This window comes from Carassius gibelio, chromosome B6 (assembly GCF_023724105.1).
Source record: "Carassius gibelio isolate Cgi1373 ecotype wild population from Czech Republic chromosome B6, carGib1.2-hapl.c, whole genome shotgun sequence".
Classification (NCBI taxonomy): Eukaryota; Metazoa; Chordata; class Actinopteri; order Cypriniformes; family Cyprinidae; genus Carassius; species Carassius gibelio.
This window is the reverse complement of record NC_068401.1, coordinates 13384765-13528943: the sequence shown is the minus strand read 5'-3', so window position 1 is coordinate 13528943 and position 144179 is coordinate 13384765. Positions and strand designations below refer to the sequence as shown.

General features: G+C 36.8%; 4 protein-coding genes, 1 long non-coding RNA gene and 1 other non-coding gene across 26 annotated transcripts in view; 4 read left to right on the top strand and 2 right to left on the bottom strand.

Annotated features, from left to right (window-relative positions):
• Positions 1-23889, bottom strand: part of lrrc7 (leucine rich repeat containing 7) — a 64746-nt gene extending 40857 nt beyond the window's left edge. For 10 of the 11 annotated variants that reach the window (XM_052558649.1, XM_052558653.1, XM_052558652.1 and 7 more), the window contains exons 1-4: positions 23315-23888; positions 2819-3021; positions 1266-1383; positions 1029-1107 (exon numbers count right to left, since the gene is read on the bottom strand). In XM_052558649.1, coding sequence (XP_052414609.1) covers positions 1029-1107; positions 1266-1383; positions 2819-3021; positions 23315-23339 — 425 coding nt within the window. In that variant the 5' untranslated portion in view covers positions 23340-23888. Of the gene's footprint in view, positions 1-1028; positions 1108-1265; positions 1384-2818; positions 3022-23314 lie in introns of all 11 variants that reach the window. The other variant, XM_052558660.1, reaches the window with a different exon arrangement.
• Positions 23890-24396: 507 nt separating this feature from the next.
• On the top strand, positions 24397-26150 carry LOC127959462 (uncharacterized). Its single transcript, XR_008154268.1, has 2 exons — positions 24397-24712; positions 25164-26150. It is a non-coding gene; the product is annotated as an uncharacterized LOC127959462 (long non-coding RNA).
• A 54784-nt stretch (positions 26151-80934) lies between these two features.
• shroom2a (shroom family member 2a) lies at positions 80935-130189 on the top strand. 10 transcript variants are annotated; one of them, XM_052558667.1, is made up of 11 exons: positions 80959-81006; positions 81903-82047; positions 97669-97817; positions 114672-114791; positions 116136-118689; positions 119082-119164; positions 123995-124546; positions 125020-125592; positions 127428-127608; positions 127707-127979; positions 128994-130189. In XM_052558667.1, exons 1-11 carry the CDS (start codon positions 80981-80983, stop codon positions 129264-129266), a joined length of 4929 nt encoding a protein of 1642 aa, XP_052414627.1. In that variant the 5' UTR covers positions 80959-80980; the 3' UTR covers positions 129267-130189. The 10 variants fall into 10 exon arrangements, with proteins under 10 accessions (XP_052414628.1, XP_052414627.1, XP_052414626.1 ...); XM_052558669.1 differs by lacking the exons at positions 80959-81006; positions 81903-82047; positions 97669-97817 and adding exons at positions 110690-111373; positions 113470-113571; positions 114275-114292; XM_052558668.1 differs by lacking the exon at positions 81903-82047 and having other exon boundaries at positions 80935-81006.
• Positions 82438-82509, top strand: trnag-ucc (transfer RNA glycine (anticodon UCC)). Its single transcript has one exon. It is a non-coding gene; the product is annotated as a tRNA-Gly (tRNA).
• A 949-nt stretch (positions 130190-131138) lies between the features above and the next one.
• On the top strand, positions 131139-137729 carry cldn34a (claudin 34a). 2 transcript variants are annotated; one of them, XM_052558176.1, is made up of 2 exons: positions 131139-131280; positions 133570-137728. In XM_052558176.1, the coding sequence occupies exon 2, from the start codon at positions 133658-133660 to the stop codon at positions 134390-134392; it is 735 nt and encodes a 244-aa protein (XP_052414136.1). In that variant the 5' UTR covers positions 131139-131280; positions 133570-133657; the 3' UTR covers positions 134393-137728. The 2 variants fall into 2 exon arrangements, with proteins under 2 accessions (XP_052414136.1, XP_052414137.1); XM_052558177.1 differs by lacking the exon at positions 131139-131280 and adding an exon at positions 133005-133143 and having other exon boundaries at positions 133570-137729.
• A 1887-nt stretch (positions 137730-139616) lies between these two features.
• Positions 139617-141432, bottom strand: cldn33b (claudin 33b). The gene has a single exon (XM_052558175.1). The coding sequence runs from the start codon at positions 141183-141185 to the stop codon at positions 140520-140522; it is 666 nt and encodes a 221-aa protein (XP_052414135.1). The 5' UTR covers positions 141186-141432; the 3' UTR covers positions 139617-140519.
• Between the last annotated feature and the right edge of the window lie 2747 nt (positions 141433-144179).

Here is a 144179-nt window from a genome sequence, read left to right as displayed (position 1 = left end):
ATAAACCTCTGACTGAAGGCCAAACGAATACACTGATATAAAAAAGAAATGCATGTCTTATCTCTCCTTGAGCTGAGTTTGGTTAAGTTTTTAAGGCATGATGTCTACTTACTATATGAATTATTAATGTACAAATGTGCTTTAGAATTCAAAACTATGTTTAATTGTGAATTTTAAAAAAAGAGAGAGAGAAAAAAAATATGTTATATGAACTATGAAAACATCTAGCTTTTGCATTTATGTTCACTTTATATTTTTTATGAAGGCAAATCATTGCCTTCATTTGAGAGTGAAAAGAATAAATACAGCAAATGTATGTATGATATAATACACTATTTCATATTTTGTTACTTTAGATAAGAAATCCTCTTCAGGAAATAAAGAAAAAAGATTTACACATTAAAGCAATTATTTGAAGTGGTGTTTGATTGAAATCAGTATTGGTTTATTTCCTTAGCTGATATAGTAGGTGTACGAAACAAATGCTTCATCGCTTTACATTTTAAGGCAGTGTAATAAATGAAGAAATTTGAACAGAAATTCAAAACAAAGAATGGCAAAATTAGTAAAAAAAATTTACATGCTTTTTTATTATTTTTCTTTCATTCTTTTATGATTACATGCAGCTTTTATTATATCACATTTAAGGGGTATTAAAAATAAATAAATAAATGTATGCATTTGGCAGACGCTTTTATCCAAAGTGACTTACAGTGCATTCAGGCTATACATTTTTACCTATCGTGTGTTCCCGGGGAATTCGAACCCCCAACATTGCGCTTGAACGTGCACAGCTCTACCAATTGAGCTACAGGTAATGTTTTTAAAAATCCACAACACCATTTAAATAAACTTAGTGAGATTAAAGTGATATAAAAAAATTGCCAGTTGCCATAAAATTTTAACTAAAATCTGTTGACATAAAATATATACAGATTCATCAACTACCTATGCACATAATACAACAATAAACAAACATTATGGTTCTCAGTCTTTCTGAATTAAGAAATGTGAGCAGCTCTACTTACTTGGCTATAGGATTTACACTGGCCTCCACAACTGATAGACATTTACAGCATTTGATGTTGTCTGGAAACTCTTGAATACCTGAGATAAAGCCAGTTGTACCATGTTGATACAAGGAAGATGTGTACTGTAGTAAAGTACAATCATATACAATCATACCGATATAATCAGCACAAAATAATTGCTTGGAAAAATAGATTTAAAAAGCAAATACAGAATAAATGAAGTTAAGGATGTACCATTTTTACTTATATCTAACTCCTTTAGATTCACAAGGCTGGCGATGGTGGTTGGCAGGCTGGAGAGGTCATTGTCAGGCATGCTCAGCTTCTTGAGTGCTTGACAGTTGAAGAGTTGCTAAGAAAGACAGAAAAATAAAAGAGATTTATGGAAATAATTTTTTGGTGAACTTCCCAGGCTCCAAGAATCAAAGTGATGAACCCGATCACATGCTGCGGTTTACATATACAATATTTAATTCTAGGTGAAACTACATTTTACACTTGTAATTTTGGAAGTCAATATGCTCTTCTTTCATTTCTGTGTTACCCTTTTATAGGCAACTTAGGAAAACCAGAGTGACAACATTCCCACAGATGGACAAGCAGTTATTTAAAGTGTCTTGTGCCATGCTATATTTGTACAAGCACAGTTTACAATCGATCTCATGAACTTATAAACTTATGTTAAAATTCTTAAAATATTTACAAATTAGAAAAGGAAATGTCCCACAACCTCACATTACTTCTCACTTCCATTTCATTTGATATTATTTTCTTTAATAAATACACAAAACTCAAACATCTCAACTCCATCACACAATCTGTTTAATATTTCTGAGCTGACAATCAGTTTAAAACCATCCTGTACTCTCAATTAACTCATTCACTGAAGAGAATAGATGCGTAACTATGTTAAAAAGAATAATCCAAAATAATTCATTGATACATAAATTATTTCAGTTCTGTAGCCTCTTTTGTCCCAGTTGCTCAGGAACTAGAACCTTGGCTTGTTATATATATAAATTAATGTTGACGTTATATTCGATATATTTTCTTTTTTTAAGAAATTAATACTTTATTCAGCAGGGATGCATTAAATCATTCAAAATTGACAGTAAAGATGTGCATAATGTTACAAAAGTTTTCTATTTTATATAAATACTACTCTATCTAACATTTATCAAAAAATCCTAAAACATGTATTATGTTTTCTACAAAAATATTACGCAGCAAAACCATTGCAACATTGATAATAATATCACATATTTCCGAGCACCAAATCAGCACATTAGAATGATTTCTGAAGGATGACTAGAGTAATGGCTGCTGAAAATCTGGCTTCCTAAGATAAATAACTAGCCCAAGGCAAGTACTGTATGAACAGTGTTAAACATGAAACAAGAATGGCACCTCAGGAGTTAAAGCTAGCAAATACTTATGACATAAACACTTATCTAAGGAGTATATAAGAAGAACAAATGCTATAGACCAAATTCAGATACAGCTTTGTACACAACATGGGAGCTGTCCATGGTCCTGTTATATTCTGACTACTAGATACAGTACATTCGACAAAGCCTGATTTACCTTAACCAATGTGAAATACCAAATGGAAATAATGATAATATTAATAAACTTCAATTACGGGACACTTTTAGTGCTTTATAAGGTCATATTTAGTGCACTAGTTGTCTGTACTGATGCACTGCTTTATAAGATGATGTTCAGGAGTTGAACTTCCACTGTTAGGCAGATATTATGCATGTTTAAGCTGACACTTGACAACTTACCTTAGGCAGCTCCTCAATCTGGTTGGCGTCAAGGTAGAGCTCTTCTAGCGTGCGCTCGAAGCTGAAGATCTCCTTAGGGACCTGCTGCAGGCTACAGTGGGAATAATCCAGCACTGAGATGACCTCCTCCTCCCCCCGGAAGCATCGACAGGGCACCAGGCGGCCGATGAACTTCCTCTTAGTAGTCATCTCCAGACACTGCACTGTGGGAAGAGAAAAGAAAAGAATATTCTCGTTTATGACAGAAAGCCACATTCTCATAAGCATATAGCTGATTCATTAAATCACACACATATTCCTGCAAATAACTTTCTACATAATTGAAGCTGATATTGTTTAAATGCTAAGCATTGTACAACAAATTGCTGCATACCACTGTGTCTCTATAATTGGTATCAAAAGGAAATCGTCTGGAGCTTTGTGTTTTATTCGAGCTGAGGTTGAGCTTTTTATTATCCATGTACCTTACGATAGGCTATCATTATCTTCACTTATTACATGGCTCTCTGGAATACTTGCGTCTCAATGGTCAATCGTGGCATTGAACAGTCAAATATTTGTTTTCATTGACTGCTAAATTCTATATTTGACAAGTGGTCATATAAACAGACCAGTTTTGCTTTCATGTCAAGTCAAGTCATTTTTATTTATATACTGTAGCGCTTAATAAAATACAGATTGTGTCAAAGCAGCTTTACAGTGTTAAATTGGAAAACAGTGTCAATAATGCAAGAGGACAATAGTAAACCGTACATTTTTCAGTTAAAGTCAATTGATCATTAATTAAATGATGTTATCCTCCAGCTCAGTTCAGTTCTCTTCAAATAGTTTATGTTTTATCAATTCGACAATATTGGCAAAAATGAAGTTCCCCAACTCGAAAAGCCAAAGGCGACAGTGGTGAGGAACCAAAACTCAATCGGAGACAGAAATGAGAAAAAGAAAATAGAAAAAAAAAACTTAAAGGCCAGTTCTTCTCTGGCTAGATCAAACCAGAATTGTGTGATTTAATTCCAGGCTGCAACACAAGTCAGATTGAGCAGAGGACTCGTCTAGTTCTCATAGTCAGAGGATCTGACTCTTTTCATGACTCTTTTATCACACCCTTTCTTTTCATATCAACATACATGTATATAGATAATTGGTGCTATTTTTCAACTTCATCTAAAGTTGTAAAAGTTGCCACTGAAATAATAATTTTCCATTTTAAAGTGATTATAAACCTTTTGATAAGTGATGAGAAGTTCAAGCATGAATAGAAAACCATTGCTTGAAGAACAACAGCAAAAGTAGTAGACAGAAAAATCTGGACGAGAGAGCACATAAAACATAAAATATACTTGTTATTAGCATTGTAGTTAAATATGTTAGATAACTAGTTCATTGAAAAGTCATTTGAAATAGCGGTAACACTTTATAACTGCATGCTATTAATCATTAGTTAAGCATTAGGAAACAGTTAATTAATCATTTATAAAGCATTAATAAACATTTATAAGCAGTTTATAAATAAAGATATAAATGCTTTATACCTGATTTAAAAGCATATCTATAATGTGTTTAATAATTGTTTTTTTCATACTTTATTAATGATCAATTTATCATTTCTAAATTAAGTATAGCATTATTTACACACCAGTTATTAAGGAGTTGTCAGTTGTTCATAAGATTACTTAGAAATTGTAAGTAAATGATTAATAAATTATTTAAATGTGCATTCGTACATCTTTTTATTCAGACATATAGTAATAGTTACTTATAGTGTTAATAAATGGTTCATTAACATGTATTTCTACTGTAATTCAGGGTTAATTCAGGTAGTTATAAAACATATGTAGTTGTTAGTTAACTATTTTTGTGAGCTCATCTAAAGTGAGGACTATTTATGCCTTGTAAAGCTTTTACAAATGAGATTTAAAGGCAGTTAATATTTATATGTTCTGTATCACTGTGTTGTGTTTGTTTCCGTTTTTTGTTTAGAAGATAACTGAGCCTTTAAATATCCTTTATAAATGCTTTACAAGGCATAACTAGTCCTCACTTTAGATGAGCTCACATAAATAGTTAACTGACCACTACTAAATGCTTTATAACTACCTGAATTTACTACATTTCTTGTGATCTTATGAATCACTGGCAACTCCTAAATAACTGGTTTGTAAATAATGCTATACTTCATTGAGAAATGATAAATTGATCATGAATAAAGTATGAAAATACAATTAATAAACACATTATAGATATGCTTTTAAATCAAGAATAAAGCATTTATATCTGTATTTATAAACTGCTTATTACTGTCTATTAATGCTTTATAAATTTTGAATTATCTGTTTACTAATGCTTAATTAATGATTAATAGTGTGCAGTTATTATAAAGTGTTACCGAAATGGCAGATATAAATTAGTGCTGTCAAACGATTACGCGCGAATAATCGCATCCAAAATAAAACGTTTTGTTTACATAATATGTGTATTGTGTATAATTATTATGCATTAATAAAGACACACACATACAGCATATATTTTCAAAATGTTTACATGTATTTACATGTATATATTTATATTCATATAATTTATATCATATATAAATATATTTAATATTATAAAAGTCACATATTTTTCTTTTATATATATATATATATATATATATATATATATATATATATATATATATATATATGTATGCATGTGCGTGTATATATACATAATAAATATACTACACACTACACACACACATGTGTCATGATATACTTTTACAGGATTTTTTCATCTAATTTAGAGCAAAAAAGAAAAAAGGTTAGACTCAAACCTGTACCCCTATCTATGAGCACAAACAGCTCCTACTATGCAATGCACAGCTACAACGTTTAAGACAGAATCTTGTGACTACAGTCACAGATTTATGAATCACCAATTTATCACAAAAAAATAAAAGTCTCATCCTGCTGGAAAGGGTGTAATTAAATAAGAGCCAGAGATGGTAACGCAAACCAGATGCCTCATAAAATGAACCACATCCCCTTAATTTGAACCATGAGCTGAGCATCATAAGGTGAGTGATAACATAACATCTGCCCTATAAGACAAAGACGATATGACATAAAGGCTCAATGCTGTACTTCAGAGGTGTTAGTGCGCAGTAACCTGTGTCATAAATCAAAGCAGTTTATCTGAATTAGTTTATCATGAAAGCTCATTTAACGCCCATCGAGAGAAACCCGTCGAGGAGCCAATCGCAAATATCAGTCAGCGAAAAAGGAAGCAGTATAACAAAAAATTACTTATATCAATCAACTGTGACGAGATATGTCTCTGCTGCCTTTGTCCTGACAAGAAGCCAAAGAGAGAGAGAAGAGACACGACAGGCATCGTAATGTTCTTCAGGGATGGAAACGTGCTGCTAAAACAATGTCTGAGAGTGCATTAGGGAATAATGTCTGAAATGAAAGACAAGCTGTGCTAATGCAGAGTGCTTTTGTCTCTTGCACATGCAAATGTTCCACTGATAATTAAAACATCCTCCACTCAACAAAGAAAAGCAGCAGCTCTGGATGAACGACTTCACAGAGGATTCTGGAGATTAAAATTAGTTAGTGTAAGAGAGTGAAATTTTAGACTGCTATTGCTTGAACACAGAAATCAAATATTATCATGTAAACGGTTTACAAGACAAAAAGTAATAGGTTAGATTTATGTAATAGTACTAATAAACTGTACAGAATGTGTTTTAGTCCTCCATAATCTGATTTATGTATAATCATCTATAAATATAGCTTGTTTCAGTAATTTTTTTATATTTTAATTAAATTAATAAGGCTTGTTCCACAGCTAGCAATATTTAACCATGTTCATACTTTTTAACTCGATTCAGTTGTTTCAGAATAAACCGATTTATTTATCTAATTCTTAGCACTTTGAATAAATGCCTTTTGAAAATATGATTTTATGATTGAAATTAAATCAAACAGATGCAAAATGCAAATTAGTTAATATGCCATGATTTCTGAGTACAGAAATCTTACCTGTTTCATTTATGTATGGCTTAAAAATATGCATCACATTACGTTTATTAGCTTTCTAAAATTATAATCCAAACAGATGGAATTGTTATATGAAATTCAAATACATAAATCTTAAATTTAGGCCTTAATTTTTTTGCGGGGTAACACTTTAAAAGGAGATTCTGTTTGTTAACATTAGTTAACATGAACTAACAATGAAAAACCTGAAGAATTTGCTCATCTTAATGTTAATTTCAACATTTCCTAATACATTATTACAATCAAAAGCTATCTGTTAATAGTATTTAATGGACCTGAGCGAACATGAACTAACAGTGAACTGAACATGATAATAGATTGTAAAAAAAAAAAAAAATACTGTAACATATATACTGCTTGTTAATGTTAACATTATCATGCAAGCTTAATGTAAACTGTCACTTTATTGTATGACATTCCTCATATGGGAAATACGAACTGTCTTCTATATGAATGCATAAACATGTCACTTCCTCTCACCCATGATGTCCTCTTGAGAGGTGCTGCATCGTAACTAAACCAAAAGGCAAGAGTGATGCAAGAAGAAGGAAGAGTTACAGGACAGATAATACTATAAGTGAATGAGTCGGATGAAAATAGACTAAATGTCTGGAGGGGGCATTATTATTTCATAAGACCACTCCAAAAACATGCAATATCACTTTAGACCACTGTATCCGCTTTATCTGGCCTCCTTACAGGCTTAAGATCTAACGTCCTTCCATCTGAATGACCGCCTCATGCCGAGAGCTGTCAGCCACCATCTGACAGGAAAACAATGTTTCCGAAGGGATCGTGAGATAGCTAAACAATGGCTTCGAGATAACAGGTTTTCTTTTAGGAGATGATCAGTACTGATACGATAAAGTCATGATCACCCACAAGAAAATAAAAATGTCTCAGATAAGACAGTAGCTTTGTACGGCTCCTATGGGTCCTTCTGTGTCCTCATTTTGGATTCTGAGAACAGATAAGGCCAAGGTGCTATTACAGCCTTGCTGCAACTGAATAAAAATTAGTTTACATAACAAATGCCTGAATTGAATTGGAAACTAAATTTCTTATTATATAATACACTCAAACATGCATATGAAATGCTCTATGCAGGAAACTTTGTGACGAGGGCAAAGTAATCATGACGTAATAAAGAACTAATGAATAGAGAACTGAGAACTAATGAATCTCAGGAAATAATACATGATCGTTCAAAAGGGTTCAGTTAGATTTTTAAAATAAAATAATACTTTTTTTCAGCAAGGATGCATCTGATAAAATGTTATAGCAAAGATAATATTATATCAGAGTTCTATTTCAAATAAATGCTGCTATTCTGAACTGTCTATTCAACAAATCCCATTTCCACAAAAATATTAAGCAACACAACTGGTTTTAACATTGATAATAATAAGAAATGTTATATTAGAATGATTTCTGAAGGATCATGTGACACTGAAGTCTGGAGTAATGATGCTGAAAATGTAGCTTTCATGTCACAGGAATAAATTCCATTTTAAAGTAAATTAAAAAAGGAAACAGTTATGTTGAATGGTAGTTTACGGTATATACCTGAATTAAAAGCAAAGATATTTTCTTATGTTTTACCAAAAAAAATTATAATTTGCTAACTTTAATAACTTGCTGGTCAAAGCAAACCCCTTCATTATAAATGGACTTCCAGAATGTAAAACACTAATGCACATGTTTTCAGCAACATGATAAATTATTCATTACATTTATATTCATTATTCAAGTATGCAAAAAGTACAACTCACTGTTAACCAAACCAAATTATTTGTGTACTGATTGTGTAATATTGTACTTTACCAGAGCACTACATAATATCAATACAGACATATTTTAAAATTTATTTTATTTTCTATTTTTAAATGTAATGTCTTTAAAGGCAAAACCTGAAAATGTATATCATCTGTTTATTTGAATGTCTACAGTTGGTTTAGATTTTTACATCTGAAGCACCTTCCTCTCATTATTGGGATTATTATTCCTCAGGAGGAAATGTTTGGTTGATTGCTACATTAGACAAATTAATGACTGTAATCATCCACTGTTTCATGAGTTTGCCAGTTTGCTGTGGGTACACACATGCCACAAGTCGGTAATGAGAGCAACCTAGACTCTGGTTCATGGGAGACAGGATCTGTTATTTGAGACTATCATTCTAGTCTTTTATTGACCATACAGTACGTCCCCTTTTTCCCAGAATTGTCCAGGCAGGGATTTCTTAAACTGCCTACAATGCCCGAGTTTTTCTCAGTTGCCAGTTGATAACAATATCAAGGATACAAACTTTCATTCAAATATTATAATACAAACTGCTATTGTTAAACAAGAAACAGTCTCTGACATAACAGCACATTACTATGCAAGCCAAAATAACGATCCACCATGGGAACTGCGCAGTGATCTAGTAAACAGGCCAAAGCTGTTGAATTGTGAAATACAATACAGCTGGATCACTGTACTGACCAATCAGCATTCAGAAGCCATTTAATGACTTTAAATCCAAAACAGAGCAACATTTGTATCCAATAGGAAAGCCAGCAGCAGAGTGCATACACAAGCAAAGTCTTGAGCGATTACACGGAGTAGCCAGATCTGCCCAGGGTGCTATGGAAACTGCATGACGCAAGAGCTGCTTCTGCAAAGGCGAGAGGACACATTTACAAGTTCCCAGCTCCGCTCCAGCAAAACGGCTTAATTTCTGTCTTTCAGTCACCTCCCATAAAGACATCTCCGACAATTCACTGCCATTCCCGTAGAGGATAGCTCTAATGACTTTGGTGAAGCCAGGCTGCATTATACGAGATCTACAGAGAGCGGAGGTGCCACAAGATGAAATGCTATCAGTGGAGCTCCTCAGCCGGTGAATGAGGTTACATTTATCCTGCCAAACAGACTTTAACATCTCTGCTGTTTAATAAGGGTTATTCATGTGACTGAAACAAGGAGTAAAGGCACACTTAAAGGGGAATAAAAGCAGAACATTGTATATGGCCATTAAAAATGCATGTATATCTAACAACTGCATTCTCAGGGCCACATGCGGCCAGCCTTACACATAATGGTCATAATAGCTGAAAACTGTTTCCAAGGAAACCATCTCTAGATGCTAAAATTTATTTTTTACAATAATTTCACCCATCTTCTTACAGTCAGTAATATAGTATAAACCACACATAAAGGCCAAAGTTATCACTTTCAATATATGAAATATGAGTGTTTATATATATATATATATATATATATATATATATATATATATATATATATATATATATATATATTGCAGCAGCTGTCTGGGTGGCTGGTCTCAGACGATCTTGGAGGTGAAGATGCTGGATGTGGAGGTCCTGGGCTGGTGTGGTTACACGTGGTTTGCAGTTGTGAGGCCAGTTAGATGTACTGGCAAATTCTCTGAAACACCTTAGGAGACGGCTTATGGTAGAGAAATTAACATTCAATTCACAGGCAACAGCTCTGGTGGAAATTCCTGCAGTCAGCATGCCAAGTGCACGCTCCCTCAAAACTTGTGAAATCTGTGGCATTGTGCTGTGATAAAACTGCACATTTTAGAGTGGCCTTTTATTGTGGCCAGCTTAAAGCACACCTCTGCAATAAACATGCTGTCTAATCAGCATCTTGTTATGCCACATCTGTGAGGTGGCTGGATTATCTCAGCAAAGGAGAAGTGCTCACTAACACAGATTTAGACAGATTTGAGAACAATATTTGAGAGGCCTTTTGTGTACATAGAAAAAGTCTTAGATCTTTGAAAAATAAGGGCAAAAACAAAAGTGTTGTGTTCATAATTTTGTTCAGTGTATGTAAAGAGAGAGAGAGAGATGGGGGTAAAGCAACCAAGACTTGTTGTTATCGTCTCTAAATATAAGTCTATATTTATTACAAGACAGGCATTTTTACTTGAGCTTCAGCTCTCCATATTTGCTGTGTTTTACATTTGTGTTGATCAATGTTTATAAGTGAATAAAAGCCTAATTTAAACCTGTTCAGCATTTAAAGCAATTGTGTCTCTTCAAAAGTCTTGGAATGGACTTTAAAGGGGGGGGTGAAATGCTATTTCATGCATACTGAGTTTTTTACACTGTTAAAGAGTTGGATTCCCATGCTAAACATGGACAAAGTTTCAAAAATTAAGTTGTACGTTTGAAGGAGTATTTCTGTTCCAAAAATACTCCTTCCGGTTTGTCACAAGTTTCGGAAAGTTTTTTTCGAGTATGGCTCTGTGTGACGTTAGATGGAGCGGAATTTCCTTATATGGGTCCTGAGGACACTTCTGCCGGAAGAGCGCGCGCTCCCGTATAGCAGAGCACTGAGAGCACAACAGACTTCGCTGATCAGAGCGAGAGCATCGCGAAATGTCACAAAAGGAGTGTGTTTTTGGTTGCCAGGGCAAGACAACCCTGCACAGATTACCTAAAGAGAAACAGCATTAAGGGACCAGTGGATGGAGTTTATTTTTACAGAGCATCAACGGAGTTGTGTAAGTGTTTGTGTTTGTTCCCCTGCATTTCGAAGATGCTTGTTTTACAAACAATGCCCAGTTTGACGATGGATTTGCATCGTTTATTTCTTAAGGATAAAGCAGTCCCAACGAAAAAGGGTCACGATCGTGTGTTGGAACCGCAGGCGGTGAGTAAAACTGCTTCAAATATCTCTGTGTTGTTAACTTAGCTATCGGCGTGTAAGCACATCAAGTAAACAACATGCGATGTTGTCATCAAACTGCACTTCCCACATGTACAGCTTAAAAAAAAAAAAAAAGACGACAAAGTGGAACTTAGTCATTTTCCAAAACCGCTAAGCAAATATATACAGTTTCAGTACATACCACATAGAGACGTTGTTACTGATGCTGCTCTTGTTAAATTTCAGCCTCTGGATCTGATTCTGGATCATAAATATACGCTGAATCTGACTGTTAGCCATGGTTTGTTTTGGATGTTTTTTTCCTCACGGTAATGTCACAGCTTCCAAACGCTATCAAAGCAAAAGCCTACTGGTGCACTTGATTCTTTAGCTCCGCCCACACGTCACGCCTACAGACGCTCGTGTTTTTCCGGGAAAAATCGGTACAGACTATCTTTCTCTTATGAATATAATAAAACTAAAGACTTTTTGGAGTTATGAAGGATGCAGTACTACTCTATAGGTACTCAAGATTACCAGGATATTGAGTGAAAACGAGCATTTCACCCCCCCCTTTAAAAAGAAGGGCCAGAAATCTCTCAGGTTTCCTGAAAATGAGTTTCAATAACACATTTACGAATAAAAAAAAAAAAAAACATGGTAAACTTTAGTGTATGGAGCAATTCTCACTATTAACTAGTTGCAATCCTATTATCAATGCATTGGCTGTTTATTAATACTTATAAAGCACATATTGTGCATGACCATATTCTACATATCTAATCCCATATCCAATACCTAAACTTAAGAACCACTTACCATCTATTAATAAGCAACAAATGAGTAGTTAATTGCGGCAAAAGTCATTATTTATGATTTGACAATTGGAGCTTAAAATAAATTGTGACACTATTTACACTTTTTGTACAATGATGTTTTGAAAATATTTTTTTTAATCAAACTATTTATTCAAACTATTTAATGCACTGATTTCACAGTCTGAATATCTAAAAATGTGTATTTTATTGCAAGAACTAATTGCTATTTAAAGAAAGTACAATACTGGATTTATTTTTACAGTGTGTATTTCTTAAAGCAATCATTATTTCCAATTAAAACCGCGCTTCAGCTCTCTTCCAGTGCTGTGTGTTCTGGTATTGTGTGCAAGTCTGACATTGATCTCCTGGGAGTCCTGCCTCAGGTCAGTTAAGCTCAAGGGGGAAACAGAGGATTTTATGAGCACATCTGCACATCAGGACAGATAACTACTCCCCAAGATGTCTGCACTAATGTAGATCTTCAATATATCAGGGTATTTATTAGCGACGGAATAAGGTTTTATTGTTTTAATAAAAGCATGACAACAATGTTATATTCCAAAGCCACTCTTGCCAATATTGCTGCAATTTCATCTGCACATTATAACAGCATACTTCTATTTTCACTGATCGTCATACCATTGTGATGAAACCACAGAGCAATACCATGTGTGAAATGTTTGGCATAGATGTGTTACAAAACACAAGCACAAAAAGGAATATTTTTATTGACAGATTATGCATCCAAAAAGGTAATATTCAACAAAAAATGAATAGTTAAAGAATCCCGTTCAGATCGGATTCACAAATTAAGATATTTTTAATCAAACCTGAGAGGTTTCTGTCCTTTCATTGAAAGTCTGGGTTGCCAAAACTTAGGAGATCTGAAGATCACAAAGATGTTATAGGAATTATATCAACAGGATTAATTTAGCCTTTTATTCAATCACAATCAAGCAATCTGAGGACCCGTCAGGCTGCGACTGAAAGAGCTGAGAAATATAATGTAGGTACACATATTTTAATTCATTACACATGATGATAACGAATGCGAAATGGCAGCGAGAAAGACTGGGCACAGAATGTTAACATTGGCATTATCATTTGCCAGCAATGCTCAGTGTCATTCTCTCATGACATGGACCAAAATGATGAGATAAAGGCTCAGTTTTCAATGGAACAGCAGGTAACAGAACCGGATTTGGAGGATTTTCTAAAAGCGTATTTGTCCTGGAGAGACTTGCTGGGAAAACAGTGCCGTTTTTGAACAGCTGAAGGTCAATCAAAGGCTTAAACAAAGTACAGCAAAGAAAGTCATGGAAAACGGATTGATTTTAAAAACAGTATCCTGTAGAGACACCTGTCACAAGCATTCACGGCTGAATCGGCTGATGAAAAGTGAATCTTCTGTGTCTGATGGAAGGCATTATTTGTCAAGCAAACGAATGCCACTAATGCTTATAACCTCTCCATGCGCTGTCGGAGACATTCTTTTGGGTTCACTGAACAATTGTTGAACCGCTTCAAAAAGGGAGACGACTGTTTGGACATAACTGCTGTGATGACCAGGCAACCTGCTTTCTGTCCATTTGGTTCTGCCCCATTTCTCCTTCTCAATGACCATGACTGCTCAAGAGCAGCCTCACTGCTGCCTCAGCATGAGGCTCGGTTATTTGGCAGACACTGCAGCTTTCTCCAATAATCAGAGGCAGAAGACATGCAGGAAAACAAATATGCCCCTGGGATTTTTAAAGCTATCCTTCCCGAATAGAATGAATAGAGAGCCACGGCTTTAAATTCAGGATCAATTAATGATCCGCTGGCAAGGCATCATTTCCTTTTTTCACTACAAACATAATCAATAATGGTAAAGCAAACTCTTTTTAATTAAATGTGCTTTTACAGGGCTACATTTTAAACAGTGTAAATGTATGCACATACTGTATCTCTGGGGGTTTTACCGTGAATGATTTGGTTAACAGCACTCTTGTATTTACCAGTACTGTATGTGCATGATCTTTTTGAGCTCTCTGAATGTTCACTTTTTGAAATCTCAGTCAATGATCTGTGGCACAGTTCCCATTTCAGAGCAATTTATACTGTCATTATTTACTCAACCTCATGCGGTCGCAAACACATATGACTTTTGTGGAACACAAAAATGGAAATACTGTACTTTTTCCATACACATGAGGGGGTGGGGGTATTGTTTTTTGAAAGAAAACTCTTGTGCTCACCAAGGCTATATTTGTTTAATCAAAATATAGTTAAAAACAGTAATATTATTCAATTTAAAATGAACAGTCTGTGAGAAATGTAAAAAACAATAATAACAATAAATTAAAATAATGTATGTAATTATTAAAATTAAACATTTATTGTTAGTAGTATACATGTTGAAAACAGTTGTGCTACTTAATATTTTTGTGGAAACTGTGATGCATCAGGATTATTATTATTATATATTATTTTTTCAGAATACATGAATTTCAGGAGATTTCAAAAGAACAGCATTTATTTAAAATATATATATATATATATATATATATATATATATATATATATATATATATATATATATTGTAACAATTATTATTTATTATTTAAATAATGATATTGATATTTATTATTTATTATTATTATTTATCATCAATAAATAATATTGTCATACTTTTTAAAATACTAAAAAAACGAAAAATTATAAATTATATTTATAAAAAAAATTATAAAAAAAAAATTATATTATATTATAAAATATAAAAAATTATATTTAAAACTAAAATAATTTGAACTATTTGTATTGTTTTACTAATATTAATACTAAATAATTATAAATAGAGATATAAATATCACTGATTAAAAGAAAATAATAATAATCTGAGCCCATACTTTTGATTCCTAGTGTATATAATAAAAGAAAATGGGCATCAGGGCTGTCAAGCTCCAAAACTGAGAAAAAAATGTCCATTAAAGTTAAAATAAAAAGTAGTCCATACAATTAACGCATTCTAAGTTTTCCGAAGCTACTCATTAGCTTTGTAATGATCAAAAATTACATTTTCATTCACATTTTCTTCACTTCCAGTGCAGATCTCATATCTTATTCACACTTTCTCATTCAAAATTGCTGCACTGTGATTGGTCAACAGACAACCAACGACTACATTGCATTCATGTCATAATGCCAAACCTGACATGCAGACAGTAGAAGACTTTTTTTTTTGGGGGGGGGGGGGGGGGGATTAAAGTGATTTCATTTTCGGGTTGAACTAGCACTTTAAATGTCTGAGCATGTCGAGAGGAAACAGAAACAACATTACAAGATAGTGAATTGATACAAGAATATAGCTACTTAAATAATTAAAAATGAAATTAGTTTTGGACCCAAATCAGCACGGCTTTATCTCATAAAGTTAAAACACTCTTGCGTAACTATCGTAAAGAGGCATTAGACTCAGTGACAGTGACAGAAGAGCCAATCTTGCTGCCAAACACTCAAAACCCAAAGTTTAGGCTATGCAATGTAGATATGGGTATTTTAGGTCACCTTGATGAAAGGGAGTCCTAACTGCCTATGTGGATCTCGGGGCCCTAAAAAAGTTGCACAAATGGAGACAGATCCAGGACACAAGGCAGAAGAGAAGGAGCTTTTTTTAGACAAGACAGAAAGGAAATAGAACAGGTAGCTCACCCTTGGAATCCTGCAACTTTTCACTTTTCCTCAAGAGTCTGAGAATGGCATCTTTTGTGCTTCATAGAAAAACAATAAGTTTGGGATGGCATGAGAGCCATGAGAGTAAATAATGCCAGGTTTTTCTATATACAGTAGGAATGGGAAACTATTCCTTTAAGACGAAGTTATTTTTATAATAACTGCTGCCTTTAATACAACGAGAGGGAAATGTAGTGTGACGTGCCATTGTGTGGATGCAAAAACAGAAGCAGAAATAGCATAATCTCTTTCAGGCAGCAGCATCCATGTTAAACTACAATGGCCTTGATACGGGAAAGAATCAGAGTGCCACAGGCTCAGGCCTGATAAGCAAACAACATCCACGCTGGTGGCTTATAAGCCATCAACCCAGTACTGTAAGTCTGTTTACAAGTACAGTAATCTCACTAGCATTATAAAACACTGTGACTGGGCCTACCAGTGATATTGGAAGTCGTTCGCAAGCTGATAGAGGGTGACAACTATTAATTTCCCACTTTGTGCAGTATTCATGAAATTCAAAAGAAAAACAAGTTCCTAAACACCCCAGTAAAAACTAATTAAATGGTAAGCTGATTGCAATGACTTTCTTGTGCCGAGTTAATGGACCATGTGTACTGGCAGTGAATTGAGAGATTCCATGAGCCCTCTGTGCAAGCACAGGCTGGAGATAATGGAAAGCAGTAAAGTTTTAAAATGCTTCAGCTGGAAAACATCCAATAGGCAGCACCTCCCACCATTTGTAAAATTACAATCTGAAAAATAGCATAGAGATAACCTCAAATGTGCTCCATGCTATTTTAAAGATTAATTTGTGGTAGAAATTGCATCTTAAGGTCAACATGAAATCAAAATTGACCCCATTTATTTTCTTAAAATAAAATAAAATAATAAAATAAAAAGTTCTAGTTGCTACATTAGATCGAATAAGAGCTGTCAGCAAAGATGTCTTGCATTTGGAGCTAGAAATTTGTTCCTCACAATTCATTAATTCCTCTCTAGCTGCCAATATTATGTCACTGATCTTAAATCACTCTCATTTATTATTAAACTTGAGCCTGTGCAAGGTAATCTGTTACTTCATAAGATAAAGCAATCAAGCATTTGCCATTTCAGCTTATGATGTTAATGTTATGTAACATAACGTGTTCACGAAAAAAAAAAAAAAGTGTTATTTTTAGCTTTCTTTTTTTTAACAGTTGAACCGCTGATGTCACATGGACTATTTTAACACTATCATACTATGTTTCTGGGCCTCTGGTAGTTGTTTTGCTGTCTATGCAGGGTCAGAAAGCTCTCAGATTTCATCAAAAATATCTCAATTTGTGTTCTGAGGATAAACAAAGGTCTTACATGTTTGGAACAACATGAGGGGTAAGTAATTAATGACAGGATATAAATTGTTGGGTGAACTATCCCTTTAAAGTCATCTCTGCAGTTCTGCATTTTTCTGCATTCTTTTTATGCTTGTCACACATACAGCCTGAAAACTATGGATTGTACTTATATAGTCAAATGACCAAGATTGTAAAATGAATCTAGAATATAAAATGTATGCCATACTGTTGTTCATCATACTTCTGAAATACTTTCTCCATAACACAAAAAATGTACACCAATTACAAATGAACATCAAACATTATTGTAAGCAAAGTACTGGCCAGCAATCAAAGACAGTCTAATTAGGATCGCACGTAGTGAGCCATAGGACTACGACCCAAGTAACGAATTAAAGAACGATGCACTGCATGTGAAATCTCCATTTTGTAGGGTCTTATACAAGAAAGAGTAATCCCTTCTGACTCTCCGCATTAAACTGATTTAGACAGTACAGACTAAGTCAGTTTAATGCGGAAAATGGAAATGTCTTGTTTTTTATTGTGCTGAGGCTGATACAAGAGGGTAATGCCAAAGGAGAACCTCTCATCTTAAGAAAGCAGAAAAGGAAATTTAAGTTTCCATGTAAAATACAGCCGAATATTCTATACACAGCCAGAAACACCTTGATATAGTTTTATATGTGCGTAATTTAATATATGATATAATATAATAATATTTTCCACTAATCCCTTTTCAACAATTGGTCAGTGAAAGATTCTTAACCTGTAGAGAATGCTGAATATAATTTTTCAGGAGGTCAAAGTAAATATTATACTCTATGAGCTTTATCAAAATTTATCAAACAATTTAAAAAATATATACAATAAAATGTAACAGGGTTGCATATGGCTCAGTTTTAGGCCACTGTTGTACTAAATGGCTGGTTTGTATACATAAAATATTTCTAATAATTGAAAGAAAAATATTTAATTAATTAATGAAATAAAATCTGAACAGATTATTTCAGCATTGTTGTACGAGTACTGTACATACATACAGTATGTGTGCAGACTGAGAAGCATAACCACATCCTGCCACACAAAGACTGCATGGGTACTTCATCTGGAAAATTTCAATTGTTGAATTAAAAGGTGTTTAATTTAAATGCTTTATATCATTAAAGTCCACCGGCGGCAGCAGCCCATGCATGGATTCATCACTTCATATATTATTTCTTAGGCACATTTAACACTGACCTATTTATTTCTGATTGTTTCAGTATTAGAAAAGACAAAAATGTACAAGGCTACTTCAAGTGGAGCTTCATTTAACAAGCTACACACTCACCTACAAAAAAAAAAAATCGAATGTTTTGCGATGCTACTGATGTAAAGGTTCACTTCAGTCAAGCAGTGCATTATAGAATTATATAACTTTAATGCTTGCGGTAAAAATGAAGATGAAAATACTAAGCAGGAATGGCCATTTTCACAGCAAGCTTATTAAAAGGGAGCTATGAGCAGAACAGCATGCATAAAAATGTGTATGAAATCTGTTCTCAAAGTTTTTCAGCATAACGGCAAACTTCAAACAGAAGGCAAGCATGCAATATGGATCTGAAATAATGACATTCTTACATCAAGATGCTCTCCGAGTGAAACACCACACATTCTTTTAGAGAAACGTGTGACATGGAGGCAATGCAAGTGTATTTGAGAGCAACATTGTTTGCGATTATTAGTAAAAAGAACTTATTTTATTTAAAGCTGATCTTCAGGACTCATAATGGAATGAACAAAAATGAATAAAAAGAGAGTGCTCACAGCTAAATCCACATCTCCTAACAGAAATTGAATAAAAGCCCTCAGGTGCAGCCCAAATTCAGCACCATCCATTCATACTTAAAAACTACATCTTTGAATGCTTCTTTTATAAAATCTCAATTGTATAGTGCTCTGTCAAGTCGCCAAGAGATTATGCACTTATCAAAGCAGAGGGAATCAATCATCTTTATTACAATAGAGTGGCAACATCCTGACGGTCCAAATAGGTTTTTTAGGCTAAAGTAATAAATTGACATCTTTATGTGCTTAAATAATGCTTTTGTGTGTCTATCAGCAGACTGTTTACTCTGTACCTAACATGACATTATAATTCTGATGAGGCCTTATGGGCTTTCTTTTCTGCATGAGAGACTGCTGGGTTTCTCTAATCTGAGAGAATGTTATGCTGTAAGAATGTTAAATATATTTTTTTTTTTGTTTTTTTAAAGTAGAACAGCAAAATCAGCACATGCCGCATGGCAAAGACCAGCTTAAAGTGCACATACAGTAACTAAACTGCTTTATTATATTGTGACTGACTCTTAAATCATTAACACTGGCGACATACAGCATTCTTTCAAATATTTGTTAAATGTACCTGATTTCACCTTACTGCTGCTAATGGAAACAGCTAATGAGTGTCAAAATGTAAAGGATTATTTATATGCTCTGCAATACAATACAGCTTGAACAGGTACCTGATGGTTTTACATAAACTGTGTTTAAACGCACAACTATACTAATCAGTTTACAGAAGAGTGCAGGGGTGAAACATTATCTCTGTTTGTACTGTTTGCACCTGTGCTCTTCTAATGCAAATGCTCTTCAATTCCTCTTAATCACATCTGGTTGGTCCCAATGTGACAAATATGAACTGTAAAAATGTTTTGTCTGGTAACGGAAATAGAAACAATTGTAAATTAACCATTTATGGTAAATGTGCACTATACACTTTAACCTCTCTTAATCAGTTTGAGGAATATAATAAAAGGACATTTCAATTTGAGTTTTCTAAGGACATCTAGCTCCTGAGTACATGGAAACTACATTTAAAAAATAGACCTGCATGGACTGAACTATCTTATAAAGCCCCTTCTATGCTTGATGTAATGGTAGCCAGAGGCTGTGAAAATAGTCTTCATTGTAAGAAACCTTCAGAAAACCGAACAGGACACAACTGCTTACAGACCAATGTACTGCAATGTGTCTTAACAGCAAATGGAAGCAGTGGGCTGCGGACCACTGGGCAAAACTCTGGGCCACATAAAGGAAAGCATTAGTCTTACTTGTGTTGCACTAGCATGCAAAGAGAAAAAGTTCTGAGGCTAGCAACATTACATAACATTTTGTGTCTTGCATTCTGTCAAAATCAGACATCACACATCAGTATCATGACATGTTCCAGAAATACAGAGAGAATCATGCAGCTTGAGACAAGCTACCCCACACATAAACAGAAGAAAACTGTTTAAAAAATAATAATAATCAGCCAGGTTATACACTCACTGCAAACCATGGTTATCATATTTAACATAAAACTATTAGTATAAATAATAATAATAATAATAATAATAAATTTGTACTTTAAATAAAATGACATGTTAACTGAAATCATTAAAGAAAATTTTTACTTTCAGTTAATAATTCTACAAATAATTTTAACTAGTTCCCAAGACAACATTTCTCATTCTCTTCTAGTTTAGCTTGATGTACAATTAAATTAATAAAACCTATAAAGACTTATTTAACAACAAATAAATCAATAAATAAAAAACATAACATAAAAATTGTCTTAAAGATGCTTAAATAACGCTGCCGCAAACTCTTAATGAGCTTTTTACTCAAAACATTTGAAGAAATTCATATTTGTTTAGTTTAGAATTTCATTAAAAAATAATTATAGGCACAATTTAAAGGCACATATAACTGCACCTTTATAAAATATTTGCATGAGAGAAACTGACTGAATTTAACATGGCCCAAGTGAACCACCAACAATACTCAAAAGAGCTTAAACCTATTTTAATTATTAATAACACCTTCTGCATGTCCCCATAAGCTTCCATGCTTTGATCAAGCATACATAATTAAATAATTCAAGCACATGGACTTGTGAGTATCCCCCCCCCAGCCTCAATTTTGTAGGTTATTAAACACTTAAAATTCTAATTTCATGGATTCTGAATCCATATTTGAGTTCATCCAAAATGTGACTTCGACACGTCCAAATAAAGTTACTACTTGATTGTTTTTTTAATGACAACACAGCTTGGCAGAATCTTTACAACAACGTATACAGTATGTGTGAATCATGTTCCTTAAGCAAATTCCTGTCACAGCAGCAACTGATGAGATCTATTCACAAGACAGACCATACTCAGCAGGAACAAGGCCGAATTCAGACACATAAACCCAGCTGCAGCGCAAGCTGGTGCTATTCTGCTGATTGGACTATTTGTCTTTAGAAGATAGCTACACTGAAGGCATCTTGCCTGAAAAACCCAGAAATCATCTTTTTTTTATAAACATATACGTGGACAGTGGTTGGCTTTTGGAAGCAGGACAGTCCGTATCAGTGCCCTTAGTGACAGCCTCAGCTTCCTCTGCTCTCTCCAAGCTCCTGGAATAGATCCAGCAGGCCTTCCAAATCCTTCCCCTGCAAACGGAGGGCTATTTATCTCCTGACAGCCACAAGGCCCATCATACAAACATCTCTCCACCGGCCATGCCACTCAGCTTTTGTTCAGCCGTCACATTGGCTATAGTCCTATTTCTGTGGCAGAATGAGGCACTGTCAGTCCTAATTCACTTACACCTGTCCAGCAATTTATCTGCAGCACACACCTTCTCAGAATATGGCAGCTTAGCATGTAAGGGGTAATAGCGTTGTCTTTCTGAGCAGACTGAGAAACTAACACAGCGGCAGCGATGTTAAGAAATATCTGCTTAAGAATAAGTTCCAGGAACTGCAGGATGATGGTGGACATACTGTAACATTATTGCCAAGGTTCACAAATAAAATTACTTTTAACAATGAGTGTTTTGTGATTTATTCCGGCTAAAAAATGTCAATAAGGTGCAAATAATGCAGTGAACGATTACTTTAAAACTTCTTGGAGCTCTTGAAAAGACATTTTGTTCTTTTTGACAAAACTCCCAGTATTCTCAGTAACATTAGGCCCTGCAAGGTATTCACAGTAAGTCTCACCCAGAGGTGTTTAATGAGGTCACACGATGATTTAACGCAGTGTCTATGTGAAGCAGAGTAATGCAGTTGATTGTGCAATTCTGGGATGTGGCATCACTTTTTCACAACAGTTTTCTGGAATAAAGAAATGTAAAGGCTGAAAAATCCCTTGACTAAATGTCAAGCTCTAAATCACTTGACTAAATACCAGGTTACAGTGATAAGATGCTACTTGGTGTCATATTTACAAGACTTAACCTGTTCAAATAAAGCTGCAGTGAATCTGCAAAACATTTTAAAGGGTTTATACAGTAAGAGTGCATTAAATTAAAAGGGCAGAGTAAGAGGCAGTTTTCAAAATGCTAAATACCAACAGCCATCACCACAGCACTTTCTTAAACACCTGTTTGTCGCTCTGCACCGCAACATTGTTCTGAAGTCTTTGCATTCAATGACAAAATACTAAATTTGACAAAATCGGCAAAATAGTGTGCAAACAGATTTGTTAAAAAAGAAAGTTTGTTATGCAATTTATGAGATATAACATGAACATGAAATGATGATTTTATAACTGGTTCCTGAGAAAGGCATCTTGTTATCTCTAAAGTACAGTATTCTAGCCCCTACTGGACTAAGGATCCTCTAATTAATTTTAATATATTTTTAATTCGACATATTTTATTAATAAATTTTAAAAAGGGTATTTAGGGACATACCCCATAATAATCAGCACAGAAAAACGAATTGTGTTGCTTAATTGTGTTGCATTAATAATCAATAAAAAGCAGCAGATTTATACGGGGGCCTTTAGACCTTAGTGCTTGATTTCATGCATCTGAATACTACCAGATATTAGATCGTCTACCGGATACACCACCATTTCAATAGCCTATTAGAATTAAAAAGACTTGGTAAGGTTACTTACACTGAAGCGTTGAGTAATTGTCCATTAGACTATTTCTGCAGATTGTTTGGTAGGCTACTAATCCCAGAGACACGAGTCACATCACACGACGGTTCGGTTTGTCCTCCGCTCCAGCGTTTCCCTTACATCAATGCAGCACTGAACGGGCATAATGCGCTGTGCACTCACAAACTGCTCTACTGATGTCTTACTGAGATCGTGCAGAAAAGGAATTATGTTCCAAAGCTTTTAGGAATCTGTGCATTGAGCCATGCCCTCCTGTTAATGTGGAGGAATGGAAAGTCAAGTTCATTGCCAACGATTAAATCGTATCTGGTTCTCTCGTTACGCATTTTCAAAGAAGCCCATAGACGTCTCTGTCATGACAAGTGACATGTCGTGACGGGATAGAGTCTGTAACTACGGCCCACGCGGTTCTTCTTGTATTCTGTCCATCTCGTCCCTTATTTTTGTTTAATGGATTACAATCCAGCGCGGTAAAAAATAAAAATAAAAAACCGGATCCAGTTCCTTGCACGAGCGCAGCGCGAGACTCTGTCCCCGGTACCGGAGAGCAGGATCATCAGTGGGGGGGGTCGGAGGAGAGGAGAGAGGAGTGGTCAGAGAGAGAGAGAGAGAGAGAGAGAGAGAGAGAGAGAGAGGCAAACCGGTATGACGTGACTCCGGTACTCGCAAACGACACTATCCACCCATCTGTTCATTGTTTTTTTTTCTTTCTTTTTTTTTCTTTTTTTAAGATGGAGGAATGTGTCTCTTACTACCATTGCAAAACTTTGTAATGGTAACTAAATAATCCAAAATATCTAACAGACTGAATAAGCAGTTTGACAATGCGCATACACTGTCATTTTTAAAATCAAAGTGCAAGTGATGCTACAATCTTAAAAAGGTTCCAAAAGGGGTTTTGACAGCGATGCCATAGAACAGTGATCCTCAGATCTGGCTAGCGAGATCCACTTTCCTGCAGAGTTTAGCTCTAACCCTAACCAAACACACCTACCAGTGATTTTCTAATGATTCTGAAGACACTAATTAGCCAATGCAGGTGTGTTTAGTGATAAGAGCTAAACTTTGCAGGAAAGTGGATCATGCGAGCCAGAGGATCACTGCCAGAAGAACCAGTTTTGGTTTCCCAAAGAACATTTCAGTAAACATTTCTTAAAATAATTTTTTTTTAAGAAGAACATTTAAAAAATCAAAATAATTTTTATGGAATTAAAAGGTTCCATGGATGTGAAAGCTTCAGTAAAAGTTCTGTCATGAAGACTCTAATGCCATGCCATTCATTCATACTAACAGTTCTGGCCAATCACTGCTTGGCAGCTGGAGTATATAAGCACTGAATTCTGTTTCATTTTTCGCAGTTGTTGATGATGATCCCCTCCATTCTCCCCCCAGGTAGGCCCTGTTCACTGATGCCAGTGAAAAGAAACCTTTATTTTTAAGAGTATATAGTTGTTATGGACTTCAGCAAGACTTTGGATATAAAACCTGACCACTTTGGCGATCACCATAATATTTTTTTTTATCTTACAAGCAGAGGAAGCTTCATGTTTAAGTGACTCAGCTTCTAGCTTCATATATGCTATGGACTGCATGATGTGAATGTGCAAAATGAAAAAGTGCCTCAAAAGTCTTGTGTTTGGCTAAGCAAGAATATTACCTGCATGGCCACTCTTTGTTTTACTCAGGATTGGTGTGATATCTCATTAGTTATTTCAGAGAGAACTTTCAAAGATCATTTTCATCCAAAAAAAAAAAAAAAAACCTGCTTACACGTTCTCATAGCAATATGCAATTTCTAATTTTTGGACTGTAATTTACTCAACTTGTCAATTCTCCTTTACAGTATGTTCACAGACTGCCAAATTTCAAGATGTAGGCCATTTTAAAGCCATCCTGAAATGGAAGTTGTGATTGTCTTCCGTATCGTGACATACCAAAGTGAAACGGCTTTCTGAACACAATTTTTGTTTTATTTTTTCCATTGATTTGTCCGTTTAATTTTGTTGACTTTGTGAATTCGTTGGATCAGTGTATCATTGTTGTTTTTTTATTGCTGTGAAGGGAGAGCTCTCGGTGGAAGAATATTTTAGAAGAAAGACTGCAGTATTCCATGACAAAATAAGAATTTTCATTTCATGGTGACTTTAATGTTTGTGATCTCACCCAGCATTAACTTAGTTTGAACATGTACAGATGTGAGTGAATTTGTTTATAAAGCCAATGACCTTGTGTCTTAATCAGATCAATGTATTTATGACCATACACTAAGAATTAAAATCATAAAAAAATGTTATGATTTGTGGACCTGCGATGAGCTGACCCCCTTAATTAAACTGACAGACACCCAGTCCCTAAATCAGATACCTAAATCCCTTTTTTTTTTTTTTTTTTTTTGTTACACTGAATTCACCTTTAGGATACAAATCTGTTGATGTATTTCTAACTTGCACTGTATCTGACCCACAGACAGTATTGTTTTTTCATCTGTACTGTATTTTCTTATACTTGTATTTATTCTTATGCTACTGTTCAGCTTATTGTATGTTTGACATAAAGTTATCCTGCTATTACTGTATTTGTAGCTGAACATTTTTATGACCTTCTTCCTTGTTGTTTCTGTGGTACAGGGGGATCTATATTTTGCAATTGTCTTAATTAATAATTAGGGACCAATAACAGAGCACCAATAACATTAGATCACCAATAACATCTGTTAATCCAAAACATTCACATTCCCAATCATTGTGATGATTAGAGTTTGAATCTAACCAACTTCAGTTATTAACTGGTAAAACCAAGAAAAAATCAAAAATTTTCTTGAGGACCATTACCTTTCCAGTCCACCGAAACCACATATCTTCCAACTTGTAAAACAACCAACCCATTGTTTTTTTTTTATGTGATGTTTAGGGCTGTGCAAAGCTGAGATCAATGATTCGACAATACTACACTAGAGAGCAATAAAGTAGTAGAGCAGTCTAATAATGGCACAGGCACAGCACTATCTATAAACACATGAAGAGATAAAATAAGAGAAATGAGCAGAAAATGTGAGAAGAGAAATTAGAAGGGAAAATTCGGGTACCTAGAGGACACCTAACACCCAATCAATTACAGTACAACATCAATTTCAACACTTCATTCTTCCCATTTTCATGGTTACGTTTACTTTATAGAAAATTTACTTTCAGAGGTCTGTTTTTTATTCATACTCTGCCACGATCTGGTGCCAAAATGTTGACCGGTATGGATTCACGTATTGTATGTTGAAAATGTAATGGATATCCTAATAAATGCTATGTCTGTTAGCACTGCATCATTCTGATACATTATTTAATACCTGGAAATGACTTGAAAAACAGACATAAACCATATAAACCGAGTATGAATGAAACAAACACTGCATGAGAGTATTTAGTGCTCCGTAATGTTTACATCTCCTCATTTCAGATATGAATAAAACACCAGGTCATGCATATACATTTAAGTTAAATTGACATGTATAAAGGGGTTGAAATTTCTGATGTATCGATTGTGTGAGTATGCGTTTCATACAAGACCTGGCAACTAGACAACCTTGAGATAATATATTGCTGTAAATATCACTATTATCACTAACCCAAACCCTAAGTGCCTTTGAGACGTCACAAATTTCCAAAATAAAAATATGAGGTTTTCTTTTAAAACTTCATATTTGTTGTATTAAGGAGACTGTAGGCTGTTAGAAATGCTAATAAACATTTTCATTACATAGTAATTATAAAATGTAGATTTTCATAAAGATATTTTGTCCCTTTCTCAACAATACATTTTACTAAGTGGGAAAAGTCTTTTGAAAATTTTAAATTACTGCAACATATTTGTATCCCTATAAAAAAGTTGCACTTTCTTTTCTAAATAAAACAAAACAAAGATATCTGCTTAAACTATCAATGAATACTAACTTGCCCTTATGTCTATATAAAGAAATCACACAAAAGGTTTTGCTAACTTCTTTAAATAATTTGTTTATTTTCATAAAAGATGAAAATGACAGGGTGGGCCTTGGCATGACAGGGTGGACAAATGCATTAATGGGTGGAGAGGACATCAGATAAACAACAGGAACAACAAGAAACCCTTAAGTAAACAAAGAATGATTTCAGAAATATGTGTTACACTGCAGTTGTAAACTGTAAACTGATTTAAAAGGGCATTTTTATATTTATAAGGCTATTTTTTCTCACCTTATTAGATGTATGCATGATATTTGGTCAAATTCTTACATTTAAATAAAAAAAAAAAAATTAGAATAGTAAGATACTATGCTGTTTCAAATAAAATGAAATCAATATATACGTGAAAAGTATAGTTTCAAAATGCAATAAAGTTATTTGAGTAAAAATTTGTCTTCTTTACAAAGAAAGTGGAAAGATGAAAACCTCTATTTTCGGTTTCAAACTTTCACATAACATCTTTAGGATAAAATACTATTAAGAATTCAAATCAGGTTTTGTTTTTTTTAGGTTCAGGTTTTAATTTTCAAAGATTTACTATAAAATGTATTTTTTTCCCCAAAAAATGCAATAAATCCATGATACTTTTTTTTTCTCCTCAAAATGCAATAAATCCATGATAGTTTTGTTTGTTTGTTTGTTTGTAATGAAATAAATCCACTGAATCAATAAGAAAGTTATTTTTTACATTGAAAGTAAGTTGATCCAAAAATGACAGCCTCTGAACTTGGTCAAAATTAATCTTATATACAGGCACTGGACTAAAAATACATTCATCAATCGCTTCGAAAATGAATTCAATGGGTCATCTTGTTAGTGCTATAAATGAATTACAGCAAAAAAAAAAATTACATTTCATCATGAACAAGAACATGAACAACAATATCACATTAACATAAATTTCCCTTTCATTCAACTTCCAAAAGTGCATTCATCTTTGCCATGTTACATTCATTTAGTTGATTAGTGCTATGTGCTGTAGTAGCAAAAATTATAAATGGCATTAATAAAAACACTAACACTGACAAGCTGAGCAATATCGCATTCATAATCAAATGCGATTCACCTAATGAACGCAATAGAGCGTAGCTTGTCAGTGATCTACAGCTCTGTGTATTAAATGCATCTGAATAATTTCCATCTGTAAGCACGTGATGGAGATTAACCGAAACTATTAAAAACAGAACCAGCTTTACTGACGAGATGCGCATGACAATCAAACGCGATTTATAATGCAGCCCTTGTTAGTTGATAAAGTACAAAGTAGATGAGTAAAACTAGGATGCCGGGTGTATTCAAAGTGACGTCATTACTGTGTAGAGTGCATAGTGCATTGTGATTGGTAGAGCGGATTTAATGCATTCTGCAAAAAAGAGAGACTGGCGTTTGTTGCGGTTTGGAAAAAAAGGGAGAAAACATGATCTAATAACTCTGCAAATATTGAATTTTGTGTAAAATTAAAAAATGACTTTTCAATACCGACTAGATACAATACTGATTTGGGCAGAAACTCAATATTAAAACAAAAAAAAAAAAAAACTCTTCATATATAATTTTCATTTCCACAGACTGTATACACTGCACTTAGAATTGCATAAATAATGCTATGAGATTAATGTTTTTTTTTTAATGTAATATTAAATGCACATGATCCCCCTGTCATGGATGGCTTGGTGACAGGGTGGATATTTTTTGTTAAAGATAGCATTTGATCAACATGCTCCACCTTCAGTCAGCAAAGTGGTTCATTGTTGAAGCTGAATGTGTAATGCTTAAAATATATATTTTGAATTGCTGAAACTTTTATGTAAATTAATATTTTAATATGACGGTGTGGATTTGTTAAGCTTGGCAACATGCAACTAGAAACACAATATGAAGAAAAAAAAAAAAAAAAGTGTAGATACTTAGTGCACTTGCACGAGATGTTTTAACCACCTTGTGCTGTGGTGCTGGGTTGGCGACCACCTTGTGCTGTGGCGCTGGGCTGGCGGCCATATTGTGCAGTGGTGCTGGGCTGGCGGTCCTACTGTCTGTAGACCACGGTCTAGAGTCGGCCATTCCACTGAGAGAGACAGGTGTGGCTGAGTCATCCCACCGAGATCGATGCCGTAGGTAACTGGTGAACCCCCAAAAGTCCAGTATCTCCAGCCCCTCCATCTCCCACCCAGGCAAAGGGTCATCCAGGCAGTCGTTGAATAGGTCCTTCAGGGCCTCATCATTATACCCCATCCCCACTGCTATTGTCCAGAACGTTTGTGCCAAGCACCTCACCTCACTCACCTTTTGATGGAGAGTGGTTAGTTTGGAAAGTCTCCCCATCCGCTCCTCTATGGTGGCTGGGGAACGTATATGAAATCCCACACCACTGGATCTTGGCATGATTGAGTCCTTCTGTCACGTACGTGAACACAGGAGATGAGAGATCCAAGTGCAGTGTGAGATTTATTGGGAAATCCAAAATCAGTGTCAGGTATATCCAAGCCGGGGTCGTAACCAAACATCAGTCCAAACAGAACCAAACAAACAGGATCAGGAACAGGAACAGGAACTCGAAACTAGGAACACTAGGTTAATATAGGGAGGGTAATGACTATCAAGTGAAGACACCTGAGTACAATTAACAGGAGTGCAATTACTGTGATGAAGGGACAAGGCTATGTGGGAATTGTAGTGCCTACGATGAGGTGCCTATGGGGAAGTGAGACCACTAGTGGAGACTCAGGGAAATAGAGACCAGACAGCATGACATTATCATATTATTTAAAAGTTTTATTATATTGTATTATGTTCATGATGACTAAGTGATTCTGATGAGGACACCAAAGGCACTTTATAGTTGTTTGGGCCATGCAAATTACGGGAGTCTTGCAGGAGAAATAACAAAACAGGAGGGGTTCGGGAGATGGGTGTGAAATACAGGAGACTCCCACAAAAAACAGAAGTGTTGACGGGTATGCGTGAATCTATTCCGCAAAAGCAGGTTAAACTCCTAAATGGATTACATGGTTAGCTGCTTTGTATATATATGATGTTATGGGTACTTAAAAAGTAGCAAAATGCAATTCATATACCTGCTATGAAAGCGAAGACAATTTATTTTATGTTCCTCCATGTTCTAAATGTCAAGACATTATTAAAACTGTATAAAGCTAGGTTCAGGGAATTGCTCAAGTATACAATGAAAATAGTTTTTCTTAGCTTACTTGAAGCATAACTTCAGCTGGCCTGTCTATTATGTTTGCAGAACCAACCTTTTGTCCTTTCAATGTAGGCTACATTATAAGTACATGGCACAATAAAAAGAAAAAAAAAAAATAGAATTTCTGTCATCATTAACCCTTGTGTGGTTTCAAACCTCTATGAACTTCATTCTTCTGTTCAACATAAAATATATTTTAACACCTCTCCGACTACACTGGAGCATTTTGACTTCAACTGTATGGACAAAACAATTCTCCAAATATTTTCTATTTTTCAATATAAAAAAAAATAAAATAAAATGTAGCTTCTAAATAAAAAGACAATTTTAAAGTGTTGTAGCTTCTAAACTAAGCATCAACATGTAAATCAAGCCCCTACGCCTTTCTAATGCTCATACGTGAATAACTTTATATGTCTGTGTAAGCCAGGCTTAAGTTGTACAATGCTGACAACAACTGCAGCAACACTGGGCTCATTAGCATTTCTTTTTTTTTTTGGTTTCATAAAAATTCCCACAAGGATACTCAAGTAGTGACTACTTCATTAAAGAACTTCAAAGCCTGTCTCTATCTACTGGTGCCCTTTAGTGCTTAGATCAGGATCTTGGCATAGCACCTCAGCAAGAAGCTTTATGCGTTTTAAAGCATCACAACACGCTGCTAGCAGAGTCTTCTCAGTTTCACAAGGCTGTCAAATCAGTTAACTGAAGTGAACACTCTGAAGTGACAGTGAAATGTACCTGCTACTGAAACATATTACACACCAAGAGTTTTGTCTCTTTTTATCCTTTCAACTTATTTTCCCTAACCTAAATTTCTTTGAATCCAGTAGACCAGAACATATCAATAAAATGACACCAAATATGCTAGTTTAGTCTAACACAATAAAATCCATGAAATATAAATGCATCAATTTATCCACCAGGAGTGGGAATAATAATTTTCTTATATCATTTCAAATTCATATTATTTCATTTACTGTGTTACTTTCAATTCATCAAACCAGAATCAAGGCTCCTGAAAATTATATACAAAACCACTAACTTCCAAGGTTGAGAAATGTTATAATGGTTGTAAAATTGAACAAGAAAGTGATTTTTGCCAGTATTAAATTGATCAAACCATTTAAAATAAACAAAATCGCTTATATTAGGAATTCCCTATGAAACACTAAATGTATCTTTTAGTGATATTGATGATGTACAATATTTCCATGAAGACTCATTAAAACCAGCAAAGCAGCACTGTACACTTTTATCAAAACTATTTGTTATCCTGCTCAGCATACCTATCCAATAATTTCAAGTGATCTTCAATTATGAGCAAGCTGATTATTGTCGGCCGTGAAAAAGAAAGAGAACTTCTTTTAGAGTAGTGATTAAAAGAATTCAGACCCATGATGACATATTGATTCTGAGGGATTTGATCATAATTAATCCCAACATGGCTATTAGCACTACGCTCTTCACTTTCCATTCAAACGCTCAGCCTCCTGCTCTTCGCATAATAAAGTATTTCACTAGTTCACGCTTACATATAATTAGCTGAGGTATGGTATGCGTATTTGGCGTGCTGTCCGGGGAAGGGCTCCGAGCTCGGGAATTGCCCGAAGCTAGAGTACCCCCCCTTCCCCGTATATTGTAAAGTGAACTTGAAGTGAGGAGATGGGGTGGAGGAGGGATGCTGATAAACCATCAATGGATAGAGGTAAGTCAGCGATATTTATACTGTGGGATTGATTACTTGATTGTGGTCCACCTGTGATGATAAGGCTAAGTATCTGACGCGCTCCTCCCGAATCTTCATAGATAATTACATTTCACTAGTTCACGCTTACATATAATTAGCTGAGGTATGGTATGCGTATTTGGCGTGCTGTCCGGGGAAGGGCTCCGAGCTCGGGAATTGCCCGAAGCTAGAGTACCCCCCAAAAAGGCAAATGTACAGGAGGACAGCCGCCAGTTTAAAGAATGCCCCCCAAAAAGCAGAGTACTGGCGGGGGCTGATTTGGTTTCTGAGAAGTTATCTCGTTGGCAGGCTGGAAGGGCCTACGTACTCCGGAGGGAGCGACTTGGGCGTTGAGAGAGTAGGCCCTACCAGCTGCAGCTAGTGAACTACGTGGTTGTTGGCGCCCGGTCGGTAGGGCTCGGGCCGATGCTCAACTGGAGTTTTTTGGCGTTGGATCGGTGAGCCCTGCCGGCCGATGAGGAGGAGCGGCGTGGTTGTGGTGCCCGACCGGGAGGACCCGAGTTGCCTCGACCGGAATAGGTCACGGTGTCGGCGTACGGGCCCTACTGGCTGATAGCCCCTGCTATTCAGTGGGTGAAGGGCCTAACGCTGACCGAGAGGGCCCATGAAGCCTCCGACAGGAGATTGAGACTCAGGATGACGGACGTCTGGGTCCTCTCGGTTAGGCAGATAAAAAGCTTTTGGGCCAGCCGACAAGGAGGACTCTGGCAACATCCGAAGGGAGATCCCGACTCACGGCATCGGCTGGATGAGATTCACTTGCGGCTGGCAAGCATAGGCCCGTCCGGGAGACTCTCGCCAGACGTCTGAAGGGAGCGCACGCGACAGACGGGTAAGCCTCGGCGGACGGGGAGGGTTGGAAAGGAAAACCCGACTGGGAGGACTCTCGCAGCATCCGATGGGGCCTCAAACTCAGAACATCGAACGGGTAAGCCTCGCCAGACGGGGTTAAAAGATGTGAGAGTAGCTGAGGGTAGCTTTTTTTTTTTTTTTTTTTTGCAGGATTTGGCGAGAGGACGAGACTCGTGGCGTCGGACGGTTAAGCCTCGCCTACCGTCAAATGGAAAGGTAAGTTGTGTGGCCGAGAGACTGTTGCCGACGTTCGAAGGGAGCACACACATCGAACGGGTAAGCCTCGCCGACCGTAGGGTGGAAACGTAAAGCAAGTCTGACCAGGAGGCTCTCGCCAGCGTCCGAAGGGAGCACGCGCATCGAATGGGTAAGCCTCTCCGGATGGCGGACAGAAAAGGTAACGATAGGTGGCCAGGAGGCTCTTGCCAGCGTCCGGCGGGGACAAACTGGGTGAGCCTCGCAGGCCGTAGGTTGGAAAAGGTAAGTTTGCGTGGTCGTTAGGCTGTCGTCGGCGTTTAAGGGAGTTTGCTACTCCTGGCAAGAGACGGTTTAGCCTTGGTGACCATAGGAAGGAAGGAGAGTTTATTGTGTGTTAGGTACTTGCAGCATTTAAGCAGCTTGCTTGTAGGTTAGTAACCTGAAACACACAGTAGGGTCGTGGTTGGCTGGCCAGGAGGCTGTCACCGGCGTCCGATGGGAGCACTCACATCGGACGGGTAAGCCTCGCTGGCCAAGGGTGGAAAAGGTCAGGTTGTCTAGCCAGGAGGCTCGGACCGACGTCCGATAGGAGCTTAGCTCCAGGAATCGAACGGGTAAACCTCTCTGGCTGAAGGACGGAAAAGGTTGTCCGGCCGGGAGGCTCTTACCTTCGTCCGACAGGAGCTTAGCTCCCGGATAGAACGGTTAAGCCTCGCTGGCCAAAGGACGGAAAAGGTAAGGTTGTCTAGCCGGGAAGCTCTCGCCTACGTTCAATGGGAGCCTTGACTCCATGCGTTGGGCGGGTAAACTTCTCCGTACGAAAGACAGAAATGGAAAAGCAGGTAGCCGGGGGCTTTCACCTACGTCCGAAGGGAGTGTGAGCTCCAGGCAACGAACGGGTAAGCCTTGTTGGCCGCAGAATGGAAAAGGTGAGGTTGTCTGGCCGGGAGGCTCTCGTCGGCATCCGATGGGAGCTCAAGCTCTTGGCATCGAAGAGAGAAGCCTTGCCGGCCATAGGATTGAAAAAAGGTAAGGTTATCTGGTCGGGAGGCTATGGCCAGCATCCGGTGTCTTTTTATTTATTTATTTATTTATTTTCTATATTTATTTGTATTTTCATTTATTATATTTATTAAAATTTGCGACACCAGATGGGTAGTCTCTCCAGCCATCGGAGGGAAAATTGAGATTGTTTTATCTGCGAAGAGCCCGTTAGTGTTCGGCGAAAGCGTAACTTGCGGTATTGAATGGGTACATCTTGCCATCGAAGGGAAAATTTATTTGGGCTGCAATGTACTCATTGGTGTTCGATAGGTAAATGTCGCTTTTTTTTTTTTTTTTTTTTTTTTTTTGGCTTTTTTAATCGGGTAAGCTTCGCTGGTGGTTGGATGGAAAGTCCAAGATTGATTAAGTGGGAAAGCATCTGGCAGGATTTGAATATTTGCGTTGTCAAACGAGTAAGCTTTGCTGATAGTTGAATGGAGAAGGCAAAGGTTGGTTCAACCGGGAGCCCTCTTGCAGCGCCTGGCAGGGAGTTTGATACTAAGGATGATTTATAATAGTTGAATGGAGAAGGCAAAGGTTGGTTCTACCGGGAGCCCTCTTGCAGCGCCTGGCAGGGAGTTCGATACTAAGGATGATTTATTTGTCTACGAGGGTAGACGCTGTGAGGCTTACTTGGATAATTGTTTAGCACATCCAATGAGCTGCTTCCGATAATGAGAGAAAAAATCTTGGTGCAGTCATAGTATCCGAAATTAAGTGTGCAAAAATAAATTAGGATTTCCTGTGCCAGTGTACCCCAAATGGGTGCCATGTATCGGCGATGTGGTCATTGTCAGCATGTGAGATCGATGGTACATATCGACGATGTAATCGTGCATGGGTGGAGTAAGAGAAAGATTCTTTATACTGTCTGAGCTTACTATTTACCATTTTGACCATGCAGGTGCACGAAAAGAGCCTATGGAATCGCCCATAATCAAAAAAAAAATATATACTTTCGGAAGTACTGATACACTGGTATTAAGTATAAATACTATATTTAAATACTGCTAGTTCATGTAGTCGGCACTACGATCATCTCGCTTGTCCAATGATTTTTTTATTTTTTTTATTTTTTTTAAACCTACGGGCTCACATCGTCCTTTGAGGGCACGGGCGAGCGGGAAATGCAGTGCTGAGATGGGATAACGGAGCGGTTTGATTAATTAAGGTAGGCCGAATTAAGGTAGGCCGCCTAATGATTATTATAAAAAACGTTGGTTGGAGAATGGGCCTAATATCGTCTTGGCTATTGTCGATACATGATGCTATCACCGCAACCTCAGATGCATGGCATGCCTTTAGGCGGAGGTGATGTGTGGTATTTTATTTTTATTTTTATTTTTTTTTTATATATATATATATATATTTAAGTGTAGGAAAGGCTCCTGCGGGAGCAGACGCTGCAACAGCAGTGGGGAGAACGGGAAAGGCTCCTGCGGGAGCAGACACTGCTACGGCAGTGTGGAGGTACAGGAAAGGCTCCTGCGGGAGCAGACACTGCGCGGCAGTGAGGAGGTGTAGGAAGGCTCCTGCGGGAGCAGACACTGCACAGCAGGGAGAAGGTGTAGGAAGGCTCCTGCGGGAGCAGACACTGCACAGCAGTGAGGAGGTATAGGAAGGGCTCCTGCGGGAGCAGACACTGCTGCGGCAGTGGGGAGAACGGGAAAGGCTCCTGCGGGAGCAGACACTGCTGCGGCAGTGGGGAGATACGGGAAAGGCTCCTGCGGGAGCAGACACTGCTGCGGCAGTGGGGAGATACGGAAAAGGCTCCTGCGGGAGCAGACACTGCAGCGGCAGTGGGGAGATACGGGAAAGGCTCCTACGGGAGCAGACACTGCAGCGGCGGTGGGGAGATACAGGAAAGGCTCCTGCGGGAGCAGACACTCCAGCGGCGGTGGGGAGGTACAAGAAAGGCTCCTGCAGGAGCAGACACTCCAGCGGCGGTGGGGAGGTACAGGAAAGGCCCCTGCGGGAGCAGACACTGCTGCGGCAGTGAGGAGGTACATGAAAGGCTACTTGCTTCGGCTGCTGTAGATGTTGGCTGTGGGAAGAGTAAAAAGTGTTAGTAATATTTGATGGGGCAAGCTAAAAATGGATGGGTAGCCTACTGTGTTACCAGCTTAGCAATTTGTTGCCTGATTTGACGATTCCTCAGGCCTTGTCCACCTTATTATGTTCCTGTTGGAAAAGCATCTTTCCTCTCATTTGGCCTCCGGGCTCTTTAGACGGACTCCCGAGTGGATACGTTTGGAACGCTGTTTTCACGTTGTATTATGGACTGTGGAAACAGAGGCTTTTGGAAACGATTGAGCATGTTTAGTCTTGTAAGGCGTTGTACCGAAAGACATGATTATAGCAGTAACGTTAACCCCTTACAAGATACCCCCCATTTTTGGCATGGAGGCAGAAATTATATACCCAAAATAAAGATGTTTCTGTTCATGATTCTTTCTGACTAGATCCATGATCAACATTTGTCCACGAGCTAACACTTTGACGTTTACCGTTCAGGAATAGGAATAGTTTTCCTGACATGATGGAAAATTAATCACTGGAATTATGTTTTATCGAAATATTGGTCAGATATAAAAGCCAAAGTCTTTGGACTTCAATTGATGCGCGGCTTATCCAGATCAAGTAAGAGAGTGATGTTTAACGTGCTGTGAAAACGAAACATAGACTGGGGCCGTTGGCGATGCTTGCAGCAAATGGGTTAACGGCAGTTATGTGCTATTTGCTTCCAAGTGGTTTCTAAAGAGACTTACTTTCCGGTTTTCCGTATTACGGTCCTTAAAAGGCGATGGTAATTTTACTCATGCTTGCTATCCTGCATCAAAACACGAGGGCAGATGCGTTTTAGATTAATTTTGAGTGATCACGCCAGTGAATGGTAAAATAGGTCCCTAAATGATTTGGTCCTACCAGAAGACTTGCATGCAAATGAAAATTTTTAAATTAAATTAAGCATTTAGCAGGCGCTTTTATCCAGAGACTTTTTTTTTTTTTTTTTTTTTTTAACTTATGTCTGTATCATTTCGGCGAGGTTTAAACGTGCGCGGTAAGGCGAATGTAACAATAATAATAATAATAATAATGCATTTTATTTGTAGGAACAAACGCCAAAAGCAATACAATAATTCATTAAAGACAGACAGTCTTGAATAAATGTGACTTAATCAACAAAAATCGCCCAACATAGGTGCATGCAGAAGAAGTACATACCATAGCGTAGGGGCTTTATATGAAAAGGCTCTTTCCCCCATGGTCTTTAGCTCACATTATGGCTGGTGAAGTGAAGAGTTAGTAGAGCGAAGAGAGCGTGATGGAATATCAGGACTGATGAGTTCACAAAAATACTCAGGTGCAGTCCCATGAAGTGCCTAGTATGTTAAGATAAGAATTTTAAAATCAATTCTCATGTTTACGGGAAGCCCGTGTAATTGTGAAAGAACCGGTGTAATGTGTTCGCGAGGAGAAGTACAAGCGTGCGGCAGAATTTGTATACTGAAGCTTGCTCAACGATTTAGCTGGAAGGCCTGAGAACGAGGCATTACAATAATCTAACCTAATGCCTTTGGCTTCGTGGTTAAAAAGTGGCATCATCATCCGACGGAACGGTGTATCTGTAGTCCAAATCTATGCGGAATCCACACCCCGGATCAGCGGGTGGCGGTAATGCACCTTTACGTTGGTTTGCCAAAACCTCCATAAAACACTACTAGAAGAAGACGGAACAAAACTTTAGCCGCAAAACTGCTTTTAGATGCAACACTTTGAATGCAAACTGCCGTAAAAATCCAATGAAGAAAAAGAAGAACCTGTTTTTTAGCGTCTTCGCCTGGAAATGTATTAGTCTGCGCGCCGCTAGAGGAAGCGGCCTCAAACTGCCACTCGGCCGGAACGCCGTGGTGAAAGGCTGAACCGTGGTTGGATTCTTTCTGCTGCAATCCAGCGCTCGACGAGAGCTCGGTCTCGGGCGGCGCGATCGTGTATCGAGCAGGCAAGCTCGGAGTTGCACGGTCTATTGGCCACGATGTGTGGCTTGGCGAGGATAGCAGCTGTCGCGATGACGCTTAATGCTGCTCAACGGCCGTGTTTGGCTGGGTAGAAATGATCTCGGGTCCGGCAAAAGCAGCAGGTCTTATAAATCCCCTGTGTAGCACTCTTCGTTGGTACGAAAATTGGGTCTGTGATAAGGTGACTGACGAGGCGAACCAGCATGCTGATAAACCGTCAATGGATAGAGGTAAGTCAGCGATATTTATACTGTGGGATTGATTACTTGATTGTGGTCCACCTGTGATGATTAGGCTAAGTATCTGACGCGCTCCTCCCGAATCTTCATAGATAATTACATTTAGTGTTTATTAAGATGATTACCTAGTGCAATTGGGACATACAGGGAGAAGTTGAACCTATTTTTGTTCTTTCTGTTGAGGGAACAAGTAAATAATCCACACTATATATATATACAGGGCTCTCAAGTTTTGAACTGAGTTCAGAGTGAGATTTTGCCCGCGGTCGCGATGGCGGCAGGGGTTTGATGGGGACGGGTGTCTGATCTCATAAATGACACATATTCTTACAAATAAAATAATATTTATTTAATTCAGCATTTATTTGTGTGTGTGTGTGTGTGTGTGTGTGTGTGAGAGAGAGAGAGAGAGAAAATGGTCAGTGTTGTTTATTGTAGGTGTTGGTAGCTGGTTTTGAGGCCAGGGGTTGGTGGCTCCCATTTGAAGCACTGTGGTTCCAGGCCAGCCATTTTTCACAGTTCCATCAAGTGCTAAGCTGTTCCTGGTTTTGGTCTTGTTTAATCCCACCATGGAGAAAACCCTCTCAGCATAGGTATTTGAATGAGCGAGCACTAACACTAATGCAGCTATTTTAGAAAGCCTCCCTGCTTATGTCCCTCACACCTTGATGGACACAGGATTTCTCTTGTCTGCAGACTAAGCACCAGTAAAAAGAGCTGGTGGTTCCCATTGTGATGAATGGCCATCGTGTTGACCACTCCTTCTTAAAGGAACACCTACAGGTGGCTGCTCTACATAACCCTCTCTTTTTCCCTGTTTCCAGTGGCTTCTCCACTGTTTCCTCTATGGTCCTCCACAGTCTCTTCCATGCACCCATCCTCTACTGGCACTCCCTCCCCTACTGTATTCTCCACAGCCTCCTCCTCTGACCTAGCCACCTTTTTAGGGAGCTGGGCCCGCATTCATAATGATTTTAAGAAAGTCCTCTCAGAAAACTCTTAATTTAGCTTAAAAACTTTTACATAGGAGTCTTAGCTTTAAAGCAATTCGGGACCGATCTGAGAGCAACTCTGACTAAGGAAAAGACAAAAACGTTCATCTTAGTGAGGAGGCGGGGTTGACCCCGTTGCTATGTATGACACAATCTTTTGAAGACTGTGATTGGTTGGTAGTCCAAGAAGGAAAAAAAGAGTGATTTTAAGTATAGGGTCTATTCTAATTCTCACTTTGAATTTACATGCGTAATTTTTCCTATTTGACCATTCTCTCTCTCTCTCTCTCTCACACACACACACACACACACACACACACACACACACACACACACATTATATGTGTGTATATGAATTCTATTTTTTTATTTACCATGCTTTTAATTTCCTATAAGATATTTGATTGGTTAGAATGATAAAAATTGCTCGACTCTTTCTAATTACAGTGATTGCCGTCCTATGTAAGTGGCGGTTTGAATGTTGGTTCTAATGTATCAAACATGGAATCAAAGCCAAGAAGGGCGAGAAAGCCAAACTGGACAGAGGAACAGTGTTTACTGTTACCCCAGTTAGTGGATGAACACCAGGACATTCTTAAAGGAAAATTCAGACACAGCAAGGGCAAGAAGCAGACATGGGAGCGTATAGCACAAACTATTAACGGTTCATTCCCTGCTTGTGCGCACCTATAAGCCTGCTATATTCATAAATGCAGTTTTTTGAGCCTGTAAGGTGGGAATGTCCAGTGGAAACGAAATGAACTGCGAACACAATAAGATGTTCTGAAAGTGCTGTAATTGTTTGTGTGATCACTCTGCTTACAGAAGGTTGTGACAGACTCAAATCATCACTATTGCATTGTTGCATGTTCCCAGTTGCCAAATATCGTAATGTAGTGATTACTTTAATTTATATATTAAATTATATTATATTAAATTATATATAATCTATACCGTCTTATTAACTCATTGTCATCCATTGTCTGCAACACATTTCTTCTGCCTCTTCATCTTTCTGCCATTTTCTCCTCTGCTAAAGAAACTCTTAAGCCTCTTAAAAGTCCTCGTCTGTGCTCATAACAAATTTTACCTTAAGACCTCTTTTAAGGGATAAGATGCTTTCTGAATTACTTTTTTCTTAACTAGGATTTTTTTCTTTAATTTTAAAAGTAAACGCCCATATTTCTAAGAATTTTCTTAGAATTTTGTCACTAGGAACTACTTTTTGCATTAAGATTCTTTATGAATATGGGCCCAGATCTTTTAGAACAAAGCATGAAAGATTGATCCTTTGCCTCTTCCCTGACATCTTTGAAATAGACGAATGCAATAATCAATATTATACATTGGATAAAATATAATGAAATAGCCTAGGCAAAACGTTTTCAAAATGGGGACCAGGATGAGGTGCAGTAAAAATAAAAGGAAAGAAAAAACGAAAAATAATTCAAACTATTATGGATACTGCCATACAAGTATTTTGAATAGGCCTATTATAGAAGTCTCTTATATAAAACTATCAGAGTAGCCCCGCATCCTCTTCAACGTGTTAATTTGGCAATAAAAAAATAATAGTGGGCTAATAATAGGCACAAAAGCTACGGCCGACCACGTATAATGGCCAAAATTGCGTGCGTGTCGGGGTCATAATAACCATCAGACCAAAACATATCTTAGACTGTTTTTAAAAAATGTTAAATTAATATATTGATAAAAAAAAACATATAGTGAAAATCTGTGTCATTGTCTTGACAAGTCTGTAACCGTAACGTTACCTACTTCAGCGAGCGTCTGGATCTGTGTTGCACACGAGCCTGTAAAAATCTTACCCGGATACAGCAATGCTATTTTCTGATTGGTTGATCGGTAGCTATATTTTTTTATTCGTTTAGCTGGTGCGTGTCAGGGCCTTCGGGGAACTCACTTGATTCCTCTACGTTACCTGTTTCACTGTTTACAAAAATAGCGCCGCAACTTGGTGGGCGTTATCCTCGTAATGTCTCTGTGCGTGAGAAATACAAGGTGTGGCGTGTGAGCGTGTGAACGGGTTGAAATGCGTGAGTCTCACGCCCAATGCGTGAGACTTGAGAGCCCTGTATATATATATATATATATATATATATATATATATATATATATATATATATATATATATATATATATATATTTCTGTGTTCTCAGGACAATGCTTGAGAATAATTATTTATTATACTTCTGTGTTTCAGTATTGTTTCAAATTATATTGGAAAGACTATAATAGGATGTCCAGTGGTAGATTTAATGTGGTAAAATACCGTGTTATTTGGCTTTGTAACCAAACTTCTAGTCACTCTTTTTTCATTATTCAGTATTTCTCATGGATTTCCTCTCTCCCTGCAAACACACACACACACACACACACACACACACTATATCTTTTACAGTACTTTCTGGACCTGCAACTGTGTCTGGACACTACTTCACTCTTCAACTCACTAAGGTGAACAAACTTTTGTTCAAAAATAAAGGCCCCCCGAGGCTCTTTACTGCTACTTCATAATAGCAGTCTTCATTGTCCACCATTTCCTTCTGAAAATATCAGATAAAACATATTGCTTGTGGAGAGACATTACAGCCATAACAACTCAATTTCACCTTTCCTTGCTGTCACATAACATCATAATACATAACAATAAATACATACAAAAAATAAAGGTGGGAAAAATGCACTTAGCACCAAGTGTGAAACTAAAATGATTCTTTATTTATTTTCCAAAATGTTTACTCTCTTCATGCTTTCTATGCTTATTCCTCAGCCTGATGACACCAAATTCCATTGGTCCTTGTGTGTCCAATACTTTTGGCCATTTTTTGGCCAGAGGAAATAAAAAAAATAAATTGTTTAAAGGAAACAGAAATCAAGGTCAATGTAGAGTTTCTTATTCACATAAAGCTTGAACACACTTTATTTTATGGTCCATTTCTCGCTATTAACAAACCATTAACTATGACTTTGCCTAAATAAATTCTTAATTTTCTCCTATTAAAAGTTAATAAGATAGTTGTTAAGTTTAGGTATTGGATATGGGTTTAGGGATGTGGAATATGGTCATATAGGACACTATTTGATTTATAAGTACTAATAAACAGCCAATGTATTAATAATAGGCAGTAAATAGGGAGAATTGCACCCAATACTAAATAGTTACCAAAAGCTTAAACTTTCTGGCCAAACCATGTTAACTTTCTACTAGACTTTTACCTTTATTCAGGACAATAAAATACATGTGGGGCCCTTGGGTTATTAGAAATTAGTAATGAATTGTCCACTGGTATGTACTGTATCTACACCAGACACCAGTAGAGTCCTGTATTTCTGCCCATGAGGCAATGTTGTTCTGCTCGAGGTGCAATGCTTTATTTCGGCTTTAGGAAGAGAACTGTACTTTTGCTCTTGTCATTTTGCCTGATCTGCTGTCTTTGCCAAACGTGCATTCCTAATTATCTGCCTTAGAAATACGGTTTTATTTTTGCAAAGAAAATGTTTTTGACTGCCGTTTTGTTTTGCTAAGGAAGAAGTGCTAGCATACTATCTAGATAGCCGGGCATTGATGCTAATAACTGCATAAGGAAAATCTTTTTCTGACTGAAAGCAATATTTTTTTCCACAAAATCAGGACAGAATTCCACATTTGTGTGGCAGAAATGTATACATCTAATGATGAAAGGTGCGTCTACGTACCCTAAAATACAAAATTCCAATTCCAAAAAAGTTGGGACACTGTACAAATTGTGAATAAAAACAGAATGCAATAATTTGGAAGTTTCAAATTTTAATACTTTATTCAGAATACAAAATGGATGACATATCAAATGTTTAAACTGAGAAAATTTATAATTTTAAGGGAAAAATAAGTTGATTTAAATTTTCATGGCATCAACACATCTCAAAAAAGTTGGGACAAGGCCATGTTTACCACCGTGTGGCATCCCCTCTTCTTTTTAGTCTGCAAACGTCTAGGGACTGAGGAGACAAGTTGGTCAAGTTTAGGAATAGGAATGTTGTCCCATTCTTGTCTAATACAGGCTTCTAGTTGCTCAACTGTCTTAGGTCTTCTTTGTCGCATCTTCCTCTTCATGATGCACCAAATGTTTTCTATGGGTGAAAGATCTGGACTGCAGGCTGGCCATTTCAGTACTCGGATCCTTCTACGCAGCCATGATGTTTTAATTGATGCAGTATGTCGTCTGGAATTGTCAAGTTGGAAAATGCAAGGTCTTCCCTGAAAGAGACGACGTCTGGATGGTAGCATATGTTGTTCTAGAACTTGGATATGCCTTTCAGCAATGATGGTGCCTTTGTAGATGCGTAAGCTGCCCATGCCACACGGACTCATGCAACCCCATACCAACAGAGATGCAGGCTTCTGAACTGGGCATTGATAACAACTTGGGTTGTCCTTGTCCTCTTTAGACCAGATGACATGGCGTCCCAGTTTTCCAAAAAGAACTTCAAATTTTGATTCGTCTGAACACAGAACAGTTTTCCACTTTGTCACAGTCCATTTTAAATGAGCCTTGCCCCAGGGTAAACACCTGCGCTTCTGGATCATGTTTAGATATGGCTTCTTTTTGACCTGTAGAGTTTTAGCCGGCAACGGCGAATGGTACGGTGGATTGTGTTCACCGGCATTGTTTTCTGGAAGTATTCCTGAGGTCATGTTGTGATTTCCATTACAGTAGCATTCCTGTATGTGATGCAGTGCTGTATAAGGGCCTGAAGATCACAGACATCCAGTATTGTTTTCCGGCCTTGACCCTTACGCACAGAGATTGTTCCAGATTCTCTGAATCTTTGGATGATATTATGCACTGTAGATGATGATAACTTAAATTTTTTTGCAATTTTTCTCTGAGAAACTCCTTTCTGAAACAGCTCCCCATTTTTCGCCGTAGCATTGGGTGAATTGGTGATCCTCTGCCCATCTTGACTTCTGAGAGACACTGCCACTCTGAGAGGCTCTTTTTATACCCAATCATGTTGCCCATTGACCTAAAAGTTGCAAATTGCTCCTACAGCTGTTCCTTATATAATGTACATTTAACTTTTATGGCCTCTTATTGCTACCTGTCCCAACTTTTTTTGGAATGTGTAGCTCTCATGAAATCCAAAATGAGCCAATATTTGGCATGACATTTCAAAATGTATAACTTTCAACATTTGATATGGTATCTGTATTCTATTGTGAATTAAATATAAATTTATGAGATTTGTAAATTATTCCATTCCTTTATTGCTCACCATTTGTACAGTGTCCCAACTTTTTTGGAATGCGGTTTGTAGATCCTTTTGCCAACACCTGAGAATACATTGACATGCCAATTTCTCCTATATGCAGGTGTAAATGTGCAGACTCAGATTTTCCCAAATAGACGTTCGGCTTGATGACAGCATGGCATCATACACCAACGGCCAAACAGGAGACGCTATATATCTTATTTAATAAAAAAAGATCATATTTGTACTGTCTATATAAAGCTTCTGAAGCACAATTCTGCGTCTCATCTGAAGCAGGAATCTCATCCCTGCAACACTATTTGTACTTAGCTTCCCTGTGGGCTCTCTGTTGCCATAGCAACCTCCTTCTCTCCATTCTTTCTGGGTGAGAGCTGAGGAGATGGTTAAAGTGCCTGAAGAGGAAGTGTAGGACAACAGGATTAGGAACTAGGTCCAGATCCTTCAAAGAGAGCAAAACAATGACAAAAAGGATGGCAACTTTTGTCAGCTAAGCACATTTTCCACAAAGACAAAGGCACCTACTGACCAAAAACGGGTGAATTACAGTAGACATTCAGTGTTGCATATTTGTATATGCCATTTATTTGAAAAAACACACAATAGTAAGACTGTAAAATATTATTGCATTTTAAAATAACTGTGATTTATTCTTGTAATGGTAACTGAATTTCAGCAGCTATTACTTTACAAATATGCTGTTTTAGTGCCCAAGAAAAGGATGCATTAAACTGATCAAACGTGACAGATGGACAGAAATATGTGTATCATGGCTTCCGCAAAAATATTTCCACTGCTGAACTGGACGCTTCAACTGTTTTCAACAAAGATAATAATGATAATAAGAATGGTAAAACACCAAATCAGCATTTCTGAAGGATCATGTGACACTGAAGACTGGAGCTTTGGCATCACAGGAATAAATTCTATTTTAAAATATATACTTAAATGGAAAACAATGATCTTAAACTGTAATAATATTTCACAATCACAATATTACTTTTTACAGTATGTTTGACCAAATAAATGTGGCCTTGGTAAGCACAAAATTCAAATACATAAAAAATGTGAATTATTCAGAATTTCTGACCCCCAGTGTATGTATATCAGGACAAAATAAAAAAATTCTAGTTTTGTAAAAAAAAAAAAAAAAACACAAATTGTTGTGCTCTTGGATTACTTGCCTCATCAGATAGAGCGGGTATTTGTCTCATTAACTGTAAAATATAACTCTTTACCAGCAGAGTATCATCATCTGTCATATCGTTATCATCAATCTGGCCTATTTTCTCTTATTTATTTTCTTTTTTTAATGACATCCCTATATAACACAACACACGGATGCACTTTGAAGCTAACATTGTGATTTGTCCCTTCAGGTGGGGCTAGTTTCTAGGATAATGTTAACAAACTAGTTGAACAGATGCATATTTGTGTCAGATCAGCTTGTGTAACAGATGGCATGAATATAACATGGAATCCTGAGGCCCAAAGCAAGAGTTACACAGCGATGTAATTCACCTTTACTGAATTTAATTGGACAACTACATGGGGCAAAATGGATTTGAATGCAAACAAATGGTTTGTTCACACCACATATCTTTGCTAATCTCAGCTGTCTGAGGCAGACTGGTTAATCACTTGTCTGCCTGGAAGGGCAATTCTTTTTGGCAAATCTATGCTTAAAGTATTCCAAGAATTGTCTCTGGGGTGCTCCAAGTCACTGTCCTCGCTTCTCCTTTGTTATTGTTTAATTATTAGGCAGAATTCATTCCAGTCAGGCAACAGGATTAGCCTTCCAAACCCACTGCCTGTCAAACTAAACATCTGATCTGATTTGTTTGGATGAGAGTTAAGGATGCACCAGAAGCCTTTTGAAGGACACGGATAATGATATCAAAATGAAGGAAAATTTTACAGAATAGAAAAAAAATTCTGTAGACTGTATTTTTTAACAAGCACAAGGATAAAGTAATAATGAGTGATGGTATATAAAATCATGTTTTTAGCATTATTTGAATTCTTTTTAAAGCTGTTTTAAAGCTTTTGAGATAGATAGTCTACAATAATACGCTTCTATGGTTTGAACAGGCTGCACACAAGTGGAGTTTGATTCATGAATGAATTAGTGTTTTATAACAAATTGTGAACAAATAAATGATTCTCACTTGTGCAGAATTGTGGCACATAGCATCATTTAAACAGCATAAGCAGCACTTATTTTGCATGCATTAGCTTTAATTTACATAAAGACTGTATTTCTTTAAATAAATTATTCAGTATTTATAAAAATAATAAATTTTACAAGGCATATTTGCTAAAAATATATTTTAAAGCTAAATGAAACACCAATTTTAATAGATTAAATATATAAGATAAAAGTTTTTTAACTCCTAAAAGTTAAAAGTCAACCAAAGTTCTACCACTGCATTTAAGACAAACACTTCTTGTGACAAAATGGCAATTTATTAAAATTGTGTTGCATTAAAAATTAATATAGCTCAAAAATCTGTTTGCATGACATCTGCCATTAATCAGACATTTGCAACTTTTCAGAAGGCAAAAACATTACAAGCCTGGAAAAAATCAGCACTGGAAAGTTCCTGACACATTTACCAATATTCGTTTAACCCTAAGACACAATATAAAGTGTAATTGTAAACACTTGTGAAAAATCGATACGAAAAATTCCTTCATATAAACCTTGCACATTAAGCCCTGTTTTTACAGACTTTTGTACATGCATTAATACGTCACAAGCCACGTGTTGACACATTTGGTGTCATGAAATAGTAATAAGCTTAGTGTTATGATGAGCAAACATATTTTTCTCTGCAACAGAGACCCAGAGCTTTACAAAGACTATTGCCGCGTTGCACCACGATGCAATAAATCATTTAAGATATTTCTTTGGATCAGCTCTCAATAGAACATGGACTGTCATGAGAGCTTTATCTTTCCACTACAGAGGGATGGTCCTTTGTTGATAAAATCTGTCAAATTCATAAGTTTGAATAAGAAAAATGAACGAGCTTTGAATGTATTTATATTCAGCTGATCCTTCTTTCTGTAAAATGTAAAAACCTCCAGAGATGCCAGTTGACTAAATGAAAAGCAATTATTTTTAACTATGCATTATCTCATCTAAACATAAACTGAAAGCAACACTGTTCAGGTCCTGACATCCTCAACTTGATGTTATATCCACTCAGATAAGTATCTGGTTGTGACAGACTGGATATGTGCTGCCATGCTGGTATAATGAAGGTCTGATGACAAGCGAGCCACAGGCCTCACCAGCAGACCTGAGATTGTGCCAGCCTCAGCAAGAGAGAGGGAAGTGTGAAACCTCAGCCAGGAGTGCTGCTGATGATGAGAAAACTCTCAATTAACTCTCACATAATCATGCAGAAGAAGAGACAATCAAACACTGAGAAACTTTTGCTGTGACCAAAATTATGATTTTAGTGACTTTTAAAAGGTGAGCACTTTTTGTATGGAAGCTTGTTGCCGCCACAGGATACATTTTTTTTTTTTTTTTTATAAAATAAATTATAAAAGTTTATTTTTGTATAATTCTCAAAATTTTGAATTTATATTTTAACTGCTAATTCTAAGAAAAAAAATCATAGTTGTGAGATGTTCTGTGAGATGTTAATAAAATTAGCTTTAAATGATAATAATAATAATAATTTCTTCGAGGTAAACAAAAACAGTCGAGTTAGAATAGAAAAGTTAGATTTGTGAGGAGAAAAGGTCATCAATTAATTTTTGATTATTAAACTGGCTTTAAAAATGTTAGCATTTTGTGAAGTATTTTCATATTTTAAGAAGGAAAGTCTGGGTCTAAATGGTAAAACAATGGAATATAAATCACATAAAATATATTTAAAAGAGAAAAAAATCATGAAAGCATAACGTTTCTAAAACAGTTTCCATCACTCTGTTTTTATGCACATTTTGAAGCATTGCATCAGAAAGAGTGATGGAAATGGCAAATTTCAAGAGAGAGAGAAAGACAGAAGTAAAAACAAAATTAACCCCTTGTACATTGAAGTGGTGAAGTACATTGCATGTTTTAATCTTGTGCACTTTATAATTATTTATGTATGAACTGAATCTGGTTTACATATCTGAACCTGGCAGACAGGTTTAGGTATTCATGGTGCCATGGAAACATTGTGGGATGTAATGGAGACAATCCAAGTGGAATGTCATGGAAACATTATGAAGGAGAACAGGATTGAACCATACAAATCTCATCTAACCATAGATATGAGAATTATGCCATGTTGAAAACACATTTTCTTTTATCTAAGCCATTTTAAAAGCTTGAGTTGTCCACAGAAGATTTGATTGCATGGCCCTAAGATTGTTTTTATTACCCTACTGCGATTGCATTGCACGGCCCTCCAGTTTTTTTTAATTACCATAATAAGAAAATACATGCTTGCAACAAATAGAGATTGCACTGAGTTACAGTGCAAATGTGTTAATGTAAGCTTTACATTTCCTGACTGAATTTCCTTTATTTATGAATCTCTTTTGACCTGAATTTAAATGCAAATATCAGAATATTAGAGAAGAAGATCAGAAGAAGTATGGACACAGAGACTGGTAAGTCTTAAGAGTGGGTGTCTGAGAGGACGAAGGGGGGCCGACTGCAGGAACTAGTGTTACACCACCTACCACGCTGCCTCTTCAGGGACTCCAGGCTTTCTCTCCTATCCACGCTGATGCTGAGGTGTAGCTATGCTCCATCTGCCGCTGTTGCCATGGCAACAAGTCCCACTGATCTACATAAAACCACGGAGGGAGATCTGTTCGTCTGATCTATTAGCATGACTCAACGGCATCTTCATCTTTGCCAGCCCTCAAGCCAGTCATTTTGGAAATATGACTGAACGTAATTAGGCTAACCTCGGAGTGAAAGCGGAACAACGTTTCCTTTCAATATACAATCAGGTTTTCGCTCTCCTCAACTGAAATTTGTTGTTAAAAGGCGGATATTTTAGTCAAAGTGTTCGGCAGACACGGTCAAACATCAAGTATGTTGTAAAGCAGTTTTCAAATGAAACAGTTTCTAACTGCAGTCACGCACTAGTTAGCACACTTTAAAAATGACTGTAATTTTAACAGTAAAAGACTGTAAAAATGCTGGGAAATTTGGTTTATTCAAGTTATTATAATGGCTTTCAGTTTATGTTGAAATGACAAAACGACTGTTCGATTTACTGTTTAAAAATTTTTATTGACTTTTCTTATTGTGTTTATTGTTGTCAAAATTAATTAAAAAACATTATTGATTGATTTTATTATTATTATTATTATTTCTTATATTATTTTTTGCAAATTACAGTTCTGAACAGTGAAATTTACAGGTTGTTTAGTATACCTTTTGGTTGTATTTGTATTGTTGTATAGAATTATTCTGCCTTTTTTAATGCATTTTTAGAATGTATAAATAAACTGGGGGCAAACAGAAAAAGCTCATACCAGGAGATTGGTGTTATTTACAAATGATTGAAAATATACTAAGTGTAAAATTCAACTCTACTCACCCAACTTTATTTGCTTGCTACAGGTTAGATTATTTCATGATACTGAATGATGATTTTGATAATTGATATATGCTATAAAATTTGGCATTTACTTATGGGGAAATGTAGGCTACTTTAACTCTTCTTGAAGTTTTTCAAAATGTGACAATCTGAAGAATGTTGTTGAAACATCTGTAACAAATCTCACATGCGCTGTAGTCTAAATGCTTGCAGGGTGCTGTCATTCTCATAAGTAGTGTATAAAATAAGTATATAGAATCATTATAATTGCATGATTTGATACAAAGCACACTGCAATACTCAAGGCAATAGAATTAGGCCCACACATAAGGAGTCTAAAAATAAAAGCTAAAGCACATTTAGCCACAGCTCTGTCTGTGTTATTCATGCAGAGAAACAGGTTGTGCTATTAACAATATAATTTCTGAAATATTCTCATTCCAAAACTGAGATCTTAATATATTGTCTATAGCTGTAGCAGTCAATATGTTAAGTGTAACATCAGTATAAGCAGTTAGAAAAGAGTTATGGAGGATGATCCTGACCACCCCGGGTGGCAGTACAAGTGTAAATTTACTGTAAAAATATAACATAAATGGGTCACACTTTAGCAAACCATTAACTATGACTTTTGTCTTAAACTCCTAATTTGTTGCTTATTCATAGTTAGTAAGGTAGTCATTAAGTTTACGTATTGGGTAGGATTAGGGATGTAGAATATGGTCATGCACAATATTTGCTTTATAAGCACTAATAAACTAACAATATGTTAATAATATGCATGCTAATGAGCAACTAGTTAATAGTGAGAATTGGTTCCTATACTAAAGAGTTACCTAAAATACAACAATGACAAAACGACACTCACTGATCTCCCCTACCTCAAACGATTTAACTAGACAACTGATATTTCTTTCTGAAATTTGAAGCTAATTGTTGCTGGTCTAAAATGGTCTAACATGGTCTTATGACCACCTTGGACCAGCTTAACAAAAATGTTATCAAAATCAAATACTGAAATATATTAATGATCTATTTATCATCATGACATCATTTGCATTATTATTCACCAACAGATCTTCTACAGTGAATGGGTGCCATAATATGAGAGTCCAAACAGCTGATAAAAAAAAACAATATGATCCACAAGTAATCAACACAACTCCAGTTCATTAGTTAATGTCTCAAATCCACTAAGGCATTTTAACTTTAAACCATTGCTTCTGGTCAAAATGCCATAACCCATAATAACACTGCCTCAAATGAAAAAGTCCATGCCTTGTTATTCTCTCAAATCTAAATCCACCAACACATTTGCATATTGGTTCAGAATTTTTTTGGAATGTGTTAGTTTATAAACTGTGCTTGCCGGAAGCACCAATTTTGAAGTTAAATATGTCTTGATGGATTATTTTATTACAAAACAGACAATTTTTCACTTCACAAGATGCTAATTGATAGGAAGAAGAAACAAACTCGTCTACATCTTGGATGACCTGAGTGTGAGCACATTTTCAGAAAGTTATCACAATTTATGGGTGCAACTATTCTTTTAAAGAGGCACAACACTAGACTGAACAACATGAATTAGGTTAAATAGGGAAAGGTTTCTGAATTGCTCTTGAATATTGTATGTTTTAGTCTTTCAGCAGCCAATAGTTCGCAATATAAAACACACTGCAGTATGGGGCAAACCATTTATACTTCTTACAAGGAAACCGTATGTAATATACATTAAATAATACATGTTTTTTAAAATGATGAGACTGAGAGAGTGTATGTTGGCATCTTCAGCTTAATTTGTGCCAAAATACTATGTGGACTAGATCACATTAATTTCAGCATTACAATTAAAAAAAGATTTAACTACTGTAGGCTGATGTAGGCAGCAAAGAGTGACACAGTTCCTAACTTTGCAGTGAGCAATTCCATTGGATTATAATGAAGATTCGGCGTGGGTGGGAGTTTGACCGATAGCTTTACATTTTTCTTCAGATTTCGATCTCCAGAGAGCTGTTCTCTCTAATTCACTGCTTTCACCCAGTTACCCCAACATTAATCTACACTCTGAATCTTCTATAATGTAGTTTCCCATTAGTGCAATGGCCAACAGAACAAGAGCCAGGAAATCCCCATCTGGTAAACCTTCTACCCTTCTGTTTTTTTCCAGATAAACAGTCAACATCTGAAATACAAATATATAAAACTTGCTCAGATGGATGATATTCTGTGTTATCCACATTTATAATTAGAAATTAAACTAGTAGCCCTGGACAATAAGAGATCCAACAGGGCTCTGTCAGTGAATTAAAGGTTTGATAAGCACCCGTTGTTCAGCCAATTACAGCATTCTGAGAAAGAAATATATAAAATTTCACATTAGCAACATGTAACCTCAACTCTTAAAAACATAACAAACAAAAATGCAAATGTTTATAAGCAGAGAAATCAGTGAAAAAAATGCATTTTAGACTATTGTAATCTTAGGCATAATTGGTGTATGATCGTGCATGTAAATGCACTCAGTGTGAAATGAATAGTCTGTCAGAGCGTACATGACTCAACAAAACATTAAGAGTAAAGTCTCTAAAGGATTTAGGAGAATGTGTGTCAAAAAAACATAGCAAGGTGAATTCCAACCTGACATCTCTCTTCTCTTCACCGACAGAAGAGAAGGTGCTAATGAGAACACCTGGCTGAATAGCTGAGAGCAAGAAGTGTTCCTGAAGCCATTCATTAGGCTCTCACAGCGACATTACTCGTGTAGATCACGGGAGACCCAATTTGGTCCATATGAGTAGACTGACACTCACCCACAAAAATACATCTAGGAATTCTGACCAAGCAGTCAGGGTTTGATGGATAGTTTGATGGCCCAAATAAATGGGAATGCCAAAAGATTAGAGATGCGCAAGTTCATGTTACAATAATAGTTATGTTGTTTTAACTGACTATGGATATTTTATGGATTATTTTTGTATATGATAATTTCCCCTATTTTTACATTTAGATGACTGTGACGAGTGGGGCGGGGTGGAGGGCCGTGGGAACGAGGAGCGAGGCCGGTGGAGGGATTGGAGATGAGCGACACCTGCTCGACCCACCGGTCTCGAGTCCCACAGAGGAGATGGAAGGATATAAAACTGGAGCAACGACAGTGAAGGACGAGAGAGGACCAGGCCTGGGCTTTTAGTTGTGTTTGCTTTTAATTTGTGCGCATCAGTCGTCCGTGAGGGGCTGATGTGCTGTTTTGTGTTTATTTTGTAATTAAAGTTTCATTTTGATTGTCCGCTGGTTCCCACCTCCTTCTTCCCGATGATTAGGGAGATTTTATTATTACAGTGAGTTGCCAGCCGCCCGCGATGTGGAGGGAGCGGAGGAGTCGGCGCCGTTCGCCAGGGGGCCGGAGCCTGCTGCCTCCGTGAAGGAATCCGGAGGAGCAGGGAACGGGGGACTCCTGCCGGCTGCCCAAAACCGGAGGAGCCGTCACCGTCCACCAGGCGGCGGAGGAGTGTTGTGCCGTCCGCCGTCCAGTGCCACAATGGAGGAGATCACCCAGCTGGTGGAGGGCCAAGCTGCAGTGCATCTGGGAACTGGAATTTTTTTTTTTGAAAGTGAAAGTGACGTGTCATTCAGCCAAGTATGGTGACCCATACTCAGAATTCATGCTCTGGATTTAACCCATCCGAAGTGCACACACACAGAGCAGTGAACACACACACAATGTGAACACACACACAATGTGAACACACACCCGGAGCAGTGGGCAGCCATTTATGCTGCAGCACCCAGGGAGCAGTTGGGGGTTCGGTGCCTTGCTCAAGGGCACCTAAGTCGTGGTATTGAAGGTGGAGAGAGAACTGTACATGCACTCCCCCCACCCACAATTCCTGCTGGCCCGAGACTCGAACTCACAACCCTTCAATTGGGAGTCTGACTCTCTAACCATTAGGCCACGACTTCCCACTATTATTGTTTTGTTTTTTTTCTCTCGTCTATGTCGCTCCTCCTTCCATCTCCTTTTCTCTCGCCTCGTCTGTCCTACCCCCAGGTTCCCGAAGGTCCCCGTGAGCGGTCCCCAGTTGCTGTTATTGTTATTTACTATTATTGTTTTCTACAAATAAGTTTGATTGGCTGTAATTTTCTGTGTTAAAAATTACAAATTCAGAACGACTTCTAATATTACTAAATGTTTTAAAATATATATTTGTATTATTTTATAATATTAATAAAGGTTGAAACAGTTAAATGTGTGGCTTATCTCTACTACAATATCACACCGCTTGTTTTTTCAATATGGGCAGCTTTAACCAAAAAAGAAAATAATAATAAAAACATTTCACATAATCATTTATATCCTGGTCCATCTGTTGTATCAGTGAATTTCAGCTACAAAACTCAATAGTCTACAGCCCCCAAATCGAAAGTGTTGGACAATTGTGTCCAGCTGTTCCTAATCTCGATCCCAGGGCAAGGCCAGAAGTTAAATGATGGCATTATTTGTCTCCCATCCAGGCTGCAATAAAGCTCAGTGAACCCATTACAAAAGTCCACTCAACCTTTCAATAGACCTCTATGACCAAAGGAAATTATGGAGCCATTTGGATTTTCATGACAGAAGCCATAACTTGTACAGGAAGGGCGATAGTGACAGGCACAGAACAAAGGCCAGCTCTACCACATTAATGTAATATTTCCTCCAAAGCTCATTCATATTCTTCTTTAAGCATACAAGCCCAAACACTGATTTGAAACAGAACAAAGAAAATTCATTTTTGAGAGAAAAAGCACAGACAGACAGCACCAGCGGGGTCTATATCAATATATTGCTTTTTTATTCTGCCATTTTCCCCACTTACCGAAGTAGAAGTGGGCTGACCTTTTGTAGATTTTATTGGCCACTCTCTGCAGAGACTCCCAGAGCAGGCAGGACTAGTGTAGATTATCACTGGTGGGAATAGACAGCCACCCAGTTCATTTGTGTGCAAACACTCCTCATCAAAGTTTTCCTCATCTTCAGCCTCCTGTCCAAATCCTGCCAGCCACTAGACTCTGATGGCATATCCTGATATACTGCCCATGCTACACTCTCAGTGCTGAAGCACTGACCGAAAGATGCTGCCGCTTGTATTCCAGATACACCTGCAAAACAGAGAAAGGAAGGCATTGTTTTTCTTCTTAGCAAATCATTCCAAACTTTACATGCAGAAAGGGGTAAGGCAAGAAATAATTGCCTTTTTGTCTTCTTATTCCCTTTCTGTCAAAATAAACAAAGTAATTGCAGCATATTACATTTACGCTGCAAGTAGAAAAGACTCCTAATAAACACATACTCTGTATAACTTGCACAATATTATGGCATTGTACTTTTTTGTCTCTTTAAAGTTTAGGGTTTGCATTTAAACAAGTAACCCATTTTACATTTGCAATGTAATGTTTTTCAGAGTAAAACATTTTATCCAATAGGAACTTGGTTAACCTGAAGGTCAGGTTTAATACTTTTTATACTTTAATTTAATTAAATTTAATTTAATAAAAAGAAATGTACTTTAATAATTTGCCATTATTAGCATAATTTTTGCTATTTACGTTAACTGTCAGAAGTTCAGTCTCTGAAGTCATTTTAGAGTGGAGCATTTTTTTCTTTCAGGTTAAACATTATGAAAGCTGAACATTATGACTGAAAAATCTACAGTAAAAGGATAGTTCACCCAGAAAAATTACTCACCATCAAGTTGTTTCAATCCTGCGTAAGTTTCTTTCTTCTGCTGAATGCAAAAGAAGATATTTTAAAGAATATTGGTAACCAAACAGCATCAGCTGAGTTCCATCTTATAAATTATTATTTTTTCTCCATACTATGGAAGTCAATGGGATCAATTCATCAAGTTAATTCATCAGCTGTTTGGGTATTTCTTCTTTTATGCTCAGCAGAGGAGAAAGACTCATACAGGAATAACTGAGGGCAAATTAATGTCACATATAATTTCATTTTGGGGTGAACTATCCTTTTAAGAATGTAAACCAGATTCCATTTTGAAGTCATGTTGAGCTGAAAGGTACTTGGTGTGAAGAAAATAAGGGTCAAGATCCAAGATCTATCCCTGCCCATTTATTTTCTAAATACGTTTAAGAGACAAATCACAATATCATTTCCATGTGATTTAGCGCTGCTGCAACATACTTTTGGTGGCAAACAGCACAGCCTTTAAGATCAGCATGTGAAAACAGCTCACTATTAAAGTAAACAGATTTATGGCTGCAGGGCAAGACTGCTTTCAGAGATACAAAATGATGTAAATCAAGTAAATCACATCTAAAGAACTGCATGAGTGAGTGCACCTAAAACGTTTAATATCTGGAGCTAACACTAAGATTTTTTGATTGAAGTTTAAACAGTTGCATTTATTTGAAATAAAAATCATTTGTAACAACATCAGTTTAATGCATCATTGCTGAATGAAAATATTAAATTTCTTAAAAATTTCTGTCCAGAAACTTTTGAACAAGAGGGAATATTTTGCTGTGCGTTTATGCAATTTTTTTAAAAACATACAGATATTTCACAATTTTTTTTCTTTTCTCAAAAATCAAAAACTAGATTAAACACAGTTAGTTCTTTCACAGCCCTTGTATTATAACTTATCTACTTAATCAAATTAAATAATAATTTCTTACACGTTCAATAAAAAAAAGTGTTCCCAGTTCCCTGGAATTTAGGGTAAGAGAGCATTTAGTTTGGAATCACGAATATAACTGCATTTATGTGTGCTTGTATGAATTTTACAGTGAATATATGCCTCTTGATTTCTACTGCAGCCAATCAAAGTACTGTCCATACAATCATGAAGCAGAAATCAGAGTGGGTGTTGTGTTAAACAGATATGACTCACTGGGTGCCAGAACAAACCAATCTCAACTCTCCTCATCGCTTCTTGTTCTTTTTGAAGTGCATGTAATTGTCAACACTAGTCAAATTTCACAACTCAGGGACATCACAAAATCCCTCTTCTACTCTAGAATATCATTCCTCCAGCCATGTGCCTTGGGTCCCTGGGAGCACAGCTAAAAAAAACAACTATGGATATAACAGGAATAGCAGGCTTGAGCATTTCTCAATATAAACTAGTCAATGGAGCTAAATGTACCTTCAAAATGAGGGAGAATGACTCATAGGCATTCGAGATGGAGTTGAGGAAGATCGCTGCCAACCTCAGCACAAAGATAAAGGGGATTATGTGAGTGATGCCAGCAACACCCTGCCCTCAAAAATACAAACAAAACACAAAAGCTTCTACTATTTATGTTTGTACGGGGAAAAATGAGTAGATGTTAAATTTAGAAACATGTAGTACTGTCGTAAAATATTTGTAGCAATATTTGACTTATCATTTAATTAAAGGAATAGTTCACCCAAAGATGAAACGGTTCCTGTTAGACTTTTTTCTTAAGTGAGACAAATATACTGTATATATATATATATATATATATATATATATATATATATATATATATGTGTGTGTGTGTGTGTGTGTGTGTGTGTGTGTGTGTGCCTTTGCATGTTTTCTATTATACCAAAAAGTACCATAAAAGTGGTCCATATGATTCTTGCGCGATATTCCACGTATTTTAATGTCATATGCTAGATTTATATTATGAACAAACCAAACTTAAGTCATTATTTACTGATAAGCTGACAATTTAACTGCTTTAACTGTTTTGACAATTTTAACTGTGTCTGTGAGTTTGTGAACCTGGTCCAGCTCAAAACAGGTATTCCTTCACTTATTGGGTTCTCGAGATTCTGTGCATCAGTTGCAACACTTCTTGGGTTAACAGCTCAGTGGAAGGGAAAAATATCAGTATGTATCATGACTTTAGGCTTCAAAAGGCTTGAAATATAGTGCATGAGTCACACAGATGACTTTTATGGGTTTTTTTGTTTTTTGTTTTTTTGTCATGTTTGCAATTTAACCATCAGTATGAACAGATATATGATATCTCTTGCCCTCCGGGCGAAGATACAGGACCCTAACATGGAGAAGGGCTCGTTTCAAAAAGAGCTTTGTACCATCTGCAATTTCAATCTTTAATAGGCTACAAAGTTGAACATTCACCTTTTTGTTTTTGTTTTTTTTTCAGTTGCGTGTGCTGTATGATAATCTGTGAGAACAAATTTCCCGATAAGGGACAATAAATTATCTATCTATATGGAAAAGAGTGCAGTGAAGAATCTTCAAAAATTATTCTTTTGTGTTTAAAAAGAAAATAACATACAGGTAATTAATAATATCAGAGTGGGCTTTTTATTTTATTTTTGTATTTTTTTTTTAGGAGAAAACCCATACTGAGATTAAGAATCTCAGCCCAGGTATACAATTACACGTATGCAACAAAACAACATATAATAAACTAACATTTCTAAAATGAGACTTTAAGCATTAACAGTCCACTTAAAAAATAAATTAATTAATTTAAAAAAAGACTATAAAATAAGACACTACAAACCTACCAAAATGCCATTTTGCATCCTTGAATATTGAATTTAAATATTTAGGTGAACTATTCCTTTAAGAACTCAATGGCAAAATAAATAACTAAATGACGGATGGGAATTCACTGAACAGGAAGGGCTCACACATGGTAATCATAACAGAATATCACAGTTCCAGGTGTACGCTTGGTATTGTTCAACAAATGCCAACCAGCTTCCTGCACCTGAGGTCCTGTGAAGCCAATGACCTCGTGCTTACAGATTCCCACGGCACACGGAAGCATTCTGATGAAAAAGCCTTAACCAAAAGAGAGGGCGGAGTGTAATTAAATCACATCTCCTGAGGGGAGCCCACAGCCAGCGATCAATGTTGGGGAAAAGAATTGTAATTCGCACAGTATGGCAAACAGCAGAATTTAACATGCCAAGCTCAGGTTCACTCGCTCTGTTTAATGGAAGCGTAACATTTAAGGTCATTGTCCCAGCGAGGCAGAGCAGATGGGGCCCAGTCTTCATCTTACAAATGATGATGTATAGCATCACGGGACCATCTTACTGATGCAGAATACCAAGTGAAATCCAACCTCTATTCAATCTCGAGGACATTCTCCATATAGAAAAGATATATGGACTGGAATGTAACCAATTCATTTGGTTACATTCATTACAGTTACTTTGTAAATAAAAAGTGATGAAAAAAGTAATGTAATGAATTTATTATGCATATATAAATATAACGTGTAAAAAGGACACCTTAAAATAAAATGTTACCAAAAATACAATTTCTCCCACCATCTTTTCCATCACACAATGAATTTTATTTTTTAATAATATTTTGAATCGTTTTTTTTTTCTTACATTTAACAATTTGAATTTCATTTAGATAATTTAAAATTTTGTAGCATTTTGTGATTTATTATTATTATTGTTTAATAAGCCTATATAGTTTTACCGTTAAACAAAATTAAAATGAGATTTCTTTCTTTGGCAACCATCTTAAATAATATAAGATTAAGTTTTTATTTTTTTAAAGGTTTTAGTTCGTAGTTTTAGTAAAAATAGAACCAAATGACATTTCTTTACAACAGTTCGGAATAAAAAAAAAATGACAGAATTGTCCTGTAATGCACGTATGGTCGATGTTATATAGTTTACTGTTAGTAAACAAATAAAACAAAGACTTTAAGGGTCAAAAGTGCCCATCCTGACATGATTTGAACAGAGTGGGAAAAGTCTGAAATCTTTAAAATGCAATTACGTCCTTCAAATGCAAAAGTTCACCAAAGCATCTTGCACTCATTTAAAGATGGCTAAGCTGTCCTCAGGTCAGCCATGGTACAAATAAAACAGATAAATTAATAAACAGAAGGAAGGGGAAAATGGAGCAATCCTCCCCAAGGTCCTCTGTTTCTGGGACATACCATCAACATTGCTTCACATTAGCGAGGTAGTACAAATGCTAAAACACATCGTCAATGTTTATTATAAAGCACAGCAGGGCACACACAATGATTCCTGCCTCTAATGCTGACGGCCCGCGGCGGAGAGTTGAGGATAAGTGGAATTGCCACGTGAGGAGACGAGATCACTGAGTCACTTGAAGGAGAGCACCTCCAGGCACTAACACAGCCCATATGGCCTCTCGCGGAGCAAGAGTTTCATCCCCTGCTCCTGCCTATAGCATTTTTGTGTTTTAAGAAGAGGTGTATTTTAAATGGAACTGATATGCTATGCGTTTTACAGTGTATAGTGCATAATAAACGAATCCTCCGCAACATTCACATTTTCTTTTTCAGGCTCTACTCATAATAGATCGACTACGGTCATGTGCATAGACTGATAATTAATACCAACTAAACATAAAATAAACAGCCCATTAGTCCAAAAAGACCAAATCAGATATTAAGCAGAGGGATTGAAGCCTGAAAGATGCTGTAAAACCCTCAATGTCACAAGACTCAAAAACAGGCAGCCACGCAAGAGAGTAATATTAGACAAAAATCTCTTGATGGCACCCAAAGGGTGTCTAGGCATCCCAGAAAGCATTGCTCTGGCCTACTTTGTTATTTCTGGTGCCCCTGCATTTTGTCAGCACATGGTGAAAATTTGTACTCTGAATTAAGGAAAGACCTGTTTAAACATTCAAGCTTTTTAGGCAATAAAACTAGCAAATTCTTTTACTGATAGGAATTTGTGTTTCTTGTGATTTTTATTTGTGTTCCTCACTCAGGTCCAGTTGCAGTGGACAAAATTAACATCAGCTGGAGCGAAACACTTTAACTACAAATCACATCCTCCAGGGCTGGGAAATGACCCAGCAGGTACCGTCAGGCACCATGTAGTCATTTACACAAAATGCTGCAATCCCAGTGAGCCAGACAATATAATATTTGTCCATAAATGTCTTAAACCTCCACTTGTTAAACGGATAGTTCATCCAAGAAATGAAAATTCTGTCTATTGTCCGTACAATAAAAGACAGTGTTGTTAACTTTAAAAGCCCCGTTCTTCGTGATCCCATGTTTTAAACTTTAGTTAGTGTGTAATGTTGTAGTTAGAGTATAAATAATATCTGTAAAATTCTAAAGCTCAAAGTTCAATGCCAAGCGAGATATTTTATTTAACAGAATTCACCTACACAAAAAAACGACCCGTTTGTACTACATCCCTCTAGTTCCTGCAGTAATGACGTCACTAAAACAGTTTTTTGACTAACCTCCATCCACATCAATACACAAAAAAGGGGGCGTGGCCTTGTTGCGCTCCGACAGAGAAGAAGAAGAGTTGCGTTTATGTTTGTCGCCATGTCGTCGAAACGCTGTTATTTTCATCTCAGAGTCTAATTGAATTTGTTTGGGCTTCCCAGGGATGCTGTACTTGGAGATTAATGGTTCCCGAAAATTATAATCCACATGTAAAACTATGTCAGCACATTATGGTGGAGCAGTTCCCTATTTGTCTGGAGAAGGCGTTGTTTATGGACCACATAACATTTTAAGTGTATTTTATTATTCAAGTTGGTGCGTTTAACAGTTTCTGTAACTTATTACACAAAGGGCAACGCTGTTTAGCTTTGTTAACTAGACATTAGGGCTGTGCAAAAAAATCAAATGCGATTTTCATGCGCATCTCGTCAGTAAAAACGCTCCTGTGATTATAAGTACATCTCCAGCACGTGCGTTCTTTTACTGTCTATGGTTAGGATCAGGATTTCCAGGTTTTCAAAACAAATCCTGCCCACTTGCTTCTCAAAACTAGTCCAATAACGTTTCCATGAGGGCAGCGCGTGCTCTAAGCTGCTGTCGAATCACAACACAAGAACCGCTGGCACAATCAGAACTCGTAACGTATTTCTTAAGGAGGGGCTTCATAGAACGAGGAAGTCATCAGCCCGTTTTTATGACAGTGAAAACAGCGGTATACAGATAAGTGAATTGTGTGAAAAATGCTGTGTTTTTTTACAAGCGAAACATGAACACATGTTATATTGCACACTGTAAACACAATCAAAGCTTCAAAAAAGCATGAAAAACGGGACCTTTAATAACTTTCATTGTATTTCATTGTATGGACAAAACACATCAACTGACTGGTATAGTCGGTTGTTTTCAGTGAACCTGTGGATCAGGTTCACAAATCATATATTTGTAGCAATAGCCATAAATACATTGTTTGGGTCAAAATCATACATTTTTATTTTATGCCGAAAATCATTAGAATATTAAGTAAAGATTATGTTCCATTAATATATTTAGTAAATTTACTACTGTAAATATATAAAAACTAAATTTTTGATTAGTAATATGCTTTGCTAAGGACTTAATTTAAACAACTTTAAAGGCAATTTTCTCAATATTTTCATTATTTTTTTTCTTTTGCACCCTCAGATTCCAGATTTTCAAAAAGTTGTATCTTGGCCAAATATTTTTGGTCCAGTGTCAGATATTTAAAACATTTTTTTTTTCAGTTCAAATCTATTAACATATTTGTATCACTCTAGACTTACTGATTTAAAAGTAATAATTAAACTTTATTTGGAGTACTACCTGTGCACAATGCTAACTAAGTACATAAATACTAAGTACTTTACTAAGTACATAAATATGTAAATGTATTTGTAGCACACTTAGCATGAAGCATGAGATAAATGTATTTTAAATACATTTTAGTATATACATACATATATATATATATATATATATATATATATATATATATATATATATATATATATATATATATATATTTTTTTTTTTTTTTTTTAATGTATTTATTTATTTATTTTTAGAAGACTATGTATGTAGTGCAAAAGTCATTTGGAACACTCTTATGGTACATTTTTATTCATTCGGTTACTATGAATGCTTTTTTTAATTTTTTTATGTAGTGTTCCTTTAAATTGTACCTCAATATAAATAACTACTAACTAGCTACTAGCTCCTAAGGCGCACAATATGCAAATACCAAAGCTTCAGTCATGCAGTACAATAATCTTAAAGAGTATGCCCAAACCATGGAGTGATCGTGTATTAATAACAGTGTCATTTCTGGAAAAGAGACTAGAGACTAAGTTCCTGTAAATATAAGACAAAACCTACTGACAACAGGGGGAAAAAAAGATGCTTTTTATTTTCTAAAATACATATCAAGCTTGACAGTCCCAGCTTTGTACCTCAATGTCTGATGTAAAACATTACCTTGCCAGCAACTGAAAACTTCTGTTGCTTCTGCATGTACATGTACACGTACTCTACTGTACATGATGGCAGATTTAAGCCCTTCCAGACTTGACATGATCACAGACCGATTTGCAACTCTTCCACTGCTCCACAAAGGAGGACAAATTGAGTGGACTGGTATGGTTCCTGTGTGAGTTGCTAGAACTGGTATAGTCAGGAGGAAGTGCTTGGGTTTGTACTGCAGTGGGGATGGTGAGATGAACAGAGAGAATGTTTTATTTGTGACTTCACACAGCGAAGCCTGCCTGAGTGGGCTGACAAGCGCTCATGCTACACAGAGTTGCCATGGAAACTGCAGGCTACGGAGGAGAAAGTGCAAGACAGAGGATATGAATTAAGTTCTGTCATTTTATCATCTACTGCTGACTACAGCGTGTGCGTCGTGGCTATGCTAACGAGACACTAAAGCAAACATACTTAATGCTTACTAATCTTCTAGATAAGACTTGCTATTTCGGCTGTACTTCATAGCCACTGTCAGAAATATCAATGCAGTTCTTCAATGAGGATTACTTTTGACTTCAAACCATCAAGCATTTTCTATTTCCATATTTATGAGATATGCACTACTCTGCATGTAAGCCAGAGCCTGTATCAAATGTAATATAATGAAGTATGTATAGCTCTATTATTAAAAAAAAAGAAAAATAATCAAAACCTGCGATAATTCTTAAAAAAAATGAAAATTCTGTTATCTTTTAAGCACCTTGATGTCAGTCTAAACCTCTATGCCGTTGTTTCTTCTGAGTACCACAAAGAAGATATTTTCACGACCCTTGTCTTTATAATGCGAGGTGATAGGATGCAAAACAGTATTGTTCATTGAGACATTTTCTCATTTCAAAATATCTTTTGTTTTCCAGATTAAAGAAAGTCATACAGAATTGGAACGACATGTCATTTGAATTTCAGATTATATAAATAGCTTGCTTTGGCTTCTAAATATCATTATCACATAGCTGATTGAAATGCTTCAAAATGCAGCCATGGCTCCATCTGCTGCACAAAGACAGATTGATACACTTCACTCCAGGCCTACATTCCTACATGCCTATGTTCCTCTATCTAATTGAAAATGAATAGAAAAATAATTTCAAGAAATGCCACTGCCATGTAATGCATGACTAAACTAAAGCAAATCGGCTCAAAGTACATATTGTAGCAAGAGATCACTTAGTATATGGGTCCAGTTCTATGTTTTGCCCCAGTTTCTCATTCTCATTCACCTGAAGTCAGCTTATTTGAACATTTTAGGTTCAGCAGTAAATCCTTATTTGCCCTGTATCAGAACAAGGACATATCAAGAAAAAAAAATACAAACTAATTTAGAAGATCCTACAAACAAAGAAAAGAGAAAATATGTTTCTGTTAAAAAAAATACAGACTGTAAGAATTTGTATATGTCTTCTGTTTTTAGGGCATATTATAAAATGGAATTTAAAGAAACCTTATGATTGTAAACCAAATCCAAAAGCCTTTCCATACTACACAATTCCCCAGTTACGTATCTGTCAAACTATTGTATACTGTAAGGATTCTCTCGTTCTATCTGCATTATGAGCGACTCCTGTCAACCTTCAAATCTGACCAAACAATCAATGGGAAAAACAGCAGGAAAAAGCGAAACAACATAAGGGCACAAAGTACATGCTACATGCTCAACTAAGGGCAGGATACTGTCAAATTCAATCTCTCATTATTTGAAGTGATAGTTTGCCCAAACGTTATAAAGGGGTCATCGGATGCAAAATTCACTTTACAGGTTGTTTGTACATAACTGTGTGTACACATCCATCCTATAATGATAAAAATCCACCTAGTGTTTTTTTTTTTTTAAATACCCATTTTAAAATCCCTTTTCAAATCAGGCTGTTCTGAGAATTTTGTCAAAATTAGATAGTTCTGCGAAACTAAAAACATGGATGTAGTGTCCGTGACTTCACCCATAGATTTCTGAAGAGCTCAAAATGTGCGGAGCGAGAAGTCGCCGTCTTGATAGTGCGCCGGCAGCCATATCACCCTGGAGCCCAAGACCGGTTGCCCACTGAAGCTAAGCAGGGCTGAGCCTGGTCAGTATCTGGAGGGGAGACCTCCTGGGAAAACTAGGTTGCTGCTGGAAGAGGTGCTATTGAGGCCAGCAGGGGGTGCTCACCCTGTGGTCTGTGTGGGTTCAAGCGCCCCAGTGTAGTGATGGGGACACTATACTGTCAACAAGCACCGTCCTTCAGATGAGACGTTAAACAGAGGTCATGACTCTCTGTGGTCATTAAAAATCCCAGAGTAGAGGTGTGACCTCGGCATCCTGGGTAAATTCGCCCATTGGCCTCTGACCATCATGGCCTCCTAACAATCCCCATATCTGCTGATTGGCTCCATCACCCTGTCTGCTCTCCACCAGTAAGCTGGTGTGTGGTGGGCGTTCTGGCGCACTATGGCTGCCGTCACATCATCCAGGTGGATGCTACACACTGGTGGTGGATGAGGAGATACCCCCCTGACAATGTAAAAGCGCTTTGAGTGCCTAGAAGAGCGCTATATAAATGTAAGGAATTATAATAATTATTATTATTACTCCCGGATAATCAAAAATGGGGAAAGAGGCGGGAGCTGGTTGCTGAAACCACGCCCCCCTAGCTCAACGGTGGTGACAGCAACGGCAATCCACCTGTCAATCAAGTGACCACGCCCTTAATTATGCAGAACTCTAAGGCTTAATATAATTTAAACAGATAAGTTATATAAAAAAAATCACACAAAATTAGCTATATAGACCAAAACCATGTTTTGTACCAGGCTGTAAACATGTTTCTTTCTGCTGTAAAGTTGGGAATTTTAACATGGGGAGTCTATGGGACTGACTCCCTTTTGGAGCCAGTTGATGAATTGCAGTTTTAGTCACTTCCATGTTGGTTTTGACGGTAATGCCCTGACGAGCGCACTATGGTATCAGAGATTGTGGCCCAGTTTATTCAGCGGCTCAGAGAGTTGAACCAAGTGTCTGCCTTACAGGACAATAATAGATCAACCTTATTTCTCTGTGTTAACAAAAATGTCTATTTTACCAGCTGGCTATTACAATATTCTTATATCCCATTCACTCTGACAGCAGTTTTATTGCTACTGTTGATTGCTTGGTGTTTCTGCCGCTGGATGCCTTAATGTTACTGATAAGCTTTATGATTGGCCACAGCTTTGAATATATGCTCACCAGTGAGACGTACTGCTGGGACCAATAAGATGTCTTTGCTGCTAAATACATTTGTATATACATTGCAGCAGTGCATTTTCACAAATGATCGTCAGTGAAAAAAAATCAACGACAATCGCTGACATGGTTTCTATAAGATTGAATCTGTTTTTATTATATCTCTTGCATGTGGGCAGAGCCAAATCAGAGAACAGTCAGACAAAATACCCGTCAGTGCTTTAGTGAGTAATTATAAATTGTGATGTTGAATGTGATACTACAAAACGTTAAGGACTTTTGTCACTTTTGGTCAATTCAATGCATCTTTCCACAATTAAGGCGAGACACTGCAGGTGAATAGGGAAAAAAAAATAACTAATAGTTATCACCTTACTTACCCAGTTGATTGATTACCTTGATTATTGCAAAGATTTTTTGTATTATAAGTTTTCAAAAATGTTATGTTTAAATATGCAAATGAGGCATTATTTTATGAAATATGTGCTAATTTGCATAAATTTGTAGTGCAAAAATCTGAACACTAGATGAAGTCAGTTTCAAATTTTTTGTTTAATTTTTTTCACATATTAGAGTCAAATGATTTTACAGAGGGAATTCTGGTTATCTTTTTTTGTCACTCCATAATTCAGAAAATACTTTGAACAGCCAGAAAACAATATATTTTCACAATTTTGGTGGGAATAAAATGTTGTATATAATAAAGGAAAATATATATGAACAAATCCCTCTGTAAAAACCTTCAGAATATAGACAGGAATAAAAATGTCAAGTTTGGTGTGTGTAAGTGCTACTGAAGTGGAGATTTATGGCTCAGTGTTGAAGAAAAAACTCATTTTGAGAAAACGGCCTTTAAAAATATGTTTTGTAATTGAAATCTATTGACACAGACAGATAAAGTGCTATAAAAGAAACACTTAACAGTGTCTTTTAGATGTTTTCCTTCCACTAATTTGAAAAAGCACTTTATGAAAAACCAAAAAGCCCAAAATCTCAAAATTGACAGGTGCTTGAAAAAACAGTGTTTTTGCCTGCAGTGTCTCACCTTAAATTATGAATATAAAAAAATATAGAAAAAGAAAAGGACACAACCCAAAATTTCGAATGGCAGTATAAAGTGCATTGTTGGCCAAACTAGAAGGCATAAGCATAATGCAAAAAATAAATAATAATAATTTAAATAAAATCAATAAAACATATACAGTTCTACAGTGCAAACTACTATATAATAGTTTTTAAAGGACATTTTAGCAGACCTTGATCTTGAATATTTCCTGAATATGTATGCATTGTGAGGAAGTGCATGGGGAAACTTTAGTAAGGCTCATCATTTATTAATAACATTATTATTAGGCAACTGTGATGCCATCCTAAGCATCGCACTTGATGTGGATTTACAGTCTTGTGACCTTCAGTTGTGTGTTGAAAAATCAAAGCAAAGAGCTTGTGAATTTTAAAAAGATCCATGAATATTTGAGTAACGTGATCTGTCCTGCTGATGTGTGAATCTTCACAGGTCATGTTGTGTCAGCAATTGTGTATGAGAAGATGGGCATTTCAGTCAGAATACAAATGAAGTGTAAGACAAAGCGATAAAGAAATAAAGTAGGTTTTTTGGGGGGGGTTCCGGTCAGGAATCACTGTTTATTCCAATCACGTCAACCAGCCAATCTCTTCTCTCCTCCCACGGTCAGCCTGCCTCTAGACTGTTTTAATAAGAAGCGGTGAATTGTGATGGTGATGGTGGGCTGCTTTAACCGGATGCAGTCTACTCAAGCTTGACGCAAATAAACAATTAGTCCAGTGTGTGTCCAATAGATGCATTTTAAGTGAGACCACCCCCACTATGAATAACAATCTTCAATAACATTGCATATGTTATGCATTTACATTCAAGATCTTAATATTCCTAATGGTAACTGTGTAACGTTTCCAAAACAATTACATAGAATACAAAACATATTAACTGTTCATAACCCCATATTAAATGTAAATTTAATTAAATGTATGCATTTAGCAGACGCTTTTATCCAAAGCGACTTACAGTGCATTCAGGCTATCAATTTTTACCTATAATGTGTTCCCGGGGAATTGACCCCCCCAACCTTGCGCTTGATAGCGCAATGCTCTACCAATTGAGCTACAGGAACACTATCATCATCAAACCTACCAAGTTCCCTGTTATTTACATCAATATGACATCATTAGCAATATTTTGCTTTGAATGGCCAATGTAACTTGCTCACTCAGGAGGAAAGCACAAACCAACACAAAACACAAACACTGTCTGTACAGAGGAACAGGTGTGCTTTGTCTGAGAGAGAAAGGGAGGCAATGACTCCTCAAAACCATTCTGAAAAGCAAGAAGGCATACCAAGGGCACATAGGGGGTGCTTGTGAAAACCATTCTTAACTTAAAAATGACAAATGAGACACCTACAATATCGTGAACTTCAAAAACTCTAGCAAACAAAGACCACATGATCACAATTAAAACACCAATTGCAATTGAAGGCAAAAAGTCATATGAATGGAGGCAGATATTCTCAATTTGAAAAATACATAAACTTGATTTGAAGTTTGTGACTTGGCTTTAATAAATAATTTGGTACTATAAATTCTAGTATAAATGTACAACACTGTTTTGTGATCCAAAAATATTTTTTAAGAAATGAATACAGTAACAGAGCAAGTCTTCAATAAACTGTGACTAATTTAATGCTTTTTAATTGAATATTGAACAAAGTGTATCACAGTTTCCAAAAATATACTTTTTTCAATATTGGTGAGACGAAATGTTTCTTGAGCAGTAAATCTGCATATAAGAATGATTTCTGAAGTATCGTATGGATGAATTGCTGCTGAAAATTCAGTAGGCGGAAAGAAAGTACTTTTAAAATACTGTATATTTGCTCATTCTAAAACATTTGCCTGATGAAGGTTGGTGGAATGAAACGTTGACTTTAATAAAGTTTAAGAATTAGCAAGTATTTTCAATTCAACTATTTTATTGATTTTGTTCCCATGCACCTTTCATCGTTCCAGGTGTGCAGGTGTTACTTTGCTAAAATACTATACAGTATTGTTCAAAATAATAGCAGTACAATGTGACTAACCAGAATAATCAAGGTTTTTAGTATATTTTTATTGCTACGTGGCAAACAAGTTACCAGTAGGTTCAGTAGATTGTCAGAAAACAAACAAGACCCAGCATTCATGATATGCACGCTCTTAAGGCTGTGCAATTGGGCAATTAGTTGACAGGGGTGTGTTCAAAAAAATAGCAGTGTCTACCTTTGACTGTACAAACTCAAAACTATTTTGTACAAACATTTTTTTTTTTCTGGGATTTAGCAATCCTGTGAATCACTAAACTAATATTTAGTTGTATGACCACAGTTTTTTAAAACTGCTTGACATCTGTGTGGCATGGAGTCAACCAACTTGTGGCACCTCTCAGCTGTTATTCCACTCCATGATTCTTTAACAACATTCCACAATTCATTCACATTTCTTGGTTTTGCTTCAGAAACAGCATTTTTGATATCACCCCACAAATTCTCAATTGGATTAAGGTCTGGAGATTGGGCTGGCCACTCCATAACATTAATTTTGTTGGTTTGGAACCAAGACTTTGCCCGTTTACTAGTGTGTTTTGGGTCATTGTCTTGTTGAAACAACCATTTCAAGTGCATGTCCTCTTCAGCATAGGGCAACATGACCTCTTCAAGTATTTTAACATATGCAAACTGATCCATGATCCCTGGTATGCGATAAATAAGCCCAACACCATAGTAGGAGAAACATGCGCATATCATGATGCTTGCACCTCCATGCTTCACGGTCTTCACTGTGTACTGTGGCTTGAATTCAGAGTTTGGGGGTCGTCTCACAAACTGCCTGTGGCCCTTGGACCCAAAAAGAACAATTTTACTCTCATCAGTCCACAAAATGTTCCTCCATTTCTCTTTAGGCCAGTTGATGTGTTCTTTGGCAAATTGTAACCTCTTCTGCACATACCTTTTTTTTAACAGAGGGACTTTGCGGGGGATTCTTGAAAATAGATTAGCTTCACACAGACGTCTTCTAACTGTCACAGTACTTACAGGTAACTCCAGACTGTCTTTGATCATCCTGGAGGTGATCATTGGCTGAGCCTTTGCCATTCTGGTTATTCTTCTATCCATTTTGATGGTTGTCTTCCGTTTTCTTCCACGTCTCTCTGGTTTTGCTCTCCATTTTAAGGCATTGGAGATCATTTTAGCTGAACAGCCTATCATTTTTTGCACCTCTTTATAGGTTTTCCCCTCTCTAATCAACTTTTTAATCAAAGTACGCTGTTCTTCTGAACAATGTCTTGAACGACCCATTTTCCTCAGCTTTCAAGTGCATGTTCAACAAGTGTTGGCTTCATCCTTAAATAGGGGCCACCTGATTCACACCTGTTTCTTCACAAAATTGATGACCTCAGTGATTGAATGCCACACTGCTATTTTTTTGAACACACCCCTTTCAACTAATTCAACTAATTGCCCAATTGCACAGCCTTAAGAGCGTGCATATCATGAATGCTGGGTCTCATTTGTTTTCTGAGAATCTACTGAACCTACTGGTAACTTGTTTGCCACGTAGCAATAAAAAAATATACGAAAAACCTTGATTATTCTGGTTAGTCACATTGTACTGCTATTATTTTGAACAATACTGTATATTAAAATAAAAAATGTTTTAATTATCATAATTTCACAAGATAACCATTGGTACTGTATTTTTGATTAAATAATGCCAATTTGGTGAGCATGAGATACTTTTTTTTCAAAAACAAACATTTTAATAGTATTCTATACTTTAAATACATTTAATTTCTATTCATAAAAGTATAAATAGTATTGGTTGGTTGTCAAAAATCAAGTGTAAGGTAAGACATGTGTCTCAAGCCATAAACTGTAAGCATGAAATAGGACTGAACACAGAAGGGATTTTACCTCCTCATTTAAGAAACTTCACACACACCATCGGTCCAATAGTATACAGCCAGTGCCCTTGCTGCAGGTGGGAAAGTGAATGACTGATTGAGTGGATAAGCATGCTGAATAACTTTTACTCAGCTCTTCAGTCACCCTCCTCACACACAGCAGGGGCCGCTCTCAGCCTGCCATTGCAGTAGAACACAACTGGAAGCCCCCGCTCTCTGGCTCTCTCTCCACAGAGTAAGCTCTTACACTGCAGACGCCCACACAACACTGCAACGAAACCTTGTCTGTAGGCTGAAACGCTGAAAAATGTCTTAGCTGCCAGCGTACAGAGAATGATGACAGACAGACAGACAGACATACAGAAAGAGCAAATATCGCTTCTTCACAACCTCAACGTGATGTTCCTGTGGTAACCCTAAGTAGGATGTAAACCGCAAGTCACTGGGGAACACCGATTACAAGGCAAGCGCTGAAAATTATGCATCACGCAGACATTCTTACCTACAGCGATGATTCAAAAGGTGAAAACTTGTGGGTGTTCCCATGACTGGCAAACCGCAACACAACACACAACAGATGGGAAAGTAACACTTCAACAAACACTTCAACAAAGAACCGTTATGTCCACCGAGAAGACAGCAGATCCATTGCTTTGCTCCTAGTTGTGAAGTCACATAGTGAGTAAGGGTGTTCCAGATCTGCAATAATAGGCGATAATTATAATAAAGTGCTAAACCTCCAGCATTCTGCTGTGTGTGTATGAGAGAGAGAGTGTTTATGTGTAGGCAGGCCTTTCACACAGAGATGATGCTGCACCATGGAAACCTGTGCAGATATCTGCAGCTAATTATGCAGCGACCCGCTGACAGATATGAAGAGGAAAAAGTACCGTGGAATTAAAGTGCCAGCTCTGGCTGCCTCCATTCTCCACACCACTATTGAGAGTGAGAAAATGTGTGTATAAGAGGGAGATAGAGATTAGAGAGTAAAAACTTAAAAGGGTAGCACATGGGATGATGTAATCCCGCAACTTGAGTAGAAATCCTAAAACTACATGTGAATCCAAATACTTAAAAATGCTTGAAGAGCAGTAGCATACCGGCATGATGAAACGTAGTTTTTTTAAAAAGACGAACGCTTTAAATGTCCAGTAACAACTTCATGCTATAATAATTAGATTAAAGCAACTGTGTGTAGTTTTGTGTATTTTTGTGACTTTGCAGCCCATCTACGGTTAAGTGACTGACTGGAACTTGCTGTTGTAAAATACATCACTGTGGTAATTACAGTGGATAGCTGTACATGTGCATTCGCCTTAGAAGTCAGAGTACCATCAGAATGATTCTGAAACTGATATTTCAAGGTAAAAAAAAACCATCATGAAACTAAAAATGACATTTGTTTGTTACTTTGGCAGGTCAGCCATGTCTCAGCACTATATATGCAAACTGTATTTAGTGATAAATATCTCTAACTAAACAAAGGCATAAGTTATTTTCCCTAAAATATTGGTTTTTCACCATACTAATGTGGGCTATATACATAGATCTGTATTGGTAATCCACACTTCGTCTATTCAGTATGTTGTGAATTGAATAAATGTCTCTCCTTGCTCTATCATGACATAGGTACATTATGATTAAAAAAGCTGAGTATTTTCCATGGGACAAGCTATGTAGGTCAGGGTGACCTAGTTGACAGAAGACCTACTTTAGTCTGATTTGCTTTATCAAGTCGATCCAGTCCCTGCTCTGCTGCTTCCTTCAAACCAGGTTTGTTTAGGTATCATTAATCCTGAAATCATCATTATAAACTCTGAAACATGAAGCCTCACATGGACCCCTATATACATCAAAATTAATACATTTTAATTCATCGCAATAAATAATTGTGACTCACCCAACTGTTATTATTCGTATTATTATTTCTAAAGGTTTTCTTGATTATGAACGGAATAGGAAGTTAATACCAACATTTTCTGTTTTTTTCTTTCTGCTCTTTCTAACATGAGAGACCCAGATAATTAAGCTGACTCGTATTGGCCTGTTGCCCAGTCAAGATGGTTTAAGATGGATTTCTAGAGGAAAACATTCCAAGGATTTGGTGACCTTGTGAGGGAGTGATGAGCCTCACGAAGGCAATAACTTCATATCTTTCAAACTACCTTTTCATCATTTCAAACTATGTTTTACAGACAGTAAGAATGTTATATTACCATGTAGCCTAATGAATACATTTTGATTGAAAAAAAACAAGCCAAATGCATACTAAATGTCCACTGCAAACACAAGCAAATTTATTTTGTTCTGTTTAAATATTATTCTATTAATCATAATAGAATAATCTAACTCATAATGTAAATTCATTCTGCATTTCAATCTAAATGCTTATTTGTCTGACATGCAAACAAAATTAGAAACAATCTTGCATCTCTAACATTTTTGCAGGTGCCTTGTTGAAGAGTAAATAATATAGGTGTCTATTATATAAAGTATAAAATTACAGTATATTGTTATGTTAATGTATTTCATTATATTAAAATATAATCAAATACAGCAATTCTTGACAACGTATCTAGAGGAAATGTTTTTAAAGTAAAATTTTGCACTAAAATTCAAGTCGTGATTCCTGTTAACTGTATATCATTCGCCCACTCTTAAGAGTTTGCCCTTTTCAAAGAACTTTGGAAACACATTTAATAACCTGCAAGCTTATAAACCACTTTGCTCTTATTTATTTGGCTAACTTTTATGTGGCCTAGATGTTCTCAATTTAACATTTAACAACACAGATCAATCAGGGTCACATAGAGTTTCCAAAATTATTTCTCAATAAAATAAGGAGGCTGTTATGACATGACTGATTTTCAAACCTCTAAACCCACACAAAGTGTACAAAATATCACAAAGTGTTATATACAGACTCTGTCTTAAGAGTATACTGATAAATCTTTAAGGTCTCTTACACAATCAAAAATATGCAAAATACATATGCAGGCTACTGTTCTGTTAAATGTTCAGTTAACTAGAGTGAATATGCGTCTAAAAATCCCAATGAAATCAGAGCATCATAAACTAAAATGGTTTGACATTATTGCAGCCATATTGCTTTACTGTATATTTTAAAAACAGGCAAATGACAAATTATCTTCAATTGTCCCACTTTAGCTGTATTCACCATTACACATTTCTGACAAGTGACTGAATGACGTTACAGTGTATTTGTTGCTGAAAAGTTGATCAACTACAGGCTCTTTTTGGGGTAATAAATCCTAAGCACACACATTTAAAAGCGGTTAACCCAAGTAAACAGTATAAGCAACAGTGCCAACCTGAACTTGATCCTGATTGCGCCTGGACTGCGTTTCTGAGTAAATTCATAATGATTTGACGCTGAAATGACCGGAGAGATTGCAAACAATTATGTCAACTTGTGCTACTTAGCAAGACCCCGTTATGCACATGAACTCCTTTGGGACAGATAACTCAACACACAATCAGAGGTGTTTCTGAACATTTGAGACATGATCCCCGCAACATGCGCAAAGCTCTGCTGCTGACTTTGAGTAGGCGTGCTTTCATTTCAGCCAACAGCGACTCAGTGCAGCTGCATGAACATCCAATATAGCTTGCACTATAATGAAACGAGTTCTTTAGAGAGCAAAGAAACATGTAAAACATGCACTCGATTCGTACGTACCGCATGGAGCTGTTTGCTCATTTTGGGACCGAATGAACAAGGTTAGAAAAAGACGTTTTCCAAAAAAAAAAAACGGATTTCGGATCCCTCACTTCCAAAAAAATCCAATGGAAATAGCAGTGGATGGCGTTTTTAATAAAAAACGACAGAATTCGCTATGCTATTAACCATCGTGCCTCCTTGTAGATCGTCTCCATCCTCTCTGCATCGTTGGTGCGGTTCAGTGCAATGGCTGCGCGCGTGCATACGGTGGTCTGCGGACGGACTCCCACGACGTCAATCAAACAAGTTCACCTACGCTTCACTCCTGAGTGCGAGGATTGGTTATGAAGTTGCATTATATCTCAAATCATAAATTATGCTCTCCGCCACATTATTCATGTCATAGCGCCTGCTCGCGCATGTGTTTACAGGCCACGTGAGTTTGCCCCTAGATCATTAGAGGGTCTCACGCACCTTTTAACACAGAATAAAGTAGCCTTTAATCTAGATTTCTTTAGATTTAGACTAATAAACATATATTATGCAAATATATATATATATATATATATATATATATATATATATATATATATATATATATATATATATATATATATTATTATTATTATTTTTTTATTTTTTTATTTATTTATTTATTTATATATTTATAAAGTTTTTTTTAAGCATTGCTAAGGCACAATCGTCCTGTCATTTGCCAGTAAAGCAAGGTGGCAGGTGATTAAGTAATATTTTAAATTAATAAAGTAGCCTTGTCATTGCTTTTAACATTTCACTAAATAAGAAAACTTCGATTCAGACAATAATGGCAAGTTACTTTGAGTACTTCTTGTATAAAAATTTCTAAAGAATATTTATTAGCTCTTAGAAGTAGAAGTAGAAACCTGTTTCAAATGTCAAAATCAATTTTAACAACATTTCAGTAACCACAAAAGGCAGATTAGATAGTAGTAAATAACAGCAAAGGCAGGGCTGTGGGTTTGATTCCCAGGGAATGCATGAACTGATGAAATGCATATCAAATGCTTTGGCTAATCATTTTCTAACAGCTGTGTATATGTGAGAGAAGCTTGCCAATCAGCTGGTGTATCCTGTTTGAAATCCAACACTCCTCAAATTCATAAGTAGGCATTATTTGTCATTTTATCTGTTGTCCTATTTGCGTGTGAAAATAAGAAATGTTGAGCAGTGAGAACACTAGACTTTAACACTGTGATATTCATTATACTGTGCTCAGCCATCATTACCATGGCAACTATAGATCATGCACGAAATACACCAGAGAGCTAAATTCACTTTCCTTTCCAGTGAGCAACAGTAATGTGTTTCTTTTCCATCACAAATAATGCAGTGAATACAGTCTACAGTGTAGTATAGTTTAGACTGAGCTGGAAGTTGATTTGCATAACATAAGGTGACAGTGTGGATCTACAAATATCACATTTTTTTCTAGTTCATGAAAATGATGTATATTGTTATGTGATATTATTCAATGAGTCCTAAAAAGCCATTCATTACAGTCATTTTAAATGACTGTACATGTCATAAACAGCATATGTTTGATAAAAATGATGCCACAAGGTTGTATTCATTCAGATAGAGCCCACTTAAATAGACAGTAAAACTTGCACACCGCAGCATAGAATGAGCACAAAGACTAAACCATAAGTGAAGCTCCCAGTTTTCTCACTACCGAATATTATATTTCAAGCCATTGTTGGATTTTATCCACAGGGCAAAAACGGTTGTCTTATATTTGAGAGTTTGAATGGTGTTCGTTGAATAAGTAGACTTCAGTTACATTCACTTTCTCCATATTACAGTAAGCAACAGCTGATAGAAATGCACATGAAACACTGATGTGTAGAGTATGTACTGTACGGCAAATGTTAGGACGTTATCTGACTTAAGAGGATTCTGCTTTATTTTACAGTTGCTTAGCAACAGCCTGATCTCTGAGAAGTGCAGTACAGAAGGAATGAATATAAAAACTCTTTAAAAAAATGTCATGCTCATTCTGTATTTTATCCTTGACTTTAGACCAGCTTGAATAGCACGGAATACAGTACATTGGTCCCATCACTGCAGTGTTTTTATGAGCATGTAATAAATTAAACTGTACATTCTCTATACCCCAGTTTCCATTTCTCCTTGTTATGGATGTTAGAGATAAATATAAATAATAATCATTATCATATATATATATATATATATATATATATATATATATATATATATATATATATATATATATATATATAATGCAGTAAGTAGTTGTTTCTCTCTCTCTCTCTCTCTATATATATATATATGTTGAAAAGTAAGTGTGGTGTTTCTATGGCAGTACAGCAAAGGACAGCATTCTCACACATCTCAGGTCTGCCAGTGTCTCAACACTTCATTTCTAGAGCTTCTACAAATTACAGCAAATCTGTATTCTGTATACTGAGATTATATCAGAAGAATACCTTTATACTTTTGACTATTAAAGGAATAGTTCACCCAAAAATGAAAATTTGCACAATTTGTCAGAATGAGAGCTCAAACTGCTGAATGAGTCAGAATGAAACTTAAAGCATCACAATAATCCCCAAGTATCTCACATGACAGTTCAATTAATGTTTTGTGAAGTAAAAAAAAAGGCTGTGTGTTTTTAAGAAACAAATCCATCATTATAATAAAAAATAATAATTATAATAATAATAATGTAAAATAAATAAATAATTGCAAAATAATTATTCTGATGGCACCCATTCACTGCAGAGGAACCATTGCTGAGCAAATGATGTACTAAATTCCTTTAAATCTCTTCACATGGGGGAAGTCGTGGCCTAATGGTTAGAGGGTTGGACTCCCAATCGAAGGGTTGTGAGTTCGAGTATCGGGCCTGCAGGAATTGTGGGTGGGGGGAGTGCATGAGCCCCCAACTGCCCCCCGGGCGCCGCAGCATAAATGGCTGCCCACTGCTCTGGGTGTGTGTGTGTGTTCACTGCTCTGTGTGTGTGCATTTTGGATGGGTTAAATGCAGAGCACAAATTCTGAGTATGGGTCACCATACTTGGCTGAATGTCACTTCACTTCAGATGAAAAAACAAACTCATTAACATATTGGCCTGAGGGTGAGTAAATTTTTGGGTGAACTACTCCTTTAACGTGAAATAATTTGTGTGAACAGCATGCGATTGAGATGTTTGTTATAGTGTAAATAAAAGGTCTGCAAAACATATTTATTAGTATGGACACCATACTGTGAACATAGTAAAAGTGTAAAAGGTCTTTAATGAAAGCATTGCATTTAAGTCTTCCACCCATCTCACTTCTCACATCTCATGATACACATTTTACCAGTTTGCGTGTTCCCTGAAAATCAACCCACATCCAGACTTCCAGTGTGCATGTAGAACCTGATTTATTTACTCTGATGTAAATATATAAGCAGTTTCTAATCTTAATGTAATAATACCTTCTTGTTCATGTGGTAATTCATGTGGTAATTTAGGTAATTTGCAGAACTATTTTTTTATGCCAGCATGGGGAGAGCTGATGAGAAAAACTACTGGTTTAGAGGACTCTAATGACCTGTTGCTGAGTGTGTAAATGCTCTTTTGCTTTTTGGCTGTCATTGACAATGAAACTACTGTAGATAGGCTTGCTTGTTTGCTTTTCTCACCCAGTGCTGTAAAAAACTAACTTCTAATATACATTCCATGTAAAGGACCCTCTCTTGATACTCCAGATCTTAGACCAACTGAGATTTTCTGAGAGATGACAAATAAATCTAAAACAGGTGATAGTTTCTTTGGCATTTTCCAGTAATGCATAAGTCCAATAACGCAATATTCATATTCAAGTGCAATATCCATGCTAATTAACCACATATGTCTGTTTTATAGGAAGCAATCATCACTAATAGTCTTCAAAAATAAATAATTGAATGAGTCATATTGGTGCTGTAATAGTAATCTTCATTGCTCGCTTCATTCATGTGGCAATCCAGTATGTTTTCATCGTTTTTTTGTTTATTTCATATTTAACAAACACATGCTGAGCTTTAATTGAGTTTGAAAGTATAACCTAAATAAAGGTGCTATATGAAATTAACTAAAAATGTAAACACTTTATTATGATGACCACCCTTTTATGTTTTTATCTGACTGTGAATTCTGAATTTCTACAATAGCATCTCAGTACACTTTAACAGGTAGACTGAGCTGCCAATAGACTGTATTAGATTTATAATGTAGGCACAACAGAGAGAGTGTGTGTTCCCTCTGGCAGGAACAGAGGATTGTCTTACTCTAGGATTGCTTTGCAAGCAGCACAGCTGATTATTTTTCTCTGCATTGATCCAAATTAAGTATTTGTGCCTTAGCAAGCACAAAGCTGATGTTTTTTTCCCAAGAACGTGGGCAGCTCTGTCTGCATGCCTTTTAATAATCCACTTCTGAGGCATATCTTGCTTTCAGAATTAGGCTAGAGTAGGCTACTTCAGCATGACAGTTGTTGTACAAGAACCATCTGGCAAAGAAGAAAAGAAAAACAAAGTGAATCTACTGTCAACTGGGAGCTCGTTTTCACATGAAACGATTATGAACAGGACAGAGGAATCAATGCAAAGGTAACCATGAGTGCCCTCTCTGGGAGCAATGTCATGTTACATGTTTTAATTCATGATTTTTATTATGACTCCATAAAACTACATGAGATTTGTGAGAATAGATTATTCGCTATAGTTGATTTATGTTTTTCAAGTGACAAATTCTCATAAAAGATTTATTTTGAAGATGGATCAAAATTATGTGATAGCACATCACAGATCAAAAAGGCAATAATATACTGCACCAAATATACATTTATAATGTAAAAATATTTAAAACAAACATTAAAGTGTCAAATCAATGATGCACGTATACAGTAAATTAACAGTGGACGCTTTTTAAATAAATTACACATTTTACTTATTGTTTTCAAATGTGCAAAACATTCGAATCAAACTATTTATTATTATTAACCCTCTCAAGCTCAAATTAAGTTTTAGGAACAAGTTTTTAGTACTCCATATACATAAAATATGTATCTGGAGTAATAAGGTAGTTAGTTTTTAACTGTTGCAAATCAGCAACGCCTGCCTTTAGAGGGTTAAAATGTTAGTTTACAGAATGATGCCATTTTTATAGCATTTCCTGAATATTTATTTCGTGTCTGGCACATCAAGGGACATAATATTCGTTTACCATATTTTGAGAAATAACCCTTTAAATTTCTTTAAGAATATAAGCCCTTTCAGAACTGTTTTTTAACTATTTCGATAGATAAATTACATCTAAACACACGTTAAATTAGGCCTACTTTAAAGTGCTTATTAGTGCGGGCACACACAGTGAACAGTAGAGGTCGCTGCTGCTCTCTGGTCATTTTTGATGAGGCTCGCACAAGGTAGATGGAGGTAAGCGTAATCCATACAACAGATAAGCCTTCTGCCATCCCGCATTTCAGCCTTTGTATCTCCTCTTTTGTACTTTTTTGTGTTATGATAAAAACCTAAAGGGAAACCTATTTGTTTCGGTTCGTACAACAGTGGGAAAACTTGTGGCTGAGGGAAGAGATGTAAAGTGCGGTGTTTGATCCACTTGTTGATTGAGTAAGACTCGCGGTTAGCTGACTAGCTCTCACACGCACTTAACACAAGATCGGACGGATGTAACCTTCAGTATGAACGCAGCGAAAGCTTTGTGACTGACGCTAATCTGTAATTCGGATTTACGACTCGAATCCGGGCAGTTGCGTTATCGACAGCCAGTCAGTGAGCGTTTTTTTAAAATAATAAGTAACACTTGAGGGATCCTGTTAATTCGGGAAACACTTGATGGCGAGTAAAACTTAAACTGAATCCTTTGGCTAATGCTAACTTAAGGAAAGGTGTTCTTTAAACCATAAACAAACAAAACGACACATTTCGGTTGATCGCTGTTTGTTTCGAGAATTGAAACAAACATATATAACGTTACGTCTGTAAGTTTTTGTAAATTTACACTCCACTTTATTATTAAACACTGGTCATAAATGATGGACAGCGCCTAGTTCACTGGAGAAAACTAGGCATCGTGGTAACCAAGAGATGTTCATGTGGAATAACATCAACAGCTGCTTTTAATCTGGAAGACTATGTAGGATGTTACTTTTTTATTTACTCATTTTGGAATCAGTTTAAAAGTGGGAAAAAACCACAAAAGACTACAAATTGTGTTATTTTGGGAGAGAGCTTGTGTATGAAATGGGTACGATCGACCAATACCCTATAGACTCTGGCTTCCCTGAAGGGGATCACAGGATCTTTTACAGTACGCAGAGATCTGGGAGTTTTGAGGAACATCATGGTAATGGAGAGGGATGGAAAGAGGTGGATGTGACCCTTGCTGGGGGAGCACCATGGGGTTTTACCCTCCGAGGTGGACTGGAGCACAGAGAACCTCTTCTTATAACCAAGGTAAGTTGGACAGGATTGTTCACCTAACCTGGGCATTATTGTTAAAGAGAGACTAATGTTTAACAAGCTTTGTAGTATACAAAATCATTACATTTTTAAAACTAGATGTTGTAAAGCCAGATAAAATATACTATTTATTATATATAAAGTATACACGATACTTAGTAAATCGTTTTGTGGGATGAATATTAACTAAAAGTCTATTTACCATAACAAAACATAGTTTACTCTAAATATTTATTGTTATTATTTATTTATTGGGAGAAATTGTTTATACTAAATTTTCATTTACCTTACTCATATTCCTCAATTAATATTTCAAGGCATTTTTCCATATCATAGGATTTCTTTTAGCATGTCTGTGGAGTATGTCCTGCAGGATCTTGTTAAGCGTTGGTGGTATAGTGGTTAGCATAGCTGCCTTCCAAGCAGTTGACCCGGGTTCGATTCCCGGCCAACGCAAGAATGTTTTTCTCAAAGTTTTACCTTGCTGGAATCATTTGATTCTTACAATGATGTAACATGCAAGTTATGCTGTTAGAGGAGAAAGTACAGATATTAAAGATGGGAAATGCAAGCAAAGCGATTTCTTTCTGGTCCAGGTACTGTAATAGTGGCCGAAACAGACAGCAGGCAAGATTTACACTTACACACTGAATGAACTCTCAGTATGAACAATCAAATATACATTACTTAGTATAGAAGAATACAATTTTCATCTAGCACAGGGCACCAGAATATTTAGGTTATCTTAGTTTGGTCATCAGCTGTTGTTTATAGCTGACTTTTGTTTGTTGACAGTAGGGGTGTGACGGTTAGTATATAACCGTGAGACCGGCGGTTATAGTTGAACACCGTCATTAGAACTCTATAACCGCCAAAACCGTGTCATTAAAATATTTTTTACAAACATTTTTTATCAAAAATTATTTTCATTTTTTAGATAGGATCATAAGATGCGCAATATATCGGGAGACATGGTTTTTACCACTTAATGAAGTTTTGTAAATCGTCAGACATGATATTTACCACTTCATAAAATTTTGCTTTGTAGAAAACCTTTCTTAAAAACGAATTTCGTTTTGTACAAATTTTATCTTAATTTTAATAAATGTTTCATCAACCAATTGCATGTATTTTAATAAATAAAAAGCAAATATAGCAGACAATGATAACCGTGACATGGAAGCACCAGCGCGCCGCGTTCACTTGCACTGCACTGGGAACTAGAGCGCATCTCATCGTAAATGAAACTCAGCGTAGGCCTATGCCTCATACATTAGCATTAAATATCTTTGCTGCATCCTTTCTAGAACAGACAATGGCTTTTTTTTGAGGCTCGCATCAGCAAAGCATTGCATCGCCATAGACCGCAAAACAATCAGAGGATGGCGGGCGGGTGCGACTTTGAAATTTGCTCAAAAAATGTTGGCACGGATGATGAGTTTTGTGACAGATCTCCTTAAACGGAGGTCTGAAATCTCTGCCCCTTTACCGATCAGAGCGCGCGCTGACACGGAGTTAACCCGCTATCTCCAAGAACAACCAATTGACTCTACGGTTTATGTTATGAACCGTCACATTTGACTCATGTCATAACCGTCATCACCAATTCTGAAACCGGCACACCCCTAGTTGACAGCACTGTAGTTTGTCATTATACATGCATAGGTATATTTGTTGGTTTGAAGGTGACATTTTTTGAGCATATTTTAAAGATAAACCAACATTTTACACTATGGCTTAACCTATGCAAATTGAGTTACAGTGGGGAAAATGTTTATTTGAACCCTGTGCTGATTTAGTTAGTTTGCCTACTTACAAAGAAATGAAGGGTCTGTAATTTTTATGGTAGGTTTATTTTAACGAATTGACAACGAATATGAACCCAAAAATCCTGAAAAAACACATTATATAAAGGTTAGAAATTGATTTGCATTTCAGTGAGTGATAAAAGTATTTGATCCCCTTCCAACCAGCTACAAAAACTTGGCTCCCACAGATTGGTTATATGCACATGGGAAACACCATCCCTCAGACAGAACACTAAAGATGTGTGTTCCAGAATGATAATGACCCAAAACGTAAGGCCAAGGCAACAAAGGAGTGGCTCAAGAAGAAGCACAATAAGGTCATGGAGTGGCCTAGCCAGTCTCCAGACCTCAAACCTAGGAAAAAAAAAAGTTGAAACTTCGAGTTGCTAAACGACTAGAAACCGTAAGGATTTAGATTGGATCTGTAAAGAGGAGTTGATCAAAATACCTCCTGAGATGTGTGCAAACCTGGTGACCAACTACAAAAAATATCTTGCCTCTCTGCTTGCCAACAAGGGTTTCTGAACCAAGTCCTAAATCATGTTTTGCTTGGGGATCAAATACTTATTTCACTCACTGAAATGCAAATACATTTCTAACCTTTATATAATGTGTTTGTTTTTTTCTCAGAATTTCTGGTTGGTATTGTCTCTATCTGTTAAAAAAAAAAAAAAAAAAAACTACCATATCATAAAAATTATAGACCCTTAATCTCCTTGTAAGTGGGCAAACTTAGAAAATCAGCAGGGGGTCAAATAAATATTTTCCCCACTGTAGACAGGTCTCAACTGATTTAAAACCGGTAAGTTTAACTTTTTAGACCAAATACCACAGCTGATGAAATCAGGTCATCCAGTATTGTCTTTCAAAAGTCATAGTAAGTATTTGTGAGTAATATACTTTTTCATATTTGAAGGGCAGAACAGGACAGAATGAGTACACTTTTCCCACCCTCTCCCACATTTTTCACTGACATAAGAATGTGAGCTATGCATCAGTCTTATGACTACATGCACAAAGTTGCACATTATAAATACCAGAAATTATAAATCACATTCATTTATTTAATTTAAATTAAATATAAATTTTATCACTTTCTATCACATAAATGTTTGACTTACTAAATTTCATGTGTCCAAATTTAATAATTCTAAAATTACAATCTATAGTTAAAGCCTATAATTTTATAGATCCTTTACCTACTACTACAGCTGTGTATACACACCGTTCAAATGTTTAGAGTCGGTTTGATTTTAATTGCTTTCTCTTATTCATACCAAGGTAAAATTTGTTTGTCTAAAAATACAGTTAAAAAAAATATTGATGATTTGACACAATTGTTTTCTATTTAACACATATGCGATGGCAAGACTGGATTTTAGGCAGCCATTACTCCAGTCTTCAGTGTCACAGGATCCTAGAGAAATCATTTTAATATTCTGATTTGATGACCAAGAAACATTTCTTATTAATTTTGAAAACTTTTGCTGCTTATTATTATTATTATTATTATTATTATTAATTTTTTTTATGATTCACTGATGAATAGAAAGTTCAAAAGAATAGTATTTTTTTGACAGAGAAATATTTTTAGCAAAGTTAAATTCTTTACGTGCACTTTTGTTGTATCCGTTCACTTTTGTTGTATCTAATTGCTGACACTTCTGAGATTTCTTTTAAAAATAAAAACGTAACTGACCACAAACCTTTGAACGATAGTGAATGTTGTGGTGTTATTATGATGCACATAGATTATCTAATATATTTATTACAGATTACATTGTGATTTTCTTGAAAGAGTGTGTATTTGTCTAACAACAGTTGGCCAATTTTAGAATGTAGCCTTATATCAACACGAATTTATGAGTATTTTGTAGTTCAAATTTTTTTTTTATAGGCAATGGCTGTGGACTTTGGTCTCTTGTAATGTAGTTTTTCAGCAAATCAACAGTGACCGAAACGTTTTTGTGTGCTTTTCTGGTTACTTATCAACTGTGAAGGACCTTGTAGATAAATCTGAAAAGAATAATCATCACTCTTACTTTCAGCTTAGGATGCCTAATGTTCTCCAATAAATGCATGTCTTTCTTTTTTAGCTCAAAGTTTAGCTATACGAATATTAAATAAGTTGGAATGTGACCATCTCTAAAACTCTGGTGGCCACCCCCACCTACACTGTAATTATGAGGTGCATGTGACTTTTTTAGAAGTAAACTCCTGCCATTGCTGAGGTCTTTAAGGAGCTAAAATGCTAAGTTAGGTCATTTAATGGAAGGCTTTGATGGTACAACACGGTTTCTCAGAGGATGGTTTAAAGACTGAGTGCGGTTTTTCACATCTTTGGACGTGTATTCACCAAGAACAATTTCTGTGAGTCCTGCAGATCCCGTCACACTTCAGCAATTGGTAAGAGTGGTTAATAATGTACTGAAATTGTTTTACCCCCCTCGTCGATGCTCTTAAAGTCACTTGTTGTCCCTACTGGATCATATGATGGCAAATCATGCTGTAAAATAACCTTTGCACCTGTTTTTTATTTAGATTTAGGCTGAATTATTTTTTAGTTTTCATCAAGGTTCCTTTACCTTGGTTCATGACTGACTTAAAGTGTGTTAAATTATTGTTCCATGGTTTTTTTTTTTGCTTTGTTCTTTTGGCTACCTTGTTTGCTGTATTTTATGAGGCTGGTTTGTCAGTGTTATCTCTCTTGATATACATTTGTCATCTCATGATACTTGAACTTGGAGTACAAAGTAGTTTTGATTTATTGAATGATCATTCAGTTCTCATGGGAAAATTCAGTGTTGCACCCAATTTCACTTAAGGGGGGGAGGGGGGGGGGGGTATGCTCGCTTTCACTCAATATCCTGTTAATCTTGAGTACCTATAGAGCAGTACTGCATCCTTCATAACTCCAAAAAGTCTTTAGTTTTATTATATTCATAAGAGAAAGATAGTCTGTACCGATTTTTCCTGGAAAAACACGACCGGCTGGAGGCGTGACGTGTGGGCGGAGCTAAAGAATCACGAGCGCCAGTAGGCTTTTGCTTTGATAGCGTTTGGAAGCTGTGACTTTACCGTAAGGAAAAACAAACCATGGCTAACAGTCAGATTCAGCGTATATTTATGATCCAGAATCAGATCCAGAGGCTGAAATTTAACAAGAGCAGCATCAGTAACAACGTCTCTATGTGGTATGTACTGAAACTGTATATATTTGCTTAGCGGTTTTGGAAAATGACTAAGTTCCACTTTGTCGTCTTTTTTTTTTTTTTTTTTTTTTTAAGCTGTACAAGAAGAAAGTATAGTTTGATGCCAACATCGCATGTTGTCTACTTGATGTGCTTACGCGCCGATAGCTAAATTAACAACACAGAGATATTTGAAGCAGTTTTACTCACCGCCTGCGGTTCCAACACACGATCGTGACCCTTTTTCGTTGGGACTGCTTTATCCTTAAGAATTAAACGATGTGCAAATCCGTCGTCAAACTGGGCATTGTTTGTAAAACAAGCATCTTTGAAATGCAGGGAACAAACAAAAACACTTGCACAACTCCGTTGATGCTCTGTAAAAATAAACTCCATCCACTGGTCTCTTAATGCTGTTTTTTTTTTTTGGTAATCTGTGCAGGGTTGTCTTGCCCTGGCAACCAAAAACACACTTCTTTTGTGACATTTCGCAACGCTCTCGCTCTGATCAGTGAATGTCTCGTCTCTGCTCTGCTATACGGGAGCGCGTACTCTTCTGGCAGAAGTGCCTAGGACCCATATAAGGAAATTCCGCTCCATCTAACGTCACACAGAGCCATACTCGAAAAAAACTTTCCGAAACTTGTGACAAACCGGAAGGAGTATTTTTGGAACAGAAATACTCCTTCAAACATACAACTTAATTTTTGAAACTTTGTCCATGTTAAGCATGGGAATCCAACTCTTTAACAGTGTAAAAAACTCAGTATGCATGAAATTGCATTTCACCCCCCCTTTAAAGCTACCAAAGCTTACTGTATGTTCCTGCAGAGCTGTCATAACTTTCTCAGGAACCATGCTAAGATTTAGGGTTCATTAGCAGCTCAAGCCTTAAACATGGGTCTGTGGCTTTATCAGAGGTGTACTACACTTCCTTTTAAGTCTGTATGTATGTATGTATGTATGTATGTGTATTCTGCTGATTAATAAACCCTATAATGTAAAGATGTTAAGGACTGAAACCAGGACCTTCTTGTTTGTAGTTGACTCCCCTCATATTGCAACATTAGTTGTGAATCCAGTTTGTTATTCTTGGCACATTGGTGTTTTTATCCGAACCTGCTGTTCTAGTACAAGTGCCATAGACAGAACAATTGAATGACCTTAATCAAGTATGCCCAAAAATCTGCCAATTGGGTGTGGAGCACCAAGGGCTGGGAGATGTGGCCTGAAAAATACCTAAATTTCCTCAGAACTTTTTTAAGATTGAAAAGTTGAATCTACTCTTTTAGGGGTTGTGGGATATATTATCTCCGAAGTGAAAAGTTCATAATAAAAACTAAAAAAAAAATCTGTTGGCTTAGTGTATTCAGTGTTCATTTCTCGCATACTGTTTAGTCGTCCTAAATAGTATAAGAGAAATGAATGTTATGGGAATTAAGGTAATTTCTAGGATTTTAAAAATGTGTTAAACAATTATTTCTTATTGCTCTGGTCTTTGTTAAAGTACACATTATCGTGTTCTGGATTCCATCCAAACCTTGAGGCATACATCAAGTGCAGAACATACTATGATGATTAAAAAATTATTTGATGACATGTGTTCAGAAAGAAGTTCAAAAGGTCTGTTTTGTGAGCTGACTGTTCCCTGATATTTACATTGAATCCACAAAACGGAAAAAGATACAAGGTCGTAAACAAGGTAGTACAATTTAGGGAAAACTTTACCCCAGCTATAAAAGTAAAAAGTTTAATTTGAGGTGCTTTGTAGATTAGCCATTTATTTATTGAATTTCTTAGCTCGTTCTGTTTTTCAGTGGATTGTTTCACTACATTTCTCTGAGATTCCTGAGGCAAACTGGCAGTGCCAGGAACAGCACAGGAATGTTGAAGCTTTGCTTGATTATCCAAATGTACTGAATTATCTTCAACAGCCTGAAGCCAGTTGGACTTGCATGATACAGCATCTGGGATAAATTTAGATTGGATTAAAGGAACCTGGACAAGTTCACTTTGCCTTTGACGTCTTGTATGTGAAGGATAAAAACCTTCTGTGGTCTCTCTAAATTGTTAAAATAGCCTAATTGACACGAAGTGAGGACGTTGTAACATGTTTTCTGACAGGCTATTTGTATACTTCTGTGAATTTCAGTAACTTTTAGGAATAGGCATCTCACTTATCGTTACCTGAGAAATCTGGTCTGTTGCTATTTTTTTTTTTTAAGTCTCTCTTCCTTATCAAGGTTGCATTTATTTAATCCGAGATACAGTATATGATGGTTATGAAATGCACATTGGTAATGGCAAAGCTGAAGTTATAGCAGCTTTACTACTCTAGTCTTCAGTGTCACATGATACTTCAGAAATCATGCTGATTTGCTGCTCAAGAAACATGACTTATTGGTATCAATGTTCACAACACTTGTGCTCCTTGTGCAAAATCTAACAATGCAACGTGTAACATACTTTACCTCAGCTTGTCTTTACTGTCACATTTGATCAGTTTAATTTAATGGATCTTTCAAAGATAGGTTTTTTTTTTGTACATCTACATATTCTGAAGATGAATGCTAGGTTGTTGCAATTTAGTTTTCAGAGCCATTACTTTATACCTTATTCATCCATATATTAGGTTATGGCTAATTAAGGCTGCAGTAAGCAGCTTTATTTCTTTATAATAAATGGAACAAATTCAAATTCCCCTCATTCCTCAATATTTGCCAAAGGTCTTCATCGCATTTATTTTAAATCCTCCGTTTCAGTAAACTAATAATCCTGTTTTACACTGCATGCATAGAGTTTAGCCTTTCACATGCTACCTGTGTTTGTTTTTCATTTTATGCATTCTTTCAACACTCGGAGACCCTAAAAGGGCAGCCTTTTAATGAGCTCTGGTAAACCTATTTGTCGACAACTGGATTCATCAGTCGACTCTCATGCCACGACCCGTTCAGAGCAAATTTGGTGCGGACAACCCTTCACCCACATACTGAAAGCCATCAGAGGAAAAGTCTGTTAATGATAGTCTTTTTACATTAATAGCTTCACTTGAGGTGTGGCAGGAACCAGCCAAATTTAAAGCAGCTTTCAGTATTTGTTTCAGAAGAGCTTGACTTTTAACTCTACAATACATGTCTGTTCATGTTCCGAGTAAGAATTATCAGGAAAGAGTATTTAACCTCTCTTGCCTGTTTTGAAGTATTTCAAGACCTTTGCTCTTATCTTTTCTGAGTGCTTGCTCAATGCGAAGACACATATGCGCACACATCTATTGTTTAGACTGCACCAAACTCCCAAGGGCTGCTGTGAAAATGGTGTTTGTTTAAAGAAACACACCACTCTGTGTAAGTTGCCCTTAGATATGGAGTCTGAAAACAAGATAGTACAACAGTTATGCCACATTTTATAAACTGCTTTAGATCTGGAAGTATTTTTCCCTTTTTCTATGGGCATTTTAAAATTTTGGAAGCCTTGAGCAAACTATTTGAATCTGCAATTTGGACGAATATACTGAATAAAAAACAACAGTACAGTATAAAACTATTGACTGCAAGTTATTGATTGTAAACACAAAAAAATGCTTAAAATACTTGTTCAGACAAGTTTATTGCAATTTATTCAAACATATGCAGATGTATGAGCAGTTTAAGGTTGTAGGGCGGAGACTCAGCTGCAACTTCTCTTATTGGTTGATCTCTCGAAAGCAGTTGTGGGTAGTGTATTTCTTTACAGAGAATTACATAAAAAACACACAGTTGATGTTAGATTATCTGTCTTGATAAGGTTATAGATTATAACAGACAAATGACTGGTATCCCGATTCTGTTTTATTGTGTCTAAATAAATGAACAAGAAATCAGTCTTTTCAAAAGCTACTAGTTAATTTAGGCATTGCAACATTATGATGTGCAGTACCAAAGATTGATATTAATTTGGAGATTTGCTTAAGATTACATTGATAATTTAGTGCTTTGGATGATTAACTTTAAAGTGAGCGTTATATGATGATGGCAGTAGTAGTAGTCTTGATGTAAAAATAGGTTAAATAATCATGCATATTTAAAGCTTTATATTCAATATAAAAAATATAAATAAATAAACATTTAGTGTATATAGGACTGAGATATTTTGCATCCCCAGTATGTATGAATCTCTTGATATGTTGAACATTCAGGGGTTGTTCATTTTCTCAAACAAACTTAGTAATGCGCTTTAGTAGCATAGGAGGCCTCTCGATAAATTAAATGTGATTGCAGCAAACTTTTCTGGAAAATCTGTTTTCAGTCTTTATTTTGTTGCCTGGAGGGGCAAGAATTTAGATGCATTCCTGATGCTAAGCCACAAGGAGCTCGTGCTCTTTTGTTTGTGTTAGGATACAAGGTTCATTCAAAAAAGCTTAATCTGTACAGTACTTCTGTTGTAGCTGGAGTCCACTCAGATTCTTTAGTATACGATCAAGTTCAGCTGAAACAACAAAAAAGCCCTTAGTCATATTATTGTTCTGTGCAGGCATAGTCCTGTTATAGCTCCCGGTGTGTATTATATATATACTCTCATTGTCAAGATTTGACAATAGCACCATTGTGAAGAGGTGATGTCTCATGGAAGAACATTTTCTTTGAGTACTTTGTGTGTGTGTGTGTGTGTGTGTGTGTGTATTGAATGCAGCAGTATAGGCTGTAAAGTAGCTCTAAAGCTCAGTGCTCTGTCAGCGGAGAGCACAGGACACCAGTCAGCAGAACTCCCACATTCTTCCCTCATCTCACCCCACGCTCCAGACCCCACGCTGAGACAGCAAGGTCATGGAACTTATTTCAAGCTCTTGAAAAATTCTTTGGAAGTACCACCAGGTTGATGGAGCTGTATGGGTGCCATTAGCACATAAAACAGTGAACCATGGAGCCACTGCCAATGTATTTCAATAGTACTCCAAGTCAATACTATGATTATGATACATGTTGGAAAATGCCATGATATTGCTATACTGGAATTGGAATCAACTTTCAATTCCCAACCTACCCTGGACCACACAACAACAATACATTACCAACAACTGTATGGGGCAAAATTATAGATTTTTCTTTTCATCATTATCAGTAGGATATTAAGTAAATATCATGCTCCATGAAGATATTGTGTACATTTCCTACCATAAATATATCAAAACGTAATTTTTGATTAGTAATTTGCATGGCTAAGAACTTCATTTGGACAACTTTTTTCAAATAGTTGTATCTCTGCCAAATATTGTTTTATCCTAACAAACCCATGATGAGAGCTTATTTATTCAGCTTTCAGATGATTTATAAATCTCCTTATGTTATGACAGATTTTGTGGTCCAGGGTCATAAATAGTTATGTATTTATTAAAATGACTTTTGAATGCAGAACCAGTGAATCAAATAGTTTTATAACCCTATTTTTTTTTTTTTTGTACTTTTATTATGGTAATACCATGTTATTCCTTGAAAACCTTGAAGTACCAAGTAAGTGACATTTGAGTTTGGCAGTCAATGTTGTGGTAGTGGAAACCATACTCAATTCCCAGTCCAAGAACAAAATGTTCATGGTCTTGTCATGAACTCTAGAGCATTTGGACTTGATTTTGACTTAGAATGCATGGATGCATTTTGAGGTCACGCATATGCATGATACAGAGAAGAAAATGTCTGTCTTATTTCAATCTCACCTCTGCTTTTGCCTCACATTCCCATTAAATGACACCCCCACCCTCATCCCGATGCTCCGGCAGTGTTTGCTATACTTGTGTGGGTCTGATACCTCTCTAGTGAACATTTCCATTGTTCTAAGTCATTTATTCTCTCAGTATGGTGTGGAATGCCAGAGGGGGGCACCCACTGGTGTGCCTGTTTTACATTAACGTTTGAGGTTATTCTAGTGCTTCTTATTTCGGCATGCTTAAAGTTTTCCCTTGTTTTTATAAACTCTGAGGGGGGGCCCTTAAGTCCGGATGTCACAGAGTCCTGCTGCTGTTAAAATAATAAATGCATGGAAGACCACATACAACAAAGGAATAACTAAAATAGTCACATTTGTGCATTCTTGACCATGCACATATATGCAGTAAGATGGTTTATTATAGGGTCGTCTGGTGCTTGAATCTAACCACAGCTGCTGATAAAGCAAGCAAGAATAATCACTCAAGGTTTGTTGTCCATTTGAGCTTTAAGATGACCTTCTAAAAATGTAATGTTACTATTACTAATAAAGCAGTATAATGATAAAAGTACATTCCTGTGTATGAATATTATCCCTCCAGAGAGGATCAGGTTTAATTTGTAGACATACCTGGAAAGTAAATAATGAACAGCCATGAACAACTTTGGGGTAAAGGCTCAAATAGCAGATAACTGGCTTACTGAAAGTTAGAGCAGCATTACATATCATGTCAGGAATTTATTTTAGTTTAGACCAAATCCACAATTTGGCTACATGTTCCCTGATATCCGTACTTTATGATAGAGTATTTATGATTAACTTGCTTTTAGCTTGGCTCTGGAGGTAAAGTTGATCGGGAAAGCTTATGATTAACCCCCCTGATGCCTATTTAGAAAGGTGAACGTGCCTTTCTTATTTGGTCATTTAAGGGTAGAACACAACAAATAAGGTATTTGGTGTTTGTCTATTTACAGTTGTTTAGGAAAAGCTTTAAGACTTTGTACACTCTAGTTTTTCAAATCGGATCTTTAGGACTGATTGTCCACACTCTCAATGTGCACGATAAAATAAGATCTGTTTCTTTCATACAGTATGTGTACACTGTTTACCATAGTTCTGTCTAGGAGAGGTGTGTGATGTTGTTTTAGAGATGTGTGCGGTGTCATTCACATCGCAAAAAACAAACAAAACACGCCTAGAGAGTCCAAGCATTGACTGCAGAATGCAGTTAGAATGCCAGTGAAAATAGTTTCAAAGAAAGTACGGAGTACATCGATTGCAACACAATGATGTGTTTCGTTACTGGATGAATTAGCATTTTTGAATCAGTGAATGATTCAATTACACATTAATGAAGATGATCACTTGCTTCATTTCTAAATGAATCAGATGGTTTGAAAGAATTTAATTGTAAACAATAAGAAAAGCTTCAGGAAGTCCAGAATGGGTCAGCACAAGATTTTATCAAAGTATACCAATCTCCCAGAATATTGAGATATTTTATATATTAGGGCTGTCAATGAATATTATAAATTCGAATATGTATTCGAATAGTAAAAAAAAAACGAATTTCGAAGGTGAAAATTAAAATTCGAAAAAAAAAAATTTGGAAAAAAAGGCCCACGGTAGTAGAGGCGTGGTTGTCTGCTTTGCGACAGGGACAGGTCACGGCCTCACAGGAGTCGCACTGTCTGGCACAGCATCACTGCTGAAAGTTGACACATCTTCATGGAAGATGCCAGCAAGTACAGAGCCCAACTCGACTGCAGCAGAGAAAATGAGGTAAAATTGTTGACCCGCGAGATAAAGTTGTATGCAAGCTATTTAAGATACAGTTAGCATACCATTCGACCACTAGCAACATGAGGTCACATCTCAGAAATGTGCACCAAAATGAGCATGGCATAATGTGTGGAACTCCAGCTAAACAGTCACGGCTTGACACTTAACGTTGCTTTGCATCCCCCGCCACAAGCTCTTTGTCTGCAACACGACAAGAGGCCATAACGGATAAAATAATTTAATTCATTTGGAATTAATTTAGGACATGAGACCGATCAGTATCGCGGATGGGGCAGGCTTCGGGGAGTTCTGTTAACCAATGGAACCAAGATTTGATTATTTATCGTTTCATGTCAAGGAAAAATTCCATGTTTACCACAGCACAGCTCGCTCGGAGCATTCAATGTCAGTTGTAAATATGCTGTAAAACTTCAATTAATATTAATAATATTTGTTTCAATCACTGAATGAAGCCTGCTATATTTGGGACAACAGTTGCGACCTTAAATTGATGCACAAAAATTAGTTTGTTCATTTAAACCATTATGCGCAGAGAAAGTGAGGGTGAGAGAGCGTGAGGTCTGCAGTCTTGGCCATTAGTTGATTTCCTTGTTTTTGTATAGGTAATACGTTGTCATATATGTTTAAACTTAAATAGACTACCTATACAAGTAGTAATGTCTCTTTGTATTATTTTGTCCTGTTATTGACGTAATGCGCGTCATTGACAACATGCGCAACCAGATGTTCGAATAGTTCGAATATTCGTGTATTTTTTAGAGGGAATATTCGAACGTCATTTTTGAGCAATTTTGACAGCCCTAATAATATATATATATATATATATATATATATATATATATATATATATATATATATATATATATATATATATGTATATATATATATATATATATGTATATATGTATATGTATATGTATATGTGTATATATATATATATATATATATATATATATATATAATATATGTATATGTGCTGTCAAAATTAGCGCGTTAACGCATTAGATTAATTTGAAATATTTAACGCGTTAAAATAAAATAACGCAATTAACGCGGTTGCAGTTTTTTTTATTTCCAGTTGTGGCCTATGTGTGTTCAACGTGCAAAGAAATATGGATAAGACCAAGGAAGGACTTTTAGACGGAAAGTTTCAGTATAAAACTCTGCCGGATTACTCTTCAGTCTGCCACAAGAAACATTATGACTGTAACAGTGCGTAAATCAGACCTTTCTGTAACGCTAACGTTAATAAGCTTAAACGAAAATAACCAAATAATTGTGTAGCGGAGTATTTTTTGTACACAGTGCCGCGAACTGTCAATCACTCCTGTGCGCGTGCATCACTGTCCTCCTCGCAGCTGCAGCAACTTGCGCTCTCTCTCTTCATCAAGCTTTAAAACAAAAAGGGGAAAAAAAAGATCGTATTGTCTTTGTGCATAGGCTATAGATTAATTAGATAAATTAATATCTAAATTTGTGCCTTGCCGTCTACGATGCTGCAGCCAATGAACAGCCAGCGGGGGCTGCAGGACGACTCAACCTCCGCAGACAGTTTTTAATGTTTATCAGACAATAAATACTCAAGATTTTGCTTTAGTATAACTCACAACGAGTTTCACACACCTTCTCCGGCCACGTTGAGTTGTTGACACTTAACAGTGGGAAAAGCGACACATGCGCTATTCACTTGTGTAACTTAAGGGTGAATGGGTAATGTAGTTTCTGCTCGGGGTGGGATGAATTAGAAAGCTTGCATTGTGAAGGGCGCTCTGAAAATCGGCAGTGCAGGTAAAAGATTAAAACCTCTATTAAAACATATGTCCAAATGAGCGTAACGGTACGCTACAAGCACGTTCTGGGCGCACGGAGAGGTGGCGGTACGCTCAAGAGCTATATTTGGAAGTGGCTGTACTGAGTACCAGTGCATACTGGCCCACTTAAAGCACTGGCAATAACTATACTTTGGAATTTTTATGCAGTCCACTTAGAATTCAACATGGAAATCATTTTTGTTTTTTATTGGCATTGATTGTTTTGAAATTCAAATGGTACTTACATGCCTGTGTTTTTATTTCTGTAATAAATATGGCTTTCAAGCCAACAGTTAATTTGGAGGATATTGATGGTTTATTGCAGGTATGTTGTTTACATGAGAAAATCTGTGTTACAAGTTAAACAAAAATTCCAATAAACAATCATATTTTGAATTTAAATAGTTTCTTTGTCTTGAGTTTACATTAATTATTTACATTTTACATTTACATATCCAAAAAGTTTCAGTCTTTTAATTGCGATTAATCGCGATTAATTTTAAAAAATTGTGCGATTAATTAGTTAATTTTTTTTAATCGATTGACAGCACTAATATATATATATATATATATATGTATATGTGTGTATGTATATATATATGTGTATGTATATATATGTATATATATATATATATATATATATAGCACATTCTTTCTAGAGAAGATAACAAACCAAAAATGGTATCTTTATCTATGCTAATGTCTGTCGTGACATTGTGCCATGGTAATGAATAACATAAGCATTGTTGTGTTGCTGCATTTTTGTGTTTTGCACTAATCTTTTTTTATACAGTGTATTTGCATACTATTTAAAAACAGGATGCTTCATTCATTATTAACTACACAATGGAATGTATTATAGTTTTTAATGGAAAAAAATTTCCAGGTTAAAAATTTTTTCACTGCAGGTGAAAAAAAAAAATACAGCAAATATGTGACCATTCAAACTAATAACCTAACCAGATTTTAAACCAAAAATCGATTTGGTTTGGACTGGGCGTGTTAAAAACCTGGGTGTGTTAAGACTTCCTCTTTTTATTTTTTTGCATTCATACTATAAACAGCTTAACTGAATTTAGTTGGATATGCCAAACCAGATTTTTGTTCCCTGTCTGAACGAAGCGTAATTGCACTACATTGCTTGACAGTGGGTAGGTCTTTCACAAAAGATGAATGCTTGTCCAAATATTGTCATAGTTTGTTCAGTTTCAATCTCTCAACAAAAGGAGAGCTATTAGTATAGGTCTATTCATCTATAGGTGATGTATGGTCATGAAACAGAGAGATTTGATTGAGATTGAGTGTATTGTGTCTGTGTCACAGGTGGAAGAGGGCAGCAAGGCCGCAACCGCAAGACTGCAGGCTGGAGATGAACTCATCAACGTCAACAACATTTCTCTCAGTGGCTACAGACAAGAGGCCATCTGTCTAATCAAGGGCTCCTACAAGACTCTCAGCCTGGTGGTGAAAAGGTCATTAATATTAAACCTTACTATCATTTTTAGGCCTGATTTACACCTGAGATGAAGACCTGTCTATGGAATAGGATCATAAGTAGTCAAGCTACTTTCATCTAATATGCATCATATATACAGTACAGACCAAAAGTTTGGAGACATTCTTTTTTTTTTACGTTTTTGAAAGAAGTTTCTTCTGCTCATCAAGCCTGCATTTATTTGATCAAAAATACAGAAAAACAGTAATATTGTGAAATATTATTACAACTTAAAATAATAGTTTTCTATTTGAATATACTAAAAAAAAAAAATATTCCTGTGATGCAAAGCTGAATTTTCAGCATCATTACTCCAGCCTTCAGTGTCACATGTAACATCCAGTCTATCACATGATCATTTAGAAATCATTCTAATATTCTGATTTATTATGAGTGTTGGAAACAGTCCTGCTGTCTAATATATTTGATGAATAAAAGGTTAAAAAGAACTGCATTTATTCAAAAAAAAAATATATATAATAATATATATTCTAATAATATATTTTCTTTACTATCACTTTTTATCAGTTTAACACATCCTTGCTGAATAAAAGTATTGATTTTATAAAAAAGTGTATATTGTTATTACAGAATATTTATATTTTAAAAACATAGCTTCTTTTTTTTTTTTTTTTTTTTACTTTTTATTCATCAAAGTATGCTAAAAAAGTATTACATGTTCTGAAAAAATATTAAGCAGCAGAACTGTTTCCAACTTTGATAATGAATATTAGAATGTTTTTTAAAGGATCATGTGATGTTCCAAAACTTCAGCTTTGCATTACAGAAATAAATGACCATTTAAAGTATAATAAATTTTAAAAAAATTATTTTAAATTGTAATAATATATCACAATATTACATTTTTTTTCTGTATTTTTGATCAAATAAATGCAGGCTTGATGAGCAGAAGAAACCTTTTTCAAAAACATTAAAAATAGTAATGTTTCCAAACTTTTGGTCTGTACTGTACACACACACACACACACACACACACATATATATATATATATATATATAACACACACATAAATTATATATATATATAATTTATGTGTGTGTTTTGATGGAAGGTTCTTTGATCATGCTCAGCGTGTTATTGCGCATAGATAATCAAGCACAGAAAGTCAACAGAGTGTTTCTTACAGATTTTAATCTCACTGCAGATGTGCCATTTTGAGCAGAATGCTCCGTTATTTTATTCAAGCCCCTATACTAACTGAACTTTTCAAAGCCATTTGGTTTAGAATCATTGTTTTAGCACAATGACTGATTGGCAGGTGATCAGGGTGGAGTAGCATGTGTTTACATGCATGCTACGACTGAACGACGTCACAAGGAAAGTAAGCGGCATTGAATGCTGCCCACATGTGATCAGGTTGTCAGAAACAGATGTTAATGCTAGGTCTAAACAGGGTCTTTAACATTTCCTCCTCTCTGGTGTAAGATAAACGTGGTTGCTTACTGTTGTTGTTTATGTGTCACATGTTAAAAGATGCGTTGAATATTTTGAGCAGGACTATTTGTGTTCCCATCATATTGTATTGTTCTGTTCGGTAGAAAAACCAACGAAATAAATGTACGTCACATGTGGGAAGTGAATGAGTTTAGCCTCTGGGGATTGGTGTTGTTTGCATCACTAGTTTATCTGACGCTGAGGGAGCCGTTGAATGCTTGACAGTCCAGTTCTGCAACACTGCTGTTTTTCTGAAAACTGACGAGCACACGCTGTGAGATGTGAAAGGAATCGAAAACTAAAATAAAACAGAATCTGTTTCAATTTTATTTTTCATTTCAGCTGTATACTGAAAGTATATACTGGAGTTGTTACCACACACACACACACACACACACACACACAGATCTCATGTTTGTAGTCAGTGAACATCAGACATTGTTTTAGCTCCAGTAACATTTCTTCTGAAACATTAAATAATGCATATTCGGAACTCATCCAACCTTCCAGTTTCTACTGAAGTAATCAAAAGCTAGCATCAAAGTGAACGGCCACTGTGTTTTCACTAACAACCCCACATGGAGTTTCTATCTGATGCAGTAGATTTGCATGCGGGCTGGAAGAGATGTTCTCAGGCAGTGGACACTGCGGGTACAGAGCGCGTGTCGACTCTGTCATGCAAATGAAGTGATTTGGTCCTGATTCACGTGGTCTGATTGTTATCAGCTTTTCTCACGACTTCTGCTCTTTTCCAACCCCAAACACAAAGGTGAGGTTTTCTCACCTTGAAAGCAGTGTTTGCATATGTTTACAGCAACACTTACAACGTGATCTCTTGGTTTCAGGTTTTATTTGATCTTGTCTACAGTATATAGAAAATTATTATTATTATTATGAAACACATGTTAAACATGCATTACACTAGCTCATTGCGGTTGAAGAGGAGCAGACTGGTCAGTCCACATCTTTGTGTGCCAAACACTGTCCTCTTTGTCTCAGCTTGGCCTATCTGGGAACACAAAGTGTGTTTGGTCGCATTACAGCATAACTGCTAAGCAAACGATGTCATCCGGAGAGAAAAACTGCCTGTGTTTATCTATTGGACAGAGCCATTACTGCAGGTGATAGAAGGTGATTCGAATTCTGTGTTAAGGTGACTTAAATATCTAATGATGATTCACTGTACTTGATTTTTAATGCATGGGATTGGGCAGAGTTATGAATTTAAAGCTTGGTTTGAGTTAAAACAATCTCTTGTCAGTCCTCAATGACATTTGGCTTTGGCATGTGCATTTTTTATTGGAGGAATGTTTATTGTAAATGCAAAATGAAATGGTGGATGTATAATAAGTTACTTTATATCAAAGGACTGAGTCACAGTTTCGTATCTCCAACAGTGAAACGAATGTGCTCCGATTAGGCAATCAAGGATAAGTGGTTGACATTATTGAACAGACACGTAACTACTTACAGCCTATTTAGCTGGATTAATGCATTCCAGTAGAGTAATAGCAGAAGAATTCAGTGTTTCGTGATATGATGTTTGGATTTTTGATTCAAGAGAACTTAAGCCTCCAAGTAGACAAAAATAGTTCATTATTTGTAACTGTGCATACATTTTCCTGCATTTTCCTGTGTCTATAGCAGATAAATTCATTGGGAAGTGAGTCAGAATTAGCACACAGAGAGCAGATAACAAATCATTCTGGACCTCGGGGGAAGGTGGGGCATGCGTGGGCAGTCTGCAGACTTGTGTGTTTAACAAGAGGTGTGAATCTCATTCAGATTGCCTTTGAATGGCTGTCATTGTGGATAGCCTGATCTCTTAAACTCTTAAAGTTTTGGGATTCAAGAACCAAAGAAATATGGTCATTTAGAATTTTTTAAATCATCAAAAAAGCTGAAAAAAGCATAATTGGTTTCCACCAAAAATTTAAGTAGGTCAGTTTTTGGATACTAGACAAAATGCATGAAAACACTGGTTTTGGTACTAGACGAGGCTTGGTGTTTAACAGGTTTTGGTAACCAGACAGAACTCTTGTTGATGGACAAAATGCATATTTTCTGATGGGATCCAGTGCCTGAGTTTGGATCTAATATTCCTGATGTAGAGACTCGATCTAAGAATTTTGGCATTATTGGCGCAATCTAGTGAACTGTATAATAAGAAATGCTTCTTGAGCACCAAATCAGCATATTAAAATGATTATGGATCATGTGACATATTTGCCATCATATGAATAAATTGCACTTTAAACTGTTATTTTAAGCTGTAGTAATATTTCACTTTTCATTGTATTTTTATTTTATAAAAAAAATAAAAATAAACCGCTTGGGTGAGCATAAGACTTCTTTCAAAAACATATAAAAAAAACTTGCCATCACTCAAACATTTGAATGGTAGTGTACATAAAGTTTATAATTGTTGCGACTGGCCCAGTGAAAATGTCAGGAGGGCAATACATTTCATTTAAATGAAAATACTATTTTGTGTTGCCAGAATTACAGTTTGAGTGAAAAGTTTTCTTTTAAATATAAAATATAAAAAAAATATATAATTGTGTGTGTGTATATATATATAGCCCTGAATTTATTTATATTTATATTTAAATTTATCCATATGTGAATCCCAAATTCACGAAGTGGTCTTAGGCTTTTGAACCACAATGTGTAACATACAGATAACAAATAATATGCGGTTACATTACTCCACCCTCATGTTGCTTTAAAAACCTGTTGAGGCATGTGTCATTGTCATAATTCTTTATAATTGCAAGATAAATTTGTCCGATATTTCATCAGCCAGAGGAAGATCACTGGGTTGTGACCCTGAGCCCGGCATACCACGTTCCTCAATCTGTGCATTATGATAGAGCAGAGGTCAATGTGTGGCTGTACAACAGTGAGCTTTTTGAAAGAGATTGCATGTCTGAATAAGGCCTAAGCAAAATAAGCGTTTGACTGTGAAATGAGGAAATAGGAAGTTGTTGCTTATGTAGGCGGTGCCTGTTTTGCATATTCTGACTTCATTTGAAACTATGAGGTCATGGTATGAGCCGGAGAGAGATTGTTTGGTTTGGCATGGCCAAGGCACTGGACAAATAGAGAACAGCATTTATGGTGGAACAAGGCCATCTGTATGCCTAATTAGTACATCGTTCAGTGTCATAAGTTTAAAATCCATATTAAGAAATTTGTTATAATTTCAATTAAAGGTGCCCTCTGTGGTTTTTCCTTACTAAAATAATTTATACAAAGAAATGAAAACGTTTACAAGGACTCAGGTAGTGTTATTTTAGTGTAATTTATGGTGTATTATAATATTTATTGATATTTTAAATCAACTTTTATTTGTACAGTATTGTTCAAAATAATAGCAGTACAATGTGACTAACCAGAATAATCAAGGTTTTTCGTATATTTTTTTATTGCTACGTGGCAAACAAGTTACCAGTAGGTTCAGTAGATTCTCAGAAAACAAATGAGACCCAGCATTCATGATATGCACGCTCTTAAGGCTGTGCAATTGGGCAATTAGTTGAATTAGTTGAAAGGGGTGTGTTCAAAAAAATAGCAGTGTGGCATTCAATCACTGAGGTCATCAATTTTGTGAAGAAACAGGTGTGAATCAGGTGGCCCCTATTTAAGGATGAAGCCAACACTTGTTGAACATGCATTTGAAAGCTGAGGAAAATGGGTCGTTCAAGACATTGTTCAGAAGAACAGCGTACTTTGATTAAAAAGTTGATTAGAGAGGGGAAAACCTATAAAGAGGTGCAAAAAATTATAAGCTGTTCAGCTAAAATGATCTCCAATGCCTTAAAATGGAGAGCAAAACCAGAGAGACGTGGAAGAAAACGGAAGACAACCATCAAAATGGATAGAAGAATAACCAGAATGGCAAAGGCTCAGCCAATGATCACCTCCAGGATGATCAAAGACAGTCTGGAGTTACCTGTAAGTACTGTGACAGTTAGAAGACGTCTGTGTGAAGCTAATCTATTTTCAAGAATCCCCCGCAAAGTCCCTCTGTTAAAAAAAAGGCATGTGCAGAAGAGGTTACAATTTGCCAAAGAACACATCAACTGGCCTAAAGAGAAATGGAGGAACATTTTGTGGACTGATGAGAGTAAAATTGTTCTTTTTGGGTCCAAGGGCCACAGGCAGTTTGTGAGATGACCCCCAAACTCTGAATTCAAGCCACAGTACACAGTGAAGACAGTGAAGCATGGAGGTGCAAGCATCATGATATGGGCATGTTTCTCCTACTATGGTGTTGGGCCTATTTATCCCATACCAGGGATCATGGATCAGTTTGCATATGTTAAAATACTTGAAGAGGTCATGTTGCCCTATGCTGAAGAGGACATGCCCTTGAAATGGTTGTTTCAACAAGACAATGACCCAAAACACACTAGTAAACGGGCAAAGTCTTGGTTCCAAACCAACAAAATTAATGTTATGGAGTGGCCAGCCCAATCTCCAGACCTTAATCCAATTGAGAACTTGTGGGGTGATATCAAAAATGCTGTTTCTGAATGAATTGTGGAATGTTGTTAAAGAATCATGGAGTGGAATAACAGCTGAGAGGTGCCACAAGTTGGTTGACTCCATGCCACACAGATGTCAAGCAGTTTTAAAAAACTGTGGTCATACAACTAAATATTAGTTTAGTGATTCACAGGATTCCTAAATCCCAGAAAAAAAAAAATGTTTGTACAAAATAGTTTTGAGTTTGTACAGTCAAAGGTAGACACTGCTATTTTTTTGAACACACCCCTTTCAACTAATTGCCCAATTGCACAGCCTTAAGAGCGTGCATATCATGAATGCTGGGTCTTGTTTGTTTTCTGACAATCTACTGAACCTACTGGTAACTTGTTTGCCACGTAGCAATAAAAAATATACTAAAAACCTTGATTATTCTGGTTAGTCACATTGTACTGCTATTATTTTGAACAATACTGTATATCTTCAGTTTTCATTTTAATTTTAGTTTGGTTTAGTATTTTTGTTATTTTTTTTTTTTTTTTATTTTTTTTTTTATTAAGCTTTATTTTATTTTTTGATTTAGATTTTTAGTAATTTTAGTATACTTCCACTTAAACTTATTTTATTGTAATTAGTTCCCAAGACTACATTTCTAGTTTTTCATTTAATATTTTATTTTCGCCTTAGCTTTATGTAAATGAACAAAAATGATTCCTGTCACCAGTTGTCATTTTAGTTAACAGTGCTGTCAAATTAGTAGCCCAATAAAAGCTCCCCCCTCCCCCCCCCCCGAGTTCACTTGAGATCACATGACCAGCCCACTGTTATTGACTTTTCACTGTTCCCATGTATTAATATAAACTTTTGCTTGCGTAATTAATTAATCATGGTAAACTTTGAATTTCTTCAAAGCTATTGATAACTGAAAACCTTTTTTTTTTTTTTGGTTTTGCATGATAGTGCTTGACATATCCAAATTACTAAATTCAACTTTTAGTCATACTTTTGTGTTAATGTAACCACTTATTTATGTATTAAAATATTGAGTATTACTGATAAACTACATGGTTTTTACACATTCCAAATGTTTATATGATGTTGTTCACTAATACAAGTGTTATGTCACACACCAATTATTTAGATAATTAACCTAAATAAACATGATTACTAAACTCTTAGGTGAATGAAATGCATCCTATGACACACTTAATATTGTAGCTCACGCATGATGCACAGTTGAGTGTTTCTGTGAATGCCATTGTGCCCAGATGCCCCACTGAGTAGGTAATCTAACTACAGAGATATTGGGATTATGGTCAGTGTGATTAAAAAGGGATTTGGAGTCTGTTGCTTGTGGATTAGATAACTCGTCCACACTTTTACAGACTGTCTTGTCTGGTGCTACATTAGGAGCAATATGACTCTGTAGTACTGTCACGTAAAAAGAGTGGAAATTGTAATGCAAAATCAGTCTTCAGTCAATCGACACACAGTTTCCAAATTATTTGGGCTTTTCAAAGTTTTATTTTGGTTTCAAAAATATTCATCTTTCTCCATAAACACACAATCTGTTGTTGTTCTTTCAAGAAATGAAAGCTATTCTATGAGTGTGTGTACTGATGTTTTAAACCAAAGCAGCAAACTGGATTTAACCCAGACTGAGATTGATGTGGATGGTTCAGATACACAAGAGGACAAATACGTCTCTAGTTCGAGAAAACAAAACCTTATAGGTTCTCAGCTGGCAGCTTCATTGAAAAGTGCATGCCAAGCAGCAGTTTGATCTGGGATGAAACCTTTTGTGCTGAGTTTTTCTAAGAAAAAGGCACATCTGGAACTGGTGAATAATAAGAAGCTATATTCAGGGGCAACAGAACATTTTTTAACTATACATTATTAGAAAAGAGAGCATCAGAGATTGATAGTCTTTGGAAGATCACTGCATGGTTTCATTCAGTGTTCACCATATTTCACAAGGTTGAAAAACCATTGTTCTATTCAGAAATGTAAATACAGATTGTTTTGCTCAAGGAAAGAGTAAGCGATTCTTGAAAGTATTAATGAAAATAATGTTGTGAAAATGTCTGAAGTGACTTTTTGTGAATTTTCCGCATGAATATTGAGGTTGTTGAATTTAGAAACAAACAGTGACTTTACATACAGTCCTTGAAACAGACGTCATGTGACAGAGGTGTGTCTGGAGTGGAGTACTCAGTTGTGACTGAATTAAAGAAATCGTTTTGTGAGCTGCTGTTGTTTTAGGAAGGTCTGCTAACTCGTCTTGAAATGACCTTGAATTCTCCAGTGAATCTATCAAAGACTACGTGTATTGTGTCTGCGATTCAGATTCGGTCATTCTCATAGATGATCTTCCCACATGTGTATTCTGTGAAGATTTGGTGGTCGTTTATTAACCATTCTCAGAAACTTTGATTGGAAAAAGATTAAATTATGTTTAATTTTTTCTTTTATTTTATTTTATTTTTTGCTGTTTTCCGACTGTGACGTGTTTGAATGCCCTGTTGACATTACCGACCCAAGAGACCTCTTGTTATAAACAAATCATCCAGAGGCCAGTCCTTCTTCTGTAGCCAGCTTCTCACATAGAAGAACTACTGCCACCTAGTGATGTAGAGCCATAACACATGATATGTGTATGATAGCACAAAATGGAATTATCTATTCTAGCAAAAGAAATGCTCAAAACAGTAGAATCACATTGTGTGGAATAACTGGAGCATCGTTTGTTTGATAATTCCTTTTGTCTAATATGGGGGAAATTAAAAACCTTGAGAGTCTCTAAAGTGAATCTTTGCATCATCCTTTTTTTATTTCAAAGATAAATCAAAAATTAGTTTTTAGCAAACATATCCTTTTAAATAAGTGCACACTTTTAACTGAGAAACTCATCTCTGTATTCGTGTCCTTTTTGTAGAGTGTTTTTCTTGAAAAAAAAACTTATGCAGCAAAGACACAAATTGATCAAAGTTGACAGTAAATACATTTATACTGTTACAATTATTTTTCAAATAGATTCTTTCCTCTTGAACTTCACTCTCTTTCTATCCTATAAATAAAAAATCGAAAACTGTTCATAATAATATTTCACAGTATTGTTGTTTTACTTTATTATTGATCAAATAAAAGCAGACATAGTGAGCACAACATAAAACTTTTTAAAACTCTTACTGACCATAAATATATATATATATATACATACATGCATACATACATACATACATATAGATAGGTTGGTAGCTAGCTAGATAGATATATTAAATATATATATTAGTTATTTTATGTATTATATAAATATTCTATTTAATATATTTAGGTGGTGAACAATTTTAGACCATGGTATTGTAGATAGTAGACTAACTGAATAATCCTGGGGTGACCAAAGCTAGGAAAAAAGCTCTTTTAATTCCTTGAATTTTTGGGATTGTGTTGACATTTGTGTTACACTTCCTGTAAGCGTTCTGTTAAAGGAAGAAAAGAATCCACATCCCTCTTGCAATATACCAACTGTCAGTAATTAATGATTTTCTCAGGATGCAGCTGGAATGGGTTTCTTTCTTCTGTTGGTTTTAATACAGACCTTGGTTGCCGAATTGATCCAAAAGCCTGCTTCAAATCGGACATTAACATTTTTTTCTCCCTCTTTTAGTAATTACTACTATTAAACGCTATAAAACTGCATCTAAATGACTAAATATTTTGGCTTAAGTATGTAGTTTAAATGTTAAAATGATGCATTCGGTAATGGGTCCTTCTAAGACAATTGCCATGCCAAAAATTATGGCAGCCCTGTGTACCCTATGCTTTTGCCCACTAGTGTAAAATAGGTGAGTGGCTATAGTGACGAGCTGTGTCACTCTGAGCTTCAGAATCCAATTATAAATAGTAAATCTCTCCTATGGCGTTAACTGAGAGAGGATGACTTGAACTTGATCACCACAGCAGGGGTGAAGTCAAGTCATCTGCATATGAGTTCTAGAGGTGCCCAGTGATCCAATAAAACTACTTTCTTGTCTTCTTAATTTCACACTGCAACTTTTGAATTAGTGCTACCTAAATGCCAAAGTGTTTTTTAATTCGCAATATCACATGGTGCTAATCCTTGATCCACCCTTTTTGAAAAAGATTTGTGGAACGGTCCATTGGCAAGGTGAGTTGACACCTGTGGGTTACACACATTTCAGTAGCATTAGAGGAAGAGCTGCTGTTTTCACAAGTATTTTAGGAGTAAAAATGATTAAACACGGATAACCACGGTAGCTGTAATGGGAGCTGCACATCATTTCTGAATCAAACCAGTCGCTTTAGTGGGCCCAGACCTTTTGTACAGTTGTCATCAAGATATACATTTTGAAATGTGAATATGTTGTCAAACTTTCCAGTTTTGTAGTGTCTGGATTTTATGGCTTACAATATTTCCTACTTTATTGGATTCCAGTCACGAGCGAAATAATTATATTTCAGAATCATGATTGTGTTTTTTTCAGTGCTTTTATAAAAAAAAAAAAAAAAGCCTTTTTTGGACACCACTTCTTATTTTAACAGCTGGTGGCTTGGGTTTACAGGAAGCAGCATCAAACAATCATTCTCCAGCTCCTTCAGTGCTATGGTGATGAGATCCCTCTGAAGCGGTGTTCCTTTATTTTAGTTGCTATGACACCTGTTACATCAGCAGCCTGTGAAAGTGAAAGGTACACGGGAAAAATGGTCCTGTGGGATTTGTCTGCCTAAAGCTGGCTCATTCAGAAGGGGAAAGCAGAAATGTTTTTAACACTTAGTGTTTGTTTTGGTCCTTATCTCAACACAAAGTAGCTACAACTGTCTATTCCAATTGTGTGGCATTGCAGAATGTCTTATTATGATGCACGTACTCATTGTGATTCTTTGTCAAACAATTCTGGGTTAGTTGATCAATTCATCAAATTCATAATCTCAATAGCATTCTTATTTGAGAATAATTTTCGTAATTCACAAATGATTTATGATGCATAATGAAATCAAAATTGACATGGATGCCACTTTTTCAGACCTTTTAAGTCTGATGATTAAAGTGTAAGAATATCAGGGCTAATCAAAATATAAATTAATAAAAAAATTTATTGTAAAGAAAGTATGTATTTTTTTATTTATTTAAAAAAAATGAATGTAAATTTATAAGTGTATCTGATAGTTCTTGTATGTCTTCTCAGTTTGCAACACAGATGTATGAATTAGCTGTAATATTTGTCTTTAGGATGATCAGGTCTTTTTCAAAATTTAAGTTTTTATGCTAAAGAGGAGCACTGTTTTATTTCAAACGAATTGGAACATACAAACTACATGTTACTATAAACCTGAATTAAATTAGGTAGTTATTACAAAAGAGTAATTAACAACAGATCAAAATGAAGAGTAAAAGGAAGAAACATTCAACTTAAGAGACCAAACAAAACAGAAGAAAGAGAGTTTTTGATGTCCTTTGTGTGTTTTCTGAAAGAAACCAGGCAAAGTTCTTATTCATCCTTCCAAAATTAGGTCAAATTTAGTATTTTCGTATATGAATGCAATGCAAGCTGTTTATTTAATCTCAGTAATATATCAGATCACTGGAGGGTAATCCCTGTTCTCAGTCTAGATCTGTGATCAGATGTTGATCTACAGGCCATATTAAATATTTTGGAATGTAAAACTTTGCACAGAAGGGATCAGTCTCCTGTGCTTAACGTTTCAAGAAATTTTGGCATCTAGCAATGATTTTAGAGTCCTTTTGGTCACCTTCTAAGTCGGATTACTGTGCACTCTTCTTGCTTCTTCTACTGTTTGCTGAGGTTAGACCAAGGGCATCTTTAATCACATCAACATGCAGGACACCCGGAGTAAGTAAGCCAATAATTTTTATTTATTTAGGCTTAATAGTTACACATAATATGTGTACGTTTTAAGAAATGCTTTATGCTGATACATCTTAGTACTGTACACCCAAACAAAAGAGATGCAGATGTGAACCTAGCAGAGGTCTAGACTGCTATTGGTTCTTTGGCTGGTATGACATGCAGCTCAGGAATGTGCCTGTCACTACATGAACCTCACGGTTGGCCTCTCCTGGCCCTGTATTAGCGGTCTGATTGAGATGCGTTCTGAAGAAGGCCTTTGTGAAGACACTCCACGGCCAGATAAATAACTGACTCCAGTGTGGCCAAAACTCTAGCTGTGTCCCCTTGTGTCCAATATTACATAGAACAAAGTGTGGGTTCCATTAGATGGATACAAGCCAGATGGGTCAGATAAGATCTTGTTGGAAATTTCTCCTTATTCTTGTTTCCTTGAAAAACTTCAGCTTAGAATGGCTCTTCTCTCTAAAATAAGAGCATTACCTTTTTTGCCTGCTTTACCTATTTTGAGGCAGTGAGAAAAATGCAATGTTTATGGGAGCATTAATGCCCAGGAATGGCCTTCTGTCTGGAATGCACGGATGAGAAGTCGTCTCACAATAGATCATTGTGAAAGATTTCGTAAAAGCCCGCCCATCAGGCAGAGGCCAAAGCAATTCTTCTGTAATCGTCTTGCCTGTCACCAGACCACTTGTTTTGATGCCAAAAAAAGTTTTAATCAAGCTCGAAAACTTTGTAGGCCAAGCTCCGATCACAGTCAAGATTCACTCTTTAGAGATATGTTTTACAAAGCTAACAGGTTGATTATTTGAGATCCTTAGCCTTGTTTTAACTAGATGGCTTTTGTCAGACCTGGTGTGATCTTCTGGTCACATGATCGTTTTCGGGGGTTGGGAGGGTTAGGGTTTGAGGTCAGCGGTCATGGTGTTGACTAGTGCCGTCAGTGAGTGGGGTGCCTCAATAAAGCTCTTGTTTTGTGTAGTGCAGAGCCACTACATTGGATTAATCATTTTATGTCAATAAATCCATTTATATTTCAAAATAAATCCACTTTTCTTTTAAAATGTAAATGTTCGATTATCTCCTCTTTCTTTGGTTTCACCCACTTGATAAACCAGTGCACTGAAGACTGCAAAAATCAACCCGTCGCCATGGTAATAGAAGAAACACAAGGAGTTTCGCGAGAACATTTGGCCCTTTTCAACTGCTCATTAGCATACCATCCCTGAGCCAATAGGGAGACAGAAGCTGCTTGATTGCTTCAAGGAGACTGGTTATGGCAACTGCCCCCTCCTCATTCCCTCCCCCTTCCTTCTCGGGGTAAAATCACCATAATCCCTGTAGAGATCTGCCCTGACTGCAACAGTCACACAGGCACTGGAAGTAGATATTAGAGTGTATGTGCTAAGGCTTGTATGATCAGATCTATACATGGGGTTTGTCAAGGCTACCTTTTTCTGTAGTCTTTTTTTATATGGAAGAAGTGGATGGTTGAAAAGACTCACACTGCGGTCCGGGACCGGCCGTCTATGGAGGGCCCTTTGTCCTGGCCTGTCTTTGATGTGAATGTGGAATGCGCTGCCTGGGGAGTCCACTGGAGCAAACCAGGCACTCAGTACCATTTCATCCATCAAAGCGTCTCAGGTCTGCTCATTTAGGGACCTGTTTGGAAAACTTACTTGCTTGAGGGATTGTTTGGTGAGTTAAGTTTACATTTTGCTGTCTGTTTTTACTTCTGCCGTCTTTGTGTCACCTGTTGTTGTTCCTTTGCTTTTATCTTAACATCTGTTTAGTCTCGTTTTATATTACTGTTTGTGAAATCTAAGCTTTGGTGCAGGTTGTCCCTCAGATGACTTTGTAAACAAGTAAACGGTATGTTAAAACTTGAGCTTATGAAACCTGTTGCATTTATCTTTGCAAACCTAAATCATCCTTTGATGGTTTTCAGACACTGCTTCAGATCCTAACAATATATTAGTAAAACAATAGCACTTTTCCCTTTCAAAAGCTTGCTGATCTTTTATGTAGGTGTCTTTTGAACACTTGTTGGTTCATCCTGTGAATTTGATTTGGATGTTAACTCTTTACCCAAGCTGAATAATGGTGAAAATAAAAATAAAGGTGACTTAATTTAATGATTTGTATCAGGCTTTGGATTGGTTGTTGTCTTTTCAAAAGTGATTTGTTTGTTTTTGAACATGCCTTGTTCTGAAAACATTGGTGGGGACTTTCCCCTCTGAACCCCCCTCCTTGGCCTCCATTCTGCTTGGGCGCCACTGATTCGGACCACTGGCATATCTGTGCTAGACCAGCTGTAGCCCTGACAATACGTCTAATAAAGAGAATGTCATTAGCATCTGAATAGCCAGTGCCATGTGTGGCGAGCACATACACACTTGAAACTTTTACACAGGAAAAGAGAGTAGCATTGAGCAAAAGCAGAGGGTGTCTTTTGGGCCACTCTGTCCATAATTTGCCATTTAATCTGTTCTGCCATCTTTTAAACCTGTGACAGGAATGTACATGGACATCTTGTTTTAGACAACATCAGCTTAGGTAGTCAAAGCTGGTTTAAGCAAATGTTTTGGGGTCAAGGATATTTGGGTTAGCATAGTAGTTTTTTTATTTTCCTATTACTTCGAAGAATTTCTCTTACTGTTTAGTGGCTAGGGGGTGACTGGCACTTGACCTCATGGTCTAATGGAGCCGCACTGCATGTCTTTGATTGACTGTTCTAAACCCTCCGTTCTCGTGGAGAGTTACACAAACTTGAGTTTTAGACTGTTGGAAATTCAAGGAGATGGATTTCTGTTTTTACAATCCTATCACTTAACCAAACGACCGAACTTCATAAATGACAGGAATGTTTTGTCTCTCAAAACTTAAAGGTCACAGGTCAGGTGTGGGTGGACTCTTTAGTTTGGGGAGATGTTGGGCAACATGCTGAGGAATGTTTCATGCTAAACATATTGGCGTAAAAGAAGTGGCATGCAGCCATCAAACATTGCATGCACAGAGCCTGGAAAGGTATATATATATTTTTCTCAGTCCCCCCCCCCCCCCCCCCCCTCAGTTTTACTTTATTTTATGGTGTAGAGTGATAGGGAGACATCTAGTGGTTAAGGTTTAACACTATGTCAGGGTTCCTCAAATCTTGTCCTGGTGGGCAGAGTTTAGCTCCAACCTTAATCAAACTCGCCTACCAGTGATTTTCTAATAATCCTGAAGACATTGATTAGCATGCTCAGGTGTGTTTGATTAGGGTTAGAGCCAAACTCTGCAGGAAAGTGGATCTTGTGGGCCTGATTTGAGGATCCATGCCCTATGTCCACTATTGACACTATGTGATTGTTTGTAAGTTGCAGATCTCTGGTCAGTATTTAACCGTATGTGCACAAGAGACTAATAGGTTTTTTGAAAGATTTTCCTCTCAGTGCTGGTGCTGGCACTTTTCTGAATGGCTAATTTGTTTGCATGTATGTGCTTCTCAACTCTGTCTGCAACAATTGGGCATTAAAGCCCAGGTTTCAGTTGCAGTATGTGGACTGTATGTGCATTTTTCATACAGTATATTGTCTTTAGTGTAACATTTTGTGGATGTTTCGTGTTCTTTTGTATAATGATTGACTAATTACAGACAGTGTTGTGGCCCATGCTAGTATGTCTGTATTTTCCCATCACATAGATGGCTTTTCATGTCTCCATTTGGAATTCAGTACTAGAGTCCCTGTCAAACGTTTCTGAACTCAGAAATTCCGACTATATGTGTCCCTCCCCCTTTTAAACCCCTTTAGGAAGATGAAAATGGTGGATATTGTAGCACAGAAAATGCCATCAGAGAGCGACGTGCATATGGCCCGGAGCTTTCTCACGAAGATTTTACGAAGTTCCATGAGGTATGGTATCAATGTATAAACAAAAGACCCCACTTCCTTTCCTGTACCATCCAGTCTATTCATAATGATCTACAGTCATATTCCCTCCATGGCCTTGTGATATCATTCATCAGAAGTTCAAATTTCCATCCAATAGTTTTCCACCTTGCATATGCTCCACATTACTTATTCAGGGTTCTCACAGTCATAAATAACCTGGAAATATTTGGGAATTTATTATCGTTTTAATATTTCCAGACCTCATTTTTCAAATCCAAAAATATATATATATATATATATATATATATATATATATATATATATATATATATATATATATATATATATATATATATATATATATATATATATTATTATTATTTTTATTTTTTTTTTATTACTCTCTATGAGTACAATCTCAAAATTATTTGAAAAAATCCTTATCCAGTTTGGAAATTTATTAGAAACTGTGGGAACTCTCTTCATTCGTTCTTGCAGTATTGTTTTAAGTATGGATTTCATGAGCATCGGTTCCAAATTTTTGTTAGTCTAAGATTCTGCCAAAATTTGGAAATGTCTGTAGAAAAATAAATCTATGCACAGACTGAATTATTAATAATCTCATAAAGACAGTGTATTTGACTCCTAAGAGGCTCTGTTTAGTTGTTGTGGTAGTTTCAGTAACAATTATATATTTATGTCTACTTCACTTCATGCATACCAGAAAGAACCGATTTAAAGGGTATGTTGCTGTGGTATGAGTGTTGAGAGTGGACTTGTGGTTACAGATATTTAATGGTGTTTGTAGGTGTTTGTCAGGCTTTGTGGTTGACAGTTGAATAACTTTGTGTCGTTGGTTAATGAATGCAACATCTGCATGCTCACCGGCTGCTTCTCTGACTCTCTGCATGATCATTACACTACTTCCATAATCATCTACTGTATCATGTTTGACACTTTACTGTCCTTCAGAAAAGTTGTAATGCTGCTTGGTAATCTGTGTTTGCTAGTTATTTTGCAGCTGTTCACAAAGCAACATTTCATTGCCTTGTTTTCTAATCTTTCTTCCTCTGTTCTACATCTCTCTTTATCTTTCTCTCTTTCCCATTTGCTGCCCACAGGAGAAATGAACCCATGAGTAGACCTCACTCCTGGCATGCAACCAAGTTCAACGAGAGCCACTCAGAAGCCAAAAACCAGTCCACGCCCTCACCAGTCTGGCAAACAAGATATGATGCAAGGTAACTGGAAAGACAGAAAAAAAAAAAAATATATATATATATATATATATATATATATTAGGGGTGTAACGATACGCGTATTCGTATTGAACCGTTCGGTACGAGGCTTTCGGTTCGGTACGCGGTACGCATTATGTACCGAACGGTTCGTTGGACTAATTAATTATATTTGGAAAATAAAGAAAAAATTGTGAAATATAATGATATGCGTTCAACAAGGTAGCCCAATAACCCAAACGACGTAACAGGCAACGCCCCTGACACCCCCGAACAAGAAAAAAAAAACACCAGCTTATATGTTTATGTTAGGCTACTCAGGTCAGGCGTTCGCTCACTCAGTATGCGCTGAAGGCTCGTTGCAAAATGGCCAATGCGTTTAACAGACCACAAATAGAAGATCCTCCAATAACCAACAGGTCTGGTGTTTGGGTGCACTTTACCAATCGATCGGGGCATCCAAACAAGCACGGTAATCAAAATGGACTAGTACTGTACTGTGTTGGAATTTCCTGAGCAGTACGATTCAATTAACAGGCCTGCACGTTATAGAAGAACTGTTATAAATAGAACGTATGCACGGGCAGTTTTGAAAACTCCACCTACTTTGCTCTTGGCATAGTGCAGCGCAAATCGCGTTGTATCTGAAGGGCAACGCTGAGCCCAGGATCCAGCGCCGCGCGTATCGCGTCCTGTGTGAAAGACCCTTTAGTCATTTTGCAACGAGCCTTCAGCGTGTGCTGAGTGAGCGAGCGCCTATAGTGGAAAACGCATGTTTTAAGAACATTCTTAATGTAATTTAGCCCCGTTACTATATTCCTTCACGAGCCCATTTCAGCCAGACCGTAATTCCTGCTTTGTTCCAAAAAACATAAGCCCTATAGAGAACCAATTGAGTAAAAACACACTCAATATAAAGAGTTATAGAGTTCCATATGAAAAGTTACATCTTTGTATTTGTTCATAACTACTACAACAATATAACATTTTCAATTTTTTTTAATAAGGAGCTGTTTTTGTTTTATACAGTATGCTGCTAAGAAAACACCATAGAAGATGGGTAAAGAATAGATCATTGTTCAATGTAAAAAAAAACAAAAAACATACTTTGTTGCCAATTTGTTCTTTTTGCTGTATCTAAAACGTACCGAACCGTACCGAACCGAACCGTGACATCAGTGAATCGTACCGAACCGAACCGTGAATTTTGTGAACCGTTACACCCCTAATATATATATATAATATAATATTTTACTTTCAGTAATATGGCTATGATATGGCTTGCTGCAGTTGCATTTCCAAGTATATACAGCCTAAACACTCTTTACATGTGTTTGTTTTTCATAGTTCATTCTCTTCTGAACTCTCAACTGGCTGGGAGCAAACAAATCTACAGAGAGTATCTGACCAGTTCAGCTCGTTGGGGAGTATGGACAGCCTAGAGCATAGTGCACATCCCTATCCACCCGGTAGTCTTTCCCCAAGCAAGTCCAATAATAACAGCATTGAATATTTGGGTGGTGGTAAACGAGATTCTGCTTACAGTTCCTTTTCTACAAGCTCAGGAACCCCAGATTACACACTGTCCAAAAGTAATGCTGCATCCACTGAGAACATGCTGTACAAAATTAATCAGTGGGACTCAAGTGGCAGGCACAGCAATGGCAGACATAGCCAAAACCTAAGCGAAGGGGTACGACAAGATGAGAGGCTTGGATACTTGCAGCATCTCTCAGGTTCAGGTAGCCATGAGACCCCAAAAGCTGAAGAACAACCAGGCACTCGGCATTCAAGCTCTGGAAGAGTTAGTATTGGACCTGTCTGGCATATCCCAGATATGAAGAAAAACATGGTATCCTCCACCCCACCTCCTACTCCACCGACACGCAGTGATAGTTTTGCAGCTACCAAGGTTCATGAGAAGGGTCTGAACACAGGCACCTCTGAAGGCCTTGGTGTTCACATCCAGTTAAAGCCTCAGGTAAAAGCTTTGCAAAAGGCAGGAGAGACCCATGAAAGCACGCAAAGGTCTTACCAAGTCAACGAGACTGGTCTTGAGGGCCGACGGGACTATAACCTGCCATCCAAAAATGATTCCTCAAATCCCTATATTTCCTCTGATGCCCATCATCAGCATCCACCCCGTATGTCATCTGACAAGACATACTCCCTATCAACGACAGATGTCAGAGATAGACATCAGTCCTATGCACATGTTCAACACGATCCACGGCAGTACAGCGACGAGGGCACTTTTCACGCTCAAACTAGGACAATTCCAGCACTGAAACCTCCATTCAGTGGCTACTTCAGCAGTATGCAGGAGCTGCCCACAATCAACCACGTGCAACTCAGTAGCCAGAATCAAACTAGAAGGCCATCTGCATCAATGTCTGGTCATGTTGGAGTTACCTCTCATCATATCAGTCAGGGAATGACCCAGGCATCTTTAGTGAGAGTTGATGACTCTAAAGCTTTTTCAGTCTCAGAAATGTCACACAGTGGACGGGACCGGATGTCCATAGGTTCTCAAGGAGGAGCAAAAGACCGCTATTTCCCACCTCAGTCACAGCACCATGATACAGAGCATAAAGACAACAATGCCCCCTCCAAACAAAGTGACAGCCATCATCGCATTTTCTCTGCACAGAGTAATCCCTTGAATGTGTCTGATTTAACAAAACCTTCTGAATTGAAGGGAAGCCAAAAGCAACACCATGTGTCTAGCTCAGATGAGCATTCTGGTAGTTATCCATCAAGTAAGCAACCCGAGCACAGGAGAAGTGCTGGTCATCTCCATCTTAAAGAGTACTCGCAACAACCCTTTCAAACTCAAAGTGAGTCAAAGATTTCTCCCCAGAAAACACCTATGCTGTATTCTCTGGCCCATGAGCACCATGACGTGGAGGACTGTCAATATGTGATCAACAGCGGAAGTGCACAACTGGAAGCCCTTGACAGTCAGAGTGGCAAACAGGCACGACGAAGTGACAGATTTGCCACAACCTTGCGCAATGAGATCCAGATGAGGAGGTCCCAGCTTCAAAAAAGTCAAAGCGCAGCCACTTTAGAAAGTCCGGTTGAAGCTGTAGAAGAGCCTACAGTCTGGAGGACCACTGAGACGACTTCTTCCTCTTCAGAAGGCTGCTTTTCCAGCTCTTATAAAGACCATCTGAAAGAAGCCCAAGCCAGAGTCCTCCAGGCTACATCCTTTAGAAGGAAAGACCTAGAGCCAGTCTTGTTTGAGCATACAGGTAATGAGGGTCCCACTAGGAAAGACACACCTCCGCTTCCAGGTGTCTCCGAGGTCCCACCTACTAAACCCACCTCAGGGAGTAATCAGGTGCTTCGCATTGGTAACCGCAAGCGGTTTTCTGCAGAAAAGAAAGTTCGGTCTTTTTCTGAGCCAGATAAAATTCATGAAGTAGGAGCTAATGAGCGCTCCAGTGTGCCTGATAATGCTGAACCTTTAGAAAACCGGCACAGATTATTTGAGGTGGTGGGGAATCCAGCTTTCCCTAAACCTATGCCAAAGCAAAATCTGCAGATATCTGAAGACACCAGACTGTGCAAGTCTGGAGGCATGCACTATTCTGCAAAGAGTGACACAGCAGGGCGGAGTAACAGTGAAAGCTCAACCCCCACTGAACACCACCTTAATGAAGGTCGGGATGGCCCTCTCTCAGTTAACCGACAAGCCATACTAGAACAACAGCGACTTGGCACCTTTGCAGAGTATGAGGCCAAATGGAACATCCAAAGGAAAGCGGCCGAACCAAGGGTATCTGGACGATACCACTCCGCTGATAACATCCTTGATACAGGAAATGAGAGACGGAGTAAGCCCACCTGTATGCATGAAAGATCTAGATCCTCCCCTTCTGCTGACTTCTATGGTCAGGTTGGTTATTTCATATTTAATGAAGTCTCTCAGTTTTCAGTGATTTTAATTCCGGTGTTATATCTGTTCAAATTTTGTAAACCTTTTACTAAACATGAGGCAGAGTTTGTTTTATTTAGAAAGCATCATAAATCAAAAGTGACCTGAGTCTCACATATAACCTCAGTGAATAGCAATATAAAAGATGGAACTTTAGTCCGTCAAACATTAAATTAAAAGGCACACCCTCAGACTAGGAAAGTTGCAAGAAAGATCACAAAATCATGACAACCAACTAAAGGCCATAATTACAAGAGACAAATAGTCATAAAATAGCCAAAGTTAACAGCAGTTGAGATGTATTAATACCTGAACCAGGAGGTTGAGTTTTATGTGCATTATATTCCTCCCAGAATCTTCCAGTTCAAGAGAAGCCATCAGCTGACTATTCCAAACCTGAGAAAAATCTCTGCGAACAGGATAAGAATAGTACAAGGTGAGTGCGGTTTTGTTATTTTTCCATTGCCTTGCAAGTTGTGTTAAAGAATAAAAAGTCTATCACTACCAAATATCACTTTTCACTTTTAATATGCTTTTTTGTCATGATTATCGTGATACTTCTGGGCTTGTTTGAAAGTCAAACAACTCTTCCCTTTGTAATGGAAATTATACCAATGCCAACAGTCCTCACTGTGTCAGTGTGTGAAAACTATTCCTGTGCTAATGGCTCTGATCTTGTCATTATTGCATACAGAAATCCACAGTTGGGCCATCAGTCAGCCCCTGTTGGGTCAAAGACAAACAGTAGACTCTTTATGGCCCTTGCAGCTTTGGGATTTAGCCCAGCTGTGACAGCATTGCTATCCTCACTGACCGGGCTTTGTTACAACGAGATGGGTTTGAGGTGTAGGCATGTGAGTGTGACAAAGGAAGTGTCCAATAAGTCCATTCATAATAAGGCCAAAGAGTAAAATAGCAGCCCAAATTACATTTTTGCTCTTCCTATTTCTTTAAACTCATTTCAGTATTTTAAAGTTGTAGAACAATGCAAAGATGAGATTTAATTCAAGTTTTACTCTCCATAACTATGTAATCTAGTTGGTATTGCATTTTATTCTGAAAGAAGCATGAATGGAAGCCCTGTAATCTGCGAAGGAGAAACTTCAATGCAATTCATAATGCCGAACATTCTGAATTTTAAAACCATCTGAATGAAGAATAGAAGGCTTTTATGTATATTGTGCGCTTGAATAATGTATCTAACTGGCACAGAAAGGAAGTAGCATTAACTATGTGAAGCTACAATTATGCTGTTAGAAAACTTGCAGCCTGATAGTGTGTTTTGCTGGGCTTGAAATGACCTCCAGTTACCTTAGCAAGTTTTGAAATCATGTCTTTTCATGTCTAGCCTTTGAAACATGTTAAATCGATGAAATAAACTGTGTCCTTTGAAGATGCAGTTTAAGGATAAGAGACGGATAGCTGGGATGTTATTCCTTTACATAATAAACATTTTTAGGTGGGGCTCCAGTAGTGTGATTCAGGTCAAATTGGATATATGCTCTCAATGTTTGAGATGCTAATTAAAGTTTCAGTTTACATTGCCATTAATTTGACTCTGTCTGTCAAAGCAATAGCAACAAGATCATTTTCTAAAGTCAAAAACAGCTTTCACTTGTGTATATGTGTGTGTGTGTAACAGATGACTTACCTGACCTATCTTAATATTTGTCTAACCTTCTTGTATTTAAATAACCATAACCTTTTAGGCATATCATCCTGTGGGTCATTCTCTTAGAATCGTATGTGTAGACGTAAGGAGTGGCAAACTTGAATAAACATGTTACCTCCAAACATCCATCATCCGGAGCCTTGTAAATTGCCCCCTATGAAAGGTTTTGTCTTGTTTCTTTCTTGTAATTAGGGTGCTGTGGAGACCTAACTATGAATTATACTATAGACCCGCATCTTCACTTCATAGCACTATGAGATTTCTTAGAAATTGTTGTTTAAATGTCAAAGTTTTCCTGTCAGCCACCCAGTCATTTTACTTACGTGCAAACATGCACAACTCAATTATAAAACTCTAGCTGAAAGTCCTAGCTGAAGGGATTCTTCATGTCAGTAAGTGACTGACATTGACTGAGACTTCTAATGTTAGAAAACTGTTTTGCAACTGTTGATTTTTATAAGTACAGCTAGTATGGACTAAATCCAGTTGGAAACATTTCAATTGAGCTACAAGCATTTTAGCCCCACCCAGGTTGAGATTACATATGTTCAGGGCTCCAGGAAGCACCTGTTGCTGAGATGAGAACTCCCAGTCATCAGAGGTGAGCGCTGCTTCTCATACTGTCAAGTTTCATATTTAATGCAAGGATTGCTATTTAGTTGTTTTTTAATGGACCGCAGCATGAGTACCTGGATTATGGACTTTCTAATTAAGTTCGAGTCATCCTGAGTCTGTAAGATTTAGTTATCAGTTAACGATACTTTTCTTGTCTTCATTATGTTTTGACTTAATAGGTGAATGCAGGTCAGTGTTTGCATGTGAAATGCTTAGTAAACAATGAAACAGTGGCTTATCCACGTGGAGCGATGTTTAGTATGTCTCTCCATTAGACGTTTCTAGTATTGGTAAATGTTTTGTCATATGAACTTTATCAAACAAGGTAAGTTAGCAAGAGACTGATGTTTGATTATAGGTGGAGTGTTGTGGACAAAAGCTTACATTGTATTACAGCAGAGACGTTCTGCATGCCAGATCATGTTGAGATCAAATGCATGTGTTAGACACTGTAGTATCAGAAAGAGTCTGTATTCTTCTCGAATGTTACCTATGCATGCAAGCAATGCTAATGACATCTGCAATGAAAGCATGTTTCAGATAACATTGAAAAATGACTCTTAAAGTTCATACTTTTCTGTTTCTGCTTCCGCATATTTCTAAATATTTCCTTCATTCTTCATTGCATTTTGCCTTTTGTTTTCCTTTTGTACACAACCTTCAAAAGTTTAGGTCTATAAGATTATTATTTCTTTTTTTTTTTTTGCTTTTTTTTTTTTTGCTTTTCAAGATATTTTAAATCCGTAAGGATGCATTATATTGATCAAAAGTGAGAGATTTATTGCTGTTCTTTATTTTAATTAATATATTCATGAATCCCCAAAAATGGTTTCCACAAAAATATTAAACTTAAAATTGAAAACCGTAATTTTAAGTTATACTTTTTTTATGAAATTACTGTATTTTGATTAAATAAATGAAGCATAGGTGAGCATAAGGCGCTTCAAAACTTCTTAATATTCTTACAGACCACAAACTTTTCGACTGTAGTATAAGCACTAACTATTCTACAACTATTCTCTACTTTTTTAATATCGCTTTCTTTGGAGCACAGCCACTGGTTCTATACACCCTGCAGGTAATTCAGTATACTGTGTCTTTCTGTGCAGTTCAATAGATTTTTTAATTGGTATAATTCGTTTGCACATATTGATGGTGGGAGGTATCAACAAAATTATTATAAATTGTACAGTAGAATCTCTGTCAGTTGACACTCTTCTAATGTCACATGGTATAAATGTATACTGTCAGACCACCCATCCCTAATCCCATCCCTAGGTGGTTTGCTAAGACTCTAAAGAAATACATTTATATTTAAAGGAGCTTTCCGAAACTCGTCGATTTTTACAAAGCTCATTGATCTGTCAAGCGAGATGTGCTCTGATTGGCCAGACATCCAGTGCGTTGTGATTGGCTGAATACCTCGAGCGTGTGACAGAAATGTTATGCCCCTTATCATAATGTGATGCTGTGTCCCAGCGTAACGAGACGAAAACAATAAAACCCATTACAAACGAGGCATTTGTTGCATACGGTGAAGACATAATTACTGATTATAATGACTTATACTGTCTTTTTATGCGTTGCATTGCCTATCACGCCGTGTAATCATAAAAACATTTGTGGTCAGAGAAACAAAAAACAAGCACTACTTCACAATGTTTAAAACCACGTTTGAATCATCAGTGGCAAATTCTTTAATTATGAAAACATACTTACAGGCTGTGAGTCAGAAGCCCCAGACTGTCCTTTCAAAAGTTGGAATTGCCCCACTATATAGAAACAGCCTTTGTGCACGGAAAAATTTGTATGCTACTCTCCCAGGTTCAGAAAACAGTCCTCCCTAAAATGTGCTGCACAAATCTGAATATTCTGGTTAAATACAACTTAACCACTGATTTCTACTTGTGTCTTCTTTTGAAAGGCTTAAAATAGTTTTGCTTGCACAATGAAACACAGCGTCTCCATGACATGGCGGCGACGGCAGCAATAATACTACAGCGAGAATCAAAGTTACACCACCTTTCTTTAGATAAACATTTGGGCAGTGTTATGCATATCTTCCCACAGGGTGACGTAGACGTGGGGGCATGTTTAAACGAGACATTTTAGGAGGGCGAGGATGAGTCTTAACTTTTATAAATAATATCTCTTTGGGTTTGAGACTTTAGTCGGTAGCACTTTATTTTACAGTCCTGTTCCCCCTGTACATACTATGTACTTATTATAGTAATTACAATAATTATGTAATAATTAGGTATTAACCCTGAACCTACCCCTAAACCTAACCCTACCCCATGTAGTTACCTTATTAAACCTGAAATTTCTTAGATAAATACACTGTGTAAGTACACTAAGTACATTTAAGTACACGTACTGTAAAATAAAGTGCAACCCTTTAGCCTTTGCAACTTTTGGGATCTAATATATGTACAAACAACTTGTAACACTCCAAAGAGAAAGGAAAAATTTAAATTGCATCAAATGACCCAAATGACAAACTTTAATATCTTAAAGTTACATGCATAGGTTGTTGTAATGTTAGAGTTTTCTTTCCCAAGCAATTTAAAAAAAATATATATATACAAGAGCCACCTTATTCCTCTCTGCCAAACATAAATCTTAGTAGACAAGGAAGAGAGTAAAAACATAAACAAAAACAAACAAAATTAAGAAGGGAAAAGCGTTCTCTTTGCCAGTTGCTGCAGGGGAAAGATCATTCATTCTCCACAGCATGACAGGCTTGTGGGAACAGAAATATGCTGGGTATGACAGCCGGCCTGGGAGTTACCATGGAGAGATGGTGAAATGTGGGAGAAATGTCTGCCTGCCTATCGATTTACGCTGAACACAGTGAGGCTTTGTTGACAAAAAAGGACAAATACATTCAGAGTCCGGGTCTTTGATAATTCTTCTTTGGTTGCGTGCATTGGTGGATTGAGAATTTTACTTCAAAACATTTCTCCTTTGTTTTCTTAGGTTAAATGAGAATGGATATAGTGAACTCGTATGCAAGGAGAAACCAGAAGCACCTCCTCTGGCCTTGACTGAAGACCTGGAGAAAAAAGCTTTAGAACCTCCATCCAATCATCATAAAACTGTACAGCATTTTTCTGACCATAGCAATCGCAGCTCTGTTCTCTTGCCTCATCTGGAGAAGTACAAATGCCCTGAGGGCACACCTCCTCCTCTTAGCAAATTTCAGGAGGTCCAGCCTGGATCACCAGGAGGAGTCTTGGCCTCACTTTCTGCTGTCAACAATCAAAGCTTCACCCCTCTTTCAGTCCCTGTTCCTTGGAAGGGTTCCGAGCACAGCAAAGGGCCAACCAGGGAGGAGGAGCTACAACAAGAGCTTGTGCCTCCTCCCTTTCCACCTCCTCCCCCTCCAGCTGTCCTGCCCACCCAACAAACCGCTGGACAGACCCAGCCCACCATGGAGGGGCAGCGTCCGCCCTCGCCCCAGTTTGCTCCCCAGAGGCTGACTGACAAGCCCCCTCTCTCCGTCTCCATACAGGATGAAGCTCCTGGAAGGTAAGACTTTGTGTGTTTAAAGTTCAATTCCACCGTTCAGGAATTCTTTCAGGTCTGTGCTGGAATTCAGGGAGATTTTCACTGGCAAACCACAGCTGGGCTCCTCTCAGCTGCAATCTTAAAACCATCACTGGAAACTACAGCCCAGTAATTTAATGACTGTGCTTCTCTTAACTGTCTCTTTATTGTATTCATGCACATACAAGGGGCTTATTCATACGTGTCCTTACTGCAGATTGCCCATGTGTGCTGCAGTTCTTCAGATCAGTCATAAGAGGGACCCCCCCCCCCCCAGCCTTGACTAAAGACTGTTAAAGAATATAATTTCTGGTGCTTTGTTTTTGCTGGAATGTGGCAAAGATTTAGTAATATTACAGCCTGTGTTTATAACTTTACCTAATTACCTAGTTTTTCTTATGTTGCATTTCTTTCATTCACCATAACACTTTTCTGTTTTCATTGTTGTTTACCAGGATGGAAAGGGTTAAAGATGAGAACACGTCAGTGAAGAAAGTTCCCATTAAGATTGTCCACTCCGAGAGTGACACTGAAAAAGAAAGTCGACAGTATCTTGACCTGCCCATCGAGACCCCTGTCAGCTCTGAAGGACCTGGAGTAACTCGTTTTCAGAGTTTGGGAAACCCGGAACAGTCATACTCTCTGTTCTGTACTTACACCAGACAAAAGGACCAGGGGCCTGATCCGAAAGAAGCAGATATGGGCCCTCTGAAAGACCAGGGTCCACAAACCAATGTGAACACAATATCTTATGCATTACATGACTTACAGACTTCGTCTGATCAGAGCAGCAACGGGGTGTCTTCACATCCCTCACAGTCAGAAGATGACGAAAAAAGAAAGGAGCTTGCTAGAGACATAATGGACAAGGACAAGTCCCTAGTGGACATTTTAGACCTGAGTAAGATGAAGACCACTATGGATCTGATGGAGGGGATTTTCCCTCAAGGAGAGCAGCTACTGGAAGAGGCCCAACAGCGCAGGAAAGCTGCACCTAAACAGCTCTCTCCTCGCAACTCTTTGGAGAAGTCAGTATTTCTGGATTCCTATTTCCTCAGTTTGAAATTTTTTATTATTTACCCTTAAAGGGATAGTTCACCCAAAAATTACTCACCCTCGTGTTGTTCCAAACCCCTAAGACCTCCCGTTCATCTTCGGAGCACAAATTAAGATATTTTTTATGAATACTGAGAGCTCTCTGACCCTCCCATTGACAGCAAGGATCCTACCACGATTAAGGTCCAGAAACGTAGTAAGGACATTGTTAAAATAAGACATCAGTGGTTCAGACGTAATTTTACTAAGCTACGTGAATACTTTTTGTACACAAAGAAAACAAAAATAACGACTTCATTGAACAATTAGTCTCCACATCACCATGTCGCCATTTTGGAGAGTATCACACACGTAAACGATGTATACAACATATTTATGTGGATACGTTGTTTACGTTCAGATCAAAACCTGATGGGACCCAACGGGTTCGGGCTTAATTTATATCATCTTAGGCGGGCTCAGGGCGGGCTCTGGCTTGTGCTCCGGTTTGCGAAGTAAACGAGCGGTCATGTGATGTGTTTCGATTAGAGTGACAAAGATGCGAAAATGTATGCGGAGTAGGTGAAACGGAGGCTTGCCTCTGGCGATTACGTTTTGGTTGCACCAGCAACTAAAGCAAAGTCTGAGGTGTGGAAAAGTTTTGACCATGTTTATGAGAATAATGAGTGAATAATGACGCAACATCAGTGAGCGCAGGAACACGCTGAAGCCATCTACAGTTCAACAGATTCAATAATTTTCCTCCACAAAAATATGTAGGCTTAGCCTAATCTCTGTGAGTAAAGGTTTTTCAAATGATAACTAAATATTCACTGAGTCTTAAATGCATAATTTGGACAGAGTATTTACGCTAATGTTGGCATTATTCTTTTATTAAATGTCAGCTGCTAGTGGCAAAGCAAATCCGGCGGAGCCTTTATCTTAATTTCGTTATTGCCAAATACCCATCTTAATTTAAAATTTATCTTAATTTAATTTGTTAAAAAATACTTTTTTTTTTTTTTTTTTTTTTTTTTTTGGTGCATTGGTCTATTTATAGGCTAAATGAGCCTATGTCTAGAATGCTGAGATGTTACGATGTCACAGAGGACTTATTTTATTTCTTTATTCCAACTTCCAAGTGGTCTAGTCTACGTTAGTTATGAATAAATTATGTTGAAACATGTATAAATAACTCATTCTTGACGGGCTTTTAAAAAGCTGTTAATCAAAATGTACTTGTCAAGCTCGGGCTGAAACCTGTCGGGTTTGAGTCCTGTCGGGCCTAACTTTTATGGCCCGATTACAGCTCTCTACAGCTGACACTGAACAGCATACGTTGTTTACATATGTTTCTCTCCAAAATGGTGCCTGGGTCATGCGGAAGAGACAAAGTGTTGAATAAAGTCATTATTTTTGTTTTCTTTGCACACAAAAAGTATTCTAGTAAAATTATAGTTGAACCACAAATGTCACATGGATTATTTTAACAATGTCCTTGCTACGTTTCTGGACCTTGATCATGGTAGGATCCTTGCTGTCTGTGGGAGGGTCAAAGAGCTCACAGAATTCTTCAAAAACATCTTAATTTGTGTTCTGAGGATGAACAAAGGTCTTATGGGTTTGGAATGACATGAGTGTGAGTAAATAAGGACAGAATTTTGAACTATCCCTTTAATTACAAACTTATACAGAAGGAAGACAGATTGAAGTTGTATGTTTGATATTCATGTACTGTTTGTATGTTTTTGTGACATGTAATTCTGTGGTGTTTGGCTCCATTATGATCAATTTATATTTCTCATAAAAGTCATGTGTGGGTTTTCAGGAAAGAGGAGGACAGCCTAGTGGCAGCCACTGCTTTAGTGACTAATTCAACCTACTACAGTACATCTGCACCCAAAGCAGAGCTGTTGATTAAGATGAAGGACATGCAGGAACAGAGTGTAGAACACAACTCAGAGGAGGAGCTGGAGGAGGACAATGAAAGCGATCTTGCCAGCAAGAAGGTACGAAAATGCTGTTGCAACACATCTGCGATACAATCAGATACTACTTACTAGTCCATTGTATCAAGTGACTGTCCTTGTTTTCTTTCTCATTGCAGCATGAGTTGATTGACAGTCTCAGCAAGAAGCTGCAGGTGCTGAAGGAAGCTCAGCAGAGTCTACAGGAGGACGTGCAAGACAACAACGCTCTCGGGGAGGATGTGGAGGCCATCGTACAGGGTGTCTGCAAGCCTAATGAACTCGAAAAGTTCCGTATGTTCGTTGGTGATCTTGATAAAGTGGTCAACCTTCTGCTGTCTCTGTCTGGACGCTTGGCCAGAGTAGAGAATGCCCTCAACAGCCTGGAGGAAGACGCTTCACTGGAGGAGAGGGTGAGAATGAAAATGAGGGATTTGGAGAAACAGGATTAATGTTGTGGAGGAATGACGTCCAGAATTAAGGGTTTCAAACAGCATAAGAAAATAGGCTGAAAAAGAACACAGAATATTATTAAGGCTGGAAAACGGCATTAACATAAAAGTAGCATGTTATGCCAGAGATTTGGCCTACTGCTGACACAGACGAAAGCTCTTTGAGTCCAGCTCGCATTACTTCAAGATCCTGTTTTTTTTTTTTTACTGTTTCCTTACAATCTTAATCCATAGAGCCTTAAATTGGTACTATGGAAAATGGTAATAACTGAGAACCATGGTATAAATTACATTACTATTCTAGTATCATAGCTTTTATATAGATTTAAATGGGCTACCAGATAATTAAATTGAACTTATTTGTATATAGTAGGGTAACCATATGAGCCATTTTCCCAGGACACGTCCTTGCCAGGATTTCTACATTGCCTAAAACATCCAAAGTAGTTTGACCAATAACATGCAGGTATGGTACATAATCAACCAATCGTGGCGTTTGAGAAGGTGAGAACTACAGAGAACGATCAAAGCAATGCAAACGTACAGGTTAGGTGTTTGTTTGTTCATTCAACTCGAAGCGTTGCTGTGCGCCGATCATTGTATGACACCAAAAGTCCAAGAGAGTGATTTTAATGCATAAGGAGCCGTCTGCTCTGCTTTCTATAGCTGTGTCATAAAATAATCGATCTGCACAGCACAGACAGACAAAATCTGGATATTTTAGGCAATATAACATTCTGGCAAGTACGCGTCCTGGGAAAATGGCTCATATGGTCACCCTAGTATATAGATACATGTTTTGTGTCCTATACACATAAATGTGTGTGTGTGTCTGTGTGCGTGTGTGTTTGTGTATATACAAACACACAAAAATGAATGGCTGAAATATTTACAAGGTGCTTTTGCATTTAAAGATGAAATAATGATTTTGATTGAATTATTCATTTATTGAAAATGTTCATCGTCTTTCTGCAGCGTACACTGACAGAGAAACGCAAACTGCTGATCCGTCAACATGAGGATGCCAAGGAGCTGAAGGAGAACCTTGACAGGAGAGAACGGGTCGTCTACGACATCCTGGCGAGCTACCTGTCAGAAGAGAATATGGCTGATTATGAGCACTTTGTGAAGATGAAGTCTGCCCTTATTATTGAGCAGCGCAAGCTCGAGGACAAGATCAAACTGGGGGAGGAGCAGCTCAAGTGTCTGATGGACAGTCTCCCAATGGACCAGAGGACAACCAACTGAGGACTTAAAAAACTGATGCAATGATCCAGAGCAACTCGCTTGACGTCACCCTAAATAACAGGGTTCCAAAGCAGTATTTAATGTGGTCCATGTACTGCCAATGGAATTGCATTCGGGTCATATATCGAGTGCTTCTTGTCTGCCCCAGCAGACAGCATTTTGGCAAGACTCATGAAGTGCTGGGCACTTTTAGATCATGATTTGACCAAATCACCTGTCAGCTGATCTTATATTTTCATGACGTTCCAATGTTACACGACCCATAGAATTATATGGTGAAATAATGTTTAAAGACACTTAATTTTTTTTTTCTCCCCATGAATCGGTTTAAATATGTCATGCCCTTTTTGCACCAATGTGCTCTAAAAACTTGACACTCTGTGTGTTGGCCTACATGCCATGGTCACTCACTGTGCTGTATCTTTTTAACCACTAGAGGGCAATGAAAGACACCTCAAAATGTCAATGCCTGAATGCCAATATAAACTTTTGATTCAAACATACACTCAAATCCCGGTGGCATAAAGCTTTGCACATGTAAGCGGTTTCGATTTACACCAGGAGGTTGTAATTATCTTCCGAAAATGACTTTTTTGATAGTGCATTATTTCAAATGACATGCCACTATCCTGGTCATGTTAAATCATATTCAGTTATATTTTTAGTAATTTATTTTAGCCTTTTGAATCTTTGTATATAACTAGAATAGGCTAGAATTTTAATGATTGATTTTAGCCAAGCAAACCACCACTTTAGTCTGCACGCTTTTTATAGATGAATGTATGATATATCACCATACAATGCATTGTAACATCAAAATAGGATTGACTGTTAGTATTCTGAAAGACTTGCCTAAATGATGTAATGTTATTTCACTAAGGATTCCGTGCTTGTCTATAAAATACCAGCTGCCTTTTTCTCCACATCATGTGTTTGTGTCATTTATAATTTCATCTGTAAGATATTTGTGACCCTGGACCACAAAAGCAGTCAAAATGCTCAATTTTGAAATCATCTGAACAAAATAAGCTTTCCACTGATGTATGGTTTGTTAGGATGGGACAATGTGTCACTTTATGGCATGAATGCAGTGTGAAACAATTTCATTGTTTCCGATATTATAGCGGAAATAGCACGTGTATTGGTCAATCAAGATTAGTTTCTTCACTAAACAAAAGTGTCTGATAATCTGTGAGTCAAATACTTTTTAATATTGCAGTTCCCGTGTACATCATTTAAAATAAAGAAATATAATTGAAAAAAACTTCAGGCGCTAAACTTTAATTACACTGAGTTGGAAATGTTCATAATCCAGATTAAAGGAATGAGGTTTTAGTCTAATTATACTGGCATGTTCCTACCACAGTGTGTTTATCAGTAAAGCAATTTAAACTTTTATTACTTGATTCAATCCTTCTATTTCTCGATTCTCTAAGCAATCGTTGTTTTATCTGAATAGCTCTGATCACCTAATATTTAACCTCAGATAGCATTGAGTCTTACTGCCAATCAGAAAAGAGACTTTGACATGCAGAACTCGCCAGATAGTGGTTGAATAAAAAAAATAATGGCGCAACTTACATAATATTATGGCGTTAAGTATATTTCAGCATAATTACAAAGGTATTATTTTAAAATCCGAAAACAGTAATAGAAAAAAAAAGTGATTGTCAAGTTTACTGATAATTTGAAATATGATATTAAACAAATATCAAATGTGACTGTTTACACACGTTACATTATCATGTGACGTTCTCGCGTCATGACTCATGTTGAACTGACCATCTGGATATGCCTAACCAATACACAAGTTTATGGTAACAGTATAGTAACTTTTCATTGTTTTGCATTGATCCTCCCCGCCCTCTCTTATCCATTTATTGGATATGCTATATGAATCATTAACCAGAGTTGTGTTTGACATGTACATGTCAGTTCGCACAGTTTGTCATTTCCACTAGCTTCGTTTGAGCGGCACAGGTGAGGATCCTCTGGAGCTCAAAACATATCACAGGTAAGCATGAGTTTGTGATTTATTTATTGACATTTTAAAGGATGTATGAGGATATAACCTACTTTATCAATCAGATAAAAATGTTTAAAGTTTAACAAGAGCTTGAGAAACTACTGGAAATAACGAAAAGGACATATAAGGTTATAGACCAACTGAATGTGCTTAATACATTTTGCAACAATAAATAGGACATATTTTGGCTATTCCATATATAAGGCAGTTATAATGGGAAGTCATTTACTGGGGGTGGGAGTTGGCAAAGTGTTGAAAAAGCTTGAAAGCTCTATTAATTTGTCGCAGTCTCTGATTCCTTTGCGTGAAGAAACTGATTATTGTAAATGACCTTTCAGCTTATCCTGGAACATTCCACAACCCCAGGTGTGCAGGGAGCCAGGCAGGAAATATTAGTGCGCTCTCTCTCTCTCTCTCTCTCTCTCTCTCTCTCTCTCTCTCTCTCTCCCTTCTCTGTTTGGTCTCAGATGCATAGTCTTATGCTTGACCTTCAGTGCAGTGTCCTTTTTCCTCCCGCTGGAAACATCGCTCGTCACCACAGTTTTTTAAACACTATATGTGAAAAGCATTTTCTTCTGTCTGAAATGGTTACTTGACCTTAACCTTTTGTGTCCAAAGGAAGCACTTTGTAAATTGGAAAACATACTTGTTTGTGAAATGACAAAGAGGCTGTGCCACTGTGGGACGCAGGTTTCAGTCGGGCTTGCGTCATGTCCCTGTCCCGTTGCCCTTGCTTTCTTACTGTATTTTCCTGTCTTCTCCTTACTGTCATATTGTTAAAGGTACACAAGGCCATAAAAAATCCAAAGGGGGTGTTGCTGGTCCATGGAGAATTTCCACATACAGTTTAACAGTTGTTTTACTGTATGTTTACTTTGTGCTGACTGGTCGGAAATCATGAGATTAACTGTCTTTTTTTTTATTATTGTCGGCCCTGGAAAAATCATATCCTTTTCTACAGCTGTCAATAGAAAAATGCTTTTCATTCTTTTCTTAAAATCAATTAAATATTTGACTCTCTTTTGACATTTATTTCACCTTGATTGGCTTTAGTACAATTACAATCTAAAAGTCAATTGTTTACTTTTATTATTATTATCATTATTTTTATTTAATGATTGGAATTCATTAATTTATCAAGTTATCTACATAATATCATGCTAACTATATTTCTGACACAGTATAAAACTATTTTTACATGAAAATATGCTCTGCCATTTGTTTAATTTAATGATTGAATGATTCTTTTATCTCATCAAGGCTAAAAGTAAAATGGTAATAAAGCAAAATTTCCAGCAGTCACTACACCAGTCATCAGTGTCACATAATTCTTTAGAAATAATTCTAATATGCCGATTTGGGGCTATTGAAACATTTCTTATCATCATTTCTTTGTTGTATTTCTTGTATTGTTGGGTGGGGGGGGGGGGTCATATAGTCATATATAATATATGAATGTATCATATATTAATAGTAAGTCCAAATGTTCAGCATTTTAAATATTATATTTTGTCACAGTTTAACTAACTAATGCTGAATATATATATATATATATATATATATATATATATATATATATACAGTACAGACGCACCAAAAGTTTGGACACACCTTCTCATTCAGAGTTTTCTTTATTTTCATGACTATGAAAATTGTAGAGTCACACTGAAGGCATCAGGGGCTATTTGACCAAGAAGAAGAGTGATGATGACCTGGCCTCCACAGTCACCGGACCTGAACCCAATCAAGATGGTTTAGGGGTGAGCTGGACCGCAGACTGAAGGCAAAAGGGCCAAAAGGGCTAAGCATCTCTCGGGGAACTCCTTCAAGACTGTTGGAAGACCATTTCAGGTGACTACCTCTTGAAGCTCATCAAGAGAATGCCAAGAGTGTGCAAAGCAGTAATCAAAGCAAAAGGAAGCTACTTTGAAGAACCTAGAATATGACATATTTTCAGTTGTTTCACACTTTTTTTGTTATGTATATAATTCCATATATAATTCCACCTGTGTTAATTCATAGTTTTGATGCCTTCAGTGTGAATCTACAATTTTCATAATCATGAAAATAAAGAAAACTCTTTGAATGAGAAGGTGTGTCCAAACGTTTGGTCTGTACTATATATATATATATATATATATATATATATACATAAAAATAAAATGACTTACCCCAAACTTTTTAATGATACTATTTTAGGAAAGGGGTCCCCTCAGATGGACCCTAGTGTATAGAATTGGGTTAAAATATCTTTTTCTATTTTCTCTAATCTAACAGAAGTGGTATGACGGCGATGTGGCCATGCACCTGAAGGACAGTGTGCAGAGCTGAGGAGGAAATATTCATCACCAGCTGGTGTCAGGACATGGCTTACCTTCCCCAGTCAGTCCATTGGCAGTTTGCAGGTCTAGTGCTTGGGTTTGTCGGATGGATAATGACAGCCTCCATTTCTGGGGTGAACGACTGGAGGATATGGTACGTGGACAATCAGACGGTCATCACCGGAGGACTGGCCTGGGTCGGAGTGTGGCGCGTCTGTTTCAACAGCCACATTTTGGATTCGGCTGAGATCTGCAAAAGCATCAGCCTTACAGATTCATTCACTCCACCAGAAATAGCAGCTGCCCAGGTACTTTGCATGGTTGCTGTTGGCGTGGGGGTGCTCGCAATCCTAGTGGCGGGACATGCGGTGAGAAATGCCATCTCTGGGGTTAACAACAGGCATGTCAGATTGACCTTTGTGTTGGCGTGCTCCTTGTTCTGGCTAACTGCCGTGTGTTCACTGGTCCCCGTCTTTTGGAATATGAATTCTGTGCTGGCGAACCTCACTATAGACTTCCCGCCTGATTTCTACTTGCCTTCTGCTCCAGTGAAACAGGAAGTAGGTCCAGGGATTGGGATTGGGATCGGTTCAGGTTGCCTGCTCATTGTAAGTGGACTACTCTTAATGTGCTACAGCTATCCCAAAACCAAAGTGCCTAAGAGTGGAGAAACTGTACATTTTGACAACAGTCCAAGAAATGAAGGCTTTCTTGGTGTAATTAAAGAGAGTATGGATGAGGGTGTGATCAACCCAGCGTATGAATCAGAGAAGCTTTAATAATAAAGTGCATCACTCCATGAAAGGACTTTGAAAGCTCTAAACACAGTTTCTTCAAATTTTTTACTGTTTGAGGAAAACTTATATGACCCCAAACCAAACCGAATATCTAAATACAGTATATTTAGATAAATGTAATGTAATTATATAGTCACTGAAGTGACTGATGAATTGAAATAACCGCAAGCACTTTGAACTTTGAGGCCATTTTATTGGTATCAAATTGTTAATATGTCTATGACACTGGACTTTTAAAGTTGACTTATTATTGTTACATAATTTGCAGGGCACACAATGCTATAAGAGTATACTCACCTGAATGTCTGTAATGTATGCTTTTACCACAATTTAGAAGCTTAGGGTCAGTAAGGTTTTTATTTTATTTTATTTTTGTAAGTTTTCCAAAATGTCACTTTTTGCTAAATGAAGCTGCATTTATTTTATGAAAAATATGATCAAAACAGCAATACGCTGCAATAAAAGAGTTGATACACACACACACACACACACACACACAGACACACATATATATATACCAGTAATTTTTTATAATTAAAAATAATAATTCAATTAATCCAATTAATGCGTTAAATTATACAAATTTTATGGTATATAAATTACCATATATATATATATATATATATATATATATATATATATATATATATATATATATATATATATATGTTTGTGCAACAGTGCAGAAGTCTTTTTGCGATCAATTTATTGTGTCCTTGCCAAAAAAGTATCAATTTATATAATAAAAAAAAAATCTTACTGACCTCAAACTTTTAAGAGCATGTGTGTGTATTTGTATAAAGAAAATGTATGTAAAAAATGTACATTTATTATTTTAATTTATATAATTATTATGTTCAAGTAAAAGTGATCTTTGGCTCTCGTATGATTAAAAATCGAGTAGTGCTATGTTAAATATTTTCCTTTGTTGATAAGACTCAGCATTTATCTGCCACTAAAAGCTGTTGACACAAAATATCTTGAATGATTTAAGATATGATTTCGCTGACTTAGAGTGGATCTTTGAGCGGGGACAAGGTGATTTCAGAGGAAATGACCCCTGCCATGAGTGGAATGAACTTTACTGTTATTTCGCAGCTTGATACTTGCCCTTATTACTGTGTTTTTCAACACCCCCCATGGGCTTTGAGTTTGTTACTTGCCAACATTTAATCTTGTTAAAATTGAACATTAATTTTGACAAATCCCGCTGGATATTACATGATTTTCTTCCATTATAAAACCACATAATCCCTCTGATGACTCGAGAAAAGGAAATAATTTTTTGCCAATTAAAGGAGCTTTTGTTTTCTGTGTTGGTTCACTAGTACATTGAGGTCGCTTAAGGAGATTGGATGATTTATCCATCTAAAACCCCCAAAAATCTACACACAGAAGAGGTGTTAAGGTTCATAAGAATTGTGGCTGGAGAATTTGTCTGCCAGGATGGCCTCCCATGGCCACTGGAGATTTGACATGTATTGTTCTGAGAAAGAGGTGAAAGAAACATCCTGACAGAGAAGAGCCAAGACCCCATGCTGAGACGAAGGCATTGTCTTAGACAGGGCAGCTATAGCACAAACACATTTCTTCTCTCATGTGAGCGAGAGTGGGGCGTGAGGTTGGAGGAATCAAACAAGCTTTTATTAATCTCAGTATGAAACCTCCTTTACAACAGTCTGTTAGTATACTATACTGGCAGACAACACAAACGGCCTGTGCCTCAAAAGGATGCAAGAGTGATATCAAAACAATAGTGTTTCTTTACTGAAAACCTTTGTGCAGCATATGAGACGTGTGACATTAACACTTCTCGTATTATCATACATACTGTGATAAGAAAGTAAAGACAAAGGTGAGGGGCAATGAACAACATCAGAGTTCATTGAACAGTACTATTGCCATATCAGATTTCAGCATAATCATGAAAGATAAAACTAAACTTGAAGACCTGGAGTGTTTTTGTTGTTGTTGTTGTTGTTGTTTTTGTTTTTGAAGATTTGAAATGTTCATCAGTGCTTTTCTTTGTTGTAGAATATAAATAAAAAAAATTCCATTAATTATTATATTTTTAGAAGGAACAGTTAATTGTTTATTTTCTCAAGTTGCTCTAAATTGCATAAATCATTTTTATTCATCTATGAGGACCAAAGGCAGCATATTGTCCCTTTGGTTTTTAATGTCCTTAATTAAAGTTTAACTGCTTTATTGATTATAAAGTGATTACAGGTGAGATAAGAACAAAACTAAAGATTATGAATATCTCTGTACAGTCATTTAGCTTGTGGACATCAGTTGTGTCTGTCTTAACCCTTTCTACAGCAATCTTTACCAATTAAACATATTTGGATGATGATTATAAACAACATATTGAGCCGTTTCCAATTTGCATCATTTCGGTGCTTTTTTATGCACAGAATTATATGCATATTAGATAGATAGAGTTTTTTGATAATTCAAAGCACACTTTCAGTGTTGAAGGTGCTATACTGTTATTTAGTTTTGGTGAATTGTGGGTGTGTACTGCAGGGTGTGTTGTGGGATCATTTTCTGGGTGTGCATGTGTTCACACTGGGTGTGTTGTGTGATCACACACAAGTTTTTTTTTTAGTTTAGTTTTTTGCCTGTGAGAAACCACTGGCATTTTTAGACTATCTAGTTATTTCTTCTAAGCATTGCACCGGCCTTGAGCTGCAGCTTGTATCTCTACACAGAGGTCATCTTAACCTCTGCTGTTCTGTTCTGCCCTTTTGCATAGCAAAGCAACTAAGTAAAGGGTATAAACTCAAATGAGTAACACCAATAATTAAGGACTTGATGGTATAATTTTACTTGAGGACATTCATTACAAGTCTGCATACTAAACCTGCTGCACAGAATTTTTTCAGGGAGTGTACACATAAATGTTTGCACAAAGCAGGTTATCCAAGAGTTCTGTAAGATTTCAAAGATTATGATAGGCATATAGTGTGTTTAAATCGTGATAAATTGCAATATGCCATATCTTTAATATGCTGCAACTGCAAGTTCTTAGAACATAATTCCAAGCATGGGATGATTCTACAAGTTGTTTCCTAAAATAAATGATTTATTTGTTTGTTTGTTTGTTTGTTAATTGAAAAAGGAGGAAATTATGTTAAAAGGGTTGACAACTTCACAAGAAACACATAAGTCAACTACAATCAAATATAAAGACACAAAGAACACATTATTTTGAAGAAATAAATGAATAAATAATTAAAATAAAGAGAATTCATGTGGATTTTTCTTTCTTTCTTTCTTTCTTTTGATACTGATGTGTTCTGAAAAACTTTTAGTATCCCTATTTTACTCTGCATTTATTTCATGAGTGATGTGGCTACTTTTTGCTGAAAGGATCAACAATCAATGGAAATACAGCAAGCATATTTGTATTCGTTTTGCTTATTGTTCTCAAAAGAACAAAATATTGAAAGGAGAATTGTGAAATTACATCATTTACAAATGTATAAACAAACACGGACATTGTTTGTGAATGGTGTTTGTCCGGCATGTTTAAAATGTAGTTTCACGTGTTTTCGTTTATCAGCTTCTTTCACTCGTGCTTGTTTACAGTGAGCTGCATTTGGACATTGTTCCTAATGAGTCGAAGACACACCATTTCCCCTTTCTGAGAGCCCAGGGTACCTCCCCTCCCAACCAGAAGCTGGAAATGAGCGTTAATAGCTAAACATCTAAGTCTAAACATACCGCCCATTTTCAGTTTAACTATCAATATCCATCGCAGGAAGTTCAGGGCACAATCTATGTGGCGCCTTCAAGTCTGAGGACGTTTTGTCCATATACCATATTTCCGTCATGCCTAAAGAAATGTACAATTGGAAGTGTATGTTTTCTGTTTATGAGCTCCCTTTTTCCATCTTAATGAATGTTTTCTCAAAGACAGTCATCTTCGAATAGAAATGAGATTATTTGGTAAAGCTCTAATTGGGATGGGACCATACCTGTTGCAGTTTTCTGGACCAAAGGAGCCCCTATCCTCTCCTAACCTGGTCAAATCAGAGTAATGATGGAGAGGAGGAGGCGGCACTGTTTGGCATTCCTCAGATGACACGCTGCTCGTTAGAGCCTTCATTAAACACAGCTTAGACTCCTTTCTGATGGGGAGACCATCAGAGACAATTACACTCAAGCAGGCATTTATATTGCCATTAGCTCACCTGACTGAACACACTAGAACACCAAACCTGATTTTCTTCCATTTATCCCTCTTATACTCTTGCTTGAAAAATATTTCAGGAAAATAAAATAAAATAGAACTGCATTTTTTATAGATTGTTTTTAATTAATATTCGATTGAATTAAAAAAAAAAGTGAGCTAGGAGAGACCATGGGGCATTTTATTTTTTTTATATGTTCATACATAACTCAAAGACTACAAGAAATTGACCGGGCTTATTTTGGTTTAAGTAAAGTTTATATGTAAGTTTTTGAACAGTAAGATTTTGAATGGTTTTTTTAAAGAAGTCTCTTCTGCTCACCAATCATTCTAAGATTCTGATTTGTTGCTCAAAAAAAAAAAAAAAAAAAAAAAAAAATTAGGCCTGTTATTATTATGTTGAAAACAGCTGAGTCTAATCTTTGTCAGGTTTATTTGATGAATAAAAGTTCAGAAGAACAGTATTTATCTTAAATGGAAACCTTTTGTGACATTATAAACGTCTTTATCATCGTCTTTTGATCAGTTTAAAGCATCATTGCAAAATAAAAGTATTAATTACTATAGTGTATCATTTTACAAAAGCTTTTTATTTCAGATAAATGCTGATATTTGGATCTTTGCATTCATCAAAAAATGCTGAAATAATTTACTCAGCTGTTTTAAATATTGGTAATAATAATAATAAATGTTTCTTGAACAGCAAATCAGCATATTAGAATGATTTCTGAAGGATAATGTGACACTGAAGACTGGAGAAATGATGCTGAAAATGTAGCTTTGAAATCATAAGAATAAATTACATTTGGAAATATATTCAAATAGAAAGCGGCTATTTTAAATAGTAAAAATACATTCACAGTATTACTGCAGGCCTGGTAAGCATATATATATATATATATATATATATATATATATATATATATATATATATACAGTATATAGATATATTACTCAATGTTTTTCACTTTAAATGATACAATTTCTCAATATTGTGCATACAAAAAATATGTTTAAATAAGCATCTTTTATTTCTTACTAAAATAGACAGTATTCTGGCTTAGTACAAGCTGTTTTCCAGGTGCTGTTTACAGACAAAGATCTCCAAAGAATGGCTGTTTCTCAAACGGAAGGCTGCATCCTAATAAGTCCTTCAGTCCTTCCGAGGATTCAGTACAGTCCTGCTCAGAATTTAAACGCTAGTGTGAGAAACATATTATAATTATAATTTGACAAATACTTTATATTAGAATCTTCATATTACCTGACTTTCTATTACTGAAGTACATTTAATGACAAGCATCTGCAATCTTCTAGCACGATGCATAGTTTAGCATTATGTGATACATGTACAACAAAACAAAAGAAAACAATGTCTTCCTCTCTAAAATCATTTGTGCCCTGATGACGTGCCTGCCGAGGTATGGAGACTTGCCAGGATACATCCTTCAAACTGAGAAGTACTTTTGCAGGTGGCATTGAGTGCTAGATGTACAGTGTGAAAATGCACACAACACGAAGACCAAAATCATAGATTTATGCTTTTCTGGTTATATATACGTATATTAAAGCATACAAAATCTGTGATCAAAACTCGACAAAATGCCAAGAAAAAAAATACTGTTATCTTTTTCTTTTTTTTTTTTTGTCAATCATTACATCTCTATGAAAGCAACTGAAAACGTATTGGCAACTTTTCAATATCAACACATTACCGATAATACAAATAATCAAATAGACTACTCAGATATTAAATGACAAATGCATCGTAATAATGATTTACCTGTTTCAAGGGTTTGATTGATGGATACACTGAATCTAAGTATAAACATATTCCAGAAGATATTATCCAAAAGTTTTTTTTTTTTCCTGCTCCATCAACACTAATAGGCATTACACAACAAATGTACCTCAAACATACTCAGTGCGTTTTCTCGAACCATCAATAGTTCTGATCTCCTGCCTTTGAATGTGATGCACCAGATGTAGTTCACTGTCTCTTGAGTCAGAGCAAGAGGCGAATAACAGCGCGGCTGCCACAACGTCAAGAAGTCCTGCAGCCCAGCCGATAAACAGCGCGTCCCCAAACTCGGAACGTGGCACCACGTGAGGTATGGTCTCATCAAAGAACTTAACAACAATATCGTGAGCGATGTAGGAGACGGGAAAGAGCACAAACAATCCAGCGATGCATAAAAACACACCGGCCGTGATCTTCAAACCTCGCTTGGTCCTCCTTCCCTCCTCACTCTTCAAGCAGTTGATCTGACTCATGGCAGGAATGGTGAGGAGCAGTCCGAGAAGACATGTGGCATCCGAAATGCATATTAGAATACGGGCCAGCATGAACTTGGGCTCGAGGCCTAGGATAGTATCATAGGGGCGACACTCCGTGCCAGCAACCTCCTGGATCACGCAAGCCTCCCAAAGCCCTTGTTCGTAGCTCTCCATACCCATTAGTTCAGTAGAAAGTGATAACCACTGAGGCATGATGGTGGCTGCCAATGAACAAAACCAGCCGCCCATCCCGATCAGCATCCCAAGCACTTCCAGAAACACCATGCATGGGTTTGTCATGGTTACCTCTCACTACCGTGTCCCTCTCGGGGTCTGACGGCCCTCAGGTTTGGCTGGCACCTCAAGAACCTCTTCTCGATGAGAAGGAATGAGAGAAGAATGGAGGAGAGAGCGAGGAGAACAGAGGTAGCACCTTGGATCCAGGTACTGTAGAGTTCTGCTTGCAGGTACTTCACAGTCCGTCGCTCTTCAGTAAGAGGCACTTATCATCTGAGCATAAGAGGTAGAGGAAATGTGCACATGGGGAGAGAGGGCACTCAAACTTTAGGCCCTGCCCTCTAGGATCCTTTTTAGAGAGAGAAAGAGAGCAAGAGAGAGAGCGAGAGAGATTGTTTTATTCAGACCCTGGTCTCAGGAGGAGACCAAAGGCCACACGGGATGCCATTAAACTGTAGACAGGATGCCATTAAATTCGGAATGTTGTCATTTTCAAGGGGCAAACTGATGATTTTGCTACATCATTACAGTTTGTTTGTCTCTTTTCATTTGGTTGCCCTGCTATCAGCAACAGCACTTGCCGTATGAGGTTGCCATGGTAAAAGAGAAAAGAAAATTTTCACTGTTTATTGAGTGTTTTTTTTTTTTTTTTTTTTGAGGGACAAATGGGTGAGAGATAAGCTGTGCTAAGTGCCTGGCAGTCTGTTCTTTGACGCAAAAGAGTGCATGCCAAATATGCAACGTGTACCTAACCGGGGATCTTTAATGTCTGCCAACTATAACTCATCCATTGTTATTTTTTAATCTGAGAATTTACAGCGAGTGCTATAAAAGAAAACTGTTATCTGCCTTTATATTTTATTACTTTATTTTATTTTTACTATTTAGCGTGTTTTCTTTTTGAATTGGTTTTTGTTCCAAATTATGCTATAAACGAAATGCTGAAGGGAGAAGTCAAATATGAACATGAATTTGAGAATTTGACATGTTCCACAAGTACAGAAAATTTCATGATTCATTTGATTTACCCAGCATGGTTTGAGAACGCGAGCATCTTGTGATTCAATCTGACCGTCTGTGCATATCAGTGCCACAACTTTACTTATCTGATGTCTTTGAAATAGTCCTTGAACATTTCTGTTTACATCAACATTCATTTACAATGATACATTTGGCAGAAAAATTTATTCAAAGTAACTTCCACTGCATGTTTTGCCAGTATGTGCACTCTCGTTCTTCTGGGAATTGACCCCACAACCTTGCGTTGTTATTGTCATGTTCCACCTGCTGAGCTACAAAGACATTCAAATGTTAAATTAAATTTTGAAACCTACTGTAGATTTTCAATGCAGCTTCAGATGCTACATGTGAAGCATTTCTCCAAACTTTCTGAGTGGGAAGTTGAGCAAGAAGCACCTTTTTTTCATGATATCACTTGCAAAAATCATTTTCATCTGTGGTATCTAAAAAAAATGTTTGCAATCACATCAGTGCAATTAAGCACTGTGCAAGAAAACATTGTCTTTGATACTCATGTCAGTACTATCTTGCTACTCATGAAAATGAATTGGTTATTCAAGGAAAAGAGTGTTACCTGAAGTGTGAGGCTGTCTCATTAGGTTTGAGATCTGGCTTCTTCAGCATGTGCAATTGTGTTGAGACTGACGTACAGAGTGCCACGTATTACAGTATGAGGTTAAAGAAGAAATCTGTGACGCTATACAGTGGCTCTCCACAAACACATAATTGGCTCTCAACAAACACATAATTAACATACACACACTTTTCAGACTTTGTCTGAAAATTATGTTGATTACAGTTAGTCAGATATGTGATTTTGTGATTTTATTTAATTAAATGTATTTTTTTAAAGCTTTCCTAGTCAGAAAATAGTTCTCATTCCACACCTGTGATCTTTCTCTTTAGTTGAATGCGAAAGTCTACAGTCACAATTCATTTATGAAAAAGGGCATATAGCATCAGCATTCTTCTAAACTTCTCCTTTTGGGTTTCATAGAAGAAACAAATTGATATGAGGATGCAATAATTCTGACTGAATTGTCATTTTTTAGGTGAACTATTCCTTTGAATGTCTGCTTGAACTTGATAAAGGATGCTGAGCTTATGAAAAGAGCTGTAAAGTTGCATCTGGTAAGAAATGTATTTTGGTATCTTATTGTCTTTTTCTCTCTTTCTGATAGTTTATAGATTGTTCCAGAATATATGTTTTATTTCTGATGGCATTTAAATTAGCCTGACTAAATGTAGCATACACAGGCAAGTGCATCAGTTTGTAACTTTGTCTTCACAGAGTAGCTTGATGTGTTTTAATAGTGTGATAAGAAATGGAAACGGATGAGGAGGAGTATAGGAAAACAAAAGTTGATTTATTTTATCCTACTGGAAATACTGAGATAAGGAGTGGGCAAGGCGTTTCTAATAAATACAGAGGTTTGACCTATGGTATCAGTAGCTTATGATTAAGGTTAGATCATTGAAAAGATGAGGGGAAGTGGGGAATGCAATAATTGATTTAATTATTTATATAGAAAAAAGTAAAGGTTTTACAGTGTGTATAACTAAGATAAGCCAGTACAGTATGTCAGTGACTGAATAGACTTAAAAATACAGGTTAAATTAAGTAATTGTAAAATGTCCCAGATTGTGTCTAATTTATAACTGTAGTCCCAAGTAAGGGCAGGTTGATGTAAAAAAAAAAAAGAAAAAGAAAGAAAACCAGAAAAAAGGTCAATCAATCAGTCCATCCATCCATAAATGCATTTTAACACATTAAATATTTTCACATTATTGATCTGACAACAAATTGATTTGACAACTTTAAAGAAGTAGAGAGAGAGCGTTCACATGACAAGCAAACACCAAAAATAAACACGTTTATTTTTTTTATCATACCAGTGATGTGCCAGTCTAAAAACAATAGCCCCTTCCTCTACTGAATATACAGTACATCTACAACTGTTGCTCCGTGTATGGGAAAAAATGGGAGTTGCTGTCTCTAGATGGCGCTCTTTTACTAAAAATGCTAACTACTTCAAG

Bases quoted from the DNA above. Each gene is read 5' to 3' on its own strand.
- shroom2a (XM_052558666.1), top strand. From the start codon at position 81,835: ATGGGTACGATCGACCAATACCCTATAGACTCTGGCTTCCCTGAAGGG. The intron at 82,048-97,668 runs GTAAGTTGGACA...TCTGTGTCACAG, and splicing joins AACCTCTTCTTATAACCAAG to GTGGAAGAGGGCAGCAAGGC. The intron at 118,690-119,081 runs GTTGGTTATTTC...TATTCCTCCCAG, and splicing joins CTGCTGACTTCTATGGTCAG to AATCTTCCAGTTCAAGAGAA.
- cldn34a (XM_052558177.1), top strand. From the start codon at position 133,658: ATGGCTTACCTTCCCCAGTCAGTCCATTGGCAGTTTGCAGGTCTAGTG.
- cldn33b (XM_052558175.1), bottom strand. From the start codon at position 141,185: ATGACAAACCCATGCATGGTGTTTCTGGAAGTGCTTGGGATGCTGATC.